This window comes from Prionailurus bengalensis, chromosome B1 (assembly GCF_016509475.1).
Source record: "Prionailurus bengalensis isolate Pbe53 chromosome B1, Fcat_Pben_1.1_paternal_pri, whole genome shotgun sequence".
Lineage (NCBI taxonomy): Eukaryota > Metazoa > Chordata > Mammalia > Carnivora > Felidae > Prionailurus > Prionailurus bengalensis.
Genome location: NC_057344.1, coordinates 28601814 through 28745992, shown reverse-complemented (window position 1 = coordinate 28745992; position 144179 = coordinate 28601814). Strand labels below are relative to the sequence as shown.

General features: G+C 37.3%; 1 protein-coding gene, 1 long non-coding RNA gene and 1 other non-coding gene across 3 annotated transcripts; 1 reads left to right on the top strand and 2 right to left on the bottom strand.

Annotated features, from left to right (window-relative positions):
• Window positions 1-35842: 35842 nt before the first annotated feature.
• On the bottom strand, window positions 35843-37330 carry LOC122471845. The gene is made up of 2 exons (XR_006294291.1): window positions 37022-37330; window positions 35843-35883 (listed from the first exon to the last, which is right to left on the bottom strand). It is a non-coding gene; the product is annotated as an uncharacterized LOC122471845 (long non-coding RNA).
• A 24423-nt stretch (window positions 37331-61753) lies between these two features.
• Window positions 61754-126024, top strand: TEX15 (testis expressed 15, meiosis and synapsis associated). Its single transcript, XM_043560981.1, has 9 exons — window positions 61754-61909; window positions 74475-74640; window positions 90764-91001; window positions 97770-97916; window positions 99230-99392; window positions 107275-114611; window positions 116925-116983; window positions 119353-120470; window positions 123952-126024. The coding sequence occupies exons 1-9, from the start codon at window positions 61771-61773 to the stop codon at window positions 123987-123989; spliced, it is 9405 nt and encodes a 3134-aa protein (XP_043416916.1). The 5' UTR covers window positions 61754-61770; the 3' UTR covers window positions 123990-126024.
• LOC122479214 lies at window positions 76243-76350 on the bottom strand. Its single transcript, XR_006296280.1, has one exon. It is a non-coding gene; the product is annotated as a U6 spliceosomal RNA (small nuclear RNA).
• Window positions 126025-144179: the final 18155 nt, after the last annotated feature.

Genomic DNA, 144179 nt, shown 5'->3' with positions numbered 1-144179 from the left:
CTGCACAGGAGCGGACCATTTTTGCCACTGTCTCCCTAGTTCACCATTGCTCATAGGCTGTGGTGAATAATTTGGTTGGTCAGTCAGAGCTCTGGAAGGAATAAGACTGTGGATGTGACAGCCTGGGGGCCTATAGGAGTGGGCCAAAGTGTGATGTCTATCAGAGTGGATCCATTGCAGAAGAGGCATTAAGCACCTAAGGACTTGTCCAAAATGTCAGACTTCTATCACCAGCCACCTGGTGCCTGAACAAAGACGGCCAAAATGGAGCCTAGCGGCATAGACTCCCTTTCACCAAGGCTGATTTAGCGATTGCGATTGCGGCTGCTAAATGTGTCTGGTCTATCACTAGCAAGGACTGCCACTGAGCCTGCAATATGGCACTTTCCCTCAACAAGGACAATCAGTGCCATGGTGGCAAGTTAATTACATTAGATCCCTTCCACCCAGGAAGGAGCAGCCACTCTCCTCACTGGGATTGACACATTTTCTGAGTTTGACTTCTTTGCCTACAATATCTTGGGATCCCACATAACAAAGCCTCACTCTGCATACAAAGGGAACAAATTAACAGCAAATAAGTCACAGGAAGGGCCAATGGCCACAAGATCCATTGGCCCAACCACAGATGGCATCACCTAAGTACAGCTTGCCTGATAAAGAGGTGGGATGCTTTTAAAAAGGCTCTTAAAGATGCAGCAATGGTACCAGCTTAGAGAGGACTCACTCCAAGTTCAGGCCACTGCCCTTAAGGATGTTATTATACCTTCAGCTAACAGCCTTGATATGGTGCTGTGCACAGTGGCTCTGTTCACTATCACTTCTGGAGACCCACTTGGAGAATTTATCCTTCTTATCTCTATAAGTATAGGTTCGCTCAGTCTACATATCCTGGCTGCCAGAGAGGAAACGCTTCTGCCTTGGGACACCCTAAGGGTTCTAACAAATTTATAGCTATAGTTGTCACATGGTCATTCCATGTTCATGCCATTCAAACAAAAGGCAAAAAAAGATGAGTTGCTACACTGGCAGGGGCAGGTGTCCATGTTCATCATGAGGAGATAGAGCTAATGCTGTAGAATGGGGCAGGAGAGGTGCCCTTGGGACTCAGAGGACCCACTGGGGCAAGGCATGCTACCCTCGTGCTCAGTTTTAACTCAAAATGGGCCAATTGCAGCAGAAATGGCATAAGGGCCTGGGAACCAGGGGCTGACCTAGCAAGGATGAGGGTCTGGGTCACTTCAGTAGGTAAGCCCCCTGGGGCCAGAAGAAATGCTTGCTAAGGATGAGACAAACTAGCATAGGTAGAGAAGGGAGATGATGAGTATCACTTATGACCTCCAGACTGACTGTACCAATGGGGCTTTAGCTCAGTTCACCAATGCTCTTTTGGTAAGTTCTGCCCAAGAAACGTGACCAGTCATCGTCTTGAAGGAGCCAAGACAGGATAGAATGAACTTAAAGTGAGACTCAAGTAGATCTGGGTATTAGAATGAGTGGATGGCAGTGGCCACTGTTGGTACTTTACCGGATCCCCTATAATTCTGTAATTCTTCCTGTGTGCCCGTCTCCCATTTTCTGGGCTCTTTTGTTTTTAATGGCTTGCACATGCAACTTTATACAACTGACTTTATGTCTTTATACAACAGACTGAGAGCTACTGGAGCCTCTGCCTATACTTGCTGGGAGCCCAAAATACCTGGGAGTTTGTATCCCCTGGAGACGGCTTAACCAGTAACCAATTGGTGAGAATATGAAAGTCAAGCTTCCTTGCCTCAAGTTTCCACAAACTCTGAAATGTAATTCATACTCCAGAGCTCCCCATGGGATCATGCTAAGGCTAGTGATATTGCCTGTGGTAGGCAGAATTCTAGGATGGCTGCCAATGACCCACACCCTTGTATAATCCCCTCCCCTCAGGTATATACAGCACCTGTGAATATTGTGGACTATCGCTCCTGTGGTCATATTGTATTACATGGCAAGGTGAAGGGATTTTGCAGTTGTAATTAAGGCCCTAAATCAGAGGACTTTGAATTAATATAAAAGGAGATCATCTGAAGTGAGCCTGATCTAATCAGGTGAGCCTTCCAAAGAAAGCTTAAGCCTTTCCTGAGAAAGGGAGCCTTAGTGAGGAGGTGACTGCAGTGGTTCAGGCAGAGTTGATGATGGCCGCTGGGCTAGAGAGAGGGTAAAGGGAAGCACTCAGTTTACAGATAAACTTTAGAGGCAGAATGATCAGCTTGCTGATAGCTTAGATAGGAATTCTCTCAAAACCATCCTCATATATCTTTAGACAACTCTAATTCAACTAACAGCTGATAATTCACTTTTTGGACAGCTGTAATTAAGAGAACCTTCTTTTCTTTGGTGCACTAAGTCAGCCTCATAGGACTCTGCCTATGGTCTAGCTCCCATGAAATGTACGCATCTGACAGTTGATTTTTTTTATTACAATGGAAGTACCTGACATTAAGCTTTTGATTGTTGAAGCATCTACTTCAAAGACTACTTTCTCAGGGCCTGGGTGGCTCAGTCGGTTAAGCGTCCAACTTCAGCTCAGGTTATGATCTTGCTTTTCCAAGTTTGAACCCCCATCAGGCTCTACGCTGACAGCTCAGAGCCTGGAGACTGCTTCAGATTCGGTCTCCTTCTCTCTGCCCCTCCCCCATTTATGTTCTGTCTCTCAAAAATAAACATTAAAAAAATTTTTTTAATTAAAATAAAAAATAAAATTCACCAGTAAGGAGCAAAATCCTTCTCTCTGCCCCTCTCCCATTCATGTTCTGTCTCTCAAAAATGAACATTAAAAAAATTTTTTTAATTAAAATAAAAAATAAATTCACCAATAAAGAGCAAACTCCTAGGCCCTCAACCCCAATAAAAGCAGAACTCCAGGCCCATGTGTACTCTGTCCCTGAGAATTTTCTGTGTGGCCTTACGTGTGCCAAGGACCCTCGAGGACCTGTGAGAAAAAAACCTTGTTTTTCTTTCCAAAATTCCCTGATAGTTGATGCTGAGATGTGTCTTATAATCATAACAAGAATCACAAAGGCCATTCCAGACACAACATTGGCTCTGAAAGGGGAAATGTCCAGTGGGATCTCACCTCTCAGGCCTAGGTGAGTACCTGCAGGCATTGGCTAAATATCAGCCACCACTAACTCACGTTGTGCCCTTGGCAGGCTCAGCCCTACCCATTTTTTAAACCCATGAAAACCTAGTGTGGTAAGAAATGAGAAGCTCTCCCCAGGGGCAAGTAGTGGGGAAATGGAAATTACTGGTAAACCAAAGGTGAAGAGAGTGCTGGAAGTCTGTGTAAGCCCTGAGCCAAGCCTGCCTACAATTCCCCCCCCCCCCCCCCCCCCCCCGCCACAAACAGATACACTCACTCACTCACCATTTCCAAATATAGCCTGTGTGTCTGATTTGCCTTGTAGGGTTCTCTGCCCCCAAGCAGCTTCCTCACTGGAAATAAAGCTTGGCCCTGAATTCCAGCATGGCAAACCATATCCCAGATTTCCTGGATTTATTCTACTGTCTTTCTTTAGAACTCTTGTTATTCCTTGCAATGACTCTACTCTGAGTGTCCCCTGACTTATGATTTGCAAATGCACCTGCACAGCACTGTTCCCACTGCTCTCAGAATCAGGTTTTCCCTCTTGGAGAGCACTGCTGATTTAGAGCCACCTGGAGTTTGCCACATCCCCATGGACTTGCTGTTTGACTGCACACCTCTTCCTCAGGCTGAGCTGATGCCCCTGGGGTTTCTCCACAGCACTGCCACTTTTTGGTCCTCGTTCCCTGATCCTGCTTGTTAGAATGTCCCAGCAGGCCATGCAGCTCGGACTGTGAATTATGACATATGACTGAAAGAATATTAGAACTCAAAGGAATCTTACAGATCATCTTGCCTGGGGCCTCTCAAACTTTTCTCTGAACCACGCGTCTCAGGAAAAAAACACAAATAGCAGTGAATACCTTCTCTTTACAGACAAGAAAACAAGCTAAGCTCACCAAAGATCTTACAGCCAGTTATGATCAAGAACTAATTACCTGAAGAGCACCCTGGTGGCTTAGTCAGTTGAGCATCCGACTCTTGATTTTGGCTCAGGTCAGGATCCCAGGGTTATGAGATCAAGCCCCACATCAGGCTCTGCATTGAACATGGAGCCTGCTTAGGATTCTCTCTCTCCCTCCACCCCTCACTCACACTCTTTCTCTCTCTAAAATAAAACAAACAAACAAACAAAAAACTAATTACCTGAAATGTAGTATATAGCATTTATGTATCATTAAGAGTCACATTGATTTGGATCTTTTTTCTGCCAACTTGGGTTTATCACCAACCTATAAGAACTTTGGGGGGTAGTATGTGCACAATTTAACTTTAAAAACAGCCATTGAGAGGCACCTGGGTTAAGTGTTAAGTGCCACATTTTCTTTATGCATTTGTCAATTGATGGACATTTGGGCTCTTTCCATAATTTGGCTATTGTTGATGGCTCTGCTATAAACAGTGGGGTGCGTGTGCCCCTTCAAATCAGCATTTTTGTATCCCTTGAATAAACACCTAGTAGTACAATTGCTGGGTTATAGGGTAGTTCTATTTTTAATTTTTTGAGGAACTTCCATACTGTTTTCCAGAGTGGCTGCACCACTCTGGAGTGGTATTTGGGAGTGGTCTGGGAGTTTGCATTCCCACCAGCAGTGAAAAGGTACCCTCTTTCTCTGCATCCTCGCCAACATCTGCTGTTGCCTGAGTTGTTAATGTTAGCCATTCTGGCAGGCGTCGGGTGGTATCTCATTGTGGTTTTGATTTGTATTTCCCTGATAATGGGTGATGTTGAGCATCTTTTCGTGTGTCGGTCGGCCATCTGCATGTCTTTGGAGAAGTGTCTACTCGTGATTTTTGCCCATTTCTTCACTGGATTATTTGTTCTTTGGGTGTTGAGTTTGATACATTCTTTATAGATTTTGGATGTTAACCCTTTATCCGATATGTCATTTGCAATATCTTCTCCCATTCCATAAGTTGCCTTTTAGTTTTATTTATTGTTTCCTTTGCTCTGCAGAAGCTTCTTATCTTGATGAGGCCCAATAGTTCATTTTTGCTTTCATTCCCCTTGCCTCCAGAGACATGTCAAGTAAGAAGTTGCTGTGGCCAAGATCAGAAAGTTTGTTGCCTGTTTTCTCCTCAGGATTTTGATGGTTTCCTGTCTTACATTTAGGTCTTTCATCCACTTTGAGTTTATTTTTGTGTATGGGGTAAGAAAGTGGTCCAGTTTTATTCTTCTGCATGTCACTGTCAAGTTTTCCCAACATCATTTGTTGAAGAGACTGTCTTTTTTGCATTGGATATTCTTTCCTGCTTTGCCGAAGATTAGTTTGCTGTACATTTGTGGGTCTATTTGTGGGTTCTCTGTTCTATTCCATTGATCTATGTGTGTATTTTTGTGCCACTACCATGCTGTCTTGATGATTACAGCTTTGTAATACAGATTAAAGTCTGGAATTGTGATGTCTCCAGCTTTGGTTTTCTTTTTCAACATTACTTTGGCTATTTGGAGTCTTTTCTGGTTCCATGAAAATTTTAGGATTGTTTGTTCTAGGTCTATGAAGAATGCTGGTGTTATTACAATAGAGATTGCATTGAATGTGTAGATTTCTTTGGGTAGTATAGACATTTTAACAATATTCGTGCTTGTAATACATGAGCATAGAATGTTTTTCCATTTCTTTGTGTCTTCTTCAATTTCTTTCATTAGTGTTCTTTAATTTTCAGCATATAGATCTTTTACCTCTTTGGTTAGGTTTATTCCTAGGTATTTTACATAAAAGAGTCTTGAAAAAAGATGGTGGGCACTATATTAAGTCAGCCAGGCCTGCCATAATGGAATATCACAGTCTGGTTGGCTTAAACAACAGAAATATTGTTGTTTAACATCAACAGAAAGATCAAGGTACCAGCAAGATTGGTTTCTGCTGAGGCCTCTTTTCCTGGCTTGTGGACAGATGCCTTTCTCTGTGTCCTCACATGGCCTCTCCTTGGTGTTTTCACACACAGCCAGAGGGAGATCTCTGGTGTCTCTTACTTTTCTTTCTGTCTTTTTTTAAATGTTTATGTATTGGGGTGCCTCGGTGGCTCAGTCGGTTAAGTGTCCGACTTTGGCTCAGGTCATGATCTCACAGTTCTTGAGTTTGAGCCCCGCATCAGGCTCTGTGCTTACAGCTCAGAGCCTGGAGCCTGCTTCAGATTCTGTGTCTCCCTCTCTCTCTGCCCTTCCCCTGCTTGTGCTCTGTCTCTCTGTCTCTTTCTCAAAAATAAATAAATATTAAAAAAATTTTTTTAATAATAAATGTTTATTTTTGAGAGAGAGAGAGAGAGCACGCACACACTCCAGCATGGGAGGTGCAGAGAGCTACGAGGACAGAGATTCCAAAGCAGATTCTGCACTGACAGCAGCGAGCTGCATGTGGGGCTCAAACTCATGAACGGCAAGATCATGACTTGAGCCAAAGTTGGATGCTCAACTGAGTCACCCAGGCACCCCTCTGTTCTTTTTCTTAAAAGGATACCAGTCCTATCAAATTACGGCCTCACCCTTACAACCTCATTTAACCTTTACTACACATTCCTAGAGGCTCTATCCCCAATACAGCCACACTGGAAGTTAGGGCTTCACTAGAATGTGGGAAGGACACAATTCAGTCCATTAAAAGGCACTTCCTCAAGCTTTTCTCAGTATTATGCACCAACTCACTCCTTTGCTTGAAAGTTATCTCATGTGTTTACAGAAGAGACAACAAAGAATTAGTGTTTGTCAGGGTAACAGCTTTGCCTTTGTGATACAATGTTTATTGTGTGAGTAACGGCTTATCTGTCTCCAGAGAGCAAGCAATACCTGAATTCACCTCCTATTCCACGTAAATGCAACGATGTAAATGCAAGGCAGAAGATTTGGCCACTCTTCATCTTCCTGTCACAACCCACTCTGCACTGATCAAATCAATTATTAACAACTCCCAGCCTTCGTCTTAATTTTGTTCAGGCCTTTGCTGTCACTGGGTAGCTTAGTTTTTTCTTCTCTGGAAATACTGCCAGTTTTCTCCATATAGTTACACTGGCAGCATATATATTAAAACTGGTTCAATAAATTGTTGATATCTGATACAGCAGAAAAGGAAAATATTATGAAAGCCATAGGTAAATGCTGGACTAAATTTCTCCCTTGAACTCTGAAGTTAATGGTAATAATAGTGTTGGTTAATTTTGTTAAACTCTTTAGGTAAAATGCTTTCCTTTATTTTTAAAAAAATTTTAAATGTTTTATTCATTTTTGAGACAGAGAGAGAGAGAGAGAGAGAGAGAGAATTAGTGGGGGAGGGGCAGAGAGAGAGGGAGACACAGAATCTAAAGCAGGCTCCAGGCTCTGAGCTGTCAGCACAGAGCCGGACCCGGGGCTCAAACCCACCAACCGTGAAATCATGACCTGAGCTGAAGTTGGACACTTATCCGACTGAGCCACCCAGGCACCCCTATTTTTTTCCATTTATTTTAGTTGCAAAAGCAATATATAATGTTGTTTAAATTAAAAAAACACCCAGGAGTATAAAGTAAAAAATTAAAATCTTACCCACCTGCCTTATTGTTACCCCACTCACTCATTCTCCCCACTAGGGATAATCGCCTCGTCTGATGTGTTTTTTTCTAGATCTCTTACTAAACACACACACACACACACACACGCACGCACACGTACACATGTACACATGCACACACACATACACACACACTCCCTCTCTTTCTGTGTTACTTTTAAAATAAAAACTGGATGATACTTTGTATTCATGCGTTTCACTCCTCAATGTATCACAAACAGAGATGAAATGAAAATTGCAGGAGACTGATAATTGTTGAATCTGGATAATGGATACATGGAGCTACATTATTCTCTTTATTTCTGGGCTAAAAAAAATCACAAATATCCTTCGATGTGAGAACAAAAAAAGAAAAGAAAAGAAACGTCATAGAAAAAAAGATCAGATGTAGCAGAGGCAGGGGTAGAGGGTGGAAGACTTGGATGAAAGTATTCAAAAGGTACAATTCCAGGGGCGCCTGGGTGACTCAGTCGGTTGAGCGTCTGACTTCGGCTCAGGTCATGATCTCACAGTCTGTGAGTTCGAGCCCCGCGTCAGGCTCTGTGCTGACAGCTCAGAGCCTGGAGCCTGCTTCGGATTCTGTGTCTCCCTCTCTCTCTGCCCCTCCCCTGCTCATGCTCTGTCTCTCTCTCTCTCTCTCTGTCAAAAATAAATAAACATCAAAAAAAAATTTTTTTTTAAAGGTACAATTCCAGACAGAGATAAATTAGTGCTGGGGATGTAATGTACAATATGATTACAGTTAACGCTGCTGTATGGTATATTTGCAAGTTAAGAGAATAAAATCTAAGACTTCTCATCATAAGGGGAAACAAAAACATTTTATTTCTTTCTTTTTGTATATATATGAGATGATGGATATTTATTAAACTCATTGTGGTAATCATTTCACAATATATGTAAGTCAACTCATTATAATATACACCTTAAACTTAAACAGTGCTATATGCCAATTGTATTTCAGTAAAACATGGAAAAAAATAAAGTTCCATTGTATAATATCATGTACAGAAGGAGACTGTTGATGAGAAAATTGAGTTTTCCATATACTATGTCAAATTATGTCTAATATCTCCCCTTTCCGCCACCGACTCCCTACCGTAAACCAGGATATACTTCATCACTAAGGTCAATTCCAATCTTTGGAAGACACTGAAGGAGTTTGAACCCAAAAATGTTGAACTTGGTACCATCACATGTACACTCTCACACTTCTCATACTTTGCCTGAATTACAGTGACTGGCATTCTTCTGCCTTGCTGCACATTGCTTAATTCTAATCTTGGTCACCTTTCCAGGTCCACAGTCTTTTTAGGATTGGAGACCTGAATTCTTCTCAGTTGTTGACTCCAGTGGTTGATCTCTTTGGCTACCTATTTTTTTAAGTAGGGTCTGTGCCCAACATGGGGCTCGAACTCATGACCCCGAGATCAAGAGTGGCATGCTCTATTGACTGAGCCAGCCAGGCACCCCTTTGGTTGCTTATGTGAATCTCTGATTTCCATTGCCTCCGGAATTCATCTTTGTTTATTCCCCAAGCCTCTTAAACCACTCCCTACCTTACTTTTGGACTACCTTGAGATCAATCTTGTTGATTTTCCCGATCTCTCAAAAACTTTGTTCTACCTGTTGGTCTGGACTCACTCCCCATCTCCCAGGACATGCCGCATCTGTTCTGCACAGCCTATTCCACCTCGTAGGTCTAGTTCAGGGTCTGCATAATCTCCTGTGGAACTGTGCTCTGTGCCTATAATAAGACTCTTCAAATGCTCAAAAGACCATTTTCTACATACCTGAGAAATTTTCAGACATTTCTAGAAATGGAAAGAAAGTGTAAACAAAGAGTTATTCTGAAGAGAGAGAAGCCAGTAAGAATCAAATTATAACCGTTCAGGTGAAACTGGGAAAGACCTGTACTACGAATAGAGATTATGATGGTGTGAGTAATCTCATGAGGCTAGTTAAAGATGACTTATTTTACAATAAAGGAAATTGCATAGAGATTAAGGGGTCATATTGTCAATAAATAATAAATTCTACAGGGGTGCCTGGGTGGCTTAGCCGGTTGGGCGTCTGACTTTGGCTCAGGTCATGATCTCACAGCTTGTGCGTTCAAGCTCTGAGTCTGGCTCTGTGCTGACAGCTCGGAGCCTGGAGCCTGCTTCAGATTCTGTGTGTCCCTCTCTCTCTGCCCTTCCCCTGCTCATGCTCTGTCTGTCTCTCTCTCAAGAATAAATAAACATTAAAAAAAATTTTTAATAAAAAAAATAATAAATTCTACAAAGTAGAAATCTCTGCCCAAAATAAAATAATAAATAGAAGCTATCAAGAAAAATAAAAATTTTTAAAAAATCAGTTGCTTGGAAATGTTAAATGAAACCTCTAAATAACTCTTAGGTAAAGAAGAAATTAAAACTGAAATTACACAATAAAACTGAAAAATTCTGAAATTATAGATTATTTACAATATAACAACTATGTCACACTAGTGATCAGAACTTTTAGAGTATAGTTTAAAATCCTATTTAGGGAGGAGTGTCTGGGTAGTTCAGTCAGTTAAGTATCTGACTTTGGCTCAGGTCATGACCTGGTGGTTTCTGGGTTCAAGCTCCATGTCTACATCAGGGTCTGTGCTGACAACTCAGAGCCTGGAGCCCACTTCGGATTCTGTGTCTCCCTCTCTCTCTGCCCCTCTACCACGAGCACACACGTGCATGCTCTCTTTCTCTCTCTCTCTCTCAAAAATAAATAAACATTTAAAAAAAATCCTATTCAGGGAAAATTCAATGATGTTTAGTAGTTACATTAATAAGTACAGAACATCGGTCATTATACATTTATCTCAAGAAACAAGAAAAGGGGGGGGGCACCTGGCTGGCTCAGTCAGTAGAGAATGTGACTTGTGATCTCGGGGTTGTGATTTTGAGCCCTATGTTGAGTATAGAGATTACTTAGAAAAAACACAAACAAACAAACAAACAAAAAAGAAGGTAAAATAAAGGAATGTTCTAAGTAGTACACCAAAATCAGAAACTGAAGGAAAACATTGACAGCTTTAACTACAAAACTTATTTTTAAATTTCTAGAGCAAAATACACCATAAATAACAATAAAATGCAAATGACAAACTGGGAAAAATACATGCAACATATAGCAGAAATATATTTAATACATCTAGCATTAGTATATCTTTCAGATCAATCAAAATCAAGAAACACTTCAGTAGAACAATGAATGGGGATTCAACAAAATTTGCAGAAACAGAAGGTAAGATAATATTGCCCAGATAAAAAGATAGTAAATTCACAGACCATCAGAGAAATGCAAATCAAAGAAAAAGAAAATATTTTGAATCTATGAAGCTGAGAAAAATTTAAAGGATCGATTTTGCCCAGAACTAGTATGGAGGGGCGCCTGGGTGGCTCAGTCGGTTGAACGGCCGACTTCAGCTCCGGTCGTGGTCTCGCAGTCTGTGGTTTCGAGCCCCGCGTAGGGCTCTGTGCTGACAGCTCAGAGCCTGGAGCCTGTTTCGGATTCTGTGTCTCCCTCTCTCTGACCCTCCTCTGTTGATGCTCTGTCTCTCTCTGTCTCAAAAATAAATAAACGTTAAAAAAAAATTTTTTTTTTAAATAATAAAGAAAGAAAGAAAGAGGCATACTTGTCTACTACTGATAGAAGTGTAAACCGGTGCAAATTTTATTTTGGAAGGTTGATTTTGACAATATGTTTTGTATTTAAAATTTGCATATTAACTTGATGGCCCAAGCAGTATGCTTATCTCTCACACCTGCCAAAATCTCATTGAAGTGATGGAAAATACATCAAGGGAAGTTCTTGGGCTGTCTGACTGGATCAGTTGGTAGAGCATGAAACTCTTGATCTCAGGGTTGTAAGTTCGTGCCCCACATTGGGATAGAGATTACTTAAAAATAAAAATTTTGGGGGAGTGCCTGGGTGGCTTACTTGGTTAAGTGTCCAACTTTGGCTCGGGTCATGATCTCACGGTTCATGGGTTCGAGGCCCACATTGGACTCTGCTGACAACTCAGAGCCTGGTGCCTGGTTTGGATTCTGTGTCTCCCTCTCTCTCTGCTCCTCCCCCACCTGCACTCTGTCTCTCTCTCTCTTAAAAATAAATAAATATTAAAAATTTGTTAAAAATAAGATAAAATAATATTTTTTTAAGAAAAGGATGTTCTTTGCCTGGTGGGGAAACCATAAACTAAGAAACCTGAAGCCCAAAATAGAGGCCTCATACCCAGCTTTCACTAGTGGTTTCTAGGAAGAACTCAAGTTCACAGTGAGCCGCAAGATGTCCCCTAGAAGGCAAAAATGCCCTGGATTGAGAAACACTAATACAGATGTAGACATTAGCATGGCCCTACCTATATCAAGGTCTTAACAATGATCTTTGTGGGATGAGAATACAGAGTTTGACTTTTGATATGTTATTTGTATATATCATACACACACACACACACACACACACACACACACATTTCCTTACAGTCATTATTACTCTTACTAAAAAAATTCTGAGGAGATAAAAGGATGAGGCACACCATTTTGTACCCATTGAATAAAGCCTCGGAGTAAATAAAACCTGAATATGTTATTCTGAGTTTAGGGGGAAGAATCCAAACTCCAAGTGAGAGAAACTGGACTGGTCAAACCAAACTGCATTTTAGGAGAAGATCAGAAATAACTCCTGAGAAAATATCCTGTGGTATTTTGTGAGGGACTTGTTTTCTGAAGAACTTCAGTGTGAGGTCATCTTTGATATTCACCTATAACTTGAAGAGTTTTGTACTGTAGGTGAGCTAGGTGATGGTTTACTGAGGAGCCAGTGAGAGGATACATCACTGAGTGTATGTGTTACCCTCTCATAGATTTACATTTATTTCTCTAGTCTCTTCCTTCGTAGATATGAGGTCTGATACATTTCCAGTGACCTATAGGTTGGACTAGGAATTAGAGAATCGATCAATACAACAAAATGTGTATCAGAACTCTGGAAAACAAAAATCACTCAGCTGGCAGCACCCATGAAAGTAGGCCTCTTTCCAAAAAACAACGCTGGGAAAAAAGAAATCCCGTGCTAAAATTTTAATAAATCTCATGTATTACTTTACCATGGTATTATATTTAAAAGGATAACATGCCTCAGAATAAGAAATGACTAGAAATTTAATTTTTTTCTGCCTGCTTTTAAATTGATTCACACACCATGAAATTTACCTATTTATTTATTTATTTATTTATTTATTTATTAAGAGAGAGACAGAGCAAGGGGGCACCTGGGTAGCTCAGTCAGTTAAGCCACTGACTTTGGTTCAGGTCATGTTCTCACAGTTCATGAGTTCCAGCCCCGTGTCAGGCTCTGTGCTGACAGCTCGCAGCCTGGAGCCTGCTTCGGATTCTGTGTCTCCCTCTCTCTCTGCCCCTTCCCTGCTCATGTTCTGTCTCTGTCTCTCCCCAAAATAAATAAACATTAAAAAAGAGAGAGAGAGTGCACAAGTTGGGGAGACGGGCAGAGGGAGAGAGAATCTTCAGCAGGCTCCATGCTCAGCTCAGAGCCTGACCCAGGATTCAATCCTACTACCATGGTATCAGGACCTGAGCCAAGATCAAGAGTCAGGAGCTCAACTGACTGAGCCACCCAGGCAACCTTAAAATTTACCCTTTTATTCTGTACACTGCAGTGGCCTTTAGTATACTTACTATGTTGTGCAACTAGCCCCAGCTGGTAATTCCAGAATATTTGTCACCACCCCCAAAAGAAACCCATATCCAGTAATGATCACTCACCATCCCCCATATCTCCTGGCAACCACTAATCTATTTTCTGTCTCTATGGATTTGTCTATTTTGAACAATTTCATATAAATGAGATCATACAGTATGTGACCTTCTGTTTATGGTTTCTTTCACTTAGTATGATGTTTTCCAGCCTCATCTGTGTTGTAGCATGAGTCAGAACTTCACTTCTTTTAGGGGTGCTTGGTGGCTCAACCAGTTAAGCAATAGACTCTTCATTTCAGCTGGGGTTTTGATCTCAAGGTCTTAATCTCAAGGTTGTGAGTTCAGGTCCTGCACTGGGTCCTCCCATTGAGTGTGAAACCTACTGAAAAAAATAAAAAGAACTTCACTTCTTTTGATGTCTGAATAATATTCTATTGTATGGATATGTTACATTTTGTTTAGCATTTATTAGTTGATGGATATTTGGGTTTCTACTTTTTGGCTATTATGAATAACGCTACTATGAACATTTATGTACAAGTTTTTACCTAGATGCATGTTTTCACTTCTTTTGGGTATGTACCTAGCAGTGGAAATCCTAGATCAAATGGTAAGCCTATATTTAACTTTTTGAGGAATTGTGAGACCATTTTCCACAACACCTGCACCATTTTACATTCTCACCAGGGAATGTATGTATGAGGGTTCTAATTCCTCATATCCTCACTAACACTTATTATTTCAATTTTTTTACAAAGAAATTTAACCTTAAACCTGTTGGATATGAATTTAAGACAAAACCTGAAAATGTGTGCATTCAAATATTCTTCAGGTATATACCACATTGCTCATAAAGAGACAGGATTTAGAAATAATGAATCCAAGCTAGTTAGAAGAGGCAAGTTAAACCAATCTTCAAACTGACCTTGGGATTACAGATCTGCATTTGAACTCTGCAAGGTCTGCGACTTGAAAGAAATTGTTAATCTCCTGAACCTCAGTTTTACTTCCCTATTATGGTAATAATTCCTGTTTCCAGAATAGGAGCCAGGATTTGGGGTCCTGAATCTTATATGGTTTTGAGGGCCCATGTTTAAGGAAAAAAGTAAAAAATTATGAACACAAAATTAGGTATGAATAAGAAAAAATATCATTAACAAAACACAGATGTAAGCAGTTGGAAAATACCACAACACCATGAGATTCAGGAAAATAACACGATATTTTATTAACTACCTGATACACCTCTAATATATGTTCTCTCCATGTTTAGTCTTCATTTTCTCTTAAAACCGCTTTGTGTGATATAAATGTTGCAGTGCCATTTTCAGTAGTGAGAAAAGGAAAAGAATGTAGTCTTCCAGCTTGGTTGGATAATTTTTTTATTATTGATAGTTGGGATATTGAGATAATGTGAATTTAAACCTATATATTACTGTTTGAAGCTCTATTACAGGTTTGTGTCCTACAAACAGAAATTCTGGTAAATATTGGTGCTGAGCACGATAGAAAACACTTATTTATTTATTTATTTATCCATTTATTCACTATTTTTTATTAAAATTTTGTTTAATGTTTATTTATCTTTGAGAAAGAGAGAGACAGAGTGGGAGTGGGAGAGGGGCAGAGAGAGGGGAAGACACAGAATCTGAAGCAGGCTCCAGGCTCTGGGTTGTCAGCACAGAGCCTGATGCAGGGCTCGAACCCATGAACTGTGGGATCATGACCTGAGCCAAAGTCAGATGCTCAACTGACTGAGCCACCCATGCACCCTGGAAACATTTAAATCATGATACAACTTCTCAGCATATACACTAGACACAGAAATGGCTGTTAAATACAAAAATTTATGACACAAATTCAAATTAAATGTATCCCCAATTCAAGATCCTCACAGTCACATCCTAAAATTGCCCACAGCCCTTTGAACACCACCCTAAAGGAGAAGGGAAGTGGAAGAGGGAAATGAAGTTGAATCCATGGTCTTAACCAATTGCCATTAAAATATATTTTATAAATTTTAACCAAAACATACAGCCATGCAAAGACACTGCTGCAGCCTCTTTCAGGATCTTGGGAGGGGTCAGGCAAATGAGAATCTTGAAACTTCCATTTCTTTTTTTTTTTAAGTTTATTTAGTTTTGAGAGAGAGAGAGAGCAAGTAGGAGAGGGGCAGATAGAGAGGAAGAGAGAGAATCCCAAGCAGGCTCCACACTGTCAGTGCAGTCTGACATAGGGCTTCAACTCAGGAATAGTGAAATCACGACCTGAGCTGAAATCAAGATCCCAACACTTGACCGTCTGAGCCACCCAGGCACCCCCTGAAACTTATATTTCACTGGCTTTGTGCTAACCCTGCCCCTGCCTATTTCATAGAATAGCTGTGGTGAGTGAGATAACATGTTAACTATTTACTTGTGTTCTGCACAGAACTTTGCAGAGTTCCAATCCCACCAGAATACTACATTTTTTAATGTCATAAAATTGGTGCATCTCAGTGGGTATATCTTTTCTTGTTGGAAAAACAAGAGAAATCATCCCCCCGCCATACTATATAAAGCTATAATAGAAATAGAACACACTATGACCATGATCGCTTCTATTTTTTTCCCTGATAGGCAGTTTAGTTTATGATATGAACCAAAAAATCATATGGAAATAATTTCTTTAAAGGTTATATTAATGTAATAAAGGGTGATGACAATACCTACAATATCTAGAATTCTGCATAAATATACCCAAGTACTATTGTTTAAAAAGAAAAGATTGCCTATGTGGATTTTTTCCCCCAAATGTTTTCAGGTAAAAGAGTTCTGCATTTCTAATTTCTTTTTAACATTTATTTATTTTTGAGAGACAGAGCGTGAGCGGGGGAGGGGCAGAGAGGGAGACACAGAATCGGAAGCAGGCTCCAGGCTCTGAGCTGTCAGCACAGAGCCCGGTGAGGGGCTCAGACTCACAGAGTGTGAGATCATGAGCCAGCTTAGCACCCAGGCGCCCTGAGAGTTCTGCATTTCTAAAGAAAAGACAGATTAAGATTTTGATTGAGATTTTTCAATAGAACAAGAAAAATTGTGCAGGATGTGTGAGTCTTTCTCTTAGACTGACTGACCTTGATTCTGAGTGTATGGGCACAAGCCCTAGGGTGGGGTGGGAGTGCTGGAGTGACGGCACTGCTATAATTAGAGAGTGGGAAGTATAGAATTTTTCAAGTACAGAGGCTGGTTTCCTCAGTCCTGATGCTGGGATCGCTCTGTACAGTACTGTGTGCATAGCTGCCCTCTACTGGATGGAATGACAATTTGCCCAAGTTCATTGAAACTGGAATTCATTTACTAACATTTAACAAATATGACTTTCTTAAATATTGTGTTGAGTTTCAGGGATATAGATATGGGGAAAACAGTACCTTCCCTCAAATCGCTCATGGAAAGTTGGGGGCGACTCTAAGAAAATCAGTGATTGTACTATAATAGTGGTAGACATAAATACTATCAGATAATAGAGAAAATACTATTTATACTCCACTTTAGTTTATTATCTAGTATGACCCCTGTTTTAGACCTCATCTGACAAAATTATGCAAGACATTCTGTAATTTTTACCTTAGGAGTGAGGATGACAGATAAAAACACACACAGTTTGAATTTCAGACGAAGATTACATAGAACATACTTGTATCGTTGTTTCTTTTGCAGGTAAGCATCTTTCAAAACCAAAAGATTTAGAATTAAGTATAAAAGTATTTAAGAAAATTTTGGCTTTTTAATATGTCTGAGTAATCTTAGGAGTTTAGTTGAAATTGTATAGCTAAAATAATCTATATAGGCTATAATTTTAAGGTTAAATTTTAAGCCTACAGTATTGGAACCATGAAAAAAAACTCAAGAATCACTATATTTATGCTTAATTTTTTTGCATTATAAAAATTATTCAATACTTAGGAAAGTTTGTTCGTTGGACAACTAATACATAGAAAAAGAGCACTGACTTCATTAAATTTATAAGTGCAATTCAAAAAATAAGTTCAATTATCTAAGTTTATAAATGGGACCAAATATTTAGCAAGTGCCTTTGAAAGTAATTATTATAGCTTAATACATTTATAAATCAAATAATAGGATTTGCAAGGTGGATTTAAAAGCTTAAGGAAGAAACAAATTTTAAAATGTGTAACCTTAATAAATAGCACAATAATTTTACAAAAGCAAGGAACCCTAGAGTAATCTTTTCTGGGCATAAAAGCAATCCTCAAGGACGCCAAATGCATACATTGAAACCATTCATTCATTTGATAAATATTAATGGAACATTTACTCTCTGTATAGTGTCTGAAGACACAGTAGTTAACAAAACAAACAGGAATAGTCTCGCTTTTGTAGATAAAGCATGGTGTTTGAGAGGATATGAGAATTATGGATTTTAGTCCAAGTCAGAAGGCAACAGTCAATAGGTAGAAGGAGGGGGAAATTCTTCTACAAATGAAATAGCTGAGGGTTCCTATATGGAGCCCAAGGAAAGATCGTGTAATATGGAAGGAGGAGGTACAAGTCAGATTTTAGATTCAAAGGGAGTGCGTGTATTTAAAAGAAAAACTGATAGAAGAAACAGATATAATTTTAGAAAACATCTTCTTTGTACCTGGAAAACTCAGAAAATATAGACAAGCCCAGGGATGAAAGATGAGATTATAAGTCAATAGACAGTGATAAAAAGGAAGTAGGTAGAAACAGAAACTGAATTAGGTGCAGAATGGCAGAGTTAGAAAAATCCTTGCTTTGGGAAAATCACCATAAAAATTGATCAGACAAAAAAAAATCAATGGATATTAAAATTATTCAGTGAAAGTTTGGTGGGAACAGCAAATATACACAGTCTCAAGATATTTCCTAACAAATCACATATTAATTGTAAAGTGAAAAAGTAACTTTATAGTGGAGAAATCTGGTGGACACTACCTTGAGTGATCAAAGTTAAAATTACCAGTTAACAGGACAAATGGGAATAATGTTCTTCCTGGTGTGATAAATTGAGAAGGACCAACATCATGCATGTGGTGTTCCCGCCAAAAATGAATAACCTGATTCTAATTATAGCAAACCCAGGTTGAGAGACACACTGCAAAACAACTGGCCTACACTCTTCAAAAATATCAAAGTCATGAAATACAAAGCAGAGTTGAGAAGAGTTCTAGGTTTAAGGAAACCAAAGAGGCACCACAACTAAATGTAATATGTGGTTACCGATCGGCTCCTGTATTTAAGCATGAGTGGAATAAATGATGGATTTTGAATATGGGCTATACTGTAAGATAATAGTATTGTAACAAGGTTCAATTCTCTAAATTTAATCACTGGACTATGTGTTATATAAGAAAAATTCCTCGCTTTGAGCAGAGAGAAGCTGAAAGATAAGTCATGACATATGTAATTGTTCTCACGTGTCTCAGCAATAGTAAAAATAACATATGATACATACTGAGAGAGAAAGAGGGGATAATGGATTCAAGGATAGATATCCTATTAAAGCAAATCTATCAAAATGTTAATAATTGGTGAATCCAGGTGAATATACATAGAAGTTCATGTGTTCTTGAGATATTTCTGAATTTTGAAACGGCTTTTCAAAATAAAAAATTCAAGGTGCGCCTGGGTGGCTCAGTTGGTCAAGTGTCCGACTTCAGCTCAGGTCATGATCTCACCGTTCATGAGTTGGACCCCCACATCGTGCTGTGTGCTGACAGCTCAGAGCCTGGAGCCTGCTTTGGATTCTGTGTCTCCCTCTGTCTCTGCCCCTCCCCTCATCTCTCTCTCTCTCTCTCTCTCTCTCTCTCAAAAATAAATACATTAAAATTTTTTTGATTCAAAATAGAAAATTAAAAAAACAAAACAAAAACTGAATTCATGACAAGTAGAACAAACTTGAAAAGATCTCACAGATTACAGAAAAAAGGGACAAAGGAAAAATGATAAACAGGAAGCTAACAAAAATGAAGGACAAAGAACAAAAAAATTTGCATATCTGTTTTCCTGAAGAAGCAGGAAGAACAACTGTTATATTACGTATGCTATAATGAATGCTGTTATAGAAAAAGAAAATTGCTGGGGCGCCTGGGTGGCGCAGTCGGTTAAGCGTCCGACTTCAGCCAGGTCATGATCTCGCGGTCCGTGAGTTCGAGCCCCGCGTCAGGCTCTGGGCTGATGGCTCAGAGCCTGGAGCCTGTTTCCGATTCTGTGTCTCCCTCTCTCTCTGCCCCTCCCCCGTTCATGCTCTGTCTCTCTCTGTCCCAAAAATAAATAAACGTTGAAAAAAAAATTAAAAAGAAAAAGAAAATTGCTAATTGCAGGAAAGCCAGTCCGCAGGCAAAAGGGTCCATCAATTACCAGGCAAAATTAAGTTTTAAAAGACCAATATTCAAACAATTTGAAAGATGTAAAAATACAGAATTAATTCTGGATAACAGTTTTAACTATAATTAAAAACAGAAGAAAGCAATAATTATTGAAAATGAAAAATATAATAAATTAATTAACAAATAAACTCTGGGTCTAAAATTCCAGGTGATATCAACAACTGGTATGAAAATTATGTTAACCTCCTTAACTAATGATTAAGGAAATCAATAGGTACTGTTTCTTTTGATACTGTTTCATTAAAGAGTGTAGGTTTTATTATTGCTTAGTTAACAAAGGTATTTATACCTGCCAAAAAACTAGAGGAAAACAAAAGAAAATATAGTCCATGTATCAAAAGATATGAAATAAAAGAAACAGCAAAGATGCATGAAAAGTAGTATAAAATGAGATGACTAATGTCAGTTATACCTGTAAAGGGTTTGCACTACTATTTATTTATTTATTTATTTATTTATTGTGCATGAATGATGGAGGGGCAGAGAGAGGAAGAGAAAGAGAATCCTAAGCAGGCTCCATGCTGCCTGCACAGAGCCTGATGCAGGACTCCAACTCACAAAACTGTGAGATCATGACCTGAGCTGAAACCAAGAATCAGATGCATAACTGACTGTGCCATCCAGGCACCCCTCTTTTATTTATTTTTTAATGCTTTGATACAATTTTAACGTTAGGAATCTATTTTACATATATATTTACACATTTGCCAAAAGACAAATAGACACAAATCCCTGCTTGGGATTCTCTCTCTCCTTCTCTCTCTGCCCCTCCCTTCCTCTCCAAATGAATAAAATAAACTTAAAAAATATGATACTGTTTGTTAACTAACTTGAATTAAAAACTTAAGCAATCTATCAAAGTAATGTCAACATTCTTCACAGAGCTAGAACATACAATCCTAAAATTTGTATGGAACCAGAAAAGACCCCGAATAGCTAAAGCAATCTTGAAAAGAAAACCAAAGCTGGAGGCGTCACAATCCCAGACTTCAAGCTGTATTACAAAGCTGTAATCATCAAGACAGTATGGTACTGGCACAGAAACAGACACTCAGGTCAATGGAACAGAAGAGAGAACCCAGAAATGAACCCACAAATATATGGCCAACTAATCTTTGACAAAGCAGGAAAGAGTATCCAATGGAATAAAGATAGTCTCTTCAGCAAATGGTGCTGGGAAAACTGGGCAGCGACATGCAGAAAAATGAACCTGGACCACTTTCTTACACCATACACAAAAATAAACTCAAAATGGATGAAAGATAGGAAACCATCAAAAGCCTCGAGGAGGAAGCAGGCAAAAACCTCTCTGACCTCGGCCTCAGCAACTTCTTACTCAACACGTCTCCAGAGGCAAAGGAAACCAAAGCAAAAATGAACTATTGGGACCCCATCAAAATAAAAAATCTTCTGCACAGAGAAGGAAACAATCAGCAAAACTAAAAAGCAACTGATGGAATGGGAGAAGATATATCAGATAAAGGGTTAGTATCCAAAATCTATAAAGAACTTATCAAACTCAACACCCAAAAGACAAATAATCCAGTGAAGAAATGGGCAAAAGACGTGAATAGACACTTCTCTAAAGAAGATATCCGGATGGCCAACCGACACATGAAAAAATGCTTCACATCACTCATCATCAGGGAAATACAAATCAAAACCACCATGAGATACTACCTCACACCTGTCAGAATGGCTAACATGAACAATTCAGGCAACAACAGATGTTGGTGAGGATGTGGAGAAAGAAGAACCCTTTTGCACTGCTGGTGGAATGCAAACTGGTGCCAGACACTCTGGAAAACAGTATGGAGGTTCTTCAAAAAATTAAAAATAGAACTACCCTATGACCCAACAATTGCACTACTAGGTATTTATGCAAGGGATACAGATGTGCTGATTTGAAGGGGCACATGCACCCCAGTGTTTATAGCAGTGCTATTGACAAGAGCCAAAGTATGGAAAGAGCCCAAATGTCTATCAACGGGTGAATGGATAAATAAGATGTGGTATATACACACACACACACACACACACACACACACACACACACAATGGAATATTACTCGGCAGTTAAAAATAATGAAATGTTGCCATTTGCAACAACGTGGATAGAACTAGAGTGTATTATGCTAAGTGAAATCAGAGAAAGACAAATATCATATGATTTCACTCATATGAAGAATTGAAGATACAAAACAGATGAATATAAGGGAAGGGAAGCAAAAAGAATATAAAAACAGGGAGGGGGATAAAACATAAGAGACTCTCAAATATAGAGAACAAACAGAGGGTTGCCGGAGGGGTTATGGGAAGGGGGATGGGCTAAATGGGTAAGGGGCATTAAGGAATCTCTCCTGAAATCATTGTTGCACTATATGCTTACTTGGATGTAAATTTAAAAAATAAATAAATAATTTAAAAATGAAAAGAAAAACTTAAAAATGTTATAAAGAGATTCATCCTATATTGATAAAAGATCTAATATACATGAAAATATAATCCTCATAAAGCTTTATGTACCAAATAATATAGTTCTACAAATATGAGGAAAAAACAGCCATAAATTTAAGGAGAAATTGATTGAAACATATTTCTCTGGGTGCACGATTCTCTGATTTCTTGGAAAGTTTAAAAGACAAACATTAAGTAGATTAAAAAAATAACAATTTTGACAGTCTGACTAATGTGAGTAGTAAGACAGATATAATATGTGCATGCTACATTTTATGCACTGTAGAAAATAACAATAGAAACTTTATTAATATCACACATTTTAGGCTACATAACCCCCCCCCCCCAATAAATTCCCCAAAGCAAAATTGCACAGATCACATTTTCTGATTGTATTGTAATTAAATTGGGAAATAAGAATAGAAAAAAACAACATCTAAATCACTTAGAAATTAAAAAGGCTTGGGGCACCTGGGTGGCTCAGTCGGTTAAGTATCCGACTTCAGCTCAGGTCACGATCTCGCAGTTCATGAGTTCGAGCCCCGCGTCGGGCTCTGGGCTGATGGCTCAGAGCCTGGAGCCTGCTTCCGATTCTGTGTCTCCCTCTCTCTCTGCCCCTCCCCCGTTCATGCTCTGTCTCTCTCTGTCTCAAAAATAAATAAAAAATAAAAAAATAAAAAGGCTTTTCTAAAATAACTCTTGTCATGAAGAGGAAATTAAAAATGTAAATACGTATTCTTTAGAAAATAATAATGGAAATACCAAATATAGAAAGCCATAGGATGAAGCCAATGTATGACCTTAAAGGCAGACTCATAGTCTTAAAAATGTTTTCTTCATATGCAAAAGATGAAAATAAACTAACCAAACTAAGAAGTTAACAGTAAATGAAGTACAGGTGTATCTAAGAAAATGATACGAAATAAAATAGAAATCAATTTTCTAGATAATGGCAAATAAATGGTAGATTTTTTTCTTCAGAATTTCAAAAAGGAAACAAAAATGGGAATAGAATAGAAATTGATGTTGTAGGTTTGGTATCATTATATAGAGTTGCTCACAAGATAATTCTTCTATTCAGTTTCATCATGGCATTTTACTTTTGACCTTTCTATACAGAGAACAAAGTAGTGGTTGCCAGAGGGGAGGGAAGTGGGGGGAGAGGCTAAATAGTTGAAGTTGATTAAGAGGTATAAACTTCTGGTTATAAAATAAATCACAAGAATGAAAAGTATAGCACAGGATATGTAGTCAATAATATTATAATAACTTTGAATGGTGACGGATGGTAACTATGCTTACTGTGGTGAGCATTTCATAACGCATAAAATTGGCAAATCAGTATGTTGTACACTGGAAGCTAATACATGTCAACTATACTTCAACTTTAAAAAATAACACCTATTTTCTTCCCTACTAATGACAAATGTCCATTGTAAGAAATTTGGAAGTTACAGAAAAGCACAAAAAAGAAAATAAAAATCACCTGTAATCCTGCAGCACACTTTCTTGGGAAACACTTTTTTTGCTTTTCTGTATACTTTAACCATGTAAATATGCATCCCTAGAATGAGTTTAGTTTTGCCTATTTTTGGCCTGTATATAAATGGCAACACACAATATGTATTATTTTCTGACTGACCTCCTTCCCTTACCATTGTGTATTTCATTCATGTTGTTGCATCTAACTGTAGTTTATTGTTTTCACTGCTGTTAATGAAATGATGGATGCTGCTAATGAAAGGTGGATGAATATGCCACTGTTTGATTTGATAGATATTTGGGTTGTTTCCAATATTTGGCTATTATGAATAGTGTTGGTATGAAATTCTTACACATGTCCTTGGGTGCAAATTCCTAGGAGTACAATTGCTGGGTACCTTAACTCTTAAGTGTAAAAGGAAGGATAAGGGAGACACCTGGCTGGCTCAGTCAGTAGAACTTGCAACGCCCGATCTCAGGGTCATGAGTTTGAGCCCCTCCTTGTGTGTAGACATTACTTAAAAAAATAAAAACAAACGTAAGGATAAGGGTCAATGAAGGAGAAAATGAGAAGTAGGTCAATTATGAACTTTTGTTTATTGTCAAAATAGAGTATAAAAAGAGCAATAAAATTTTATTTCACAAATGGAGCAAAACTGGAACTTAAAATGATGTCTTGAAATACCAATGTTTTATAGGCACATAAACATAAAGCAGTTCTTACCACTTTGGGGAGTGTCACACATCTGAGAATCTGATAAAAATACAGAACCTTTTCTCACTAAACTGAAATTAAACATTTTCATTTTCATATCACTTTAGTGTATTCACAGATCCCTGAAACTCCCCTTTCAATTTAAGGTAAGACCTTCAATCCAAGGAACAAAAACCTTGCTGTATATTGATTTCTTTAAAAAAAATATCTATCTCATGACACGCTACATTCCAGTTTCAAAATACATTTAAAATTTGCCTTAAATTAAGTGGCTATTGGGAAATGAAATGTTGTACCATTTGGGTTCCTTGTCCCAATATCTTTACCCATGAACGTGCAGGATGCTTCAAGCATGGACTGCAAAACTAAATCCAAGTTCCTCTACTGGAGTACCTGTATTCTATGATCTACATAACCCTTGAATCAAGACTGTTAAGAGGCCATGCTACAAAGAGATAATTTAGATCCTCCAAACTTGTGATGTGTTTGCTACCTCCAGGCTCAAGTCCTAGCTAAAGGCAGCTGGCCATTACCTGTGGAACATATATAAAGTCCTTCCAAAAATTTTAAATTATAAAGTGAACAAAAATTGTAGCAGAATGGCTGTTTCAGTAGAGCTGAGGATACCTGGAGGCTTACTTAAGCAAGGCCCATTCTCTTCAGTTTATGGAAGAAAACCCAGCTCTCCATCTGAGTCGAAAGGATGCCAGTAGCAAACATATTACATTCACGTAGTCATTCAACACACGTTTGTTGAGAGCCTATCATGTGCAAACGGAGTATGCACTGAGCACACGTTTCACGTTGGGACATCGAACTAGTCTACAAAGTCCACGTCCACCCAGTCCTCCATCCCCTGGCTCTTCAGGCCTTCCTCAACAGGACCTCTTGCTCCACCCAATGCGCACGTGCAGAAGCGACCGCCTCCGCGCACGGACGCCTCCGCGTGCGCACGTGCCTGGGAGCACCGCTTGTTCCTGAAGTTTCTTGGGAAGCAAGTGCCAGGAGTTTTGTTTGGCTGTGAAGATTTTGATTCTGAGGAACTGACTGGACAAAGAAAGCTGCATAAGGTTTGTGGGGAATGTGGTGGCGACCTTTAGAAGCTGGCAAGGTTCTTGGTGAATTAGGGAAAGCATGTTAATCATCATCAAGTTCACGGATTCTTAACTTGAGCCCAAAGGTGGGCCTCCGCCGGCCTGGTTACTGGCTAAATATTAGCTTCCCTTGGATGAGCTACTTCCCACGCTCGCGCGTCCTTCGCCCCCGTGCAGAGGTATCCCGACACCACGGAGATTCAGGTACCGGTAACCGGGAGGGGAAGCCCTACAGTTTGGACGGATCCCCGACCTCTTGATTCTCAGTTGCCACAAGGTCGAAGGGAGCAGTGCGAATGCTGTGTGCCTCGCACGGGGCCAGGCGCCAGGGTTGGATTAGCCTCCTAGCGGTTTCCCTGGGGGCGGGGCGGGACCGCGGCGGGGCTTCAGGATCCGGGAGGGCGGGGGTGGGGGTTGCCGCCCTCTCCCGCCGCAACTTGGCACCCACGCACAACCCAGCGACTCCCGAGCTTGGAGGCGGGGAACGCCGCCCGGGTGACGGCTGCTCTCGCGAAGTCGCGAGGCGCTGAGCCGCCCGGGCCACCCGGGGCGTCCGCGCGCCGCATCGCGGCGGAGCAGAGCCCGCGCGCTCGGACGATGCCCGCCGGCGCTGGCCGCCCGCTGTCTCGCTGCAGGACCCCGTGGAGCTCGGGGTGGCGAGGGCGGCTCGGGAGGCGGGCGTGCAGGGTGAGCCCGAGGTGAGCATCCCCCGACGGCAGATCCGGCTGGCGGGCGGGCGGACCTTCGCGCCCGGGGAGGCGGCCGCCGCGTGTCCGAGGCGCTTTGGCCGTTGTAAGGGCTGAGTGGAGGTTTTGCGAGACTGCTTCGCTTTGATCATTCTTGACTTCTTGGTTCAGTTCTTTGAACGTACTGAAACTTTTCGGGTCCCACCCTGGCGTGGGTGCAGAAAAAGCCTCCTGACCTCAGGTAGTTTAGTATGAGCCACTGCCTAAGCCCATTCCTACTCCAGTCTTTTAAGGCAGTTTCCATCGTTTCCGCTCTGGGGTTGAATTTATTTGGAATGCTCGGTTTGGGGTACACGGCCGCCCTGGTGGCTGTGTGGAAAGCAGTTTAGTAAGGATGGTACAGAAAGTGGAAAGGTCGACAGTTCCTGGGCTTTTCCAGTGCACTGGACAGTTCCAGTGCTCCTCAAGTTTTAAAAATTGTGGGCTCCAAGTGCAATGTAAAGCACCCCAACACGTAAGTGCAATGCTTGCCTTTTGGGGTGACAGATGAGTGTGGGACTATTTCAAAATATAAAGTGGAAGTGACACAAAATTGTAATTCGCTTATTTACGTTTTTGAATTTGTTTGTTTTTTTTTTGTCAATTATGTGCCAAGTGTGTGTGTGTGGAGGTACCAATAGAAATGGTACAAGCTTTAAGAAAAGTGTCATTGAATTCACATTTTAGAAAATATATTAGGTAATCTAAAAAGGTTTTAGACTTCATTCGAAATATGTCAGTGTTCATTGGAAAGGAGGACATTTTAACAGAAGAGGCCAAGGGAACTGGAGGACTGAAATCAGTATTTATAGGTATTTTCAGTGCTTTGTCATTGCTCATTTTCTTAAAAGCTTCTAATTTAAACACACACATAGAAAACTGTCTTTATCTTATTCCCCAGATATTTTAAAATCTGAGTCTAATCATAAAGATGTCAAAATTTTGGAGACCGTGCCTAAATGTCTTGAAAACCTATGCGTATTTTCTTTTTAAAAATTTATTGAAGGGGCGCCTGGGTGGCGCAGTCGGTTAAGCGTCCGACTTCAGCCAGGTCACGATCTTGCGGTCCGTGAGTTCGAGCCCCGCGTCAGGCTCTGGGCTGATGGCTCAGAGCCTGGAGCCTGTTTCCGATTCTGTGTCTCCCTCTCTCTCTGCCCCTCCCCCGTTCATGCTCTGTCTCTCTCTGTCCCAAAAATAAATAAACGTTGAAAAAAAAAATTTAAAAATTTATTGAAGAATTTGGGGCGCCTGGCTGGTTCAATCAAAAGAGCATCTAACTCTTGATCTCAGGGTCATGAGTGTGAGCCTCACGTTGGGTGTAGAGAGATTACTTTTAATAAATAAATAAATAAATAAAACTTAAAAAATTATTGAAGAATTCGTATGACTAGGGGAAAATTGCAATTATCTTTAGAGGTTAGTTGTTAATCAACAGGAAAAATAAGCATGATAAGTTTTATTTAAATTTTCTGGAAATTTAACACTAGTGATAATTTTAGTGTGTATTTCAGCCTTATTTTATTTTTATAGTTTACTACATTAAAAGGTTTTATCATTTTGCAGTATATAAATATGAAATCATTATGTTGCACACCCGAAACTTATAAATGTTATATATCAATTATGTTTACATTTTTAAAATGCTTCCTACAACCAGTAAAATATAATGACTACTTTTGTTAATAAAATATATTATAATGGTACTTGTACTCAATTGCAAGTGACTTAAGGATTACTTTTTCTCTCAGTACACCAGCTACTAAGGCACTTTTAAGTTATAGAGTTATTTTTTATTATACTTAAACATGATATAGTTTACCTGGATTACAAAATTTTTAAATTAGGGATAACAATCACCGTTTTTTACAATACCTGAAGATTAATTTTAGAAAATTGGCAATTCTGATTTTTGGTAAATGTGTTGCTTTGGTCAGCTTTTGCTATATTCCTATTTTTTATTTATTTGTAAATGTCTTTGCTTTGAAGAAGAATGCTTTAAGGAATATGAAGTGCCTGCTTGTTATCCCATTAGATGTGATGGAATCTGATTAACTGCAAACCCTAAATGTGTTGCACAGTTGGGATTAATTTTCTTTTAACCCTTACCTTTTTCCATTCATATTTGTTACGTACTTTTATCAAAAAGGAACTCTTTTTGGTTTAAAAAATATTTCCAGAATACCAGTGTTTTATTCATTGATTTTTTGTGTGTTTATAAGTGATATTCTAGGCTGGTTTGTTTTTACTGTGTGATACTTTCAGTTATATGAAGTTAGTCCAGAGGTAGGCTTAGATTGTCAAAAAATAACTTTTTAAAAATAGCTCTATTTTACAAGGTGAAGTAAAGATGCATAGTAAGCTGAACAAACTTAAGAGAATTTTTGAAAATTTACACAAAAGTAAAAAATATAGTAGAAAAAAATTAAAGAAAAATATTTTTAATAAATGAAAATAAAAATGAATTTTTTCTCTTTCTGCTGAATTCTGTGGTTCAGGTTGTGCAGATTGTTCTGTTAATCCTCAGATCAGTTTTTCTAAGTGTGCAGGATGGTTTAGTGTTTGTCTGGCTGTATTTCACGGACCCGAGACCCACAAAAAAACTTCCATGCTGTTCCACCATCTCTGCTCCTCCCCCCAAACTTAAGAGAATTTTAAACTCATTAATAGAGTAAATTTGATGATTGCTTTAATGAGCAATTTTGCCTGTTTAAGATAGTCTCTGAAGTCTGGTAGCAACTCTATATCCTTGGAATGTATAATCCACATAATGCAAAGCTTTTGTAATTACTGCCCTGTGAAACTAACAATAGTTAGTTGCTCCTGGGAGTCTGTCTTTAATTACCACAGCTGAGACTTTGGCAAAGCTGCAGCTGCTGCTGTCATTAGTATGGCTGTGGATATATGTGAACAATTAAATCCTTATCAGAACATTATTTTCATATTGGATGGCTTTGGTAGTGCTTATTAGACCCTACATATATAAAGCCATTTTGATTTTTAAGTGTTTCTGACCAGTTTAACCTATTGTAACTGAACTTGAGGATATGGAGGACAATGTCGCAAGAGAGAAAATCACTGACTTGAGTGTCTAGCTTCTCAGGATACAATCTGAAGCTGGCGCACACACCTCGAGTTGGGGGGCATACTTACTTTTTGCCAGTGAAGGTAAAACTTAATTTCTTTTTCACTTTTATAAGCATAAGCTTGTTAGCACTGCTGTGTTTACAGGTTGAACAGCAAAACTGCAAAGTGTGTGTGTGAGTGAGAGAAAAGGAGGGGAATGAGTAAATGGCATTTTTGTATATTAAATCAGCAGAAACCATTGTAATCCTTTTGTCTAGAGGTTCTTAATTTAGGACACATGGACTTTGGTAATTACTTGAAGCCCCTGATTGTTTGCAAAAAAAAATGTGTGGATTGTGATAATTTTTGCTGAGGAAAATATATAGCTTCATCAGACTCTAAAAGATGTGAGCCTCTCTCCCCCCAAAACAAATTTAGCAATAATAAACTTGAAGTAGTTGTACAGGAACATGTTCCCAGTTTATAAAGCGTAATAGCTGGATATTAGCAGAACTGGGATTCAGACCTAGGTTTTGACTGCCAGTCCTTTGCTGCTTTCGTTAGTCTATAGTTATTGCACCTTGTAGTGGCCTCTTTTTTGATAAGCCAGTGTTCTATACTCTGTGGCTTACAAGTAAAGCTTTTAGAGGGACATTTCAAGTTCATGTAAGCATTTTAATGACAGGTCTTAGCAGAAACTATGAGCAAAAAATGAAATGAAGGAAGACATGAACAAATATTTCCTAATATCTGTAGATGAAAACATTGCCATAATTTTGTACTATTAGTATAAAAGAACAAATCCTGGGGCACCTGGGTGGTTCAGTCAGTTGAGTGTCCAACTCTTGATTTCTACTCAGGTCATCATCCCAGGGTCATGGTCTGTGCTGAGTGTGGAGCCTCCTTGGGATTCATTCTCTCTCTCTCTCTCTCTCTCTCTCTCTCTCTCTCTCTCTCTCTCAAATAAAATAAAAAATAAATAAAAGAACAAATTCAAAAGGGACTAAGCTTTTATAAAATCAAATTCTTTGCTAGTAGAATTACATATCATAATGGTGGTCAGGAAAGTCTGTAAGCCCTTTGACCTTGGATTTATGCTTTCTTTTTTTTAAGTTTCCTTAAAAAAAAAATTTAATGTTTATTTATTTTTGAGAGAGAGAGCACAAGCAGGGGAGGGGCAGAGAAGGAAGGAGACACAGAACCCAAAGCAGGCTCCAGGCTCTAAGCTGTCAGCACAGAGCCCGATGTGGGGCTTGAACCCACAAACTGTGAGATCAGGATCTGAGCCACCCAGGTGCGCCATTTTAAGTTTCTCTTCAAATTTCAGTTAGCTAACACACAGTGCAACACCATTTTCAGGTGTACAATATAGCGATTCAACACCTCCACACAACACCCTGTGCCCATCAGAACAAGTGCACCTCCCGAATCCCTATCACCCACTCCACCCCCCACACAACCACCAGTTTCCTCTCCACAGACAAGAGTCTGCCTCTTGGTCTGCTCCCTCTCTCCCCCCTCCCCTTGCTCATTTGTTCTGTCTACTAAATTGTAAATATGAGTGAAACCACATGGCATTCCTCTGTCTCTGACTCACCCTGCCCAGTACAACAGTCTCCAGGTTTATACATCCTTTATACTCTGTGGGGTATATTGTGTATAATGAAATAGTCAAGGAATAAGAAGCAACTTCAAAGAGCAAAAGGGCAAATTTTTAAAGAAAAGTTTCACAAATCCATCTTTCTCTCTCAAAAAACCCAGCCTTTTATATTTGCAGTTGTCTTTAAAGCCCGTTTCAATCAATTAAACCTAGTATTTTAGTTTTTCCAAGTTTATTATGTGCCTGCCTATCTGAGATATTTAGCCCATACAAATACATGCACTTTATATATTTTTGTTCTCCTTTTTTTCAAGGATTTTTTAAAGTTTATTTATTTTGAGAGAGAGCACAATTAGGGTAGGGGCAGAGAGAGTTCGAGAGAGAGAATCCCAAGCAGGCTCTGCACAGTCAGTGCAGAGCTGGACATGGGGCTCAATCCCATGAACTGTGAGATCATGACCTGAGCCTAAATCAGGAGTCGGACGCTCAACCGACTGCGCTACCCAGGCACCCCTAGTTTTGTTCTCTCTTAAAGCTAAAAAGAGAATAGGGCTTCACAGGTCAATAAATCACATGAATATTAGAAAAAGAGAGGATGGGGGTGCCTGGGTGGCGCAGTCGGTTGAGCGTCCGACTTCAGCCAGGTCACGATCTCGCGGTCCATGAGTTCGAGCCCCGCGTCAGGCTCTGGGCTGATGGCTCAGAGCCTGGAGCCTGTTTCCGATTCTGTGTCTCCCTCTCTCTCTGTCCCTCCCCCGTTCATGCTATGTCTCTCTCTGTCCCAAAAAAAATAAATAAACGTTGAAAAAAAAATTTAGAAAAAGAGAGGATGAATGTTAGATGATTAACATTAAACTGTAAGAATTTAAAAATTTTATCTCATTATGTGATCAAACACATACTAATAATAATAACCAACACTGAATAGTGCTTTGTTCTGTAAGTCAGTTGTATATATTGCATATATTAATTTAGTTACTCATACAGCAGGGGAGTATTGATCAACTGAATTAACTTGAGTAGATATTTGTTAATTTTCCTATTTTTAATATATGAAGAAATTGAGGCACAGAGAGATTAGGTAACTGGTCCAAAGTTGCATAGTTAGTAAGGGCAGAACAGGATTTGAAACTAGGTGATCTGGCTTTACCATACTGCCACCAGAACTATTTATCTCTGATCTAAGTCATGAATGAATCAAATAATTTTCCTTTAAAAATAATTTATCTGGGGGCACCTGGCTGGCTCAGTAGGTAGAGCATGAAACTCTTGATCTCAGGGTCATGAGTTCAAGCCCCACACCGGCATGGAGCCTACTTTAAAAAAATTTTTTTTGCAAAAAACCAACAATTTATCTAAATTACTTACGCTAAATTTTTTAAGGAAAATTATTTGCTGCAGATTTTCTGAGTCTGAAGAGAGCTAATGGCAAATTGGTCTGTTTTGTTCACCTCATATTTGTAGACTATTTAAAAATGGGACTAAAATTTTTAGTCTAACAGAAGACTAGCATCAGAAAAGCCAAGAAAAATGATGCAAATTCATTTCCTTGCGTAGGGTGTTCTGGTTAGTTTTCTTCTGGAGACTCGATAATACTCAAATTTTGCCTAAAGGTTTATTGGAATTCTCCAGTCTGTCTACTTGGTGTAATCCTCACCAGGTTTATTTTAGTATTTCAGACATGGCTTCTACAGAATTTTTGAGAAGTCTTGTTACTACAGTCAGGTAGACTCTTAAAATGAGTATGATGTTAGAAATAGACAAATTATATTGAAATCCATTCTTGATAGGATAAGGGTGCATATTATTATTGTTAGTTGTTAGCTTCTCAAATTTAAACTTAAATATGGAAAAAAATTAATTTTGAAATGAACATCATGCCTCTTCTATCAGAAGGATATATAATTAGATATATTTATTTAAGAATTATAATTGCATATTAGTGTTTTCTGGGTATGACTCCTTTACAGATATACATGATCCAATATTAAATAGTTATCTTTTGGGACACCTGGGTAGCTCAGTCAGTTGAGCGTTGGCTCTTGATTTTGGCTCAGGTCATGATTTCACTATTCATGGGACGGAGCACTGCATCAGGCACCGCACTGACAGTGCAGAACCTGCTTGTGATTCTCTCTCCCCCTCTCTCTCTCTGCCCCTCACATGCCCACACATGCTCTCTCAAAATAAACCAGCATTAAAAAAATTTTTACTTTGGGGCGCTTGGGTGGCTCAGTCAGTTAAGCGTCTGACTTCAGCTCAGGTCATGATCTCACAGTTCATGGGTTCGAGCCCCACATCAGGCTCTGTGCTGACAGCCTAGAGCCTACTTTGGTTTCTATGTCTCCCTCTCTCTCTGTCCTTCCCCTGCTTTCTCTCTCTCTCTCTCTCTCTCTCTCTCTCTCTCTCTCTCTCTCTGTCTCTCTCTCTCTCAAAAATAAATAACATGAAAAATTTTTTTTTGCTTTATCTTTCTGGCCTCAACCTTGCATTTTTTAGGTTCAGCAGACCAGAATAGGTAACTAATAATTGATGGCTGTATTTTCCATACAAGATGTTGAATTTTTTGGACCAACACAGAAAGATAGCTTAATGTTTTAAAATGAAAACAACACCTTGAATAGCAAGAATGATTCAGTACACCATTCATTGACTTTGAAGGGCTATCTGAGGAATACTGTTGGTTTTTAACTAGAAAACAATCCAATGCAAGAGGAAAAGTTGACTCATTGTTGGTTCAGTCTTATTTAGAAATTTATCAAACGATGCTTCATCTATTACCTGTATACCTATATTAATAAAAATGAATTGTGTGGGTTTTTAGGTAAGACCAATTTTAGAGATTACTTTGTTATTGGGGAAAATAACTGATAAGTCTTCTACAAGGATTAAATAAGGAGCTCTTTATTATTATTTTTTCTCTTCCAAGAGTTTCATGTGTTTAACTCCCTTGAAAATTGTATGTCATTATCTTTAGTCATCTGATTATGCCTTTGTATTTCCCTAATATGTTTTTAAAAGTCTCATAGCCGTAATAGATTAGCTACTAATCTCATTCCTGTGCTTTTACAACAATTCCCTAACTCCTTTTGTATGTAATTTTCTTCTGCCACACAGAGAATGCACTCAGTTTGGGTTCTATTGATTGATCTCTTCATCTTTGACAGCCTGGTAGCACAATACACATCCACATTTTGTACCCTTCGAGCAGCACATCTGCTTTCCAGAACTTTGGTCAGGCAATCATCTCTCTGTTTATATCTGCATAGGGAGGAAAGAAGTGGCTTTAGGCTGGCAAGGGGGTAACTTTCCTGCTGTTTCATTTGCTTTTCACTCGTTTTCAATACAGTAACTTAGAGGAAGGCATTCTTTGTATTTATTAATTGGGCTCACTAAGTAGTAACAATCTCTCATTATGTTCACCTATAAATTATAAAGCAAGGTTGATATATAGGAGGAGTGTAGGTAATCCAGGTTTTTTTTCCATGTAAAATAGGTTGTAAAGTATCCTTTGCTAGTTTACTTCATGGTAGAGTGTTTCTTTTTGGTTAAGCCTGTTAGAATTTGGGCATTTGAGAAGGTTGAAGGAAGAGCTAGGACTGGAGGATTGAGTTAATGAAGAGTTGACTTGTTTTCTCACCTTTCTCTGTGGCCAGGATGACCATGGCCTCTTTGTGGAACCTGATCTATTTTTACCAAAGCTCCTGGACTCCAAAGGGAAAGGAAGCAGGGGAGTCCTAACCCTTGGGGGCCCCTTAAATTTAATTATTCCCCTGATGAAAAGCAGCTGGACTAGGAGTACGCTTTCCCATAGCCTAGAGTCTTGGGATAGTCTTTAAAGCATATAAATTACTTTTAACTTTACTCTCATTTGACTGTGTATAATTAAATAGATACAGGATCCTCCTTGGGACTGAAGGGAGAGCCTGCCCCTAAATTTTTAGAAAAATCCGTTCATACACTATAGGACATCAAAACAAAATTGGGACTTCTGAGTCACCACAAAACCATGGAAATGTTTGAATACTGGCTTTTGCTTCTAGTTTAAGAAACCCTCATACTGTAGATTGATTAAGGCAACATAGTCAACTGAATTTGGGTTGTGATAAAATAATTAAGCCACATAGTTTAAAAGATAATCCGTCCCTCCTATTCTCTTTGCCCTCAGGGAGACAGACTAAATCTTAGCGATAAATACAAATGAGAAGGCCTTGAGAAATGAACTGGTAATTCTTAGACCTTTCCTTCCTGGAGTGCCCAAATTTAATGATGCCTGATCATCTGGATTGGTGGTTATCAAAATGTGGTCCCAGTACCATCAGCATTACCTGGTCATTTGTTAGGGAAAAAAAAAAATTCTGGGGTGCCTCGGTGGCTCAGTCGGTTAAGTGTCCGACTTCAGCTTAGCTCATGATCTCACACTCTGTGAGTTCAAGCCCCGCTTCAGGCTCTGTGCTGACAGCTCAGAGCCTGGAGCCTGCTTCAGATTCTGTGTGTCCCTCTCTCTCTGCCCCACCCCTGCTTGCGCGCTCTCTCTGTCTCAAAAATGAATAAATGTCAAAAAGAATTTTTTTAAAGAAAAAAAAATTCTTGGGCTTCAAGCATAGACATACTGAATTGGAAACTCTAGAGATGTGGGACCCAGTTATCTGTTTTAATAAGCTCTCCAGGTGACTGATATATGTTAAAGTTTGAGAACCACCAACTCTAGATCATCAGGAATGAACCTTGTTTGTTTGTTTGTTTGTTTTTTGCTTTGCTAGTCCTTTGCTTCAGTGTAAAAATAATTACTTATTACTCATTTGGTATTTTGCCTGTGTACACACCTGGAATAGGCATCCTGTGTTAATTACATTGAAGATATCCAAATTAAAATTGTTGGTGGTTTTTAGAGTTCTTTTTACTTCCTTGTCTTTCCTTCTTGCTGGGTACCTGGAACAAGGTAGCTGCTTGATAAATACTTGTTAAATGAATTGATAGCCTACCTCCCTTTCCACCCCAAAAGAGCAAACCCACAGTCTTTTTAAAACTTTCTTTCAGATTCTTCCTTGCCAGGAGCATTAGGCCTGAAAGTGACGTTTCTAATTCAGAACACTTCTTTCTCCTAATAGTGACTCTGGTTGAAAAGAATTGCTTGCTAATACTAAAAATGGAAAAGAAGACGGGGGGGGGGGGTGCGGGGGGGGGGGGGGGGAGAAACCATTCTTATGTAGCTGATTGGATGCTTTCCTCAGAATTACCTACCAGTAGATCTCAAACCTAGCTTACATCAGAATCACCTGGAGAACTTGTCCAATCACAGATTGCCAGGTCTAATTCCTAGATTTTCTGATTCAGAAAGTCTAGCTAGGATGAGCCCAGAAGATTTGCGTTGCCAGCAAGTTCCCAGGTAATACTGATGCTGCTGGTCTAGGGACCCCAATTTGAGAATCACTGCCCTTCGTTCACTAAGACCAGAAATACAGGTAATTTCCTGAATGTGAACATTAGTTGCTGGTGCTTGTGTATCTAGGGAACTATAATTGGAATGTATAGTATATAACTGGGTAACAAACTTACTGAACAGTATTTTTTAGAGGTGTCTGTTAAAATCTTTTTCAACACAAAGCTTTTTTCAGACCTCTATAAAAATTGATTGAAAACTCAGCCACCTAAATATCTGAATTTAGGAGGAATAGATTCTTTACCCAAATCTTGCCACACTGGTCATTTCTCTGCTTCTTTTCACTTCAAGCTTTGTTGAGAGTTTAGCTAAGCTCCTCCATAGTATAGCTGCCTCAGCAGTCATTTTGTTTGGCCAGGCAGCCTTTGGTGACCTGAAACTGACCCTAGCTCCCTCATGCAAATGCATGCCCTAGATGTTAGCCCTCAGAATCACAAGTAAATGGAAGTTTCTGAAATGACTTCCCCAGCAGCCCTTTTGATCACCTGTCTCTCCTGCCTCCCACTGCCTTTCCCTTACGCGCCCCTTGGTTAAGACCCCTGTGCAGCTTACCAAAACCCTGCTCTTTTGTTTTGAGTTGACCAATCCATCTTAGCCCAGGAACCCCAAAGCACTCTGTTCACAGACCTTAATAAAGGCATGTGCCCAGGTCCTGCCTCTGCGTCTTCACTCTGCCTTCATCTCCTGTGTAGTCCCTTGAGGTGTGTCCAGTACTTCCTCCAGGACCTGTAACAAATTTCTCTTCAGTTCTTCTTGTGGTCTGTTGGTGAGCCTTGGTTCACCATCCAGCACCCCGTGCTCCAGCTAATATGTGTCAATTTGACAAATTCATAACAAGCTTACTTAATTTTCCGATATAATTTTATACCCAAACACGTGTTGCTTGTTCATCTTCTTAAGTTGATCTGTTTCTGTATTTTCTGGCCTTAAATACAAGTTCCTAAAGAATAGAAAGTTCACATTTCATGTGGATTTTTTTTTAAGTTTATTTATTTTTGAGACAGAGAGAGACAGAGCATGAACAGGGGAGGGGCAGAGAGAGAGGGAGACACAGAATCAGAAGCAGGCTCCAGGCTCTGAGCCATCAGCCCCGAGCCCGATGCGGGGCTCGAACTCACAGACCGTGAGATTGTGACCTGAGCTGAAGTCGGACGCTTAACCGACTGAGCCACCCAGGCGCCCCCCCATGTGGATTTTTTTCTCACAACTAAACAGTTTTGTTGACCTGACTCTCTGCCATTTGAATTCTTACATAATACATTCTTAGCTTCTCCCGAAACAGGTTAAAAATGAGGTGAAATTGAGGTCTTTTCCCTTTTTCTTGGTAAATGGGTAGTTCTAAAGAAGAAAATCTGACATATATCAATGAATATAGAATTCTCATATTTAATAGAAACTTTAGTGAATATTTTCAACCATACCCATACAAACATACATTCCTCTGTAGATTAAATTCAGAGTTACTGTACTACATAGGTTCTAGTAGAGAAAAGTCTTGAAGGCAGTTTTTCCTTATTTTTTTAATGTTTGTTTATTTAATTTTTTTTTCAACGTTTATTTTTGGGACAGAGAGAGACAGAGCATGAACAGGGGAGGGGCAGAGAGAGAGGGAGACACAGAATCGGAAACAGGCTCCAGGCCCCAAGCCATCAGCCCAGAGCCCGACGCGGGGCTCGAACTCACGGACCGTGAGATCGTGACCTGGCTGAAGTCGGACGCTTAACCGACTGCGCCACCCAGGCGCCCCTAATGTTTGTTTATTTTGAGAGCGAGAGAGAGAAAGACAGAGAGCACCCACACAAGCTGGGGAGGGGCAAAGAGAGAGGGAGAGAGAATCCCAAGCAGGCTTCATGCTGTCAGCACAGAGCCCAACGTGGAGCTAGTTCTCATGAACCATGTTATCACGACCTGAGCCAAACCCGAGAGTGGGGCGTGTAACCAACTTAGCCACCCAGGCATCCCTTAGTTTCTCTTTTAATGAAATGCCTCCCATGAATTTGTGGAAAGGCTTACCAAATCAGTACCTTCTTTATTAAATTTGTAGTTGGTGTTGCTTTTTTAAACTTAAAATTTTTTAATATTTATTTTTGAGAGAGAGAGACAGTGTGAGCAGGGGCAGGGGAGGGGCAGAGAGAGAGAGGGAGACACAGAATCTGAAGCAGGCTCCAGGCTCCATGCTGTCATCACAGAGCCCAATGTGGGGCTCAAACTTACAAACTGTGAGATTATGAGCTGAGCTGAAGTCGAATGCTCAACCAGCTGAGCCACCCAGGTGCCTTAGGTTGGTGTTGCTTTTTAATTTCAGTGTCCCATAGCCAGTTTTTCCCCTTATTTCAGGGGTTTGCCACAGTTTTGCTATTCCAGAAAGTCTGAAACAGCTCTGCACAAGGGTTTTTTGTGTTTTGTGCTTTCTTAAGCAACTTCTATGATCAAATTAAGAGTATTAGTAACTTTTACATCTTCATACATATTTGTTTTTTATACACCCCAGTTGTCTTAATTTACAAGTTTGCTTTGGATTCTTAAGTGTACTGACTTAAAAATTATCCTTTAACTTAGTACAGTTACAGTAGACAAGCAAATGCACTAATCGTTGATTTCCAAATGTACATGTCATCCATCTAATTATTACTAAATATTTCATACCATTATTGATATTCTTATGTGAATGCTAGCTCCAATCGTGAAAATTTGTGAGTGATAGACTATCATCATTAAATTCTCAGAATTTTTAGTTTCCAAATTAGTTGTCATTTTATTTTTATATGTCAGTCTCTTATCCTTATTACCTTGATATTCTATGACTATACTGACTCTGATTTTTTCTGTGTATTTTTTCCACTTTTATTTCTTTGGGTCCTTTTGGCAATAACACTTCATTAAAGCACTTCACTAAAACATTGGCAAAATAATCAGTAAAGGTTAACATGTTCTTTTGTTTTTACAGAGTTTTAAAATGTGTAGTAATGACGTTTTCTTTTCAAAAGTAGATCTACAATGTCTATTTTATTTTATTTTTTTAAGGTTAATTTATTTATTTGGGGGTTGGGGAGTAGAGAGAGAGGGAGACGGAATCCCAAGCAGGTCCTGTGCTGCCAGCACAGAACCTGACACAGGACTTGAACCTGTGAATTGTGAAATCATGACCTGAGCCGAAGTCGGACACTTAACTGACTAAGCCACCCAGGTGCTCCTACAGTGTCTATTTTAAATACTTTTTTTATTTTCTTGAATGCTTAACTTGGAAAATAGAAAAACTCTAGAATTTGGAGTTCAAAATTTTGCTGGATGTATCAGTAAGAAAAACATACTTTTTCATAAAGAATGTGTAGCATTTTAAGGTATGGAATAGCATCATATAGAGATTATTATGTAACCAGTAGTACTATCCTAAAATCAGGGCATAAATTATATTTTAATATTATCCTGAAATCAAAGCATAAGTCTATTATCCTGAAATCAAGACATAAATTTGAAGCTAATTATAAACAGGTCATTAAGATTTGGACATATTTTATAATTGCTTATTGTTTCCATGGTGCATACAATTAGAGTTATGGCTTAAATGTCTCTAGAAAGGAACTTAAAAAATGGTTAGGATAGTTTAGTGGTTTAGAATCCAGATGTCAAGATTGGACTTGAAAACCAACTTAGCAATTGGATAACCTTAGGCAAGATTCTTAAATTTTTTGATTCTCCCTGTTCTCATCTGGAAAAAAATGGTAATACTGCTAATCAGTGCAGATTAAATGAGATACTGTATATAAAGTACCTAGATGGTGCATAGCATGTACCATAACTGTTTATAGTGACTTAATTAAAATTTTGGTATAAAACTATCAGTGTTTATGTTTAGTGTTTTTTGCTATATATAAAAGTCCAAGGACAAGCTCATCTGCTATGTCACAATGTCATTTTCTCTGCTAGATGGCTGCATAAAAGTGGTGAGCTGATTCTGAATAGCAGATGAGAACGTACTAAAGCGAAGAGAAAGACTTAGGAAGAGGAGAGGAGAAAAGAATGCAAGGGTGTAATAGAGAAGGTACTGAGACATGCAGAAAATGGAACCTACCCTCCCCCAAAATGAAACAGGACTAAAAGGAAAGCAGAATTCACGAGGAAAAAAATGGCAGAACAAAAAAGAGTTTATTCGTGACGGAGAATGTGACCATAATTTTCTTCACCTCTGCCTTTTCTTTTTTTGTAGATACTCCTTTGTCATTTTTCATGTATGGACTGAGTCCTGATCATAACTGTATGATGGTAGATTTCATTGAGGAGTGGTAAGTATTTCAAATAATGGTTTTGTTACTGCTGTTACTTACAATACTGTATTGATTTTTTAAACTCACTGTCAGTAATCTACTTTATAATTGACTTATAAATTTCACAATAAAAAAGATATGTGAGGAATATGTGTATTTTTCCACACATTGAAATACTAAAGTATCCTTTGCAGGAAATTTTATTGGGTACTTATGAGGATCTGTGATTGGTGCTGGAGATTTAAAAATGGGTAAATTATAGTCCAGTGGAGAACATTGACCCATACAAAATTGACCTTAATTAATTAATTAATTAATTAATTTTATTTTTAGCGTTTATTTATTTTTGAGATAGGGAGAGACAGAGCATTAACGGGGGAGGGTCAGAGAGAGAGGGAGATATAGAATCTGAAACAGGCTCCAGGCTCCGAGCTGTCAGCACAGAGCCTGACGCGGGGCTCGAACTCACGGACCGCGAGATCATGACCTGAGCCGAAGTCGGACGCTTAACCGACTGAGCCACCCAGGCGCCCCAAAATTGACCTTAATTTACCATAAGTATTGAATCTTTGAATAACTAAATTGGAAGGTCAGGCCAATATGCAGATATTGCTTAGAATATTTGTGTTATTTGAGGTTTGGAATTACCTTTGAGCTAGTACTTAAACAGAATAAGACATTTATTTTGTAGCCAGATTGTTTTTGTTTCTCCATTTTTAATCAAAAGTGTTATTGTCACATGTGGTCACCCACATATTAACTGGATGGGTTTTAAATGATACTTGTTTGATTTTGAAAACAAAACATGTCAGAGGATGGAAATTGGGCCAACTGTTGACATTAAAAAAAATAAAAGTGCCATAGTCATACACAGATGTACTCTGAGGAAATAAGTTTTCTAAGTAGTTTAAAAGTAAGGGTATCAAGGCTCTTTAACTTCTGAAACTGCCAAACTTTTATGACATCAGCTTGCATACACAGTACAGTTTTTTGCACCTACCTGTGTGTGGAACCACAGAGAAAATGTAAATAAATACAGCTTGGTAGTGGTAGAGAGTGGGATAGGAATAGGAGGAAGCAAAACATTTTATGGTTTACAGCTTTAAGCCTTACTGAAAACAGATGCGAAGAGTAAAGCTTAGGAGCAGGTGTTTAGTGAGTGGCAGAATCAGGACAAGAAATCCATGTCTGCTGACTTCTTGTATAGAGTCCTTTGGTTACTATGTCATAAATACTTCAAAACCATTCTTTTTCAAGTTAATTTCATAAAGACAATTTGGAAGGAAAGTGAAAAGTTGGACTGTTAAGTTGCAGGAGTTTGAGCTGTGTAGCCAGGTTAGCCTCAGCTACTTGTAACTGGGCCTGAGATTTTAAGATATTTTTCTGCCAGTGTTTTAACTAGTCACTGTGATCAGTTCCAGACTTTTTTTTGCATTTGGGGAAAAAATTGCTTGTTCAGTCTTAGCAAAGTCTTCAAAACAAACCTGAGAGCTTCTCTTAATTTTTTGGGGTAAATCTCAGGTTTTTATTTGGTAACATTTCATAATTATTTATTACATTCACCCCCAGGGTAGTAAGATTTTATTCTTCCATAATCATTCAAATTAGTACAGTTTTACTCTAAATGTCCAGGAGTTTAGATATATAGTGCATTCTAATGTATGACATTTTCTTTTGATACAGCACATCTGTATGTTCTGTAAAGGTTCTGCTTATCTAACTCTTTAAACCTAAGTAAAACAAGTATCAATGGAGGAGAGTTGTTCTCTTGGGAATTATGTTTGCTTTTTTTTTTTTTTTTTTTTAATCTTCCTTGTTATTTTCTGTAGTGAGTCCAGGTAGCTACTGGAATTACTGTGTAGTTATAAGCCCTTGTCTCTGACTCACAGTAATGCCCTCCAGGGAAATAGGACTCAACAGATGGCTCATCTTTTCCAAGAGGATTTGATAAGCTTCACATGGTGCTTTTCCTAAAAGATTCTGGGATTTGGCAATAGCAGAATAAACAAAGATTATCAGAAAAGAAATAAGATGGTCCTAATGTCCATCTTAAATACAATTAAAAGTGTAAGAAAACTACATGAGCTTCCTTTGCTATTTTGTTTCCAGTTTCTGTTAATTTTATATGAAAAATGATCTTAAAGCATCTTTTGTTTAGTAACTTCTGCCTGTTGTGTATAAGATTAGGAGGCAGTTTGGGTTTTTTGGGGTCTTTTTTTTTTAATTTTTTTTTTAACGTTTATTTATTTTTGAGACAGAGAGAGACAGAGCATGAACAGGGGAGGGGCAGAGAGAGAGGGAGACACAGAATCTGAAACAGGCTCCAGGCTCTGAGCTGTCAGCACAGAGCCCGACACAGGGCTCGAACTCATAGACTGTGAGATCATGACCTGAGCCGAAGTCGGACGCTTAGCCGACCAAGCCACCCAGGCGCCCCTTTTGGGGTCTTTTTAAGTTTATTCATTTAAGCAATCTCTGCACCCAGTGTAGGTAGGGCTTGAACTCATGATCCCAAGATCGAGAGCCACATGTTCCATTGACTGAGCCAGCCATTGACTGAGCCATGTTCCATTGACTGAGCCAGCCATTGTTGTTTAAAAAAACAACAACAAAACAACTATTTGTGATTATCATTGTTCTTCATGTAGCCATTCCCAATATCACTGCCTCCCCCTAAGCCAAACCTCAAGTTAAAGAAGAATTTGAGAGAGAGAGTTTAGGGTAGATTTCTGAGACACTACAAGGATGAAATTGAGCTTTCTTTATTGTGTCTTCACAAAGTGTTGACATGTAAACCTCTGGATAACTTGTAAATTTATCTTCTGAGATATGTGTCACAAAAAAATGGCTACATAGATGTTGAATCTGAAATCAGTAAGAATAAATGATCTGATACTCAGCCAGATGCTGTTGCTAAAATTGATAGGCAAAAGTCAACAACATTCTGTAAGTGAAACAAGAGAATTAATAGATTTTACCGGTAGCCGCTAAGGGGTATCCTCTGCCCCTTTAAGGGGTTACAAGCTTCTAGTCCATGAAAAATAATGGATCATTTAACTTTACCTCTTCAGTCCCCACTCCCCTGCCTTACTAATTCAAGACATTTATTGAAAATCTGTATGAAGTTAGGTGTTAACCCTTGAATCATTAGGCTGTATGTTTTTTGCTTTTGGGGGTTTTTTTGGTATGAGCTTTTTTTCTTACCACGATACAGATCATAATCTTGCTCTTTTATGATCAATTCAACCTCACCTTTTGGGAGATCTTTCAAAATTCCTCCAGTATTCATTTTTCCCTCAGAGTGTTCTGTTTGTTTATGATGGCATCAGAAGGAATTTTTCAAGACCTTCCATTTTTCTGTCACCACCCCATTCCTTTCCATGGGGCTGGATCTTTCTGCCTTTGGTCTCAGTGTAATGTTTCACTCTCACTTGGAAAACTCCACATTACCAGAAACAAGTACTAGTCACTGTGTCTGTGTTGCAGACACTGTCTCTACCTTTTTGACTACAATGTCTTTTGTGTTTTTTTTAATTTTTTAAGTATATTTATTTATTTTGAGAGAGAGAGGGTGCGCGCACAAGTTGGGGAGGGGGCAGAGAGAAGGAGAGACAGAATTCCAAGGAGGGTCTGTGCCATCAGCACAGAGCCAGATGCAGGGCTCAAACTCACAAACCGTGAGATCATGACCTGAGCCAAGATCAAGAGTCTGATGCCTAACCGACTGTGCCACCCAGGCACCTACAGTCTCTTCTTGACATGGCTCCCATTCCATCTTTACTATTGTGCTGTTTAGTTTTATTATAATCTCTTTCTCTTGAACCAGTGGGGTTTTTTTTGTTGTTTATTTTTTTACCAGCTTCTTTACCAGCTGGATTTGTCCTGGTCACTTATTTCATTAATAATTTCCCTAAGGTTCTAGATTTCCTTTCCCCGGAAATGCCTCGCATTTCTAGAGAGTATAATGAATGATTATACTGTACATTCATATCCAACTTGAACTATTGTATTCTCAATTAGGATCTTTTTTCATTACAAATATTTAATTTATGTTGGCACCATTTAATAGATAAACCATGCCTTTCAAGTACCTACTCATCCACATTAATTTTAAAATCATTTAAATTTTTTTTTTTTTTCAACGTTTTTTATTTATTTTTGAGACAGAGAGAGACAGAGCATGAACAGGGGAGGGGCAGAGAGAGAGAGGGAGACACAGAATCGGAAACAGGCTCCAGGCTCCGAGCCATCAGCCCAGAGCCCGACGCGGGGCTCGAACTCATGGACCACGAGATCGTGACCTGGCTGAAGTCGGACGCTTAACCGACTGCGCCACCCAGGCGCCCCAAAATCATTTTTATCTAACTGCAAGAAAGAAATCTTACTGGGATTCATAAAGGAATTGCTTTGAATCTGTATCTTTTTTTCTCCTTCATCAGTCTCAGCACAGTTATTGTTTGGGGTTTTTTCGCTGTTACAAAGAAGCAATTTTGGTCTTTTGTTCATTTTCTCTATTATAAATGTATTTTCTTATTTTAATTAAATCAGACTTTTAATAATTAAGAGTGAATTAAAAGTTATGAAATCCGTAAGAGATTCTACTCCCCAGCAGATTGGGAGGAGGCAGATTAGCAGAGCACAGTGGTAGCAGTTATTGAAAAAATAGTTGTCAATGTTAATAGGTCAGTGAGTTGAGACTTCACCAAACCAAAATTAATTATCCCTCTGCCTTGTTAGCCTAGAAATTAAAACATGTATGTGTAACTAAGTCTAAAGTTAATCAGTATATTCACCCTTCTATAGATAATATGGGACCTTAGAACACTTTTTTTTGTTTTAAGTAAGCTCTTAGACCCAATGTGGGGCTTGAACTCACAACCCCAGGATCAAGAGTTGCATGCTCTTCAGACTGAGCCAGCCAGGCTCCCCTAGGATCTTAGAATGATTTTAATGCAATCCCTTTGAGATAACATGGTAGAAAAATACAAAAACAGAAAGTAAAAAGGATAGTACCAATAACTCAAGGCATAATTATTATTGAACTTTTGCTGTATTTTTGCTAGGTTTTTTTTTCCCCTGCTGAATTTACTTTATGACCCATGGTATTTTCTTCCAGTAGAAACAGGTCAGTTCCTGCTTAAAGTATCTCAGACTGTCTCTTCATGCGTTCTGTTTAGTGAAGAATTGTATGATAACCCAAACCCTGAGTTCAGTGTTACATATTTACATTAAAAAGATGTTATTCACAGTGAGAAATAGGGAGATGCCAAGAACATGTCCTTTCCAGGCACATGTCTAGTGAGAAAGGACTTTTTAAAACTTTCTTCACACTTTAACTATCTAATCCCTGTTTCTTCAATACTTGAACCTCTGAATATTTATTTTATATTCTTTGTAAGCTTAGAGTTACTGTTCTGTTAGCCTTAATTTCTTTTCATATACAAAATATCACCACTTTCTATATAGCATTCAGTGAACTAGCCAATTCCAAATCAAAGCACACACTTCACTTATAAAAATGTCAAATTAGGGGCGCCTGGGTGGCGCAGTCGGTTGGGCGTCCGACTTCAGCCAGGTCACGATCTCGTGGTCCGGGAGTTCGAGCCCCACGTCAGGCTCTGGGCTGATGGCTCAGAGCCTGGAGCCTGTTTCCGATTCTGTGTCTCCCTCTCTCTCTGCCCCTCCCCCGTTCATGCTCTGTCTCTCTCTGTCCCAAAAATAAATAAACGTTGAAAAAAAAATTAAAAAAAAAAAAAAGTCAAATTATAAAAATGTTATAAAAACTGAATGATACAAATAACCAAGTAGGATTAAGAATGGAAAAGGATTAAGAGTGGCTCAGTCAGTTAAGCATCTGACTCTTGGTTTCCGTTCAGGTCATGATCTCACAGTTCATGAGATCAAGCCCCACATTGGGCTCCACACTGACAGCAGGGAGCCTGTTTGGGATTGTCTTTCTCCCTCTCTCTCTGCCCCTCTCCTGTTCCTATACGTGCACGCACACACACTCTCTCTCAAAAAAAACAAAAAAGCTGGAAGTGTAAAAGGACTTGGAACATTTGTGTAACAATAACTACCACCACCAACAAAAGCAAACTTTCCTCCATATTTCTCAAGATGTTACCTAGATCAGTAAGAACTTTTTGACATGTGATACCAGAATTCACAGATAACTTCTGATTTTTCCATTTACGCAAATCTCTGTGAAAGGTGTTAGAATTTTCTTCCTAGATATTCTGATTCCTAGCAAAGTTTTTGCTACATGTAATGGCATAGCCTTACAAGTTATTTTTTATCCTAATATGAAGTATAAAATATTCTACTTTCTTAAAAATTAACTTTTGTGGTTTTTTGTTAAGATAATTTCATTTTATTAAGTTTTTATTTTAATTCCAGTATTCTTAACATATAGTGTTATATTAGTTTCAGATGTACAGTATAGTGATTCAGCAATTCTGTACATCATTAGTGCTCATCATGATAAGTGAACTTTTAATTCCCTTCACCTGTTTCATCCATCCCTTACCCACTTCCCCTCAGATAGGCTTTATTTTAAGTGAGTACCCTCAGTTAAAGTTATTTTTTTCCAATAAGAGCATGTTTTACCTGAAGCATACTTCTGAATACATGATCTAAAATACATATATGCACCACAGGAACTAGGATAAAAAAAGTAACTCTCATTTAGTGGAGGAAGGAAATAACAAAGAAAAATCAGAAATAAATAAAATAGAGACCAGAATAAACAATAACTTAACTTTTCAAGTAATGATCAGTTTTCCAAAAAATAAACAAAATTGGCAATGATTTAACTACATTAAGAAAAAAAGAGAAAAGACTCAAAAACCAATATGAGAAAACACAGAAATACATAGTGTGATAATAGATTACTATAAACAATTATATACTAACAAATCATGTAACTTAGGGAAAAAAGCAGATAATTCCTAAAAATGTACAAGTTAACACGACTGAGTCATGAATCTTGAGTCCAAGAAATAGGAAATCTTCTTATACCAATAATAAGAATGAAAATTGAATTTGAAATCAAAAATCTCCCAGCACAGAAAAGCCCAAGACCATATGATTTCATTGGTGAATTCTACCAAACATTAAAGAAAATAACTAATGACAATTTTTCTCAAAATCTTACAAATAGTGAAATAGAGGGAACACATTCAAAATCATTCCATGAAGCCAGTACTATTCTGATACCAAAGCAGGATAAAAACAAAACAAGAACAAAAAAAGTGTAGTTCATCTGATAGAAGCATTGCTACTTGCACATAATTTCAAAAAGTCATGATACTAAATATATATAATGAAAGACAGTTGTCTGTTGTCCCATTCTCTTCTGTTCCTAGTTATACTTCCTAGGGGCAGCAACCTTCAACTTCTGTAGTTACTTTCCTAGGTATTCACCTCCACACTTATAGGTAATATGCTTTTACTAGTGTTTCTTGATTTATCAATGATAGAAATTATCCATTGATTTTTGTCATCATTGTAGATAAGAACATAACTCCTAACCACCACCATCTCACTACCTACCTCCATCCTTCCAACATATTTATAATTTTTTGTTAGAAATCAGTGCTCACATTATTATGATCTAGATACTGTTTTCTACAACTGTGATTGTCTTTTTTCCTTAGAATTAATAATAGCTTTTTTAGCCTGCTTTTAAATGTAACATTTTTTCTGCAAATGTGCTAGTACTTGCCAGTAATGGTTTTTGGGGTGCTAAGATACATAAGTTCCTTTTTCTTTTTAAGTTAGAGAATTTTTTTTTAATTGAAGTATAGTTGATGTAGAATGTTATATTAGTTCCAGGTGTGTGGAGAATTCTGTTCTGGAGCCCTCCATTGTCCTGCTTCAGTCTATACTGAGGGTTTCCTAGAAATTGTGTGCCACTTTCATCCATCCTAAGGTCACTACTCTGGGATGGATTCATTCTTTTTTTTTTTTTTTTTAATCCCACGTCATCTTTATTTTAGATTCATTCTTTTTTTTCCCACACCAAAGCGCATCTTCCAGTAGTTTTCTAAGAAAGGGTATATGTTAATACTTGCATGTATGTTAACCCTTGCACACCTGCCAAAGACTTTCTCTTACCCAAGTACTGACATCATGTGAGCCAGGCAGGGTAAAAGAGTTAAGGATTCTATAACTTTCTACCCAAGTCCTGTTTTTCCTGGTGTTACCTGAGTTGTGAAACTTCAGTCTTACCAATACGAGCAGCTGTATTCTGGTTGCACAATCCTCATCTCTGTCTATACCAGTTTCATATTTGGAATATTCATATAGCCAAAACTATCAAAGACAACAATATTTGATCAAAGCATCCTTTGTCTACCATTTGTTATTATATCATTTGATAGCAGTGGTCAAATTAGAGACTTGATTTCACCTTCTCTACATTTCACCTAATCAGTGAATTTTAGAACACTGAGATGGTTCCAGTTAGAATGAACACAGTCTAATTATATTACTATTTTAAAATTTATTATTCTTTAATAAAGTTAGGAACTCAGGTTGATAAAAAATTTTAAGCTCATTTAAATAAATCATTAAAAGCCAAGTTTCAATATAGTAATATAATTCTGGTTGTACAAGTTCCTCCTGAAACATTCAGGCCTCTGTTTTCTTTGTTAGTAATGGGCTGGGTATTAGGTCAGGATGAGTGCCAGTTTGATACTTTAGGAATTTTTTGTTTTTTACTTTAGGAAATTTATGAAGTGTAATAGTTACAGTATGGAATGCTAAATGGAGAGTATTGGGATTATTGAAAAATAGCAAATGTTTGGTGGTCACATATTTTTTGTTAGCACCATTCAGCTGCCTACCACTCAGTTGTGTAACATGTCTATCATTTTTTTTCTGTTGTAGATTGCCATACTTTGGCGTACTATTGTCAACTTAGTAGTAATCTTTGGTGGGGGAAATAGTAAATAGTACATTAAAGTTCATAATTGGTAGTTGTTAATTTTTTAAAAATTCATATTGATTTTAATAAATGTCCTGAAATCAGAAACATTGAAATTTGAAAAAAATATGTTGCCTAGAAATGATATAACACAATTGTTATATCAGTCTTCAGTCATACACACATAACGAAACCCCGTGAATGAGTGGTCAGAAAGAGGGAGGATATTACTGTAGGTATGTGAAGCACAAATTTGTCTAAACCCTCTGTGTGTATTTTTTTCTACCCTCACTTAGTTGTTCACCTGGTATAGAATTGAAAGTTTTCCTTTGAAACTAACAAGGTTGTTACACACTGAGCTGATGACTTGCCTGCTATCATATTTCTTCTTTCCTAAATTGTTCAGTTTTGCATTTTTTAAACTTCATATAAATGGCACCCTACTTTACTCTTTCACAACTTGTTTTGACATTACATTTCATTTTCACTCATGTTGTATTCCCTGGCATGTTGTATACCACAGTTTATCCATCCTGCTGGTTAGTGATGGACATCAGCAACAATGCTGCTCTGAACACTCCTCGGTTTGCTTTTAGGTGTACATGTACAGGAGCTTCTCTAGGATAATGGTTGTCAGAGATGTTGGTTTTAAAATTTGACATTTCCACCCTAACTGCAGTGCAATACAATCCAGTTCAAATGCTGACCATCTGTATTTAGTGTCAGACTCCACTAGAACTAAGTCTTCCGCAAAACTGTCCTTACTTCAGATGTCAGTCACAAGTGGTTCCCCAAGCTGCCCATACCTGTGACCAACTGCTTACAAATTCAGAGGTTCCCACAAACCCCCTCAGTTTCAATAATTCACTAGAACAACACCCAGAACTCGAAAAACACTGTACTTAAAATTAGTTTTATTACAAAGGACATACATAGAATGCAGTCCTGGGAGGGTCCTGAACAGACCATGTCTTCCCTCCATGAAGTCTGGAGGCATCACCCTTACAGCACATCATTGCGTTCACCAATCGGTAAGCTCCCTTGAGCTGTAGTGTCCAGTGTTTATTGGGGTTTTATTAAGGAGGTGCAATTGATTAAATCATTGGACATGTGATTGAACTCATTCTTAACCCTTCTCCCGGGTGGAGCAACTGAAAGTCCTAGCCGTCTAATCACGTACATGGTTTTCTGGTGACCAGCCCCAATTTTGAAACTATGTAGGGGCCCACCATGAGTCACCTTTTAGCATAACAAAGTCACTCCTGTCATTTAGGACATTCCAAGGGTTTCTGAAACTCTTTGCTTGGACAAAACCAAATGTATTCTTTATATAGGATCCCTTTAATCACCCTTCAAATTTAAGACCGTAAAGAACTTTTGTTAATGAGGATTGTATCTCCTGTACCTAGTTAAAATCAAGAAATTTTTAAACATATTAATTTTTCATTTAGAAATAGCAACACATCCATCATATTGACATAAGTAATATTTTAATGAAAAATAACTATTTCCCAAAAAAGTGCTGTTGTTTTCTATTACTGCAAATCAAGCTAATAGAAATCAGGTGTGGGGCACCCTGGGTGGCTCACTTGGTTGACTTGTGATTTCAGCTCAGGTCATGATCTCACAGTTCATGAGTTCAAGCCCAGTATCAGGCTCTGCGCTGACAGCATGTTTATTTTTGAGAGAGAGACAGAGTGCAACCGGGGGAGGGGCAGAGAGAGAGCAGGAGACACAGAATCCGAAGCAGTTTCCAGGCTCTGATCTGTCAGCACAGAGCCCGATGCAGGGTTTGAACTCAAGAACCACAAGATCGTGACCTGAGCCAAGTCGGACACTTAACTGACTGAGCCACCAAGGCACCCCTAAAAAATAAACATTTAATAAATAGATAAATAAATAAAGTTAAAAAAAAATAAGTGAATTCTCACACCTGCTTCTGCATTTAGTCTTCTGCAGTTTTTGTTGTTTTGGTTGAAGAATATGAAGATAATATGACCTCACAGATATGTAGGTGGAAAAGAGGACCTGCTGACACCTTGAAATGCTCTTAAGGGCTCCCAGAAGTTTTCGGATCACACTTTGTGAATTGCTTCTTGAGTATTTATACCTAGAGAATGGAGTTACTAGGTCAGGAGATAATGCACATCTTCAACCTTAGTAGATAATGCCTAGTTGTTTTCTAAAGTGACAGTACCAGTTTACACAGTCACCAGAAGTATATGAGAGTTCCACTTGCTCTGGCACCTGTTTAAGCACTTGATATTGTCAGACTTTAATATTTTCTGATCTGAGAGGTATGGAAAAAATACTTCATTGTAGTTTTAAATTTGTGTTTTTGTTTTCCATATGGCTAGGTTCTGTTTGAATACTGTAGATTGCCTCACTGATTTGAAATACCATTATTAACATCTGCAAAATCTTGGGGGGACTTTTGGTCTTTTTTCTCACTCTGGTATTCCATTGTTTATTTTTGTGTCGATAACTACAGTTTTAAATTGCCTATTATTTACTATCCTCTCTCTTATTAATAAAACCTAAATTTAATTGAGTGATATTACCCAGCTAATTATAATTGCTATAATTATTGAATAAATTATAATATTTAATAGTGCCAGTTTTCTTCCTCCAGTAACTTTCTCAGAATTTCCTTGATTGTTTCTTTTCCATATAACCTTTAGTATTATTTTTGTCAATTTTAAGATTGAATCAACTTTAGAGGCTTAATGTAGGGCAATTTTAAATATTCACCATAATAAGTATTCCTCAAAAATAAAGTATGCTCATTCCCTCTTTAAGCAAGTCTTTTATGACCTTCAGAGTTTTTAGAAGTCTTCCTATCAGCCCAGACCATTTCTTCAGTTTATTCTTATGTATTTTATATTTTTCGTTGCAATAGTGAACAAATTATTTTCATTTTTAAGAGTTTATAAATTTATGAAGATAAAACTTAAGGTAATAAAAATATAAACTGATAAATTCCTCCACATTCCTAAACCACCTAGTATTCTTTTCTCCATAGACAACTAATGTTATCGATTTCTTTTAAAGATAATTTCAGGGTGCCTGGGTGGCTCCGTCTGAGTTTGGCCCGGGTCATGATCTTGCAGTTTGTGAGTTCGAGCCCCACATCAGGCTCTGTGCTGACAGTTCAGAGCCTAGAGTTTGCTTTGGATTCTATATCTCCTTCTCTCTGCCCCTACCCTGCTCACACTTTGTTTCTCTCTCTCTCTCTCAAAAATAAGTTAACATTAAAACAAATTTTTAAAGATAATTTATGCGCATTTAGCCACTTTTATGCTTCTGTTTTTATTCTGGAAAGTTCCAAAATATATGAAAATAGAATACTATAATGAGTCCCCAAGTACCCATTTTCAAGCTTCAGCAGTTATTAACTGGATAATTTTAAAGCAAGTAACCCAGATATTATATCACTCTTTGTTTTGTGTGTGTGTGTGTGTGTGTGTGTGTGAAATCAACTATTGATTTTAAATCAACTTTATTGAGAATGCAACCTAGGAAAAAGAGATGAAATATATGAATTAGGTGTTAAGAAACATGAAAAATAAAGGTGTAGAAGTTTAAACACAGGTAACTAAAATTTCTATTCTAAGGAAATAGAACAATGCCACAACAATATTCAGAGATAAAGTTGCAGAAAATTTCACAAAAATGTCAAAGATACCAAACCTTAAATACAAGTCCATGAAATATTTACACTAGAACATTATAATGAAAATGCAGAACACCAGAGATGAAGAGATTTTAAAAGCTGTCAGAGAAAAAAGATTTGCCCTTAAATGAGTGACAATTATATTGGAGGTGATTTCTTAACAGGAGCAGTGGGTCACAGGAAGTAGTGGGATAGTATCTTAAGAGAGCTGAGAAAATAGCAGTCAGTCTAGAATTTTATACCCAGGAAAATTTAACCTATACAGGATGTCTTTCAAAAAAAAAATAGAATTTGTCATTCAATTGTAAAAGATTTAAAACTTCCCCTTTAGGTTCAGGGAAAAGACCAAGGCACCTGCCATTATCACTTATATTTGACGTATGTTAGAACTTCTAGCCTGCGCAGTAAGGCAAGCACAAGAAATAAATGGTATAATGATTGGAAAAAAGAAACATGCTGAAAATCATTATAATATGCCCTTCCTCATTCAGAAAGGTTATGATTGTTCATGAAGAGAAATTATTAGAATCAATAGAAGCATAGCAAGGTTGCTGGCAGTCAGTGTACAGAAATCAGTTTCAATGAAAGTCATTTTGCCTAACAGTTGAGTGTATTCATGCCAATGTCAGATTGCCTGGCTTTGAATTCCAACAAACACTTCCTAGCTTTCTGTCCTTGGGCACATTATTTAACTTACACTTTTTCCCCTTATTTAAAATAAGGGACTCTTATAGGGATATGATGATTAAGTGGATCAATATATATCTAAAGCACTTAGATAAGTGTCTGGTTCCTAATAAGTGTTACAGATAAATATTGTCATTATCATGAACACCACTTTAAACATTAGCAGTGAATAAAATACAACTTTTTAAAAAGATAATGTGTAGTGATTTAAAAATTATGACAAACTTAGAATAAATCCTTTATTTTTTTAATGTTTGTTTACCTTTGAGAGAGAGAGCAAGGGAGGGGCACAGAGAAGGAGACAGAGGATCCAAGCAGGCTCCAAGATGTCAGCACAGAGCCTCATGTGGGACTCAAACACCATGAACCATGAGATCATAACCTGAGCTGAAGTTGGACATTTAACTGACTCAGCCACCCAGGCACCCCAGAACTTACAATAAATTCTTTAAAACATGTTATACCCTTGTGGAAAAAAGAAATCTTTATTGAAAGATATAAAGGACATGAATAAATAGGAAGATAGCCCATGTTCAAGAGAGGAAGACTCATAAAACAATATCATTGATTAGTAGTAGATCAGTGAAATTCCAATTAAAACCTAAACAAGATTTCTTATTAGACATATTTTACATTTATTTATTTATTTATTTATTTATTTTACATCCAAGTTAGTTAGCATATAGTGCAACACTGATTTCAGGAGTAGATTCTTTAATGCCCCTTATCCATGTAGCCCATCCCCCTCCCACAGCCCCTCTAGCAACCCTCTGTTTGTTCTCTATATTTAAGAGTCTCTTATGTTTTAGACAAACTTATTTTAAAATATGTGTGTAAGAGCAAAGGTGTTTCAAAAAACAAGATTTGTTTTTTATTTTCTTTTGGTCTTACCCTAACATATATCAAGATTTATTATTGTGTGGTGTTGGTGCAGGAATGCAGAAAGACACCAATAAAACAGATCAGAGAGCCTAGAAATCATACATATGTGGAAAGTTGATTAATGTCAGAGATACCAGAGATAAATAGGGAAAGGAAGGATTTTTCTAATGCTACCATGATTTGATACTCATATGGAAAAATTGAGCCCTTCTTACCTCAGACTAACATGAATTTCAGGTTTTTTAAGGACTTGAAGGTAAAAGGCAAAACTATAAAACTTTTCATAGAAGAGAATAGAGAGGATATTCTTTATGATCTTGGGGAGAATTATTAAAGTTTATCAAAAACAAAAACAAAATATAAGGAAAAAGTGTATAAATTCAACCACATTAAATATTTTTCAAAAAAGTGAAAAGATAAGTTTAAAAAGTGAGGGGAAATTATTTGCAACAAATATGATTGATGAAGTGCTCATATCTCAAAAAGAGTTTTTTGGGGGGGCTTCTGGGTGGCTCAGTCAGTTAAGCGGCCGACTTCGGCTCAGGTCATGACCTCACGGTCCATGAGTTCGAGCCCCGCATCGGGCTCTGTGCTGACAGCTCAGAGCCTGGAGCCTGTTTCAGATTTTGTGTCTCCCTCTCTCTCTGACCCTCCCCACATTCATGCTCTCTCTCTGTCTCAAAAATAAATAAACGTTAAGAAAAATTAAAAAAAAAAAAAAAAAGATTTTTTTTTTGGCAAATACATAGAGTAGAATAAATAGCCTCATAAAAAAGTGGGTAAAAAACATGAACAGGCATTTCACGGGTTTGAAAACACAAATGACCAATAAAATATACACAGTCTTATGAAAAATCAGACAAATGCAAACTAACCACAGTGAGATAGCATTTGCAGGTATTGACTCGGCAGGAATTAAAGTCTGGGCCAGTATTATGTGAGTTGAGAATATGGAACAACTGGAACTCTCCTACACTGCTGGTGTTAAGATAAGAATCCAGTATAATAAAAGGCTGAGAAATTAAACTACATAAAAATTAAAATTTTGCTATGGGATACAAATGCCATAAATGAAATTAAGACAAAAATATTGCAACCTTTATTATGACAGACAAAAACTAATATCTCTGTGTATAAAATCCTTACAAATCATTAAAAACCATCTTATTTGTAAAAAAGAAAAAATGGAGAAAAAGATAGGAACAAGTGACAGGAAAAAAATGACTCAACCTCACTAGTAATGAAAGAAATGCAAATTAAAACCACAAGATTTTGTTTTTGTTGTTGGCTAAAATAAGTTTGATAAATACTACTAAAAAAATCTTCAAAGAGAATATTCTCTTATTTCCCTTATAGAAGTAAACATTAAAACAATAATGTTTTAGTGTTGAATTATTAAGAGACTGAGAAAGGACCACCTGAAATCAGGATTATGAAGTCACAGCAATCAGGGAAGAGTGGGGCAGATTGGTCAAGAGTATCAAATGTAAACAGGCCAAGTAAGTTATGAGCCAGAAGTGTGCTTACGTGAGTGAGAGACTGATGTGAAAAAGGTAACTGAAGATTGCTGTTGAGGTGAAGTTGGAAATCAAAGTAGATTGAGGAGGAAGTAAGGTGATCTAGAATAAAGACATGTATAACCCTGGTAGAATCCTATTTTGGTTTTGAAATGATCAGGTTTGAGCCTGTTTAAATGCTGTTGGGCAAGATGCAGAGAAGCAAAGTGAGTAGGGATTCACTCACTTTGAAATTCATAATACAGTAGAGAGATAATTGAGACAATGGGAGTATGGGAGAAAGAGCCCTGAAATGGAAATCATAAGACCTAGTTTTTATTGTCCCAATTAGTTGTGTTGCTTCATCTCTGACAGGGGTTGGCAAACTTTCTGTAAAGGGCTAGGTAGTAAATATTTTAGTCTGTGGGCCCCAGAGTGTCTGTCACATTTACTCAGCTATGCTTTTCTAATAGTAAAGCAGCCATAGACAATAGATAAATTGGTGTGGCTGTGTCCCAGTAAAATTTACTTACCATGGACCCTTAAATTTGAGTTGCAGATAATTTTTTAAGCAACAAATACTATTCCTGACTTTTTTCCAGTCATTTAAATTTCAGTGCCTATGAAAACTAATAGTGGGCCAGCATTTGCCAATCCCTGATCTGTAAAATGAAAGATATGACAAAAATGTATTTTATTTCTCCATTGTATAGTCTTAACTAAGGGATTCTTGGCTTAGTTTTACTAAGTGTGTATGCAGTTTATCATATGTGTGATCTGATTTAACCATTTGCTTATCAAATAATTCTTAGTCTGAACCATTTAGAACTCTGCAGAAGAACTCAGAAATTACTTTTGTGACTTAAGTTCTGAGAGTATTCTTTATTCATCAGGAACTCTTTCTTGAGATTACTAGAAGAGGAATTAATGATCTTTGCCATATCTGCATATCATCATTACAGTAACTTCTGTAATATTCTAAAGTAGACTTATTTTTTACTTAAGTATATTTTGGGATGGAAAATGAATAGGAAGTCAGTATTATTTGGCACAAATAGAAGGTAAGTGTAAAAATAAGTTAGAACAGTATTATTTGCCAGAAAATCCTGAAACTGAGGCATTGCTTTTGTTGTTGTTAAAGATCAGCAAAGTTTTAGAGATTTTAAAGATAAATTAATAACAAGCTGATTCATACAAAAGTTTGAAAGAGAACTGAAAAAAAACTTTCTCATTAATGCTTTTGTGTATCTGCAGTCATCCTGAGTTACCTTGTATAAAGGACTCAACTGATAGCAGTTGAGTCTTATTAAAGAAACTCTAAGGCTAAGTTTTTCACTTGAAACAGGTTCTGTTAAGAGTCTTTGATAATCAGGTTAAAGATTTTGCAGGTTTATTTAGTAATCTCTAATCTCCCAAACATGCAAGTCCTTAATGTTTGATGATGGTCTTCGGAAACCCAATACAAATATTCTTCTAAAATGGACTTCAAGAGGATCAAATATTTAGCCTGACTATTTGACATAAAAGGTATCTATTCTTTGGCCATTACTTGTCCCTGAAAAATGTAATACAATTCATAATGCACACAGAGTAACACACTGCAGAAGTTAGTGAATTGTTGGAGGTTAGTTGAGTAGTTGCTAGTATTAGAGAGCTATTAAGAGCTAGTATTAGAACCAACATCACTTGACTTCTAAGCTGGTTATCTTTGCAGTCCTGTGTTTCTTGACAAATAGTGTAACTTGGTTCCATAGGATAGACTTTAGGAATATACAAATAGTTAATTGTGTCCATTATAGCATACAGGTGCTGCAACCATGTGAAATATTATTGATATTATCAGCCTCAGAGAAGTTAGGGATTTTGCCTAATATAACATTGTTAATTAATGGTAGAACCAAAATTTGAAACATTATGATTTTTTTTGCCTTTCTAAGTAAAATTCATTCTTCGTCTAAAACTTCATCTAAGTTTTCTCTTACAAGCTGAAACACTCTTTTACTCCCAGAAATTCCCAAGCCCTTTTCTTTTTTCCCTTTAACTTGCCTTTATACCTTTTATTTCTTGCCATTTGCCCTTGTGAGCACCGCCAGCCCACTGTTACAGGGAAGCAGAGATAAAGGAAACAAAGGCATTCTTATTTTATTCTTAATTGAAAAGGTAGTGCTCCTGATATTTAGCAATTTGCTATAAATTTTTGGTGTTCGTTACCAATTTCTCTGTCGCTTCCTCTTTCCTAAGATGTTTTTAAAAAAAAAATCATAAGTCTATGAGATAATCATAGTCTATTGAGAGAATCACTTGATTTTTCTTTTTTAGTGTATAGGCAAAATACTTTTAAAAGGTTTATGTAGTAAATGAGATGTACATATTTCCTACTGATAAATCTCCCTTGCATTTCTGGGGTGAACTCAGATGGTTTGTGATATATTAATATCGTTTTTACTTTAATTTTTTTATTTTTTAAGTTTATTTGAGAGAGAGAAAGAGCACGAGCAGGGGAGGGACAGAGAGAGAATCCCAAGCAAGCTCCACATTCCGTGCTGAACCCAACATGGGGCTCGATCTCACAATTGTGAGATCATCACCTGAACTGAAATCAGGAGTTGTATGCTTAACCAACTGAACCATCCAGGAGCCCCATAATATCATTTTTACTTTTAGAATCAGTTTGTAACTTCTAATTTAATTTCTTCTTGACAGTACTAAGATGATGAATTCTTGTAATTCCTTCTTAAATCAGTTTTAATAATTTTTTCCTAGAATGTATTTTGTATAATCTTTTTTTTTTTTCAACGTTTATTTATTTTTGGGACAGAGAGAGACAGAGCATGAACGGGGGAGGGGCAGAGAGAGAGGGAGACACAGAATCGGAAACAGGCTCCAGGCTCTGAGCCATCAGCCCAGAGCCCGACGCGGGGCTCGAACTCCCGGACCACGAGATCGTGACCTGGCTGAAGTCGGACGCTTAACCGACTGCGCCACCCAGGCGCCCCAATTTTGTATAATCTTTAAGTGTGTTAGCTTAACATTGATCATAATATACATACTTATTTTTTAACTGTTTATTTATTTACTTTTGAGAGAGAGAGCATGAGTGGGAGAGAGGCAGAGAGAGAATCCCAAGCAGGATTCACACTGTCAGCATAGAACCCGATGTGGTTCTTGATCTAACAAACCACGAGGTTATGACCTGAGTGAAAATCAAGAGTCAGACACTCAACCATTTGCATACATATGTAAAAACATATCCTGTTATATACTACAGAACAGGATATGTTTATGGGACTGTGAATATGAATATAAAGATTTATATGAATTTGTTATCACTTTAATATGGCTAAGTTGTTTAGGCTGAAGTTTTTCAAGTATTATTCCTACTTGAAAAATTGCTGGGTGCAACTTAATAAAGAACATTGAAGGGTGCCTGGGTGGCTTAGTTGGTTAAATGTCCAACTTCAGATGCTCAGGTCATGATCTCACAGCTTGTGGGTTTGAGCCCCGCATCAGGCTCTGTGCTGACGGCTCAGAGCCTGGAGCGTGCTTCACATTCTTTGTCTCTGTCTCTCTCTGCTCCTCCCCTGCTCATACTCTTCTCTGTCTCTCAAAAATAAACAAACATTAAAAAAAAAATTTTTTTAAGAACATCGAATACCATTGTGCCCTGCATATTCATTTTTCACTACAGTTTTTAACTTAGCTAATTTGTGACTTAGTGTTATCCTAAGCACTAAGGAACAAAACCAGTGAATTTCAGAGGCCCACTTTATTAGTAAATTGTACTAGAGGAACATTGTATAAGAAACCATACAGCTAAAATAGTATCCACCTTTCCTGAAAATACAATTTAACTATAGTTAAAGGCAGTATTGAGGATTGTTGCAGCACTTGGCCCTTCAAGTATATTCAAGTGATGGTAGTATCCCTTTGTGTACAGTAGGTATAGATCACGATTAATTGAAAAGTTTTCTTGTAATTTAAGTCATTAAATAAATTATTCTTCCTTTTCCCCCTTACCAGATGAACATGGCTATCTTGACAACTGTCTCTCAGGCTGGTATATCTTGGCAGCAGTATTCCTTTTGTTGTTGCTGTTAAAGATTTTATTTTTACATAATCTCTGCACCCAACACAGGGCTCAAACTCACAATGCCAAGATAAAGAGTCACGTGCTCTACCAACTGAGTTAGCCAGGTGCCCTGACTCAAGATAGTGTATCTTGTGGGTGTTCTTGTTAGGTGACAACACCACTGGTGTCTGTCAGTGAAGCTAGAGGAGAGAAAGGCTGATATTCTGTTTCTAGAGATTTCTGTCTATTCAGATTCCCTATTCTGATCCATGTTTGGGAGATTATAAGATTATCTCCCATAAAGGGTGGAGTGGGGATTGAAGGGAAAGTCTTTTGTGAACCTTCTGTAGAATTTTATCCTTTATGATCCTTCTGTAGAATTTTGGCAGCTCTTAATGTAGATTATGAGCTAAGTTGGAACTAAGCAGTTAATAGCTATCAGGAGGTCCATGAACCATATTATGAAATGGTATGAAAAAATCCATGTCTACATATATTTCTGTGTGTAGACTCTATAACTTTCCTTCAATACCTAGTATGAGTTCTACTTGAAAGGTTAAGAATTAACTGTATGTGTTGGGTGGGAGGGGAGGGAGGGTTGGAGAGAGAAAGAAGGGAGGAAAAGAAATCTGTTATAGTATGACAATATATGAGGTCTTAATCCATTTATAGAGTGATACTATGGAACATTAGCCAATGATTGACTGTTTAGGCAATCCACTGTAGGGATAGTCCTGTAGTAGTTGATTTACAACTTTAGGTTTTTCCCACAGGCAGAGATTCTGATTTAGAGAATTCATTCTGTTCACAGAAGTGTATAGACAAAATGCTTTTTAAAAACATAGTATTTGGCAAGAATTTTACCAGATGTTAATAAAAAATTGTTGTTCAGAGGTGACTGGGTGGCTCAGTCGGTTGAGCATCTGGTGTCAGCTCAGGTAATGACTCACAGTCCGTGAGTTTGAGCTCCACATTGGGCTCACTGCCGTCAGCATAGAGCCTGCTTCAGATCCTCTATCTCCTTCTCTCTGTCCCTACCCCATCAAAATTAAATAAACATTTTTTTAAAATTGTTTGGAAGTTATTAAACTTTTCAGGAACACACACTTTTAGTTACCCCATTACAGTTTTGTAAATTACAGAGAAAAGGTTTATTAGAAGCTACAAAATAAATATTTAAAACATTATGTAAAAGCTAAAGCTGTTAATTTTTTATTTTGGGTGACCTGACAAAATGTGATTGGAACCTGTTGTGAGTGTGACCAAGACAGTGTGTCAATTCCATGTAAGAAATTTTAAAGTTTTACTGCCATTGCCTCTTACTTATTAATTGACCTTTTGTTTAATAATTTCGGGTTGATTTTAGGCCACCAACAAAATGGAAATGAAAGATATTGCTAAACACAAGACACTATGGAAAATGAACTCAACCAGTGAGCCTTTATTACTTGCTGGTGTAGAAGTCAATCCTTTGAAGAAATTCACTATTCCCAAGATCAGGAGGGCAGCTGGGAAAGGTAATATTTACTATTTCCAAGGAAGGCGGGGTTATTTCATAACTATTACTGCATTTTTCTGATTCTTAGTTTGTGTTCATCTTCTGTTTTGACTATATAAAATTAGATGAAGTCATGCCTTTAATTCCTTAAACACACATGTACCTTTGGTTCACACACAATGAAACAGACATATCTCCTATCCCTTTCACTAAGTACACTTAAAATTGCTGGACATTATACACAAAACAAATAGTAGAAGACTTTGGAAGGTGTAGAGAAGATGGACCACTTAAAAACCCTGGGACTCAAGGAATGTCACTGCAGTAAGTTCTCTGGATTTTATGTTTTTGTTTCCTCCATGTCTCAGATCATATGCCAACAGTCCAGGAATACCAGCTGGAATAGACACAGAAAGCCTCAAGAAAAGTGTCTTCTCCCTTGAAAAGGACTAGGAAGGGCACATCCTAGAAAAATAGAAACTTATTTGACAGTATGTCCCTTACTCCTACAAAAAACTAGGGGGAAAAATATAGCCGGTACACCTTTGTTAGCAAAAGCTAAGTGGAGGGCTTAGACTTCTATCCACTCCTCTCCCCTTCATGGCAGTAACAGGTTCCCCTCCCTGGCATCCCCTCCCCTGCAGTGTCAGTGGTTTTCCATCCCTGCCCTGTGGTGATGAGCCACCCCTTCTCACTTGGAATAGAGTCCATGAAGACCAAGTATGGAGCCTGGACTGCTATCACACCTGTCAGTTACAAAACACCTGTCCCTTTCCCACATTGTCATTGGAGGCTGAGTCAGGAGCAGTGACTTCTACCCCTTTCTCATGGTAACAAAGCAGCCCCCCCCCCCCCACACACACAGTGTTGTTGGAGACTCTGTAGGGAGCCAGGACTTCAGTCCAATCTGGTGGTAAAGAAATCAGTCCCTCCCTTTTCTTACTGGCAGTTTCCCCTGTTAGCTCAATTTCAGTAGAGGCTTGGTAAAACCCAAGATTAAATATGATCCAGAATTATCTTAACAATATCCAAAATGACCAAAATAAAATTTTTTGAAATCACTCATTTTCTACCAACCAGGAAAAATATCAACTTGAATGAGACAAAGTAATCCATAGATGCCAATACTCTGATGAAACAGATGTTGGAATTAATCTGACAAGGCTCTTAAGGCAGCCATTATAATGGTGTTTCAGTAAGCAACTATGAACACTCTTGAAACAAATGAAAAAATAGAAAATCTCAACAAAAAAATGCAAAATGTAATAAAGAACCAAGTAGAAATTTTGGAACTGAAAAATACAATAATCAAAATAAAAACTCAAAGGATGGATCCAGAGAAGAGTTGAGAAGAAGACATTGGAAATAGTCAGTGAATTTGAAGATAATAACAATAGAAATTACTCAGCCTGAATGACACGGGAGAACGTACACATGCACACACAGAAAAAAATACCAGAGCTTCAGGAATGTGTGGAACAATAATATAAGATTTAACATCTTTGTCCTAGTGTCCCCAAAGAAGAAGAGAAAGAGTGTAGAAAAGTACTTGAAGGAATATTGGCTAAAAAATTTCCCAAATTTGGCAAAGGGCATAAACCTGCATAGTCAAAAGGCTGAAGGGTCCATAAACTCAAAAAGTCCGTGCTATAGCATAGCATAATCAAACTTCTGAAGACTAAGGACAGAAAAATCTTGAAAGCAACTAGAGCAACCACATATCTATAAGGGGAAAAAAAAATTTTTAAGTAAACTCTGTGCCCAACAGGGGGCTTGAGCTCATGACTCCCAAGAGTAAGAGTCATGTGCTTCAACCAACTGAGCCAGCCAGGTGCCTCTATAGGGGAAAATTTTTTTGAATGACAGAAGATTTCTCATTAGAAACCATGGAGCCTGGAGGAGGTGGCATAACATTTAAGTATAGAAGGAGAAGAACTGTCAACCCATAGTTCTGTCCCTGGCAAAAATATCCTTCAGGAATAGAAATGAAGTAGAGATGAAGTAAATTAGAATTTTTTCATCAACACATGGCTGAAAGAATGGCTGAACAAAGTTCTCTAAACAAAGCAACAGAAGAAGGAAGCTGGGAACATTAGGAATTAAGGAAAGATTCAAAATACAGGGAAATATAATGAGCCATCCTTCTCTTGAGTTTTATAATTGTGTTTGACAGTTGGAAAAAAAGTTGTAACATTCTCTGATGTGATTCTCAGTGTATATAGAGGAAATAATTATAAAGTGAGATGTTACCATTGGAAGGAACTGGGTGAATGGGAATATAGGTGCTCTCTGTATTATATATTACAACTACATGTGAATCTACAGTTACATCAGAGTTAAAAGATTTTTATAAAAATAGATCAAAATGGATTTTTTTAAATGTTTGAGTAACCCATAGGAAGTCAGGAAAATGAAATCAAGAATTGAACAGTGGAGGAAAAAACAGATAAATGGCAGGCTTAAGCCCTAACATACCAATTATATTAAGTGTAAATGATATATACCAATTAAAAAAACGGGTTGACACAATATGTTTTTATTTATTTTTTTTTAATATGAAATTTATTGTCACATTGGTTTCCATACAACACCCAGTGCTCATCCCAACAGGTGCCCTCCTCAATACCCATCACCCACCCTACCCTCCCTTCTACCCCCATCAACCCTCAGATTGTTCTCAGTTTTCAAGAGTCTCCTATGGTTTGGCTCCCTCGCTCTCTAACTTTTTTAGAGTCAATGGGGGAGTTCTCCTCCCCCATGGTCTTCTGTTAAGTTTCTCAGGATCCACATAAGAGTGAAAACATACGGTATCTGTCTTTCTCTGTGTGACTTATTTCACTTAGCATAACATTCTCCAGTTCCATCCACATTGCTACAAAAGGCCATATTTCATTCTTTCTCATTGCCACATAGTATTCCATTGTGTATATAAACCACAGTTTGTTTATCCATTCATCAGTTGATGGACATTTAGGCTCTTCCCATAATTTGGCTCTTGTTAAAAGTGCTGCTGTAAACATTGGGGTACAGGTGCCCCTATGCATCAGCACTCCTGTATCCCTTGGGTAAATTCCTAGCAGTGCTATTGCTGGGTCATAGGGTAGATCTATTTTTAATTTTTTGAGCAAGCTCCACACTGTTTTCCAGAATGGCTGCACCAGTTTGCATTCCCACCGACAGTGCAAGAGGGTCCTGTTTCTCCACATCCTCTCCAGTATCTATAGTCTCCTGATTTGTTCATTTTGGCCACTCTGACTGGTGTGAGGTGGTATCTGAGTATGGTTTTGATTTGTATTTCCCTGATGAGGAGCAACGTTGAGCATCTTTTCATGTGCCTGTTGGCCATCTGGATGTCTTCTCTAGAGAAGTGTCTATTCGTGTTTTCTGCCCATTTCTTCACTGGATTATGTGTTTTTCAGGTGTGGAGTTTGGTGAGCTCTTTATAGATTTTGGATACTAGCCCTTTGTCCGATATGTCATTTGGAAGTATCTTTTCCCATTCCATCGGTTGCCTCTTAGTTTTGTTGATTGTTTCCTTTGTAGTGCAGAAGCTTATTATCTTCATGAGGTCCCAATAGTTCATTTTTGCTTTTAATTCCCTTGCCTTTGGAGATGTGTCAACTATGAAATTGGTGCGGCTGAGGTCAGGGAGGTCTTTTTCCTGCTTTTTCTTCTAGGGTTTTTATGGTTTCCTGTCTCACATTCAGGTCCTTTATCCATTTTGAGTTTATTTTTGTGAATGGTATAAGAAAGTGGTCTAGTTTCATTCTTCTGCATGTTGCTGTCCAGTTCTCCCAGCACCATTTGTTAAAGAGACTGTCTTTTTTCCATTGGATAGTCTTTTCTGCTTTGTCAAAGATTAGGTTGGCTATACTTTTGTGGGTCCAATTCTGGAGTCTGTATTCTATTCCATTGGTCTATGTGTCTGTTTTTGTGCCAATACCATGCTGTCTTGATGATTACAGCTTTTTAGTAGAGGCTAATGTCTGGGATTGTGATGCCTCCTGCTTTGGTCTTTTTCTTCAAAATTACTTTGGCTATTCAGGGCCTTTTGTGGTTCCATACAAATTTTAGGATTGCTTGTTCTAGCTTCAAGAAGAATGCTGGTGCAATTTTGATTGGGATTGCATTGAATGTGTAGATAGCTTTGGGTAGTATTGACATTTTAACAATATTTATTCTTCCAATCCATGAGCGTGGAATGTTTTTCCATTTCTTTATATCTTCTTCAATTTCCTTCCTTAGCTTTCTATAGTTTTCAGCATACAGATCTTTTACATCTTTGGTTAGGTTTATTCCTAGGTATTTTATGATTCTTGGTGCAATTGTGAATGGGATCAGTTTCTTTATTTGTCTTTCTGTTGCTTCGTTATTAGTGTATAAGAATGCAACTGATTTCTATACATTGATTTTGTATCCTGCGACTTTGCTGAATTCATACATCAGTTCTAGTAGACTTTTGGTGGAGTCTGTCGGGTTTTCCATCTATAATATCATGTCATCTGCAAAAAGTGAAAGCTTAACTTCATCTTTGCCAATTTTGATGCCTTTGATTTCCTTTTGTTATCTGATTGCTGATGCTAGCACTTCCAACACTATGTTAAACAACAGCAGTGAGGGTGGACATCCCTTCGTGTTCCTGATCTCAGGGGGAAAGCTCTAAGTTTTTCCCCATTGAGAATGATATTAGCTGTGGGCTTTTCATAAATGGCTTTTATGATGTTCAAGTATGTTCCTTCTATCCAGACTTTCTCGAGGGTTTTTATTAAGAAAGGATGCTGAATTTTGTCAAATGCTTTTTTTGCATCAATTGACAAGATCATATGGTTCTTTTCTTTTCTTTTATTAATGTGATGTATCACATTGATTGATTTGCGAATATTGAACCAGCCTTGCAGCCCAGGAATGAATCCCATTTGATCATGGTGAATAATTCTTTTTATATGCTGTTGAATTTGATTTTCTAGTATCTTATTGAGAATTTTTGCATCCATATTCATCAGGGATATTGGCCTGTAGTTCTCTTTTTTTGCTGGGTCTCTGTCTGGTTTAGGAATCAAAGTAATGCTGGCTTCAGAGAATGAGTCTGGAAATTCTCCTTCCCTTTCTATTTTCTGGAACAGCTTGAGAAGGATAGGTATTATCTCTGCTTTAAATGTCTGGTAGAATTCCCCAGGGAAACCATCTGGTCCTGGACTCTTATTTGTTGGGAGATTTTTGATAACTGATTCAATTTCTTCACTGGTTATGGGTCTGTTCAAGTTTCCTATTTCTTCTTGTTTGAGTTTTGGAAGTGTGTGGGTGCTTAGGAATTTTTCCATTTCTTCCAGGTTGTCCAGTTTGTTGGCATATAATTTTTTATAGTATTCGCTGATAATTGCTTGTATCTCTGAGGGATTGGTCATAATAATTCCATTTTCATTTATGATTTTATCTATTTGGGTCATCTCCCTTTTCTTTTTGAGAAGCCTGGCTAGAGGTTTATCAATTTTGTTTATTTTTTCAAAAAAAAACAGCTCTTGGTTTCGTTGATCTGCTCTACATTTTTTTTTGTATTCTATATTGTTTATTTATGCTCTGATCTTTATTATTTCTCTTCTTCTGCTGGGTTTAGGGTGTCTTTGCTGTTCTGCTTCTATTTCCTTTAGGTGTGCTATTAGATTTTGTACTTGGGATTTTTCTTGTTTCTTGAGATAGGCCTGGATTGTAATGTATTTTCCTCTCAGGACCTCCTTCACTGCATCCCAAAGCATTTGAATTGTTGTATTTTCATTTTCGTTTGTTTCCATATATTTTTTAATTTCTTCTCTAATTGCCTGGTTGACCCATTCATTCTTTAGTAGGGTGTTCTTTAACCTCCATGCTTTTGGAGGTTTTCCAGACTTTTTTCTTGTGGTTGATTTCAAGCTTCATAGCATTGTGGTCTGAAAATGTGCGTGGTATGATCTCAATTCTTTTATACTTATGAAGGGCTGTTTTGTGACCCAGTATGTGATATATCTTGGAGAATGTTCCATGTGCACTTGAGAAGAAAGAAACAAGGGCCCTGAATGATACAATATATTTTTTCTTTTTTTTGATACAATATATTTTTTAAGATGACTGAAGTATATAATGTTGATAAATCCACTGCAGATATAGTGATACACATTTTTTAAAGTAACATAGGCAGAAAGGCCATGGAAACAGCCAAAATAAAGCAAGACTGGCTTTATTCATATCAGATAAAGCAGAATTCTGAGGAAAGAAAATTACCAGGAACAAAGAGGGATGTTGCATAATGATGAGAGAAAGGGTCAATCTACCCATAAGACATAGCAAACCTTAATGTGTATACATCAAACAACGGAGCTTCAGTATGCATGAATCAAAATTGTTAGAAATTAAAGAAGAAATGGACAAATTCAGATTTATAGCTGGAGACTTTAGTATACCTGTGTCAACAATTGGTAGAACTGAACTATTAAGGCAGAAAATCAGCAAAGATACAGAAGAACTTGACACCATCAAACAACAGAATCTAATTGACATTTATACATGACTTCACCCAACAACAGCAGAGTAGATATTCTTTTCAAATGCTCATTTGACACTAATCAAGATAGACAATATGTTGGGCCCTGAAACACATCTCCCCATATTTAAAGAATTGAAGTCATACAGAATATGTTCTTGGACCATATGCAAAGTAGAAATTCATAGAAAGTAATAGGTCTCAAGACACATGGAAAATAACACATTTCTAAATATTCATGAGATTTCAAGAGAAATAAAATGCATTGAATCAAAATGAAAATGCAACATAGCAGAATTTTAGGGACACAGCTAAAGCATTGCTAACAAATTTATAGCACTGAATACTTAACATTAGAAAATAGAAAGGATTTCATATGATCTAGTAATTCCACAACTGGGTATTTATCCAAAGAATACAAAAACACTAATTCAAAAACCTGTATGTTTATTGAAGTATAACTCACAATAGCTAAATTATGGAAGCAGCCCAAATGTCCATTGATAGATGAATGGATAAAGAAGACGTGGAATACTCTCTCTCTCTCTCTCTCTCTCTCTCTCTCTCTCTCTCTCTCTCACACACACACACACACACACAGTGGAATACTATTCAGCCATAAAAAAGAATGAAATCGACATTTGCAACAACATGGATGGATCTAGAGAGTATAATGCTAAGCAATATAAGTCAGTCAGAGAAAGATACCATGTGATTTCACTCATATGTGAAATTGAAGAAAATTAATGAACAAAATTAAAAAGACAAGCCAGTGGGGCACCTGGGTGGCTCAATTGGGTAAGTGTCCGACTTTGGCTCAGGTCATGAATCTCCATTTAGGAGTTTGAGCCTCCTGTCTGGCTCTGTGCAGACAGCTCAGAGCCTGGAGCCTGCTTCAGATTCTCTGTTTCCTCTCTGCTCCTTCTCTGCTCATACTCTGTCTCTCTCAAAAATAAACAAACACTGAAAAAATTATTAAAAAAAGAGAGAGACAAGCCAAAACCAGACTCTTAACTATAGAGAACTGATGGTTACCAGAGGGGAAGTGGGTAGAGAGATGGGTGAAATAGGTGAAGGGGAGTTAAGAGTACATTTATCTTGATGAGCACTGAGTAACGTATAGAATTGTTTAATCACTATATTGTACACCTGAAACTATATGTTAACACTGTATGTTAACTGTTCTGGAATTAAATTTTTTAAAAATAGGAATGATTTCATAACTAACTTCAGCTTCCACCTTAAGAAAATAAGAACAGAATAACAAGCCCAAAACAAGCAAAGAAGGAAAATCAATGAAAAATAAGTTGGTTGATTGAAAAAATAAAAAACTTGACAAACCTTTAGCAAGACTGACAGAAGGGACAAATATTACAAATTACCACTATCAGGAATGAAATGGTATATCATTTCTGACCCACAGCATTAAAGGTTAATAAGGGAATACTATGAACAGATCTACTTACATAAACATAGATGAAATAGACCCATTTGTCAGAAACTACAAAGTAACAAAACATTGTTGGAAAAGAAATCTCCAGACCCAGATGGTTTCACTGGAGAATTCTAAACATTTAATTAATTAATTATTAATTTAATTATTTTATTTTTGAGAGAGAGTGAACACAAGCTGGGGAGGAGCAGAGAGAGAGGGGGACAGAGGATATGAAGTGAGCTCTGCACTGGCAGCAGTGGGCACAACGCAGGGCTCAAACTCATGAACCATGAGATCATGACCTGAGCCGAAGTAGGACACTCAACCGACTGAGCCACGCAGATGCCCCAGAATGCTATACATTTAAAAAAAGTTAATACAAATTCCACAGAACCTCTTCCAGAAAATAGAAAATAATTTTATGATATTACAAGCAGACAAATGCAATACAAAAAAAGAACAACACATGCCAATATCCATCATGAATATTGGTGCAGAAATCTTATACAAAATATAAGCGAATTCAACAGCACTGTATATAAAATGAATTAGACCAGAGTACCAAAGAAAATTTATTTGAGGGATGCAAGCCTGGTTTTGTATTTGAAAGTGAATCTATATTTGCAGTATAGAGAACAATTGCATAATCATATTAATTAATGCAAAGAAAGCATTTGACAAGTTTCAACACTCATGACAAAGACCCAGCAGACTAAGAACAGGGCAATTTCCTCAACTTGATAAGGAGTATATTAAAAATGACTGTAGCTAACATCACACTTAATGATGAACAACAAGTTTTCTCTGTAAGAGAAGAAGGCAAGAACATTCTCATTTACCATTCTTATGAACATAGTGCTGGAAATTTTAGCCAGTGCAAAAAGTGAATGAAATTGATTTAAAAACAAGAAAAGAAGAAATAAAAAAAAAGAAAAGAAGAAATAAAACTTTCTGTGTGAAGATAACGTAGGGAAACCCAAGAAATTTACAAAAAAAAAAAAAAAGTCCCCAACTAGTAAGTCCAGCAAGGTCACTGGATGCATGATTAAAATAGAAAAATCATAGAAGCAACTAAGTGTCCATAGATGGTTGAATGGATAAAGAAGATGGAGTATATGTGCACACACACACATACACACAGGAATATTAGCCATAAAAAAGAATAAAATCTTGCCATTTGTGACAATTTGGATGGACCTAGAGGGTATTATATTGTGTGAAATAACTTAGAAAAACACAAATACCATATGATTTCACTTAACATGTGGAATCTAAAAAACAGAACAAGTGAACAAGAAAAAAGCAGAAATAGACTCATAAATACAGAAAAGAAACTAAGGGTAGCCAGAGAGGAGAGAAATTGGGGGAATGGGCAAAATAAGTGAAGGGGATTAGGAAGTACAAACTTCCAGTTATAAGTTAAGTCATGGGAATGAGAAATACAGTCTAGGGGATATAATTAATAATATTGTAGTGACTTTGGATGGTGACATATGGTAACTATACTTATTGTGGTGAGCATTTTGTAAAGTATATAATTGTTTAATCACTATGTTGTATACCTGAAACTAATATATTATTGTATACCAACTCAGCTATGTCTCAATTTTTAAAAAATGGAAAAAATCAGTTAAATTTTTATAGATTAGCAAGGAGCACGTGAAAATTAACACGAATATCAAACATAATGCCATGTATAATAGCTCAAAACATGAAATACATATGTAGAAGTCTAACAAAAACATGTATGGTGTTTTTGCTTTAAACAATAAATGCTGATGAAAGAAATCAAAGAGAATCTGTTACTGGGGAGGTGTACTTACATTCATGGATTAGAAGACTCAGCATAATGAAGATGTCAGTTCTCCACAAATTTAGATTTATTGCCATTTCTCTCAAAATCCCAGCAAGTCTTTTTGTAAATAAATTTATTCTCAAATTTGCATGAAAAGGCAAAGAAACTAGAATAGCTTACACAATTTTGAAGTAGAAACACAAAGTGTAATTACTCTGCTCAATACTAAAAGCTTACTCTGTAGCTACAGTAATCAAGACAGCATAGCATTGGCAGAAGAATAGACATGAGTGGAACAGAATAGAGACTCCAGAAATAAACCCACATTAATACACTTGTTTGATTTTCTTTCAATTAATTTTTATGAAAGTATATTCAATGGAGGAAAGGTAGTCTTTTCATCAGATATTGCTGGAGCAATTGGACAGCATCCATAGGCAAGAAAATGAACTTCTCCCTACTTCACACAAAACATAATTACAGTTGAATCATGGGTGGGGCCTGGCTGGCTCATTTTGTAGATCATGCGGCTCTTGATCTCAAGATTGTGAGTTCAAGCCCCAAACTGGGTGTAGAGATTACTTGAAACTAAAATCGTGGAAAAAGAATCATGGGTTTAAATGGAAAATGTGAAACTAAAATTTCTAGAAGAAATCTGAAGAATCTAGAATAGTTCTCAGAAGTGATGTCAAAAGCACAAGGTATATAAATTTGAGCCCCACACTGGGTATAGAGATTACTAAAAAAAAAATAAATAAACTTTAAAAAAAAAAAGGAAAAGTTGATTAATTGGCTTCATCACAATTAAAAATTTTTGTAAAAGACTGTTAGGTAAGTGAAAATACAAGCTTAGTGGGAGAAAAGGTAGGGTTTTGTTTTTTTGTTTTAAGTATGGTTGACACACAATGTTACATTAGTTTCAGGTGTACAGCATAGTGATTCAACAAGTCTACATTATGCTGTGCTCCCGACAAGTGTAGCTACTATCTGTCACCATACAATGTTCAACACTGTTAAGTACCATTGACTATATTCCCTATGCTGTACCTTTTCTCCCCATGACTTATTTATTCCATAATGGGAAACCCATATCTGCTACTCCCCTTTACCCATTTTGCTCTTCCTTCCACCCCCCCTTCCCTCAGGCAACCATCAGTTTTTCTATTTATGGGTCTGATTTTTACTTTTTGTTTTTTATTTTCCACATATAAGTTAAATCATATGGTATTTGTTTTTTCTCTTTCTGACTTATTTCATGTAGCATAATATCCTCTAGGTCCATCCATGTTGTTGCAAATGGCAAGATCTTATCCTTTTTTGTGACTGAGTAATATTAATTTGTAAATATATATACCACAGCTTTTTAAAAAAAAATTTTAATGGTTTTTTTTTTTTGAAAGAGAGAGCGTGAGCTGGGGAAGGGCAGAGGAGACACAGAATCTAAAGCAGCTCCAGGCTATGAGCTGTCATCACAGAGCCCGACGCGGGGCTGGAACCCATGAGCTGTGAGATCATGACGTGAGCTGAAGTCAGACACTCAACCGACTGAGCCACCCAAGCACCCCTATATACCACATCTTTATCCACTCATCTATCATTGGACACTTGGGCTTCTTCCATACCTTGGCTATTGTAAATAATGATGCGCTAAACATAGGGGTTCATGTATCTTTTCACATTTGTGTTTTCATTTTTGGGGGTAAAAACCCAGTAGTGGAATTACTGAATCATATGGTATTTCTGTTTTTAATTTTTTGAAGAACTAACATTCCCACCAACAGTGCACAAGGGTTCCTTTTTCTCCACATCCTTGTCAACACTTGTAAATCATGTATCTGAGAAGAACTCAGATCTTGAGCATGTAAAGTGCTTTGCAAATTCAATAGTAAGAAAAAGACATTCCAATAGTAAGGAAAAAAACATGAACAGACATTTCACTAAAGAGGACGTACAGACAGCAAATGAGCATATAAAAAGATGTTCAACATCATAGCCATTAAGGAAATGGAAACCACAATAAGATACCACTACTCATTTGATGAAACAGCTAAAATTAAAAGAATAACAATGCCAAATGTTAGCAAAGATGTGGAGAAACCAAATCAGTCATATAACCAGCGGAAATGTAAGATAGCTCAGCCACTCTTTGAAAAACAGTTTGATAGTTTCTTAAAAACACCAAATGTGCAATTATCATATAACCCAGAAATTGCACTTTTGGGCATATCCCAGAGAAGTGAAAACTTAGGTCCACACAAAAACCATACACAAATGTTCATAGCAGCCTTATTTGGAATAGCCAAAAATTGGCTACCACCTAGGTTTACAGTGAGTGGATGGTTAGACTATGGTACATCCATACCATGGAATACTTAGCAATAAAAAGAAACCATCTACTGAAATAACAACTTAGTTGGATCTCAAAGGGATTATCTTGAATGAAAAAAGCTAATGTCCATAGGTCACAAATACAAAATTCTACTTAACAAAACATTCTTGAAATGACAAAGGTATAAAATATGGAGAACAGATGAGCAGTTTTCAAGACTTAGAGACAGAGAAGGGGAATAGGGTTATCAGTATGATTCTGTTTATAAAACAGTAAGGGAGATCTTTGTGGTGATGAATCTTGATTATAGTGGTTGCCATGAATCTATACATATGGTAAAATTGCATAGAACTATACACACAAATACAAGTATATGTAAAACTGATAAAATCTTAAGATCTGTGGATTGTACCAATATTATTTTTCTGGTTTTGATATTATGTCATTGTGTAGATGTACAAAGATGTAATTTTAAAGTCAAATAACCACTTGCCCTTTTCTTTATCTTTAGCTTACTTGTCACCTTGTTGCACCAACACTAGAGAGTATAGTTTCATACATGATACTCTTAACCAGTGCCGGCTTGATGTAGGCTGTGATCTACAATCATCATGGCAGTTTGGGGATACAAAACTGGTTCACAATGAGGATCTGGAAAAAAAATTTACTTCTAAGAGGTAAGTTATTATGACCTATAAGTTGAGATTTTTTTTTCATTTTTACTATAAAGTTTTATATAAATTAGTAATTTCTACCATTGGAGATTTGGTAAGTACCACTAAAAAAATAAGTACAGAGATTATTTATTCATTATTTTATTGGCTTCTTATGGCCTTGTGTAATAGTGAAGAGCTAAGTGTGATATTTTGGTTAATAAATTTTACAGGTTAACGTAGCCAGATTTCAGACACATGTAGTTTTTTAATCCTGATAAATTTTTCAGAAGCATATATCAGCACATTTATTGAGCAGCCATTGTATAGATTCTTTGTGCCTCCTGCATAATATAAAACAGCAGTTAAAGAATTCAGAAAAATGGGGGCACCTGGGTGGCTCAGTCGGTTGAGCATCTGACTTCGGCTCAGGTCATGATCTCACAGCTTGTGAGTTTGAACCCCGAGTCAGGTGCTGACAGCTCAGAGCCTGGAGCCTGCTTCAGAATCTGTGTCTCCCTCTCTCTCTACTCTTCCCCCCACTTGTGTCCTCTTTTTCAAAAATAAACAAACATTAAAAATTTTTAAAAAAGAATTTAGAAAAAATAACTTTTTTTTCCTTGACTCAACCATTCAGAGACTTAGTTGATGTTTTAATTTGGCAAGATTATATCTGGCTATTTCCAGCTATTCCACTAGAGCCACTATTTTTTTTTCTTCTGAAAAACTTTCGAGTGTAGTTAACACATAGTATTTACATTAGTTTCAGGTATACAACTATTTCTGATATTAATTTTTCAAAAGTACTACTTGTACTTTTTGGGAAGGCATAATCCATTATGTTGTTTTGATAAGAAAGAAGAAAAGCATATGCAATTTCTCATTATAAACATTTTGCATTTATAGGTCTAGATCTTATGTGAATACAATATAGCTTTTTCATTTTCTGAATTTTTCTCCTTTATCAATTTGCATTTAATGTAAAACCTAACTGTAGTTTGATGCAAGACCCATACGTAGAACTCATTTTGGAATGTTTTTTGTTTCTTTTTTTGTTTTAAAATTAATTACTCTTGACTCAAACATACATACCCCCTGGTATCACTTTGAGAGAATTGGTGGGAATGACAGATAGAGTTGATAGCATATTCTTTCATCTAGATACCACAGTTTTGAGCAAAAGTAGAATGGACTGGATATATCCTGCCACTTCCAAATTGAAGTAATAGTTTGATCAAAAACTAATTCCTGGTATTGCTCTTTGATTTTGGTTCTTCTAGGCTTTTTAAAATTTTACCCTTTTTTGTAATGCCCCCCTGCCCAACACTTAATTTACAACCTCTTAAAGTTAGCAGAGAAATTAGAACCATGCAACAAGACATGTAAGAACATTGCAAATAACCAACAATATAGATTTATTGGTTTCTTAGGTATTTGCCCAATTAGACAAACTCATTTGTTTCCCATAGTACTTTATACTCATTTTTCTTACTACAAATATTGGTTTTGTCAGATTCTCCTGTATTGTGAGTTTTATTTCATTTGTGTTTATGTCCATAGCATGAAACTGGCAACACAGTGGACACTTAATTGTTAAATTAAGTTAAATTTTTCTTTCTTTTTTTTTTTTAAGTGGAATGTTTCACCAATTTGCATATCATCCTTGCACAGGGGGCCATACTAATCTTCTCTGTATCATTCCAGTTTTAGTGTATGTGCTGCTGAAGTGAGCACAAATTTTTATTTCATATTTTAAAACTCCATAGGTTTTAAAGGGCCCTTAATTAACCTTAAGGCACAAGTGGGAATAAAATAAAAAGCAAAATAAATAAGAATGGTTAGCAGAAATCAAAAAGAATGAAATCTTGCCATTTACAACTACGTGGATGGAACTGGAAGGTATTATGCTAAGTGAAATTAGTCAGAGAAAGACAAATAAATGACTTCACTCATATGAGGACTTTAAGATACAAAACAAATGAACATAAGGGAAGGGAAGCAAAAATAATAAAAAACAGGGAGGGGAACAAAACGTAAGAGACTCCTAAATATGGAAAACAAACAGAGGGTTACTGGAGGGGTTATTGGAAGGGGATGGGCTAAATGGGTAAGGGGCATTAAGGAATCTACTCCAGAAATCATTGTTGTACTATATGCTAACTAACTTGGATGTAAATTAAAACAATAAAAATAAACTTTAAAAAAGAATGGTTAGCAGAAGAAAATAATAGAATGAAAAGAAAAAGTATAGTAACATTGACTGCTTCTGGCTTTTCTTTTTATCACTCACCTTGGAGGAGTTAATATGTCTATGGGCTCAGCAAAAGCAAGTATCTCCAAAAGGACACTAATTTCCACTTCTTATCTCCATTCCATCTATCACTTCTTAAATCTGAAATAGGTGAAACCGTTAATAATCTAAACACCTATGTATTCGATCATTCATTAAACATCTGAGTGCCTATTGTGTCAGACACTATTTTTGATACCCTCAGAGAAAATGAGTGTTTTTTCCTCAGCCTTAAAGAGTTCACATTCTAGTTTAGAACACATACAACTTGGGGCGCCTGGGTGGCACAGTCGGTTAAGCGTCCGACTTCAGCCAGGTCACGATCTTCCGGTCCGTGAGTTTGAGCCCCGCGTCGGGCTCTGGGCTGATGGCTTAGAGCCTGGAGCCTGTTTCCGATTCTGTGTCTCCCTCTCTCTCTGCCCCTCCCCCGTTCATGCTCTGTCTCTCTCTGTCCCAAAAATAAAATAAAACGTTGAAAAAAAGATTTTTTAAAAAGAACACATACAACTAAATTTAAAATACAGCATTATCATAAACATACAGGTGCACAGAATTATTCTTCAGGCCATTGCCTTATTTGTATCAGTTTGACCCTTTTTGTTTTAATATTACTTACTTTTAAACATTTCAAATTTATTGAAAGGATGTCATTTTAAAGATTGTCAGTACCCAACTTAATGTTATCGTTGAATTAGTACTTGACATCTCCATTTCTGTTTCACCCCAGATGTAGTCTGAGCCGTCCGTGGTTTACTTCATTTACTTTAACGGTAATTGATTCCAAGGGTGGGCTGAACTAAATCAGTTTGGGTCAGTAACACACTGAAGATGTATTGACGTGGGGGTCTCTAGGAAAGAGAAGCCAATCTGATGTGAACAAGGAAGCATTTTGCTTAAGCTACTGATAGCACCACTGAGGTAATAAAGAGACTAGTGTTAGGACGACCCTAAAGCTGAGGACAGCAGGACAAAGAGATGGAAAAAACCTGGATCCTTGGTGACATCTGGAGCCACAGAACCCGTCAACCCTGATAAAAGCTGCAAGATTTCTGAATTTCTTGTTATAAGAAGTCAACTTATTTTTAAGCCAGTTTGAACAAGTTTCTGTGCTTGATGCCAACAGCATTCCAGCTGATACTGAATTTCGTACTGGGACAGGGGTACTTGCAAGTAAGAGATTGTATACTATGGATTTAACTTGGAGAGAGGGCAGTAAGGGTGCCAACTGGAGATGTTGGTGATATTCCCTTATACTTTGGGGCATAACCATTTGCTTCCTGAGGCTGTGGTTTGGAAGGAAATTATACAGAAATTTGAGGATATTGAAGTGCCCTGACCGTGTCCTACTTAGACCCAAAAGACCTTAAACATTCAGATTGCAGATTTGGTAAGAAAGATTCTTTCTTCATGTGGTTTCACAGGTCAGCCTCATAAAATTAGATTGAGGTAAAGAGTTTATCTTTTCTGAAGTTAGTTTGAATTTCAGATTAGAAAAGAGATTTAACAGGAGATAAGTATGCTATAGAGCACATACTTTCAACCTTCCCGATACCTTCTTTAAGTATTTTCTACTGGGTAAATGGAAACTACTCAGGTTTATACAGTAAAGGTATTTTTTATTTTTTTATTTTTTATTTATTTTTTAAATTTTTTTTTAACGTTTATTTTTGAGACAGAGAGAGACAGAGCATGAACAGGGGATGGGCAGAGAGAGAGGGAGACACAGAATCTGAAACAGGCTCCAGGCTCTGGGCTGTCAGCACAGAGCCCGACGCGGGGCTCAAACCCACGGACTGTGAGATCATGACCTGAGCTGAAGTGGGACGCTTAACCGACTGAGCCACCCAGGCGCCCCAGTAAAGGTATTTTTTAAATGCAATGGGGGAAGAAATGGATAGTTTCTAATTGGAGTGCAGTAGGTAAAGGCCATTCCAAATTCAGAGCCTTGGAAGATGGGAAGATTTAGAGGCTTGTTGCCAGGAGACAAAGTCCTAATTGCAACCATTGTCTAACCGTGATCTTGCTATGGTTACTAGCCTTTAGAATTTTGAGGGTAAAGAATACTAGCTGCTTCTTTTCAAAAGGACATACTGTGTGCTAAGGGCCAGTTAACACTGACCACTGCTGTTATCATTGTTTACTTTTCTGAATTTAATTGTAGTTACCCTATTTTTTTCCTTTTACTGATGTATTTTGGGTGTAGATAATAATCTTATAGCTGTATTACCTTAATGGATGTTAACTATAGGGATCTATATCCAGACCTGTTGGAAATGAAGGCATGTTAGTCAGATCATGGATCTGAAGTTAGATGCAGTAACTGGATGACATTTTGGTTTGTTCCCTTTTTGTGAGGTAGGTTGAAGGGTTTTGTGTGAGCCTAAGCATTTTTGAAAGTATATGTGTTAGAAGAAGGGTGTGTGCAAAGGGTAACCAAGTTAGTAGACTATAGTCTTTCTAACAATTCTAAATCATCTTACATAATTTAAACTATTTTTTTGTCCTATTCTCCTTTATTGGTTTACTGATGTACAGGCCTGGTCTGTATGGTTCACTAGGATACTGTATGAGACCTGCCTGGAAATCCTGAGATGAAGGCAGTGTCTCTATTAAGGACCGCAAGCAAGGAAGCTATAGGTCTAGTTGCTGCTTGGCAGCCTTCTTAAGATTTAGAGGAGCCAAAGATAAAAGTAAAGCTATAGACAGCAGTAAGGAGAGTCAAAGCAAAGAAACTTGAATCCTTAATATTTTGGGGGAACTGAGTAAATTCAGAATCTGCCTTCAGTAGGCAGCACAGTACATGCCCAAAAATGCCCACATCTTGATTCTTAGAATCTGTGAATATGTTATTTTACATAACAACAAAGACTTTGCAGATCTGATTGCGATCACAAACCTGCAGATGGGCGATTATCTTGGATTACCTGCGTGAGCGCAGTTTCGAGATATGAGCTCTTAGAAATGTAAGAGGAAGTCAGAATGGGTCAGAGAGGAGACAGGAAAAATTTCAGAGGGATTCAGCCTGCTTTCCCTGGCTTTCAAGATGGAGGAAAGGTGTTATGATTCAAGGAATGCTGGTAACTTCTAGAACCTGGGAGCATCATTCAGCAAACAGCTAGAAAGGAAATAGGATGTTAGTGCTCTGTCTGCAAGTAAATTTTGCCAACAAGTGAAGAGATCCTCCCCCAGAGCCTGAGACAGGAACACAGTTCAAATGCCACCTTTATTTTAACCTGATGAGACCTACATTGGACTTCGTCTTACTTAACTATAAAATAAACTTGATTTGTTTTAATCCACTGAGTCTGTGGTAATTTGTTCTAGCAGCAATAGGAAACTAATACCTGCCTTTATCATCTCCAGACTTCTTGTGTGAGTTAGAAATTTTTTCCAGGGCTCCTATGTGGCTCAGTGGGTTAACCATCCGACTCTTGATTTTGGCTTAGGTCATGATCTCAGAATTTGTGGGATTGACCCCCACTTGAGATTCTCTCTCTCCCTCTCACACTGCCCCTCCCCCACTCACACTCTCAAAATAAATATTAAAAAATTTTCCCTCTAGCTTTATTGAAATATGATTAACATATAACATTGTGTAAATTTAAAGTGTATAATGTGATGATTTAATACATAGGTTATGAAATGTTTACCACAGTAAGGTTAGTAAACTCCTCTTTTACCTCACATCATAAACCATTTTGTTTTGTTTTTATGGTGAGAATATTAAAGCTCTTTTCTCATAGCAACTTTCAAATATACAATACAATATTGTTAACTGTAGTCACCATGCTGTCCCATAGATCCTCCGAACTTATTAATCTTTTAACTGAAAGTTTGTACCCTTGACCAACATCTCCCCATTTCCCCTACACCCTAGGCCTGGCAACTCCCATTCTATTCTCTGTTTCTATGAATTTGATGTTTTTAGATTCCACATGTAAGTCAGATCAAATGGTATTTGTCTTTCTCTGACTTACTTCACTTAACATAATGCCCTCAAGGTCCATTCTTACGTCACAAACTGAAGGATTTCCTTTGTTTTATTGGTGAATAGTATTCTATGGTGTGGGTGTGTGGGTGTACCCCATATTTATCAATTCATGTGTTGATGGATACTTAAGTTGTTTCCATGTCTTGGCTATTGTGAGTAATGCTGCAGTGAACATGGTGGATACAGATATCTCTCTAAGATAGCAAGTTCATCTCCTTCAGATACATACCCAGAAGTGGGATTGCTTGATCATATAGTAGTTCTATTTTTAATGTTTTGTGGAATCTCCATACTGGTTTCCATAGTGACTGCACCAATTTATGTTCCCGTTAACAATGCATCAGGGTTCCATTTCCTCCACATCCTCACCAGCACTCTTTATCTTGTCTTTTTGAGAATAGCCATTCTAACAGATATTAGACAGTGTCTCATTGGGTTTTGATATGCATTTCCCTGATGCTTAGTGATGTTGAGCACCTACCTTTTCATGTACTTGTTGGCCATTAGTAGATTTTCTTTAGGAAAATGTCCATTAAAGTTCTATGCCCATTTAAAAAAAATTTTTTTTTAATGTTTATTTATGTTTGACAGAGAGAGACAGAGCATGAGTGGGGGAGAGGCAGAGAGAGAGAGGGGGACACAGAATCTGAAGCAGGCTCCAGGCTCTGAGCTGTCAGCACAGAGCCCGATGCAGGGCTCGATCTCATGAACCTCGAGATCATTACCTGAGCTCAAGTCAGATGTTTAACTGACTGAGCCACCCAGGCGCCCCGCCCATTTTTTAATCAGATTGTGTTTTTGCTTTTGAGTTGTTACGTACCTTATGTATTTTAGGATATTAACCCCTTACTAGATACATGGCTTGTAAATACTTTCTCCTACTCCGTAGGTTGTCTTTTCCTTTTGTTTGTTCTTTCTGCTGTGCAGAGTATTTTAGTTTGATATAGTCCCACTTTATTTTGCTTTTGTTGCCTTTGCTTTTGGAGTTAGATGCAAAAAATCATGGCCAAGACTGATGTCTAGGAGCTTACTACTTATGTTTTCTTCTGGGAGATTTATGGTTTCAGGTCTTACAGTCAGGTCTTTTATCTGTTTTGAGTTAATTTTTATGAGTGGTGTAAGAAAGTAGTCTATTTTGCATATAGCTGTCCAGTTTTCCCAACACCATTTATTGAAGAGACTGTCCTTTTCCCATTGTATGTTCTTGACTCCTTTGTCATAAATCAATTGACCACATATGCCTGGGTTTATTTCCAGACTCTATTCTGTTCCATTGATTTATATGTCTGTTTTTATGCTAGTACCATGCTGTGTTGATTACTATAACTTTATATTATCATTGAAATCAGGGAGCAGTGTGCTTCTAGCTTTGTTCTTCTCTCTCACGATTACTTTGACTATTTGGGGTCTTTGTGGTTCTATATAAGTTTTAGGATTATTTATTCTATTTCTATGAAAAATGCCATTGAAATTTCGGTAGGGATTGCATTGAATTGTAGATTGCCTTGGGTTGTATGGACATTTTAAAAATGTTAATTTTTCTAATTTCATGAGCGTGGAATATCTTTTTACTTGTGAGTTCTTCACTTTGTCTTAATAGTGACAATAGTGTCTTAATAGTTTTCAGTGTACAGGTCTTGATTAAATTTATTTCTAGGTATTTTCTTCTTTATAATGTAGTTGTAAATGGGGTTTTTAAAAAAGATTTTATTTATTTTTTATTTTCATTAGAAAGCATGTGAGCAGGGGAAGGGCAGAGGGAGAGAGAGAGAATCTTTTTTTTTTCAATATATGAAATTTATTGTCAAATTGGTTTCCATACAACACCCAGTGCTCATCCCAAAAGGTGCCCTCCTCAATACCCACCACCCACCCTCCTCCCTCCCACCCCCCATCAACCCTCAGTTTGTACTCAGTTTTCAAGAGTGAGAGAGAGAGAATCTTAAGCAGGCTCCATGCTCAGCACAGAGCCCCGCACTGGGCTGCATCTCACAACCATAAGATCATGATCTGGGCCAAAATCAAGAGTTAGATGCTTATCTGACTGAGTCACCCAGGCACCCCTCTTCTCTTCCTGATAGTTGTTTTTAGCTTATAGAAGTGTAACAATTTTCCGTATATTGATTTTGTGTCCTGCAACTTTGCTGAATTCATTTATTAGTTCTGAGAGTTTTTTGGTGGAGTCTTTAGGATATTCTGTATATAATATCAAGCCATCTGCAAACGTGGCAGTTCCAATTTGGATGCCTTCTTTTCCAATTTGGATGCCTTTTATCTATTTTTCTTGCCTAATTCTACTAGGTAGGACTTCAATACTATGTTGAATGTGTAGAGAAAGTTTGAATTCTTAGTAGGGCAAATTCTTTATCTCCGTTTCTTTGTGCCAGTTATTAGAGGTTTACTATATACCTTTGGTGGAGTCATGTTTCCCTGATTCTTCATAATCCTCATAACTTTGCGTAGGTGTCTGTGAATTTGAAGAAGTGGTCACCTCTTCCAGACTTTATACATTGAACGTTGGTAAGTGTAGACCTCACCTGCAAGTGGGGGCAGGGTACCATGGCTTATGGTAGCTCCAGATCTGAGGAGGGTGGATGGCAACTCATTGGGTTAGGTCTTGGCCTGCAGAGTATTGGCAGTTTTGTGGTCCTTGGTGAGTGTTGCCAGACATTCACATAACCTGCATGAGCTCTTGGGGTTCTCAGTGTCTTCCCCTGGTCTGTCAACTAGGGACCAGAGCAAGCAGCAGTAGTGGCCTGAGTCTGTCATGCGCACACACTCAGTTGCAGGTGCCTATGTTGTAACAGGGGTCAGCTGCTAACACATGTAATGGTGGAAGTCAGGACAGGCAGCACAGGCCAGCCACCAGCATGTGTACTGGCAGCTGGATCTGGCTGTGTTCACTACCATGTTGGTTGGATCTTACCCTGGACACATAGCAATGTGGAGGTCAGTGATGGAGATTGGACCAGAGGAAGTGGCTATAGGCCAGCGACAGAAGACAGGGCTTAATCTGGCCCCACATGCAGCCGTAGGAGCCTTCACTATGGATGTGGTCTGATGTGGCTGCAGGATCTCTGCATGGTGTGCACACAGCATTTTAGGATGGTGACAGCTGTTTACCCAGCAGCATATAAGTACACAACTGGAGGGGGCTTGCCCTGAGCACCTGCATGTTGGTGAATGTCAGCTGCAGGAGTCTGCATGGGTGTGTTACACTCTCGGAGCCAGAGGGTCTTTGGCTGGCTGCTGGCAGAAAGTGGGTAGAGAGACTTGGGCAGCTGGTGTCAGCAAATATAAATAGGTGGGTCTGAAACTAGTGAAATTTGCAGGGGTATGCCACAGCTTTGTGGCCGTTGGTTTCTTCAGTAGTGAAAGCTGCTAGTGTTTGCTGAACAAGTCAGTAGGAAGGTGGTTGCTCCTGTTGTATGGCTGCTACAGGTAGCCTCTGCTTTTCTTCCTTGTTCCCAGCAGTCTCTATATGTCTCAGCTTTGCCATTCTCTGGTTGGGTAAAACCAAAGCAGATCCTTGATCCTTCGTGAAGTGCCCCAGAGGGGTAGGGAAGCTGGTTACTCACCTCACTCTCACTTTTCTGGTGAGGGGAACTCTTTTTTACCTGGGAAATACCCTTTGGGGACCGAGCAATGCCAGCTTGATTTGTGCGCTGATACAGGCAAACTGAAGCTGTTCGTCCTTCCCTTTTTGTGCAATTACTCTCAGTTTTTTTTTGTGCCACCATGTTGCTGCAGTTTCTTAAGTGAACGCCAAAGCTCTGCCAGAGCTGTTTTTGTTTGTAGGTAGCTATGTAATTGTTGATCTTTTCTTAGGGGCCAGAGGGTGGGGTCTGCTACTCCACTGTCTTTGTGACATCACTACCCTTGAATCAAAGATGTACTTCTGTAAACTTAGTGAAATCCCCATTTTTCTTAGCTTGACTATGCTTCATTTCATGTATTCTGTTTTTTGCCAGCTAGACATTGATCACCTGTCAGCAATCTGATGGATTTGAAAACATTTAAATTCTTTTTCCAGCCCTCCAAAACCAGTTACTTCATTTTATTTAAGTATTTCCTAAAGCACATACTTAACTGAATACTCTCATTCTCTCCTCCACATACCCTAGTAGCTAAGTAAATAGTATTCTTTTATTTCCACTTACACTTTGAGATAATGATATACTTAAAGTATTTCATTTACTCAAAAAAATTCACTACCTATTATATACACGGTATCTTGGAATCTATTCTGTATAATGTAATTAACTGTGACTTGGGCATTCTGTCTGAGGCACTTATACCTTGTACTCTGTAGTAGTTAATTTCAGTAGATAAACATCATGGTAGTACACCATCAGTTCTAAGTTCATGGTCTTCCAAAAGATATCCAGATCATATCTTGTTTCTACCACTCATTTGTTGTGCTGTGTTAACTTATACATCTCTATCCATGTGAATTTTCTTAGCTAATAAGTCTTTTACATTTATTTAATTAATGTATAATCAAATAGTGGCTAAAAAAATAATGATCAACCCACAACCAAGAGTATATCTGCAGATTTAACATTTGACTGAGTTGTTTTTGAACTTTGCACTTCAGAGCTTTAAGTATGTGTAGGATGCAGGGGCTGACAGATTGTGACACTTCTCCCTCATCAGCATTGTGGCATAAAAACAGAAGAAAATATTTCTGGAAAATTATTCTTAACTGTTAGGTATTTTTTATATTTAAGATAATATAAATATCATGTTGGCATAGAATCTGCCTGCTTCTTGGTAATGATGCAGGCAGGCTGGGTCCTCGACCCTGGAGAGGGGTCCTGCAGGACCATCCAAGAGGATGCTTGGCTTTGGGCAGGATGGAAATCAAATGTCAGCCAGGAAGTGAAAAAAAGAGTTTATTGAATAGCATTAAGTAACAGGCAGAATACAGCAGATGGAGAATGAGTCTCATCCCTTGGGGTTAGCATTTATACTGGAAAGGGGTAGAAGGTATATTTTCTTACAGGAGTCCAGGGTAGGATTTAATCAAAGGCAAGGGACAGGTGAATAATAGGTGTTATTTTCTGATCATCGAAGGTAAGGATTTTTTTTCATGTGTTTATTCTGAGAGAGAGACAGAGCACAAGCAGGGGAGGGGCAGAGAGGGAGAGAGAGAATCCCTAGCAGACTCCACACCGCCAGCACAGAGCCCAGTGTGGGGCTTGAACTCACCAATTGTCATGACCTGAGCCAAAACCAAGAGTCAGACACTTCACCAACTGAGTCACCCAGGCACCCCAAAGGTAAGGATTTTTATGCCAAAATTTGGCGAAGGTTTGTTTGAAGCTAATGTCCTGGAACGTGTTTAGGATCTGAGTTTCAGATGTAATCAGATGTTTGGGGGCCTAGGACAAAACTCCTAGAATGATTAACCTTCTTGTTTCCCACTTAGGGTGGGAACATAGCTTCTTTGGTTTATTGAGATGCAAAAATATAGAACATGAGTAAATGGGGCCTCACAGAAAAACAGCAGAGGCAGATCCTTTCTAAAAATGGGGTCTCATGGGGCGCCTGGGTGGCTCAGTCAGTTGAGTGTCTGACTTCGGCTTGGGTCTCGATCTTACAGTTTGTGAGTTCGAGCCCCACATCGGGCTCTGTGCTGACAGCTCCGAGCCTGGAGCCTGCTTCGGATTCTGTGTCTCCCTCTCCCTCTGCCCCTCCCCCACTCATGCTCTGTCTCTCTCTCTCTCTCTCTCTCTCTGTCAAAAATAAACAAACATTAAAAAAAAAATGGGTCTCTTCAGGTTCTCTCTCTCGGTAATAAGTCACATTGTATGTATTAGATCTTTATATTCTTATTTTATTACATGTTACTACAAACAGAAAAGACTATTCAAATTTATTTAACCTGTGGTATTTGAAATGGAAGTCTTGAGACTCAGAGCTTCTGTCATTTAATAAATTGACGTAGCTCCTAGTGTCTGATAACTCTGAAGAGCCAGCCTTTTAAAAAACTTCTAAAGACACTGGAAAAATAAATAATCCAATTCAAAAATGGGCAGAACACATGAACAGACACTTCTCTAAAGAGGACATATAGCTGGCCAACAGACAGATGAAAAGATGCTCAACATCACTCATCATCCGGGAAATGCAAATCAAAACTACAATTGAGATATCACCACACACCTATCAGAATGGCTAATATCAGCAACACAAGAAACAGGTGTTGGCAAGGATGTGGAGAAAGGGGAACCCTCTTGCACTGTTGGTGGGAATGTAAATTGATGCAGCCACTCTGGAAAAATGGTATGGAGGTTCCTCAGAAAGTTACAAATAGACCTACCCTATAATCCAGCAATTGCACTACTAGGTATTTACCCAAAGAATAGGAAAACATTAATTCAGATGGGTATATGCAGCCTTTGCTTATTGCTTACAACAACCAAACTATGGAAGCAGCCCAAGTATCCATTGAAAGATGAGTGGATAAACAAGATATGGTGTATATACAATGGAATATTACTCAGCCAAAAGAGTGCAGTCTTGCCATTTGCAGCAACATGGATGGATCTAGAGTGTATAAAGCTAAGCAAATTAAGTCAAGTCAGAGAAATGATACCATAGAATTTCATTCATAATTTGGAATTTAAGAAATAAAACAAAGGAACAAATAAAAAAAAAAAGACAAACCAAAAAACAGACTCTAAACTATAGAGAACAAAAACCAGAGGGAGGTGGTGGGGGGATGGGTTAAATAGGCGAAGGAAATTAAGAGAACACTCATCTGAGGTGCCTGGGTGGCTTGGTCCAGTTAAATGTCCGACTCTTGATTTCGACTCAGGTCATGATCTGATCTTATCTGCATCAGGCTGCACACTGAGTGTGGAGCCTGCTTGAGATTCTCTCCCCTACCCTTCTCTCTGACCCTCCCCCACATGCACGCATGTGTGCACATATACTCTCTCAAAATAGATAAATAAACATTTTTTAAATGAGTACACTTATCTTGATGAACACTGAGTAATACATGAAATTTATGAATCGCTATATTGTACGGCTGAAACTAATACAGCACTATATGTTAACTACAGTGGAATTAAATTATTTTTAAAAAACTTCCATAGACAAATTTTCTATTGCTCACCTTTATCTAAATCATATGTAATCCTAAATGTTTTTCAAATGTAATTTTGAAAACATGTATTGAAAACAAGAAAGTATTTATCAGTATTATAACTAATACAAGTGGGGCCTCAGTGGCTCAGTCAGTTGAACGTCTGACTCTTGATTTCGGCTCAGGTCATGATCCCAAGGTCATGGGATTAAGCCCCATGTCGAACGTGGAGCCTGCTTATGATTCTCTCTCGCCCCTCTCTCTCTAAAATAAAAAACAACAATAAAAAAATAACAAATACAAAACTTGGGAATATTTTCTACTTTATAAAGGTTTTTAGAGTCCTGGGTCAAATCTTTACTAGGTTATATTTTTACATTTTAGTCAGACCTTTAAGAGGATATAATGTTAAGCCGATACGATGACTAGGTAACACAAAGAATTATTCTACCCAAAATGTCAATGGTGTGTGCCACTTCTGCGAAACCCTGCTCTAGGGTTTACACGGTATACCTTCATATAACGTTATATTCGTGTGTAGTGTTAAGAACCTTGCAACAATGAACATTTCCTTCCTTCCTCCCATCCTTTGTGCTGTTGTTGTTAGTACGCCCATGTGGGAATTCCTTCTAGGTATGCTCAGAAAGCTTATGATGTTCCAGATTCTAGGAAAAACCAGTTGAGAAATTGGGAAAACAAACAAGTAATTCTTCTGTGAGAATTAAACCTTATCAACATGGAGATCTTAGTGTTTCATAGAATCTACTGATATCAAGTTGAAAGCAAGAGCAGGAGATGATGATACATGGAGTTGAAAGTTAAGGTTGCCATTTCCAGGACCTGGGACAGAGTGGTCATGATATAATCAGTCAGTCTTGCTTGTAACTGTTGCCATGTGTTTTCTGGTCCTGTGTAATGTAAACAGTTATTCATACAAATAAAATCAACATCAATATGCCAGTGTGCTTGGTATACTTTGTACAGACTCTGTGAGCGCCATTCCAGAGAACTGTTGGGAGCATGTGGTATTCAAGAATAATTTTCTTTTTGTAGTATACACATTACTTTTTAGGTTCTGAGGTTCTCCACTGTGATGATCATTTGGAATCCCACTTCCATTCTATTCTAGTGATCAAACCTCTTTATTATATCACCTGATTTGGCAATTTTTGCTGCTGCTACATCTGAACAAGCCATATAAAATTCCCTTTCTAATCTGCCAATTGGGAGATACAAGTTTTCTATGTTTAAGTAGTTCTTGTTGCAGAGTACAGTCAAAATTGCAAGAATGTATATACTTCAGGGGCACCTGGGTGGCTCAGTGGGTTAGGCGCCTGACTTTGGCTCGGGTCATGATCTCGTGGTTCATAAGTTTAAGCCCCACATTGGGCTCTGTGCTGACAGCTCAGAGCCTGGAGCCTGCTTCCAATTCTGTGTCCCCCTCTCTCTCTGCCCCTCCCCAGCTCACACTCTGTCTCTCTGTCTCTCTCTCTCAAAAATGAATTTAAAAATTAAAAAATTATAAAAAAATGTATGTACTTAAGATTACAATCAGTTTTGAGTAGGATTCATAATTTTCTTACTTCTGTGATAGGAGTACACTACAATCAAATCCTAGATTATTTTTTCCAGCTGTTATCTGAATCCCTGAGAAATAGAGAATGTCCCTAATAATGTACCATACATGTGTCTCTATATGTATTTAGGAAATGCATGTTAAAGAATCATTATAAAAAAAGAAAAATGTATGTTCTTTCGTCCATAGCACAAATAGGTGAGACTTTGAGCTCTGGAACTTAACAGACAAGAGTTCCCATATATAATTACAACTCTGTCACCTTGCTGCTTTGGCAAGTTTAATTCTCTGAACTTCATATTCCTCATTTTTAAAATGAGTATAACAGGGGCTAGGGAGACTAGGGAAAAAATGGGCATAACAACAGCAATTAAAAAATAACAATAGTCAATTGCTCAAGGGTTCAGAAAAAAGTTACGAAAATGCATGTAAAAGTTAAGTCTTAACATATTGGGCATATTAGCAGCATTCAAGAAATGTTAGCCCTTATTATCACTGGGCTATACGGAATGTAGTCCATAATCCTGGATGAGTAGTTATCTACTTCATGAATTCTTTCCTTAGATGATTTTCAGCGTAACTTGTTACAATAGAATAGTGATGCTTCTTAAATTCTTTTTTTAAATGTTTATTTTTGAGAGACAGACAGAGTGCCAGCAGGGGAGGGGCAGAGAGAGAGGGAGACACAGAATCCAAAGCAGGCTCCAGGCTCCGAGCTGTCAGCACAGAGCCCAACGCAGGGCTCGAACCCATAGACCGTGAGATCATGACCTGAGCCGAAGTCGGACACTCAGCCGACTGAGCCACCCAGGCGCCCCAGAATAGTGGTGCTTCTGTTTTTTTTTTTTTTTTTTCAATTTTTTTTTCAACGTTTATTTATTTTTGGGACAGAGAGAGACAGAGCATGAACGGGGGAGGGGCAGAGAGAGAGGGAGACACAGAATCGGAAACAGGCTCCAGGCTCTGAGCCATCAGCCCAGAGCCCGACGCGGGGCTCGAACTCCCGGACCGCGAGATCGTGACCTGGCTGAAGTCGGACGCTTAACCGACTGCGCCACCCAGGTGCCCCGGTGCTTCTGAATGTTATCAGTGATTCTCTTGCTTTCTAACTGCAGTAAGTCGAAATGTTTATTTTCTCCTTGAAAATTCTGTCAATATTCTCACTTAACTTACACACAGTTTGTTTTGCTTTAGGTCAGAGATGCGTGAGAGTGGAAGACATGGCAGAGAACTTGAAGAACATTTCTGCTTTTTAGCACTTACTCAGAATGATGTAGCTGAAATATATCAAAATGGGATAAGTACCAGAGCATCTACATTCAAGATATTAGGAAATCCTCTTCTTGGAATTTATGTATTTAGACATGTTGACATTGCTTTGAATTATGCTCACAGTAAAAGCATTACTGTAGAAAGTATTATAATTTTTAAGGTAGGTAGCAGAAAACAAATACTAAATGTTATATTTAGTTGCTTTAAATTGACCCAAACATATTCTCCGTTCAGTCTGAATTATTAGTGTTCTTAAGTTGCATTATATAAAATAAATCATACGTATATTACTCTCATCATCGTCATTTGAAATTTTCCCCTATTTCTGACTTTAGTTGGGTATGCAGCATAAAACAAAACTCCCAAGTAAGCAAATTCAGCCTGTATCATCTTTGTCTTTATTTTTTTCTCTGTCTTAAATGACGCTTTTCTCTTTCTTCCTCTTGTTTAGACCATAATTAATACCACAGTGCTTTAAGTGTTTTTTTCACAAAACATTGGTTACAGAATTCTGACTTAAGCTAAAGTTACTAAACTCCTACTGTTATTTTTTTTTAGGTTTTTATTTATTTATTTTTGAGAGAGAGACAGAGAGCACAGAAGGGGCAGAGAGAGAGGGACAGAGAGAGAATCCTAAGCAGGCTGTACACTGTCAGCACAGAGCCCGATGTGAGGCTCAGACTTACAAACTGTGAGATCATGACCTGAGCCAAACACTTAACCAGCTGAGCCACCCAGGTGCCCCACTAAACTCCTACTCTTTTAGTTAATAGCATTACACAATGTTAATTTCTTTTTGTTTTATTTTTTAATTGAAGTATAGTTGACACAGTGTACGTTAATTGCAGATTACAACATAGCAGTGTTTAGTTTTGCCATGTTTATCTAAGGTTTAACATTTGGAAAAACTGGATACACGTATATATAGGACCTCTGAACTAGTTTCAAAACTAGCAACTTTTCTGGAAGTCTAAAATTACTCAAAATTGAAAAAAATAATTCTTTCCAAATCTTAAGCATCAACAAATTGGTTAAGATAGACTTTTATGGTTAAATTTAGCTTTGCCAGGACTACTAAAATCAGAGTAGGTAGTCAGGATCCTCAGATTTGTAATATAGGATGTGTGTACACATAAAACCAATGCTTCCTTTGGAATAATTCCTTTTGTGCTTAGGCCTCGAATATTCTCAAATTAATAAAGCATAATTTATTTTTATATTAAAACAATACATCCTGATTTTAGAAAATCTGGCACATACTAAGAAGCTCCAAAGAACTCATTAATAACCAGTTAATTTTTTTGTATATCTATACCTAGTCTTCTGTTTATGTGTGCAAACATGCATGTATAATTGTAATTAAAATGTATTCTTTACATACTATATCACTTTTTTCACTGATTATAAGGTAAACATTTTTAATTGCATTAAATAAGTATTTTTCTCTAATAACCTTTTGAGTAACTACCCAGTATTCTACTATATAGCCCTACCATTATTTGCACAACAAATTTTAAAATTTGGGGATATAAGTTACTTGGTTTTTTGTTTGTTTGTTTTTGTGTTTTACATACTACTTTGATCATCCTTGTAGGTATATTTTTATGCCTGTGATTATTTGCTGTGAATTAATTGGTTAATTCCTACCTAGGAGTAAGATTAGGAGCTGTAAAAGCTTTTGATATGTAATGCCCAGTTATCCTGAGAAAGGTTGTACTGATTGACATTTCTATCCACAGTGTGTCAGAACATCTGTTATATATAGTATACTTTTTTAAAAAAATCTTTGCCAGTCTTATATGTAATAGTTTCTCATTGATGATTCAGTTATTTTTGCAGTCACTGCTGAGTTTAAACATTCTGCATATATTCATTAATAATATTTAGTGAGTTGGCTATATCCTTTGCCGTTTTGGTGTTTTCTTTTTTTTCTATTTGATTTGTAGACATTATCAATTCATTAAAGCATATTGTGTGAGCTAGGCTTTTCTCTGGACAATATTTTATCACTTAATGTTTTCTTTTTTAAAAAATAAACTTTTCCAATTTGTAATAAATTTAAATGTACAGAAAAGTTACAAAGAAAATACAGAAAGTTCCTGTATACAGTTCACTCAGCATCCCCCTATTGTTAGCATTTCACATCACTATGACACATTTGTCAAAACTAAGAAACTAATATTGTATTTGTCAGTTATATTCAGTAAAAAAGTAAAGTTAAAGATAATAAAATAAAAAGACTAACAGAGACTAACATTGGTACAGTACCGTTAACTAGGCTACAGACTACCTTTTGCCAGTTTTTCTATTGTTTTTCTTCTCTTCTAGTACCCAAATGCAAGATACCACATTACATTTAGTTTTTTAAATTATGAATGAATGTATTATTATATTTAAAAATAACAATAATAGAATTGCTGAATTTAAATGTTTGTTTATTTTGAGAGAGAGAGAGAGAGCAGAAGTGGGGCAGAGAAAGAGATTGGCAAGTAGGCTCCACGCTAAGTACAGAGCCCAACACAGGGCTCATTCCCATGACTATGAGATGATGACCTGAGCCAAAATCAAGAGTTGGACACTTAACTGACTGGGCCACCCAGGCACCCCTTGAATTCCTGACTTCAAATAAAATGTGTACTTTTTGTCATATGAATTATATGTTCATCCACCTTTTATCAGTTAATTGTATTCGTTTTTTTAATTTTATACTTGTTTTTTAATTTTATACATGTTTTCCATACATGACCACATAAATGTTTCTTTGTATATCCTACTCAATGCCAATATCTTCCCTGATCCAAATTAATATATTGTGTATATGCTACATCTTAGTCTTATATTGTGTATGTTTTATACATAAAGGAATTGATTCACATAATTTCTGGGGCTGGCAAGTATGAAATCCATAAGGCAAGATTTCTATGCTGAAGTCTTGATGAAAAGTTTCTTCTCTGAGACACTTCCCTTTTTACTCTTAAGGCCTTTAGCCAATTAAATGAGGCTCACCCACATTATCCAGGGTAATGTACTTAAAGTGAACTGATTTTTCATCTGGGATTTTTTTTATCATCTCAACAAGATACCTTCATAGCAGCATCTAGACTAATGTTCAATCAAACATCCAGACACTATACCCTAGCCAAATTGATCTATAAAATTTACTATGACATATGCTATCTATAAATTATTATTAAAATATATTTCCCAGGGCACCTGGGTGGCCCAGTCAGTTGAGCATCCAACTCTTGATTTCAGCTCAGGTCATGATCCCAGGGTCATGGGATCAAGCCCCATGTTGGGCTCCATGCTGAGCGTGGAGACTGTTTGGGATTTATCTCTCTCTCTCTCTCTCTCTCTCTCTCTTTCTCTCTCCCTCCCTCCCTCCCTCTCCCCCCACCGTTGCTCTCTCCCACTTGTGTGCTCTCTTTATATAAAATTAATTAATTAATTAATTAATTAAGAATCCTTAAGATTTGTTGGTAAACAGTGATATTTTATTTTTAATTTTTTTATTTTAATTCCAGTATAGTTAACATACAGTGTTATATTAGTTTAAGCTGTACAATATAGTCATTCATAAGTTTCATATATTATTCAGTTCTCATCAAGGTAAGTGTACTCTTAATCCCTTTCACCTATTTCACCAACCGCCCTCCCCCACCTCCCCTCTTGTAACCATCTATTCTCTATAGTTCAGAGTCTGGGTGGTTTTTTTTTTTTTAATTTTTTTTTATGTTTATTTGTTTTTGAGAGAGAGACCGAGCATGAGTGGGAGAGGGGCAGAGAGAGAGGGAGACACAGAATCTAAAGCAAGCTCTAGGCTCTGAGCTGTCAGCACAGAGCCTGATGTGGGGCTCAAACCCACAGACCAGGAGATTAGGAAATGAGCCGAAGTCAGACACTTAACTGACTGAGCCGCTCAGGCACCCCCAGAGTCTGTTTTTTGGTTTGCCTTCCTCTCTCTTTTTTTTAACTAGACTCCACACCCAATATGGGGCTTGAACTCATGACCCTGAGGTCAAGAGTTGCATGTTCTACCAACTGAGCCAGCCAAATGCCTGTCTCTTTTTTCCCTTTGTTCATTTGTTTTGTTTCTTAAATTCCACATGTGAGTGAAGTTCTTTGGTATCTTTCTTTGACTGGCTTATTTCATTTAGCATTATACTGTCTAGATTAATCCGTGTTGTGGCAAATGGCAAGATTTCATGCTTTTTAATGGCTGATACTATTCCATTGTATATGTATATATACCACATCTTCTTTATCCATTCATCTTTCAATGGACACTTGGGCTGCTTCATAGTTTGGCTGTTATAAATAATACTGCTATAAAATAAGGGTGCATATATCCCTTTGAATTAGTGTTTTCATATTTTTTGGGTAAATGCCCAGTAGTGTGATGGCTGGATCATAGGGTAGGTCTATTTTTAATTTTTTGAGGAACCTCTATACTGTTTTCCAGAATGGCTTCATCAGTTTGTATTCCCACCAACAGTGCACGAGGATTCCTTTTGCTCCACATCTGCACCAGCACTTGTTTCTTGAGTTTTTTATTTTAACCATTCTGACAGTTGTGAGGTGATATCTCCTTGTGGTTTTTATTTGTATTGCCCTGGTTATGAGTGATGTTGAGCATCTTTTCATCTGTCTGTTAGCCACCTGTATGTCTTCTTTGGAGAAAAGTCTGTTCGTGGCTTCTGCCCATTTTTTAAAAGTTCTTATTTAAATTCCATTTAGTTAACATACAGTGTAATATTAGTTTCAGGTGTACCATTTAGTGATTCAACAACTTCCATGCAACAGCCAGTGCTCACCACATGAGCACTCCTTAATGCTCATGCTCCTTAATCCCCACCACCTATTTAACCCATCCTCCCACCCACCTCCACTCTGGTAACCATCAGTTTGTTCTCTATAGGTAGGAGTCTGGGGGCACCTGGCTGGGTCAGTCAATTTAAGTGTCTGACTCTTGGTTTCGGCTCAGGTCATGATCTCATAGTTCATGGAATTGAGCCCCACACCGGGCTCCAAGCTGACAGCACAGAGCCTGCTTGGGATTGTCTCTCTCCCTCTCTCTCTGCTCCTCCCCTGTTCACTCTCTCTGTCTCTCTCTCTCAAAATAAATAAGTAAATAAAACTAAACATTTTTTTAAAAAAAGAGTCTGTTTCTTGTCTTTCCTCTCCCCCCCCCCCCACCAGGGTCATTTTTGTTTTCTTAAATTCTACATATGAGTGAAATATACTATTTGTCTTTCTTTGACTTATTTCATTTAGTATAATACTCTCTAGCTCTATCCATATCATTGCAAATAGCAAGATATCACTCTTTTTTATGGCTGAGTAATATTCCTGTGTGTGTGTGTGTGTGTGTGTGTGTGTGTGTGTGTGTGTGTACACCTCCTCTTGTTTATTCATTCATTAGTCGATGCACATTTGAGCTCTTTCCATGATTTGGCTATTGTAGATAATGCCTCTATACATCAGGGTTCATATATCCCTTTGAATCAGTCTTTTTTAATTCTTTGGGTAAATACCTAATAATGAAATTGCTGGATTATAGGGTAGTTCTATTTTTAACTTTCTGAGGAACCTCCATACTGCTTTCAAGAGTGGCTGTACCCATTTGCATTCCCACCAACAGTTTAAGAGGGTTCTCCTTTTACTGCATCCTTGCCAACACCTGTTGTTGTTTGTGTTTTTGATTTTAGCCATTCTGACTTGTGAGTTAATATCTTGTAGTTTTGATTTTCATTTCACTGATGATGAGTGATGATGAGCATCTTTTGATGTGTCTGTTGGCCATGTGTATGTCTTCTTTGGAATGTCTGTTCACATCTTCTGCCCATTTTTTAACTGGATTGTTTGTTTTTTGGGGGTTGTTTTAGAAGTTCTTTATATATTTTGGATACTAATCCTTTATCGGGTATGTTACATGCAAATATTTTCCCCCACTCAGTAGGTTGTCTTTTAGTATACTCATTTGTTTTTGATGTACAAATGTTTTGTAATATTTTACAGTTTTATGTTCTAGGTTTATGGATTCATGGCACATATGCTTAGAAAACAATTCTCACTTTGAGATTAGATAAATACTGACTTTCTACAGTGTTTGCATTATTTAAATATTTAACTGGTTTGGCATTTATTTTGGTGCATACATTAAGGTAATTTAATTCTTTCAATTGTTTTATACTTACTTATTATATGTTTTCGTTTCACTTATTTCAAATGATACTTTTAACATTATACTGTATTTTTATAGATGCTTGGACTTACCTGGGGCTTTTTATTTGGTTCTTTTTACCCACTGCCTTTTTTTGTGGTAATACCATCCTTTAAAAAAAATACTTAATACTGAGTTACGTGGGTGGCTCAGTGGGTTAAGCGTTCAACTTTGACTCAGGTCATGATCGCACATTTCGTGGGTTTGAGCCCCATGTCAGCAGAGAGCCCGCTTTGGATCCTCTGTCTCCCTCTCTCTCTGTGCCTCCCCCGCTCATGCTTTCTCTCTCACTCTGTCAAAAATAGGTAAATATTAAAAAAAAAATTTTAAATATATTTAATACCTTTGAAGTGCAAGTCGCCTGCCCTGTTCCATAATTCTGTTATCTCTGACCCAAAACTTTCTTCTAAAAACATTTTTTTGAAATTTTCTGGGCTGTTGTTTGTTAGTATTCCAAATAAGTTTTTAGACTAAAATTCATTTCTACAAATAGGTTTTCTAAAATTTTACTTACAGGTATTATAGTCCTAAGTTTAATTTAGAAGGGGAATTGATACGAATACAGTAAGTCATCTTATTCATCTGGGATATGGATTATCCATTTGTATTTCTTCCCTTAAAAAAGACAGCTTTAATTTATGTTCTGTATGCGAGTTTAAAATGTTCTAATATATTTTTATGACCTGCTTTTTGCCTTTTTTTTAGGTTCTCTTTGGAAAAGTGAAGAAAATTCGGCCTTCATTGGATAAAAACAAAGTTTCTTTGGATCCTTCTCCTAACTTTGATTGCCACATGTCAAGAAGTATACCTTCTCTGAAAGATGCCATTGAGTTACAAGCCTACAATTCAGCAGTATGTTAACTTTTGGGTTCATGTGACTACTTGAAAGTGGCATGCTTCACACTATATGATACACAACTTAAAACAGCTTCTGAAATATTAAATGAAAATCCCTTATTTTATTCAATATAGTAAGACATTAAATAAATAATGAAAGCTCTTTAATATTTGTGATTTGGGAATATAGTAAAGAAGTTTCCAAATTTGCATTTAACCTTGTTCAAAATACAGTGGCTGCTTTCTTTTATTTAGTTGTTCCATAGATTAATTCCTAACTTGCAAAACATGCCAACTTTTTTATAACAAGCTATTTTGAAATAACAACAGGAGAAAAGGCTTATATGTTCATCATTACATGTGAAATAGTAATTTTCCATCATAAATTGCTGACCTTTCCTCTTCTGTAGAATATTAAATTATATGTGGTAAACATTGCATATCATCATCTATATGACTAAATGAAGATAAATTTTCTAGAAGTATGTATATGCTCCCACATGTAAAATGTATCAAGCAATTATTATTTTCCTAATTAACTTTCTCTTCCAAATAAAACTTAGGGGTTAACAGCATATGCAAAACATTGAACTTGTTTTAATTTTTTTTTTCTTTTTGAGAGAGTGAATATGAGCAGGGGAGGTGGCAGAGAGAAGGGGACAGAAGATCTGACGGGGATTCCACACTGACAGCAGAGAGCCAGATGCAGGGCTCGAACTCACAAACCGTGAGATCATGACCTGAGCTGAAGTTGAACGCTTAACCGACTGAGCCACCCAGGCACCCCTAAAACGTTGAACTTTTAATGGAAAAAAATCTTTTTTAAAAAACAAATAGTTTCTGGGGCACCTGGGTGGTTCAGTTGGGTAAACGTCCGACTTCAGCTCAGGTCATGATCTCACCATTTATGGGTTCAAGCTCCTCATTGGGCTCTGTGCTGACAGTTCATAGCCTGAAGCCTACTTCAGATTCTGTGTCTCCCTCTCTCCCCTCACACTCTGCCCCTCCCCCGCTCACGCTCTGTTTCTGTCTCAAAAATAAATAAAACATTTTAAAATTTTCTTTAAAAAAGAAGAAAAAATAAAAACAGACTGTTTATGCTGCTGCCCACACTAATAACATACCAAAGAAAATATGTGTGGTTGGGAGAAAAAATTTATACCTTCAAAAAAACTAGAGTTAAAGAATGTGGGGAGAAGAAGTGGGTATATGGAAGCAGGTGAATAAATAACAAACATGAAGTTAGTTACATAGCTTTTTAAAATATGAGCTTATTCAATTCTGCTAACACTAATTAGTTTAAAATGTTTTTTTCCTTTGTTTTTCAGGTATACTTCTATGAATACAATGTTCTTTCAAAGCCAGTAGATAAACCTAGGCATTGTCTTCCATATGCAACAGTAACTGTAAAATTTATTGGCCAAAAAGTAGATAGTGGACACCTTATTACATCTTTGAGGTTCCTTTCAACAGGATTTCCTAAGAGGGCTGGTAAGATACAGACATTATTATGCTTCCGTAGCATGTGTGCTGGTAGTAGAACTTCTGAATATTATTTTCTAATACGTTATCAATCTGTAAGCAAAATAGTTATGCTTTAACTTTTTAATTTTATGTATCTGGAATTATACTACAGATGTTTTTGTGACTCCTTTTGCTCAGTATTATCTTTGTGTGATTCTTCTTTTTTTTTTTTGAAGTTTATTTATTTATTTTTAGAGAGAGTGACTAGATAGAGCACAAGCAGGGGAGGGACAGAGAGTGAGACACAGAATCTGATGCAGCCTCCACACTCTGAGTTGGTCAGCACAGGGCCCACTGTAGGGCTCTAACCCATGAACCGTGAGATCATGACCTGAGTCAAAGCCAGATGCTTAACCGACTGAGCCACCCAGCGTCCCATTTGTATGATTCTTCTATGCTGATATGTATACCTGAGTTTCTTCATGTATATGCATTCACACACACACATTATTCTGTTTTTTGACTACACACTATTCCTCTGGGGATGTTTGGATACTTGCCAGTTTTCTTCATATTCCAGACATTGCTGTTTTAAACATTTATGTAAGTGTCTCAGTGCATATGGGCAAGAGTTTTGGTATTGAGTAATATAATGTCTACATCAGAAATGTACAACTTAATCCAAAGATAATATCAACTAGTTTTCAAAAGTGGTTGCATCAGGTTACATAATTACTCTGTATCTTTGCCAACACATACACTTTTTAAAAAAATGTCTGTTTCTGCCAGCTCAGTGAGTGTGATATGTTATCATCATCGTTTCAAAAAGAAACTATACTCTTGAAAAGCCATCATATCCCTTTCCCCTCAGGCCTGCCCCTAAGCAGTCGCTAATCTGCCTTCTGTCTCTTAGTGACTGACCCTTGAACAACACAGAGATTAGAGGTGCCAACGCCCACGCAGTCACAATCTATGTTTAACTTGTAACTCCCTGAAAACTTCACTACTAATAGCCTAGTGTTCACTGGAAGCCTTACCCAGAACATAAACATTGATTAATGTGTACATTGTATGTTATATATTCTATATACTGTATTCTTACAGTAAAATCTAACTTTTTCTTAATTTTTATTGGCATTTCTAGGCTATGTGGTTCATCTGTGAGATTTTTTAAATTGTGGCAAATCTCCAAAAAATTTTCCAATATATTACATGAAAAAAATTCCATTTATGAGTGAACCCATGTAGTTCAAACCCATATTGTTCAAGGGTCAACTGTATTTGCCAATTCTGGGCATTTCATATAAGGGAATTCATAAATACGTGAAGCAAAGTGGCCTTTCATGAGTAGTGACTTTCATTTAACTGTTCTTAAGGTTCTTGCATGTATTAATACTTCATTCCTTTTTATGGCATAATATTACATTAAATAGAAACTATATCAGTTGAGGACATTCGGGTTGCTTCCATCTTTTAGCAATTATGAATAATCTTGCTATGAATGTTCTTGGACAAATTTTGGTACAGACCTGTGTTCTCATTTCTCTTGGGGTATATAGTTGGGAATGGAATTGCTGGGTCATATGATAACACTGTTATCACTTGAAGAATTGCCAAACTGTTTTCCGAAGTGGCTGCACCAGTGACATTTACACCAGTAGTGTACGAGTGCTAGGATTTTCCACTTCCTATGTTATTATCTTACTTTTTGTTTATAGCTACCCTGGTGGAGGAAGTAAATGTTTTCAGGGTGTAAGTTTTATGCTTCTTTTGTTAAATTTATTTCAAGTATTGTATTTTTGGATACGTTTGTAAGTAGAGTTTGCTCAATTTCACTTTTTATGTTCCTCTTTGAAGTATATAGCAATAGTGTTTTTTTGTGTATTGATCTTGTAAATGATCTTGCTGATCTCATTATTAGTTCTAATAGTTTTTCAGTGATTTCTTTAGGATTTTCTATATAAAAGATCAAGTCATTTACAAATAGAGTTAGTTTTACTTCTTCCTTCCCAGTCTGGGTGTCTTTTATTTCTTTTTGTTGCCTAATAGCCCTGGCTAGGACCTCCAGTTGAATGTTTAATAGAAATGGTAGGAGTGGACATTCTTACCTTATTTGTAAACTTAGGGGAACGTATTCATCCCTCACCAGTAAGTATGATGTTAGCTATGGAGTTTTTTGATGTCTTTTATCATGAGGAAATTCCTTTCTATTCTTAGTTTGTTGAATGTTTTTATCATGAAAGGGTAGTAATTTTGTCAGATCCTTTTGCTGCATCTATCAAGATGATCACATGATTTTTGGTCTTCACTGTGTTACTGTGCTGTGTCACACTAATTGATTTTCAGATATTAAGTAAACTTTGCATTTTTGAGGTAAATTCCATTTGGTCATGGTATGTGATTCCTATTATATGTTGGTGGAATCAGTTTACTAAATTTTTGAAGATTTTCATGTCTATATTTATAAGATACATTAATCTGTAGCATTCTTGTGATGTTTTGGTATCAGAGTAATACTGGTCTCATAGAATAAGTTCGAAAGGGTTTCCTTTTCTTCCATTTTTTGGAAAGAGTTTGTGAAGAATTGACATTAATACGTCTTTATACATTTGATAGACTTGACTATTAAAGCCATTCAGGCTTTTGGGGGGGGGGGTAGTTTTTTATCACTAAGTCAGTTTCTTCACTTACTGTCTGTCATTCAGATTTTCTGTTTCTTCTTGCATCAGTTTTAGTGGTTTGTGTCTTTGTAGGAATTTGTCCATTTCATCTAACTTACCTAATTTATTAGCATCCTGTCGTTCCTAGTATTTCTTTATAGTCCTTTTTATTTTTGTAAAGCCAGTAATAGTATCCTCTCTTTAACTTATTGTTCTACTAATTTCAGTCTTCCTTCTTTATTTTCTTGGTCAGCTTGGCTAAAGTTTTGTCAGTTTTGTTATCTTTTTCAAAGAACCAACTTTTTTGGTTTCATTATTATTTTTTCTATATTTCTGTTCTCTCTTTTATTATTTCCCTCCTTTTTGCTTTAGGTTTAGTTTACTCTTCTCTTTCTTGTGTCTTAAGGTGGAAGGTTAGGGTATTGATCTTGCTTCTTTGATAATGTACATATTTCCCCAGGCACCCCTGAAAGTACTGTTTTAACTGCATCCCATAAGTTTTGGTATGTTGTGTCTTCATTCTCATTCATCTCAAAGTATTTTCTAATTTCCCTTTGATTTCTTATTTAATCCATTGGTTTTTTAGAAAGTGTTTTATTTCACTTATGTGTACATGTGAATTTCCCCCAAATTTTTTCTGCTACTGATTTCTAATTTTATTCCATTGTAATTGGAGAATATAATTTGTATTATCTTTATTCTTTTAAATTTATTGACCCTCTCATGTGGTCTGTCCTGAAGAATGTTCCATGTATACCTGAGAAGAGGGGAAGTTTTGTTTTTGTTGGGTAGAGTGTTCTGTAAATGTCTGTTAGACCTAGCTGATTTGAAGTTTGCTCAATTTTCTGTTTTCTTGATGAGCTTCTGCCTAGTCATTCTATCCACATTATCCTTCAGCCAGATGGCTTAAAATGGAGGCAATAAAATAAGGATCTTTCCTTACTTTCTACTCTCACCCATCCATAATCTTATAGCTAATTACTTTAATCAAAGAATGATGGATAGTAACTAGACTTACTGTGATGATCAGTTTGCAGTGTATTCAATGTTGAATCACTATGTTGCACATCAGAAACTAATTAATATAATACTGTACATCAGTTATACCTCAATTGAAAAAAAGGAAAAAAGCAATAAACAATGATGCCTTTCAGGATGATAAAGTTTGAGGAACACCTGTATTATGCCCGAAGTCAAGGCCACATGTGTTGGCTATCAGTGTACTCCTCTCCCTCCAGAGTAGTCTAGATCTTTGCTATCCAGTACAATAGCCTTTAGTCACATGTGGCTATTTAAACCTAAATTAGTTAAAATTAATAAAAATTTTAATTCCTCATTCACACCACCCCTTGTTTATGTACTTGCCCACATTTCAAGTGCTCAGTAACTACATGTGGCTATTGGCTACTGTACTGGATAGCATAAAGAACATTTCCATCATCACAGAATACATGGTGCTAATAACTATTTGGTAGTTTGCTTTGTGATTGTAATTTCATTTTCTTACAGTTTCTTATATTATGAAGATGTTGGGTTTTTTGTTCTCCTTTTTTCATGTGTTGTTTGGTGAGACTGCTAAAAACGGGAATAAATTTAAAGGGCCTTCATCCAGTTTAAGCGAATAATGTAACCTAGTGATTAAGGTTCTGCTGCTTATAAATTGTGATCTTGGGCAAATAATTCTTTACTTCCTTATCAATAAAATGGGAATGTTATGAAGATTAAATTAGTTAATGTGTATAAGGCATCAGAAAAACCATACCTGGCATTCCCATTAAGTACTTTATTAATTAATATTATGTATATGTTAATATGCATTTACCATACATTTATGAAATTCAGGTTATTAAACTGATTTGTTTCTTTTCCCATGTTGGTTTGTATTAATTTGTCTTAATCTTTTTTTTTTAAGTCTATTTATTTTGAGAGAGAGAGAGACTGTGTGAGCAGGGGAAGGGCAGAGAGAGAGGAGAGGGAAAATCCCAAGCAGGGTCCACACTGTTAGTTCACTCATGGTGTAGAGCCTAGCACAGGGCTTGAACCAAAAAATCCGTGAGATCATGACATGCGCCGAAATGAGGAGTCAGACACTTAACTGACTGAGTCACCTAGACACCCCTGTCTTAATCTTTGTAACAGCTCCATAACATTATTTTTCTAGTGTATTTGTATAGTACATACATACAGTACTTTTATAATTCTTGATATGCCATATTTATTTAACCAGTCCCATTTTTTCAAGTTAACTTATTTTGAGAGACAGTACAAGCAAGGGAGGGGCAGAGAGGAGGGGAGAGGATCAAAAGCAGGCTCCATGCAGTCAGCGCAGAGCCCGATGCGGGGCTCAAACCCATGGGATCATGACCTGAGCCGAAATCAAGAGTCAGAGGCTTAACTGACTGTACCCTGCAGGCAGCCCTACCCAGTCTCATTTTTAAATTTTTTTTTATTTGAGGGATGCCTGGGGGGCTCAGTCAGTTAAGCATCTTACTGTTGATTTCAGCTGAGGTCATGATCTCACCATTGTGAGCTTGAGTCCCATGTCAGGCTCTATACTGGGCATGGAGCCTGCTTAAGATTCTCTCTCTCTCCCTCTCCCTCTGTCACTCCCCTGCTTCTGCTCTCTCAAATATTTTAATTTGCCTATAGGTGACACACAATGTTACATTAGTTTCAGGTGTACAACATAGTGATCCAGCTCTTCTCTGTAGTATTCTATGCTCTCCACAAGTGTAGCTACCATCTGTCACCATGTAACGCTGTTACAGTATCATCGACTGTATTCCCCCTGCTGTGCCTTTTACTCCCTTGACATAATCATTCTATAACTGGAAGCTTGTGTGTCTCTTTATGTGCCAGTAACATACTGTTTTGATTACTGTAGCTTTGTAGTAGATCTTGAAATCTTAACCAGTCTCATATTGATAGTTAGGTTTCTGGCTTCCAGCTGTCTTGGATTATGGTACTAAAAATCCTTGTGTATATATTATTTATGCAAGTATATCAGAATAATGAATGCATAAAAATGGATTTACTGGAGGGGCACCTGGGTGACTGTCAGTTGAGCATCTGACTTCAGCTCAGGTTATGATCTTGTGGTTCACGAGTTCAAGCCCCACACGAGGCTCACTGCTGTCATCCTGTCAGCACAAAGCCTGCTTTAGATCCTCTGTTCCCCTCTCTCTTTGCCCCTCCCCTGCTTGTGCTCTCTCAAAAAATAAATAAAACATTTTTAAAAATAGATTTACTGGATATTATGTATTACGTTTTGCTGAAAACTGTAAATTTACTTCCCAGGAAATTAGTACCGGTTCATACTCCCATGAACAGTATAAGAGTGTTTATTACATCTGCAGAATATTTATTCTTTGTAGTCTTTGCCAGTCTAAGCAGTTTTTAAATATGGCTCTGTTTATTTAGTGGAGTTGGACACCTTTTTGTGTTTGTTGACAATTTTTATTTGTGATTTTCCTGTTCTTACACTTGCTCACATTTCTATTGCAGTATCTGTTTATTAATCTTTTGAATGTGTCTGTATACTCTTTATGCACTCTAATATATGTGTAATGATGTACAAAGCTTGCTCATTCAGAAAATACTTCGTACCAGTTTGTCTAAGTTTTGTTTATCATGAGTTTTGACCTACTAAGGTATTTAATTTACATGTAATTGACATCATTTCTTAATTTCTAGTTTTCTGATCTCCAGACATTCTTAAAAAGTACTTTTCTACTTCAGGATTATAAAACCATCTCTCTGTCTTTTCTTCTAATACTTTCATGGTTTTATTATTTTTTTTTCAATGAATTTTATTTTGGAGTGAGTATAGGGATCTACCTTTTCTTCTGTCCACTGCAGCTCCTCCTCTTAAGAACTACATCTCTGTTATGGTCAGATTTCTACTATAGCTTATTATAATTAAAAAGTATAGTTACAGGTGCACCTTGGTGGCTCAGTTGATTAAGCATCCGACTTTGGCTCAGGTTATGATCTCACAGTTCATGAATTCCAGCCCTGCATCGGACTCTTTTGCAATGTTGACGCAAAGACTGCTTGGGATTCTTCCTCTTTGCCTCTCTCTACCTGTCCCCCACTTGTACTCTCTCTCTCAAAATAAATAAATAAACTTTAAAATGTATATAATTACAAGTTATAGAATTTAGAAATCTTCAACAAAGCTATCTTTCGATATATCGTGAAAAAGAATCTCATGGTACTTCCCAGTAATATGATTATAGTTTCGTATATGTCATAAATCTCACAATTTCTCATCATCAATTTGTTTTAATAAAGATATTTTTATGGTGTTATCTATGAATTCTTTATGAATGGCTTACTTGGTAAATATGCATTCTTATAAGTTCCTTTGTTATTATATGTAGTTATTTGTGAAATTTTAGGAATAAATTTCTATAAATTATAAGAGAAAATTTGCTTTCATTGTCAAGATTTTTGTTTGTGTATATTATTTGCATGAATACTTATTTTAGTGGAACAGGGGTAGTGCTTTGCTTTTGCTCCTGGGAAGGATTTTTTGGGTCCTTTTTGATCTGTTTCCCCACCTCATTCCCGTTTCCTTCCTGTTTTCTTTCTCAAGGTAACAGTAGATAAAAGGGGGAGACAATTTTGCCTATTAATATGTAGATTCTATTATTAAGCATCTGAATATACAAAATTAATATAAGAAATACCTAGTCTTTGAGCAACATGTTTTTATTCCTTTTTAATTGTTCTATTCTTTGTATTTGTCACAATTCAAAAAAATTTATGGTAAATACTTTCTTAGTAAGGCCTCTAGGACACAGTTTCCTGGTACATCATTTATATTTTATTGGTTTGTCTTTCATCCTCTTCTCACCTTGCTTTTTCTGAGACACATACTTTAATCATCATTAGGCTATTTATCGAACTTTCGTTTAAAACCACTTATGACTGGGGTGCCTGAGTGGCTCAGTTGGTTAAGCATCCAACTTCAGCTCAGGTCATGATCTCATGGTTTGTGAGTTCGAGTCCCACATCGGGCCTGTGCTGACAGCAAGGAGCCTGGAGCCTGCTTTGGATTCTGTGTCTCCCTCTCTCTCTGCCCCTCCCCCATTCATGCTCTGTCTCTCTGTCTCTCTCTCAAAAATAAATAAGCATTAAAAGAAAAAAAGAAAAAACCACCTATGACATAGTTTATTTGAATTAAGGGTTGAATGTAGAAACCCTTTCCTTCCTATTTTTTCTTAATTTTCTTATTATTTCTACAGAAAGAACCTGCTCTCTGAATAACTGTACAGTTGCCAAAAGAATTGGAAAAGGAAAAGATGCTACTGTCATCTTTGAACATTTCAGGAAACCTGTAGATCCATTTGTTCAGGAAAACTGTTCTTGCGGCGCACTAAATTCAGAGATAAATCCTTCCAACACAAATATTTCTAATTCCTATGGAAATGTGAAAAATGGAAACATTTCTATATATGAAACATACGGTGGACAGATGGAGCACAATTTAGCAGAATGTGGAGACACTTCTTGTATATATGATTCAGGTCTTTCATTTATTCCCAGTGATACCAGAGAAAGTGTTAATGGTGACCCCATGTTAAATTTGGCACATCTCAAAAATACTTTAAGTGGTCTTTCTGCTGCTTTCCCCCTTCATAACAATACTGGCTCAAGCACAGTTATTACTTCAAAACTCATTAAAGACCCAAGACTGATGAGGAGAGAAGAAAGCATAGGAAAACATAATAATATTACAGATTTAAATGAGATTTTGCCACTTGAGAAGAGTTTAGATTTTGTGAATTCAGAAATAAATCTATCATCCATGCCAAATAATTCTGCCTCCTCATCTGAAGTTGTGCCTGGTGATCATTCTGTTCTTACTAATTGTTTGGATGCCCCTAGCTTCAAAATTTCTTTTGATGGTTCACAATCTCAAGCTCACAACTTGGACAACTATGATTATACAATTCCCAGTAAAATTACCCCAGCAGGACAGTGTAAGGGCCAAGATAATTTTTCCTTTCCAATGTGTTTGCCAAATGTAGTTTCAGAAGTTGAGAACCAAAAACACAATGAGGAAGAAGCCCAGAGATCTGAACTGAGAAGCAACATCCCACTTTTAATTGAAGACAACAGTGAAGCACATAACTCTTATGAATCAGTGAATATTTGTACAAAAGGGCACAGTAATCACATCTCTCTGGAGTCATGGTCTTCTAATTTAGAAACTGTATCTCAGACTGGTCAGCAAATGTCTACAGCTTTTCCTCTCCAAAGGAAAGAAAGCATACATGAGTACACCCAAAATATTGGAGAAATGAGAGACTTCACTGGCCCCGAAGATAATTCCAAACATGGAGAAAAGCAGGTTTTGTGGAAGGAAATTGATTTTACTAAGGAAGCAAAAGTCAGTCCAGTAGATAATTATATTTCTTTGTACCAAGAATACAAAGAGGATGAGAGTCTTGATTCTTATGGGAAAAATTGTGATCAAATATTAATTGCTCAAGAATTAGAAATACAAAAATCTTCCACATCTACCACAAAGGATGAATATGAGCTAGATCATCTAAGTTTGGAATTACAAAGAGTGGAGAGCCTTTCACAGAAGCATCTTCAACTCTCTTTAGATTATGAAGATAACATTCATACAAGTTTTGCAATTTCTCAAAAACTAATGGAACTAAAACTGGGAAAACCAAATCAAAACTGTGTTAGCATTGTGACTGATGCTTTCCAGGAAGCAAAAGACATTCCCCAGGTCAAAGAACTGCCAATTGATGCAATTATTTCATCTCATGACATTAAACCAACTCATGACAACTCAGATTATAACATAACTGGAGAATATGTATGTGTCCATGGAAGAAAGGAAAATGATCCAGTGTCATTAGAGAACATACAAAGAGACTGTGGAGAAACTTTTCAAATTGATGAAGGTCATACTCTGTTCTGTAATGCAGAGTTGCACAGTGATACACACCTGAATATTGATTTCAGAGAACAAGGAGATAATGATAAAGAAAATGAAAATGAGGCTAAAGAGGAAGACATTGCCTTGTCTACAGAAAGCAGAGAAAATATATATGGAGAGGAGAAGCAGGGTTTTCATACAAACCAAAGTTACACCAACATAGATGAAAGAAGGGAGAATAAAAATTACAACAATGTAGAAATTCTTAGTTCTGAAGAATGTTGTACATTTAATTTGAGTTCAGGGGAAAGACATGTGTCAACAGAAGCTACATTGTTAGAAAATGAAGACACTATGACTGCCACACAACAAAAAGATGCTCCAAATACTGGGAGGACTGTAGAGCATTTGGCTTACACAGCATTTCCCAAAGTTGAAGGGTCTTCAGAACATGAAGCCTCAAGTACTGCAGTGCAGACAGCTGGTGCTACAGTGCCTACATTGGGCACAAATCGTGAAGATCACCAAAGATACCAGATTAAAGAAACTTGTTCTTCTGAGAGTCTAGATTTTGGGTTGTTAGTAAAACATAGGGTTTCTGATTGTGAAATGGATATGGATAACAATAAATTACATGACTCATTTCATCAGTCAGTAAGTGATACTTCAGTTCTTCAGAGTTTCAAATTGGAAAATAAGATTGAAGTAGGATTGGAACAGTGTGATGATGCTTTTCTAATTCAACAACATAGCCATAGAAATGATCCATGTGAAGAATTTAGGGCCATATATGAAACTCTGAAGTCTCGTATTGATTGGGAAGGTCTACTAGGAAGCAATAATGGGGAGAGGGAAGTTTCGAAAAGCTCCAGAAGAAACGAGAATAGTGATCAGCATTACCCTAAGAAAAGTATTTGTTTTTATCCCTCTACAGAAAAAAACAAAGGAGAGCTCAATCCAATTTTACTTCCAGATTTACAAATTAGAATCACTAATACATTTATGCCAGGATTCAATCCCACTTTTGAATCCCTTGCATTGAAAGATAATTTTTGCAAATACATAACTAAAACCACAGGACCAGAAATAAATGAGGAGGGGAAAGTGTCAGGATTTGAAATGTATTCCCACTGCTCTGGTGAAAATTCAGGTTATCCATGTGAAGATGAATTTGGTAATAGAAGGCAAGAATCAGGACTAGTGAATAAGTCTGAAATTGCTCTTTCTCTTGATGTGAGTCATAATACACAAGTGAATCATGTGTCTGAAAAACAAAACAGTGGACCTTTGCCTACTGAACCCTCTAATGTCACAGCATTAAATAATGAAAGCAGATGTTCCTTGACAGGGTCAAAAACTGATTGCAATGATATTACAAGTAAAAAGGACACACAATCAAGAATTAGCAAAAGAAAGCGACATATGCCTTTTAGGGACCAGAACACACCACATAAGGATTTAAGACGTCGTGAAATTTATGGGAAGAAGAGGAGACTAACCAGTCTAGACTCTTCTGAACATTTTTCTTCATTATCCCAAGGACGAATTAAAACCTTTTCCAAGTCGGAAAAACACATCAGGAGTGTCCTTGATATTCTAAATAGTGAAGCATCTTTATGCAAAAGCAAACGTCTTTCCAGAAGACTTGACAGAGCTGTTCTTCATTTAAAAAAAGCTCATAGAAGAGTTCACACGTCTTTGCAACTTATAGCTAAAGTAGGAGAAAAAAGAAAAGGCCCGTTACCAAAATCATATGCAATAATATGCAATAATTTCTGGGAAAGTTGTGACCTTCAAGGTTATAGCTCTGTGTCTGAAAGAAGATATTATTCCACTAAACATTTTTTGTCAAAAAGAAAATACGGCAAACCAGAAGAGAAAAGAGCTTTGGGATTTGAAGTGGATAAATCATTAACTCATGTATCAAAGCCCAAGTCTTTCAAACCAAGTAGAGCGAGAATCGCAGAATGCATTTCTAAGAGAAATATGGCCAGCAGTGTCTCCAGAAGTCACACCACCATTCATGTAAGGGAATTTTGTGATCTCGAGTATCCTGAGTCACAGTTAGCCCTGTGCTCTACATCCCAAAGTGCCAGTCATTCCGCTTATAACAAGAGCCGGGTGAGAAATCGAAGATCATCAGAACTTCAGCTGTTTTCTGGAAAAACTGGATGTCTATTTTCCCCAGCCTGCCCAGATGCAAAAATAACTGAAAAAGAAAATCAAGTTGGCATAAAGTTTTTATCAAACATTAATAAATATGAAAATCCTGAGAACCACTCAGCACACAATAATATTAAGGATGCAGAAAACAATTCCGAGACTAATAAAGTAATAAATAAGAGTAATTCAGTATCATTAAGTTGCATAAAAGAAGACAAAGTAAGTTTTAGCACAGACACAAGTTATAATGCAACCTGTATAACACACACAAAGGTAAAAACTGACATAGTTATTTCAGTTTTAGAATCAGATATCAAGCACCTTTTAAATGTTGATGTCTGCACACCAGATAACCTTATTTTATCTGATTGTAAAGGCAACCTGGAAGTAAATTTGCCTGTAGAAGAACGGACAGCTGCTAATCAGAGCTCCAAACCAGGCACTGTTCCAGAAAACTTCATTAAGGACCCATTAAATCTAACTTTGATAACACACAAAAATTCTGACAGTATTCCTCAATTGTTATCAACCACAGCAGTGACAGACAGTGAAGGAGAATCTTCAGAATCTTATTTGGATAAACAGAGAGTTTTTGCTGTAGATTCTTTTACAACATCCACCAGTGTACCACACTGCCAGCCAGGATGTGGTGGAAAGGAACTTCTAAAGACAGAACAATGTTCTTCAAGTAATTGCTTCCATATAGATGGGAATGAATCACATGTTCTTGAGGATTCTGAGTTGGGTCTCAGATTAGTAACTGAAGAAAGTAAAAGTTGTAGGAAAAATACAATGAAGGAACTATTTTCCAATGATAGTTATTTGCTCTTAAAAGATAATATGAAGGGTTCTTCAAAAAAGTGTATGGCAAATAAAGACATTTGGGACAGAAAAATGTGGAAAGTTAAACAAGCAGAAAAAGCAAGAGATTCACTTCACAAAAAAAGCATGACTGAAGGATGCACTGTTAAGACTCAGTTCAAAAATCAAAAGAACAAGATCTTAGAAGAATCCTCCTACTTAAGCAAGAAAACAATTAAAAATAACTTGATTGATTCTCATCTAAACGTTGAAAACATTACTGAGGCAGTCGCTTTGAATAACCCAGTGTCTAATCATCTCAACAAAAGAGAGAAAGAAGGGGGAGTTAAAGTTAGTAATGACCCTCAGTCTGACTCTGCATTGCATTCGGAAATAGCCTGTAATTCCAAACCAGGCATTATAGGAATGAATCATATTCCTGTTTTACATACTGACTCTCAAACTTCTGAAGTCTCTACTCCTGAGAAGAAGCCTGCATCATACATGAGTGGATTAAAAGAGAAACACTGCTCAGCTAATCATTCAGCTCTTACAGCCAGGCTAGCTCAGATTTTGAGAAGGGCAGATGAAACATCATCTTTGCAGATTCTACTGGAAGAAACTAAGGCCTGTCAAAGTATTCTCCCTTTATTTGTTGAAGCTTTTGAAAGAAACCAAGAATGTTCTCTTGAACAAATCCTGATTTCAAGAGAACTGTTAGTAGAACAAAACCTGTGGAATAATTGCAGACACAAATTAAAGCCATGTGCTGTTGACTCCTTGGTAGAACTCCAAATGATGATGGAAACTATTCAATTCATTGAAAACAAAAAAAGGCTCTTAGGAGGTGAGCCAACCTACCGAAGCTTGCTTTGGTATGATGAAACACTGTACAGTGAGCTGCTTGGTAGACCACGTGGATTTCAACAACAATCCAACTTCTATCCTGCTTTTCAAGGAAGATTGAAGTATAATGCATTCTGTGAGTTACAAAACTATCATGATCAGTTAATTGAATTATTTGAGGAAACCAAAAGGGAAAATAATTCATACTATGCATTCTTAAAATACAAACGACAGATTAATGAGTGTGAAGCAGTAATGAAGCGTTGTTCTGATTGCTTTGACTTTTCTCTTTCTGTTCCATTTACCTGTGGAGTTAACTTTGGAGATAGTTTAGGAGACCTAGAAACCTTAAGAAAAAGTACTTTAAAGCTGATTGGTATGTATGGGGACTCTCCTAAAGTTGATTCCTATCCAGGAAAACAAGACCATTTGTGGATTATCATAGAAATGATCACCTCTAAAGTTAATTTTATTAAGAGCAGTGAGGCAATAAGTATTAAAATATCTCTTTATGGTCTGGAACATATCTTTTTTGATGCTGCAAAAAGTCTTATTTGGAAAGAGAAGAGAGAATCTTTCAGCAAAATATACTCAGGAGAGAAGAATAGAGAATTGCTACTCAAAATGAATCAGTGTGCTTTTTCTAAGTTGAAAAAGATATATGATACATTGTCTAAGGATTTAAGCAGTGAACAGATTTCTAATACTGGGCTTGAGAATATGGAGATTGCTTCCAGAAAGTCAGATGATCTAATAAACAAAGCACCAGTTACCCTAGAAAACTGTGGGTTTAACAGTACTTTGCTTTCACACCCAGATATCTGTTGTATTAGCGAAATACTAGATCAAGCTGAATTTGCAGACTCTAAGAAATTACAGGACCTCACTTTGAGATGTACCGAACACCTAGAAATTTTAAAAAAATACTTTCAGATGCTGCAAGAAGAGAACATAGATAACATTTTTATCACAGAAGAAAACGCTTTGGACATGGTGAAAAACCACAATCATGGGGCCATAATTTTAAAGCCTGCAGCCATTGAAACCTATATTGAAATTGTCATGCTTTCAGAAACCATTCACTTTCTTAAAAACTCAATGGCAAAGAAACTAGACAAACAGAGGTTTCGAGGTATGCTTTGGTTTGATTTGTCACTTCTTCCTGAGCTGGTTCACTGCCAGGAAAAAATGGCTTCTTTTTCATTTCTTAAAGATAACTCAACAGATTGCCTTTGGAAAGTCATAGAGACTGCTATTTCTGAACTTAAGAAAGATCTGGATATTATTTACAAATATAGTGAAGCTGTTAATTGCTCATACGCTCTTCATTTGCTCTCAAGAGAACTTCAGGAACTTACAGAAATACAAAAACTTCTAAAGAAGTCTCAGTATTCCGTTTCCACATATATTGACTTTGTGCCATGTATAGCATCCATAAATTACGGAAGCACAATGACAGAGTTGGAATACAGCCACAACCAGTTTTCTGCACTGCTCAAAAATATAATGGCTGCCCCTCGGAAAGATTTCGGGAAAATGGCCCATATTATGAAAGTCATGAAAACTATTGAACATATGAAGATAATATGTACTAAAAATGCTGAATTAACCATTTCCTTTATTTTGTGCCAAATGCTACATAACAGAAAGAAGACTTCCCAACTGCAGGGAAAAGAAAAAACGAATGTGCATGTAAAACCTAGGAAGGATAGCAATAAATCTAGTATTTATATGAAGGTGCCCTCAATTTCAGAGTGCATAATGAAAACTGTTTCAAATTCTTCTGAAAAACGATCTATCACTGTAGACAAATGTGGAGACCCTCAAAAACGACAGAAAAACACTACTGTTTCCAGCTGTAAAAAACAAAAGGTAACAAATGTTTTAAAACAAAAGCCTATGTAAGTATTATTTTTGAGAACAAGTCTACTCTTCAAACAAGTAGTTTGCAGATTGGTAAAAATTGAGAATGCTTTGAATATTACCTTGCAAAATGAATTTACTAACTATAGAATTGGATTAGGGGTGCCTGGCTGGCTTAGTTGGTGGAGCATTCACCAACGGTGGAGCCCCATAATGGGCATAGAGCTTACTTTAAAAAAAAGAATTGGATTAAACAGTTTTTATTATCTTTATAATAAAGTGAAATGTTTCTCTATATGAGAAATACCTTGCAAATACTTATTTTTAAACGTACAATTAAATTTTTTAATTTGGAAAACATTTCTTGGAAGAATGTAAATTTGTATATTCTTAAGGAATAGTCCAATGTGAATGTAAGTTAGTAATTTATTGAGTAACTCCTATATAACAAGGCTATAGTTGATGTAGTATTAAAAATTGGCTAATGGAACCTGTGTTCTTGACCATTATCATCCACATGGAAAAATAGGACAGATTTTTTTTCTTAACTTTAGAGAGAGCATGCGAGGGAGGGAGAGGGTCAGAGGAGGGGCAGGAGGGAGAGAGAGAGAGAGAGAGAGAGAGAGAGAGAGAATTTCAAGCAGGCTCCACGTTGACGTGGGACTCAATTTCACTACCATGAGATCATCATGACCTGAGCCAAAATCAAGAGTCCGACGCTCAACTGACTGAGCCACCCATCCACCCCAGGACAGATATTTTTAAATAGATGATTATAAAGGAGTTACAAGAAGTCCTACATAAACAAGTTTTATTTAACAAATTATAGAAAATATTTATTTTATACCTGGCACTGTTGTAATAAATGCACAAATATTAACTCTTTATTCTTCACAAAATCTTTATGATGTAGGTACTGTTATTACCTTATGTAAAGGTATGAAAACAGACACATAGAAAGGTTGAGTCACTTTCCCAGGGTTACAGAGTTAGTAAATGGGTATAAAACCAGGCAGTCTAGCTCCAGAGCCCATAATAAACTGATACTTGCCTCTACCCTCAGAGGCTTCTCTTAAAATAATTTTTTGGGAATTTCAGTTCAGAAGAGAAACCTATATGCAAAATGAAAAAAGGGATTTTTTTCTCAGCTTACTGTAATTGTATTTGTTAGTTAAACTAATTCTAGACACCAGGAAACCAATCATTTATTTCACTGTGTTTATAGGAAAATGCTTAATAACCAGTTTGTAAGCATACATCCAAAACAACAGTAATACTCCACATCAAGAGTAAAATGAGAATAATAAAAAGGTGTTGTAAGTATTGAGAAGAAAAGTAACAACAAAAAAATTGTGTTTTTTAATTTCATGGAAGAGCATAGGCCAAAGCGTTGCCTTAAATTAGGAAAAAATGGTATTTGGTGAAGATTAAAATGAAGAGGGGGTATCTAAGTTATGGAAAATAATATGAGCAAAGATACAATGTTTATTGACATTATTTGAGAAATGAGTTTCAAATTAAGTCTGGAACAAAAATTTAATTTAGTGGACAAGTAGTAAACTAAAGATGGAGACAAATACTGTTTCAGATTATAGAATGTCTTAAATATAGGCAAAAAGTTTGAACTTCATTCTGTATTGAAGCGTAACATCCTGTGAAATGTGTTTTTCAGTGATTTAAAGGGTAGAGATTCTGAGGACAGTTGGGAGTAGCAAGTCACCCAAGGCTTACAAGAGGGTGCTGTCTGACAGACTGAAAAAAGAAATTCCAGGGGCGCCTGGTTGACTCAGTGTGTGAAGCATCCAACTCTTGATTTCGGCTCAGGTCATGATCTCATGGTTCATAAGATGGAGCCCCATGTCGGGCTCTGCACTGGCAGCACAGAGCCAGTTTGGGATTTCTCTGTCCCTCTCTCTGCCTCTTCCCCACTTACGCTCTCGCTCAAAATAAGTAAACTTAAAGAAAGTCCATATCTGGCAATTATTTAACAATGGAGCTTAAAAACCGGTTTACTAAAAAGAGTATGTATTTAAAAAAAAAGGCAGTGATAAATGGACCCCAAGATTTGTTGTGAGATATGGGGATAAAAAAATATTGTAAATTGTTTATTTCAAAGTTTCTCCAAACATTTAAGACATAATGGGAAGTCCAACAGAATCACTGGTTTTTGAAGGTAGGAGGATCATTAGTGAATGTTGTTTTAGACAGTGCATTTTAGATGATGACCAAACAAGCAATTGTAAATACCTGTGATGAAAATATATATGTATTGTATTTTATAACATTGCCAATGTCGGTTCTCTTTGTAACTTTTAAACACAGGTTGACATAAAAGATGTCACAAAAATCAACAGAGAAAAGGCAACATTCAAGGATTCCAGGTAGGTTGCCAGCAGACCTACGTGAAGAAAAACTAAACAGAACTAAGCACATACTAAGGAACAATACTAAGACATTTATTTACATACCTCTATTGGATCATACCTGTAACTTAAAGGACAAGAGTAAATTTAGGAGAGGGAGAATAAGGTTTCAGATTATACAGTGCTTTATTAAGATTTAAAGACTTTGAACTTCATTCTGTAAGTATTGAAGGGTAATGTCCTGTGAAATGTATTTTTTAAGTGATTTAAAGATAAGGAAGTTCTGAGTAGAGATAGAAGTAGTAAGTTAGATAAGAGTGATTTTTTTTTAGAGGAAGAAAGTAAAATTCATACTTGACAGACATTACTTAAAGAATTGATGGGGATTAGTAGCTGGTTGGCTAAAAAAGGAGATGAAATAATATAACAAGTGATTAGATTGAGTTTTTTAAACTTGTAATTGTTACAGACCAATCAGATTTCAAAATTGTTAAAAGATAGAAATTGCTGACTTATATTACTAAGAATTTGGTCATAAACACGCATACGTATATTATAAATACACAACTGTTTTCATGAAAGGATGCTTTAAAACCTTTAATGAATTATTTTTATTATTTTTGAACTGAATTATTTTCATGAAAAATTCACTACACTGTTTATATTTTTTCATTTTGACATGAAATGGTCCCACTGGACATGTGGACCGTCTCTTATTTCATTCAGCCCTGTAATATTTTCAGTTTATGACAAGCTTCATTTTTTTTCCATGTTTTTTTTTCTGTTTTGTGAAGGAGAATGAGTAATATGGAATACAAAAGATTAGCATTCTCATTTCTGTCTTACTTGGTTTTGCTTTTTTCAATACACATTTTATTTACTACATTTCTAGAATCGTTTTCTAGACTCTTGAAATAATTGCATAGTGGCATAAAGATGAATAGGTTTGTAAAGGATTAACATAAACCACTTCTATAATCATCTTAGTTTTGGTAACTGAATCTAGGTGGTATTTGCTATTCAGAGAATCGAACTTTGTCTCACATAGCAGAAAATAAGTTCAAAGATAAGTTTAATACAGGGTGCTGTCTTCATGGAAGAATATCCTCTAAGAGAGTATATAAAAGAATGGCCATACAGGCTGCTGTCAATCTATAGGGTTGAGACATTACTGAAACTTCATTGGAAATGTGATAAAGTCCAAACTGTAGTCTCTGCAAAATGTCAAAGTGTTACATGGGATTGGATGATGATGTAGGTTGTCACTCAGCTGCCTTTGAGAGAAGCTGGATTAAGTAAACTACGAGGCTTTTAGTTTCATGAATTGGATATATAAATTCCAGGCCAAAAATTAATTTCTCTTGACTGGAGAGCAGTGATTACTTTTTTCTTTTCAACATGTTCTTTTCCACATGCAATTCAAAGAATTTGATGAGACACCAAAAAAATATAATTATCCTGGGGACCTATATTAGCTATCTGACTAGTGGATACTAGACATTTCCCTAGTGGATACTTCCTTCAGCCTGCTTGAAATTGTCTAAATTTAGGTAGAAATGTCAAGGATATTAAATTGGCATGGTATTCTGGAGGTCTGTGTTTCCTATTCTCAACCTTGAGCAGACAAAATACCTTAGTAGCTCCTGATGACAGTAGGTGGTCTTTTGGCAGGGACAGGGCACAGCTGGTAGTTTCATCAGTTGCATATAACCATTTACAAGTTGCATATAGTTGCACAAGTTTCATCAGTTGCATATAACCATTTACAAGTAACGAAGATCATCAACAGTTGGAGGTATATGTATGCAAAACTACAGTAAAATATTGGACATAGTTGCCTACTTCTAAACACCTCTGCTAGGAATTGTCCAATGCATAAAGTAATTACAATATTGACTGCACTATATATATTTCAAAATATATTAGAAATACATCTGGGGCACCTGGGTGGTGCAGTCGGTTAAGCGTCCGACTTCAGCCAGGTCACGATCTCGCGGTCCGTGAGTTCGAGCCCCGCGTCAGGCTCTGGGCTGATGGCTCAGAGCCTGGAGCCTGTTTCCGATTCTGTGTCTCCCTCTCTCTCTGCCCCTCCCCCGTTCATGCTCTGTCTCTCTCTGTCCCAAAAATAAATAAATGTTGAAAAAAAAATTAAAAAAAAAAAAAAGAAATACATTTGAAATGTGGAATATTATCACCGTCAGCAGGAAAAGTAGCTAAATTCAAGGCAAGGGAGTAAAACTGGGTAAATAAGTTACATATATACTGCTGATAGAGAAAATGTAAATCTTAAGAATTCTTCTGAATAAAAATTTCAGATACATGTTTATATTAAAATTGGGGACTCCATATATTTAAAGTTGTTTGTATATATGTGTTACACTTAATAGGACTACAAGATCTCATCTCGAAAGTGAAAGTGAAATAGGACCGAGTTCATGTGACAATCTGAAAAGAAACCATGTATCTCCAAAAAAGGCTGAAATGGAAAGATCACTACTTGGCTCACTTTTACCTTTAAAGAACTTAAAAGACACTTGCATATCAAAATCAGAGGGCAAAATATATTTAACTAATATTTCATCTCATACTTCAGAAGATTTCACTGGACAACAGGGAGACTTAAGTAGCATGAAGAAAAGGGATGTGAATTTTAGTGCTGCTGAAACAAAGAGTGATAAGAAAGATTGTTGTTTTGTGAGTTGTGAACAAAAAAGTGTAGACGGCATATTTAGGGACATCCCTGCCAATTTAGAAACAAGTAACACTGTCTTTGAACTTCAAGATCATGAAATATTAAATTCATCTATTAAAAATTCTGCATGCACCAATCCTTCAGAATCCAAATTTATCCAGGACAAATTTCCTGTTCTTCAAGTAAATAAAACACAGCCTGCAAAAACTGAGTTAAAAGGAAAATGCATGAAGGATACATTCAGTCCCAATACTATACCTGTTGGAGCATCTGGGAACATAACCCTCAGTGTAAATCAAACCACAGAACACTCTTTTTCTGAACAACAGAATAATGAAAATTCCAAAGTCCTAACTCAGAATGCTGCAGCGTGTTGGAACGAACTTCCACAGTCTGCATGTACCCCAATATATAATTCTTCTCAGCACCCGTTTGGAACTTCATATCCTTACTACGCATGGTGTGTTTATCATTACAGCAACAGCAGTGGCAGCTCCATTACCCAGACATACCATGGGATAACATCATATGAAGTACAGCCGCCTCCTTCTGCGATGTTGACTGCAATTGCAAGTACCGTCCAAAATGCACATTCTAATCTTTTGTACTCTCAATATTCTGGTTACTTTTCTGGGGAGCCACAAGCAAACGACTTGGTGCCAGTGAATGGGCATTTTCAATCTCAAATGCCTGTTTCTTATCATTTTCAGCAGCCGATTTTTTCACAGTATGCTCCCCATCAAGCGTTCCCACAAGCTGCATACCCTTACCCTCCTGATTCAGGTGTGCTTCCACAAGTTCCTTGGACTTACGGTGAGTTTTATAAGTTTTAACGTTCACTTTATTGAGTTTTTACTTTTATTTTTGTACATTTATGTAAATGGAATTTACAACAGATGGTGATATATATAGCAGTCATTTTTCTGTGTAGATTTGTAGTCTTGTTCCTATCTTCGGCAGTTGAATTATGTTGTCACATGGGAATCTGGCTGTCAAAGACTGGTAATATCACAAATATGTCCTTTAGTAAAACCCAACTTTGGGAAATAGTTAAGTAAGTTATAGTTAATCCACACTGCAAAATACAATGCAACAATCACAGAGTTTATAAACATTTTCAATGGCAGTTTTAAAAACTATGTCATATAAATATACCTGTGTAAATAAATGACTAAGGGTGCCTGGGTGTCTCAGTCGATTAAGCATCTGACTCTTGATTTTGGCTCAGGTCATGATCCCAGGGTCCTGGGATCTAGCACCATGTTGGGCACCATGCTGACAGCATGGAGCCTGCTTGAGATTCTCTCTCTCCCTGTCTCTCTCTCTCTCTCTCTCTCTCTCTCTCTCTCTCTGCCTCTCCCCTACTCATGCCCATACTTGCTCTCTCAAAAATAAATAGACTTAAAAAAATGCCTAGAAATACTGAAATGAAATGCAACAACATTTTAATTTGTTTGCTTCTGCATAATAAATCAGGGGATTGTGGAGAGTGCTTTTTATATTTTCTAGATTTCCTACTGTGAAAATACATTATATTGATAAGTGGAGGAAAAAAAGAGAAAAAAACCAATTTGGCAAAGAAATTTCAATCTGATAAAGCAACGTTTCTCTTTTTTTTTTTTTTTTTTTTAAGAGAGAGAGTGAGCTGGGTAGAGGGGCAGAGGGAAAGAGAGAATCTTAAGCAGGCTTTATGCTCAGCATGGAGCATGATGCTGGGCTGGATCCCATGACCCTCAGATCATGACCTGAGCCAAAATCAAGAGTTGGGACATTGGGGGCGCCTGGGTGGCGCAGCCGGTTAAGCGTCCGACTTCAGCCAGGTCACGATCTCGCGGTCCGTGAGTTTGAGCCCCGCGTCAGGCTCTGGGCTGATGGCTCGGAGTCTGGAGCCTGCTTCCGATTCTGTGTCTCCCTCTCTCTCTGCCCCTCCCCCGTTCATGCTCTGTCTCTCTCTGTCCCAAAAATAAATAAAAAAAAAACGTTGAAAAAAAAAAATTAAAAAAAAAAAAAAAGAGTTGGGACATTGAATCACCTAAGCCACCTAGTCGCCCCTCTTTCTCTTGGTATTCTAATACAATATTTGGGCATACGTGAAACGACTTAGTAATTTGCCACTAGAAGTTGTAATTTTTTTCTCTTGAGCACAATTCTGTTTATAAAATATCATAATTAGGGGTGCCTGGTTGGCTCAGTTGGTTTAGCATCTGACTTCGGCTCAGGTCATGATCTCAAGGTTCTCATGAATTCAAACCCCGTGTCAGGCTCTGTGCTGACAGCTCGAAGCCTGGAGCCTGCTTCAGATTCTGGGTCTCCCTCTGTCTCTGCCCCTTCCCCACTCGCACTCTCTCTCAAAAATAAACATTAAAAAAAAATTTTAATATCATAATTAGAACATAAATGTTTAAAATTAAATTAAAATTTATATACACCAGTATTAAATCAAATTTTAAAAACAATTATTAATAATTCTGCAAAAACTACAATTACCCACTAACACCCCAGTATTCTACCATCAGAGGTAATGTGTATCATAAGTAAAGTTAACAATCTTTTAAGGTCTTAAATAGAGAAATGTAAGAGAATTTTTTTCAAATTAAAAAGTTATTTCCCGGGTCTCCTGGCTAGCTAGTCAGAAGAGTATGCGACTCTTGATCCCAGGGGCATGAGTTCAAGCCCCATGTTGGCTATGTAGAGATTACTAAAAATAAGTAAACTTCAAAAAAATGATAATAGGGGCACCTGGGTGGCTCAGTCAGTTAAGCGTCTGACTCTTGATTTTGGCTGAGGTCATGATCTCATGGTTTGTGAGATCAAGCCCTGAATCTGGCTCTGTGCTGACAGCATGGAGCCTGCTTCGGATTCTCTCTCTGCCCTCTGCCTCGTGCCCTTTCTCTCTCAAAATAAACATTTAACCAAAAAAAGAAATTTTTTTTGTTTAAAAAAAATCATTGGAGTTACTACTGACACTCTGTGACCTGTAGGATAAAATTCAAATATTTTAGCTTGGAATGCAGGGTCCTTCACAGTATATGCAGCCTCATCTCCCACCACTTCTACCTTTGTGTTGAGGCCACATTGAACTTCTTGCTGTTCTCCCGTATGACAGTTCCTCTTGTACTATTTGTGCACATTTCTCACATGATACGGCATGTGAGTATTATATGGTATTCTAATTATCTCTGTGTCTTTCCCTTCCCACCTGGCCCACCAAATGAATTTAAACAGGACTCGAAATTGTTCATCTAAAACAGAACCTGAAGAAAAACTATACAGGAGAGGAGAAAGAAATAGGAATGGAAGTGGGGAAGTATATGACTGCCCTTTTTCCTTTATTTTTTTTTAATTTATTTTGAGAAGAAGTGCACACGTGCTAGGGAGGGGCAGAGAGAGGGAGAGAGAGAATCCCAAGCAGGCTCTGCACCATCATCACACAGCCAGACGCAGGGCTCCATCCCACGTGAGACCATGACCCAAGCTGAAATCAAGAGTTAGTCACTCACCGGACTGAACCACCCAGGTGCCCCATGTGCTTTTTCCTTTTTGATTAACTTGATGTGCTGCCGCTCCTGTAAGGCTAAACACCCAACCTATAGTAGATGTGGCAAACCTACGAATTAAAGTAGAAATTTTCATTTCAGAAGAAGAAAATGTTGAATACAATTGTTTCACAGAGGTTCTCAGTTTGAGCTTTCTTGTGTTCTTAAATAAAAAGATCTCTCTAGAATCAAGTCCAGCTTTGATTCTCAAAAATCTTAATTGTTAACCTGCTTAGTTATATTAATCAAGTGAAAATAAAAGGAAAAGAAACAATTATTCAAAAGCAACTCTAACAGTGTTAGGCAATAAGCACAACACTCAGTTTTCCTGAGTGCAAATAATCTAGAGATCACCTCTCAGGCTTTCAGGAACTACCTCCTTCTAAAGGTGTGAAAATCCTTGTGACTCATTTATTGATGTTTTTGCTCATGGTGCTTGTATTCAGCACCATAAATGGAACTAAGGGAAGGGGCCAAGTGAGCCCTGTGTGCAAGGCACAGTGAATCCTTTACTCCATTTAAATCTCCCAGAATACCTACGAGGGATGAAGAGATGTTACTGTTCTTTACAGATAAGGAAAGTACTTCTTGAAGAGCCTTAAATAACTTTTTCAGGATCCCATGGCTATCAAAGGGCAGATGTGCAGTTTGAACTCTAATATCTTGGTTCTAACTTAACTCAGGTCTTCCACTAAACTATTGTGTGCCATTAGTCTGTATTGCTAACTTATCTCAAATCTTTGTGGTTTTTCTTCCAGTTCCATGGCAACAAGAACCGTTTCAGCCAGGACAATGAAAAAAAGTCTTCTGTCTACTGAAATAAAGGGGATTTAACAAGTTTTTTCAAGCATTTTTTACGTAACTTTTTTAATATATGTAAATGTGGTAGGAAATATAAACCATATAGCCCTTTATAAAATGTTTAAATGTAACAGCGTATCATAGAATGTAATTGGAAAATTTCTGACATCTAAAATACCAAAATTAGTTCCGTGCAATATTTTAGTGAACTGTACTAGGCTATTTTCAATACCTGTATTTTCAATAGGCTAGTATTTTCAATAGGTTAATGTTTCAATATCAGAAACATTAACAGTATTTTGAAATTTATATTTTGAAGTGTTTCTATCACAACTGTTAACAGCTTATATAAACATTCTTTTGAGATTAGTCTAATGGAGTAAGGAGAGTAAATGTAACATTTAATATGATTAAAGTTAAGCAATAGTAGTAAAATCTTTAAAATAAGATTTTTGTAAAGTCTGATATTTTTTGATATATTGTTTATGGTAACATTGTGCCATTTACCTTAGATTAAAAAAGGATTTTTTTACTTTAATTGATCGATCAAACCAATAATTTTATAATTCTTGATACTTCATATAATTTACAATTCTGTGTCTAATGCAACAAATTCCTTTAATTTCAATATTTTCAATTTTTACTTACAATCTATATTTTAATAGGGAATTTGGTTTGCATATTTTCTGTGTTTGTCCTTGAGTAGAGATTTTTTAAGTTTTTATGTTTGAAGTAGTTTTATATCATATTGAAATTAAAGCACATTTAGCACCTTTTCTAGTGAGCCCTTTCCACAAGATTATTTCTTTTGTATTGTATTTCACAATTCAAACTTTTTTTAAAAGTGATTTTGTAGCAAATAATAAGGGCTAATTTCTTTAGCTTATGCCATTAGTTTAGTTGTATTTTAGTGATTTAAATAATGCAGCACATAGAGTTTTTTAATCCTGTGGTCATAGATTTTCTTTTTCCAGCACTCCACAAAAGCAAAAAATGTCTCAGTAATAATCATCGTAGAACAGGGGTGTAGTGTATAACTATGGTCTTCAGCACTCTCTCTGCCCACTGACATCCATTCCTGTTTTCTGTAAGATTGCAGCTAGAAAGATCCCTCTCGACCTGACCTTTCCCCAAGTGCTAGTGGGCCCAAAAAACGTGACACAGACTTTGCATTGACTAAATCTAATAGACAGCAGAGCCTCAGAGTTTTCTCAGACTTTTTATGTGAGCAAACTTTTTATGCTATCTAGCACAGGCCTCCAAAAAGAGTATAATTCAGCCAAATTTATTGTAGAATAACTAATTTTTCAATTTAGAAAAACAGTAAGAACTCCCAGGGTAAGCCTCCCAGAGTAACCAAATAGGAGAGAATTCAGATTACTTAGGGTTCTTTTCTAACAAGGGGAAAGTAAAGAGGAAAAGTCCAGCCAAGACTGCAACTGAAAGAAAGAAGGAATCTGGAGACTACAGAATTAAAGTAATATCAAAATAATACAGGTGGGGGAAGGGGGGTGTTGTCCATACAGTTGTTTTATTTGAAAATAGTCTAAAATTCTGAACTCCTGAACAGGTATTAAAACAGTAATACTAACATTCAAAAAACGACTTTGTCTCAGTCATTTGATTTATGCTTGGTTATTGAAAGATGTTACAAATTTATTACTAAAAATGTCTCTATTAGGTAAACAAGAAGTTAAATGTTAAAAGGATGCTTTCTTTAAACAACATTCAGATTCTGTTGATACTGTCTTGTGATATTTTTATTTCATGAGTTTTAATTTCTTCCAAAAAAATGAAAAACACATATCTAAACATTCAGTTACATTTTAAAATCTGCACTTTGAAACAAAGCATAAAAACTGTAGCATTTTCTTTTTTCCCCCTCTCAAATACGTGCTTTGGTCCTAAAAGTAAAAGAGCAAATTAAAATTTGAGCAAACATTGTAAACAAACAAAAAACGCTGCTTATTTGTCAATATTATTGTTTTTTTGGAACTTAAGAGTTATCTGAATAAACTGAATTCCTTCTAGTTTCAGTGTTTTGGGGTTTTTTTTTCCTATTTTGTTTCTTGACTAATGAGCAAATACATGGTTGGTCCTTGGCTTACACATGCCCATTACATGAAAAACAATCCACAATGAACTGGCTGAATTAGATGACTGAAGTGCTGGAGCCCTCCATCCGCTGCAGCTGGTTTTGCCTTTATCACCTTCCTTCCTTTCCCCTCACTCTACAAACTTCTTTCCTGCCTGGAGTTTCGTAGGATAAACCAGAGTCCCTGCCTTCATGCAGTTCTCCTGCTGTTCAAGAGACACAAGTAATAAACCTGTGTTTATCACATCATGAGAAGTAATATGGAAGAAACAAAGTAATGGAATGGAGAATGACTGGATGACACGTATGTAAGCTGAAATATTCAGTGAGGTAATCAACCTAATTTCTATATTCTTACGTTTTAATTATATCACTCTGCCTTCCATTGATGTAAAAGTGCCTCTACAACCTAAGTTCTGAATCTAGCCAAAGACTAGACTCTACCTCCATTTCCCCAATGAGAAGATTTCCAAAAGTGTTGTTTAGTGAACTTAAATAAATATATAAACTTTTTAGAGATATAGATACATGTTTAAATACCAATTGGATATTATATAAAAATATTTAAAATGCTTTTTTTAGCTCATTTTGTAGAACCATTTTCATTGTATCCTGTCATGTATCTTCGACATCAATGTCTTTGCCATCATTAGAGCCAATGACAGAATTTTCCAAGGCAGATCGTCCTTACTTACAAGTTGTTTGAGGTGTATGCTTTTTAAATCTGTGTACATATCAAAATCACTTTTCACTGAGGTCATTTCAGGCTAATTTCTTCCCCAAAGACATTCTTGAAAGTAATGACTTAAGTCTTTGCAATAGAGTAAGGCTCCATACATACTCCTTTTTTGTTTTAATGTTTGTTTATGAGAGAGACAGAGCACAAGCAGGGGAGGATCAGAGAGAGAGGGAGACACAGAATCTGAAGCAGGCTCCAGGCTCTGAGCTGTCAGCACAAAGCCCGATGCAGGGCTCGAACCCACGAACCATGAGATCATGACCTGAGCCAAAGTTGGACGCTTAACCAACTGAGACACCCAGGCGCCACATAACATACTCCCTTTGATGGGTGTAATTTCAGGGGAAAAAATATGTTCAGGTATATGTGGCATTTTAAAACTATTAAATCTTTTTTTTTTTTACAGGCATAGTTTGATTTCAATGTTTACAATATTGACAGTGCTTGAGTACCATGATAAACTCCCAGGTTTTCATGCAGCTTAAAAAATAGCATATTGTGGAGGAAGAAAATTAAATTATCTCTGATGAATATAATTGTAAGAGCAGTGACTACAGATTCTTAGCTAATGACAAGAAACTGAGAAAGTAAGAAGTTGTTACTTAGTAATGCAATGTGGAAATAAGATTTAAAAGAACTTGTTAGAAATTAAGACGAAAATTTTGTAAGGTTATAAATCCTACTCATTTCTTGAGGTGTAAACTCTGCTGCCTGCTTTATTGTTACTATCTTATTTCTGAATCTTGTAACCATTAAAGAACCCCTCTGGTTCTTTAATTTGTAAGAAGCTTCCTCTGAAATATTCTATGGAACTCTTAATCTCTTAATACATTGCATTCTAATTTGTCACAGGAAGCTGCATATATCTTGGGATTTGTAACTGCTTTCATTTTTAAAGTGTATTTTCCTTTATTTGATAAGAATAATACTTAGGTCTATGACAGGTTCATTTTTTTATGTGAAAACATTTGTTTTGAGAAAACTAGTCACTGGAACATGTTTGGTTAAAGATTTCATTCACATTTAGTCAGCAATTACTGATCATGTGACTTGTGCTAAAAGTATGCTCTTCTGTTTGTGCATGCATCAACTAATCTTTATGTCAATCCCATGAAGGAAAGCATTATTTGCGTATTTCATAATGAATTCATTCAGAGGACCCTTCAAGATATTTTCATACCTCAGGTCGTCTTTGTGAACATCAGTTAAAAGTTTCCAGTATTTGGATTAAAAGAATATAAGATCTGTCTTAAATTTCTCTTCTTTGACATGTTACTTGCATTTTTAATTCCATATATCAATTTGTGTACCTAATACATAATCCCTTTTAAATTTTGAATTACAGAATATGCAGAAAGCATTACAGTAATCTTAGATTTTTGCATGTTCAATTAAAAAATAATTGCTCTATGTGCATACAGATAATTATAATCCTTTGGCTAATATTATTTTAGTTATATTAAGAAGTGAGTGTGTTTTTCATGTTGGAAGTTCTGCTAAGTCAAGTAATTGACGACTCCTAATCCACTGATTCCCAACCAAGGTGTTTTAAAACCATGTCTGAATATTAATGAGAATATTACTACTGAATTGTAAAGTTAAAAAATGGTTAGAGTGGTAAATTTTGTTATGTATTTCACAATTTAAAAATAAAAATAAAAAGGAAAAGTCCTGCCAGGAATACTTTAACCAGGGATATGTTCTATAGGATGTGCTTGTACTTCCCTTCACTCCTGTGGTAAACCAAGGGTTCGGCCAACAGATAATGCCAAGTTACTATGCCAGATTGAGATCTTGTCAAGGATGTTAAGTCTCTTGTTCCTCTTCATCGACTTAAGTCATTCCATAGGAGACTGATGGTGTGATGTGTATCCCTCTTACTTCCCCATATTGCATAGACCCACACACATAATGTCAGTGGAATGCTTTAAGTTATGCATTCATGTGTGTCTCCTCTGTCTAAAGACCTCTTGGGGCTCCTGGGTGGCTCAGTCAGTTCAGCATCTGACCCTTGATTTCAGCTCAGGTCATGACGCAGTGTCGTGGGATCAAACCCAACATCACAGTTTGTGCTGAGCATGGAGCCTGCTTGAGATTCTCCCTCTTCCTCTCTCTGTCCCTCTCCCACTGATGCTGTCTCTTTCTCTCTCTCTTTCTAAAAATAAAGACATCTCAACTTTTCAACATGTATAACTCAAAAAAGATTGTTCAAGACTCATCTTTGGGTTGCCTTACTCTTACAAGTATTCCTAAATCCCAGTAGGATGAATTATGTAGTCTTCCTCTTAAGACCTATTAACACCAAGCAGAAGCATTTTTCACATTATTTACCTCACTTTGTTTTAATGGCTGGTTTCTTGCATGCGTCTCCCACTCTTACAAAGACTGTAAGCTCCTTTCAAGCCAGAAATGTCTCATTGATTCTTTAATTCCAAATGTCCAGCATATGGCTGAGCTCAGCAATAAAAGATGCATGATACACATTTGCTATTTGTAACTTGGAGTATATTTATACTGAGTGGAATGGATTTTCATTTTGTCTTTAGGAAAGCAAGAAAATTTTTGTCGTTCCCACCCTCAAATCTTGGGGTTGGTTTGTTTTTTTTACTATGACTGACATCTAAAGGGAGCACCCATAGGGTGCCTGGCTGGCTCAATCAGTAGTGCATGAAACTCTTGATCTTGGGGTTATGGGTTCAAGCCCCACACCGGGAGTAGAGACAACTTAAAAAAAAAATAAGGGCACCTGGTTGGGTTAGTCGATAGAGCATGCAACTCTTGATCCTCGGGGTTGTGAGTCCAAGCCCCATATTGGGTGTGGAGATTACTTAAAAAATAAAATCTTTTTTTTTTATAGTTTAAAAAAATTTTTTCCATTTATTTTTGAGAGACAGAGCACAAGTGGGGAGGGGCGGAGAGAGAAGGAGACAGAATCCAAAGCAGGCTCCAGGCTCTGAGCTGTCAGCACAGAGCGTGTGACGTGGGGCTCGAACTCACAAACTGTGAGATCATGACCTGAGCTGAAGTCAGATGATTAACCGACTGAGCCACCCAGGCGCCCCAAGAAATAAAATCTTTAAAAAAAATCTTAAAAAAAAAAAAGTAACACCCAGGATATTCACTAACAGATTGTTTTTACTTTGCCATTTGATGAGTACTCACAGAAGGTTGTAGGAGAAACTTCTTATTGCAGGCTCCTAGATCAGGAACCCAAAAAGCAGGGTGCCAATGTTTTGCCCTGAAAAATTGGTGGAAGACCACACAAGTAACACAGCGGGCTCAGCAGGCTATATGTGTGCATTTGCAATAGATGACATACTTGAAACATTACTGTGATTGATTTTGTATAGTTGACCTGTGAGAAAGGTTTGAGGATGGGTATAGGTCCAGGAAACTATCACAGAAGTAAATAGTCTTGGGATAGGTGAGAGGGAAGGAAGGTAGAGAGCCAGCCTCCTATAGGGGGTATGGACCAGAAAAGGCTTCAGGACAGCATCTGAAGAGAAAAAGTGGGGACAAAGTCAGTTTTGAAGAAAGTGCCACCCATCTCCAGAACTTTCACATTTTGCAAACAAACCTTAAACCCATTCAACAACTCCCCTTTCCCCTGTCTCTTCCAGTTCCTGGCAACCACCATTCTACTTTGTCTCTGTGATTTTGACTCCTCTAGATACCTCAGAAATGGGAGTCTTACAATGTTTGTCCTTTTTTTGACTGACTTATTTCACTTAGCATAATGGCCTCAAAGTCCATCCATGTTGTAGCATGTGTCACAATTTATTTCCTTCTTAAGACTGAACATACCATTGTATGTAATACATTTTCTTTATCCATTCATCCCTTGAACATTTGGGTTGCTTCCATTTTTTGGCTATGATGAATAATGCTGCTATGGATATTAGTGCACAAATATCTCAAAACTGCTTTTAATTGTTTTGGATGTAGGGGCGCCTGGGTGGCTCAGTTGGTTGAGAGTCCGACTTCAGCTCAGGTCATGATCTTGGGGTTCATAAGTTCGAGCCCTGGGGCTCTGTGCTGACGGCTCAGAGCCTGGAGCCAGCTTCAGATTCTGTGTCTCCCTCTCTCTCTCTGCCCCTCCCCTGCTCATGCTCAGTCTCTCTCTCTCTCTCTCTCTCTCTCTCTCTCTCTCAAGAATAAACATTAAAAAAAATTTTTTAATAGTTTTTAATACCCAGAAGTGATACTGATGAATCACATTGTAATTCTATTTTTAACTTTCCACGGACCTACCATAATGTTTTCTATAGTGGCTCCACTGTTTTATACTCCCACTAGCAGTGCAAGAGGATTTCAATTTCTCCATATCCTCACCAACACTTGTTATTGCTGGATTGTTTGTTTATAGTAGCCATCCTAATGGATATATGATATATCGTTGTGGTTTTGATTTTCATTTCCCCAATACCGCTGCTGTGCTTTTAATGCCCCAAATTCACTATATACATATATATCTTGATATATTTTCAGCCAGTGGAATATTGGGAAAAAATATGTCCCCCACACTTGATTTATAAAAAATCTTATGACATTCCAAATGCATAGACAGAACATTATGGTGTCAAAAATAGGATAGGTGTGTTGATATCACAGCTAATACTCAATGTGAACCTTTTTCTCCACTATTGCATGTTTGTCCTAAAGGTTTTTTTTCCACATTTATCTTTCATGTGTAGCCCTTGGTTTTCCTGGAATGTCATGAGTGACATGCCAGATGAGAGCATATTGAAGAAAATTGTAGATAGACAAGATAACTACTGTTGTAGACTCTAAGTCTAAAGTTCTCTTTTGGCCAGCAAAAGAGCAGACTCAGGATTAAAACGAGAGATGGCTAATGTCTAGGAAAAGACAAGAGCCTTGAATAAGGGTCCTTGCCCCGTATTTATTCAGATCACAAGGCTTGCAAATGTGATGGGCATGTACAAGGGGCAAAGAAACTAGGAACATTAACTTGGGGATGTGAGGGGGGAAAGGGGATTTTGAAGATACACTGTGTTTGGGGTTTGGGTCAATATAAAACAAAATCCAGGCGCCGGGCAGATGGGTAGATGGTTGTTAACAGCAGACAGGAGGCGCCATGCCTGTTTATCTTTGCCAGCCTTGGGGATGAGACAGCTAGGGGGAATAACCTCAGGGTTAGTAAGGCACCTTTTATTTTGTTAATCATCTCTGCTCTGGGATGCTTTGCCTGCAGCACAGTGGTCCATGGTCCACCAATTTACCTAACCTGGCCCTATTCTATGAAAGTAGCTTTTCTCCTATAGTAGTAAATTTGGGGTGCTTTCACCCTGAATATCTAATCTTGTTATTCCTATATATTGGGCACCTTTGTGACATTTCTATTTCAGGCCTTTGCCTCTCGCTATTTTGGGGGGTCAGCACCCACTCCTTATTTTGGGGTGCCCTTGCACCTCCCTATTCCTGGCACCTTTGTGCCTCCCTATTCTGGGGGTGTCTTTGCACCCCCCTATTCTTGGAGTGTTAATCTGGTTTACCCAAACTCAGGTGTGAGCATTTTATGGCTTTGTATTTATTTCTTTTTAAAAAAAAAATTTTTTTTAACGTTTATTCATTTTTTGATAGAGACAGAGCATGAGTGGGGGAGGGGCAGAGAGAGAGGGAGACACAGAATCCGAAGCAGGCTCTAAGCTCTGAACTGAGAGGACAGAGCCCGACATGGGGCTCTAACTCACAAACCGCGAGATCATGACCTGAGCTGAAGTTGGACGCTTAAACGCACCCCATGGCTTTGTATTTCTTTATGCCTTGTTAACCCATTGGTGTAAGCCCGGGGGATTCCTAAGCTTATCCCCCACAAACTACTGTGTACAAAACTACTGTTTATTGAAACCATTTTGTTTGGTGATCAGAAAGCCATGTTTTAAGCATTTTACATTCCAACATGATATCTTCTTGTTTGTACGTGGGTAATTAATCATATTTTGTTACATTTCTAGGAAATTGGAGATTTGGGGTTGGGATGTGCATTATAATTTTTCCTATTTAAAGAATTGGAAAATGGGCTCCTATTGCTGCAGAATGACCTTGTTTGCAGGTAAAGGTTACTGATTTTACCTCTATTTGGATCTGAAGAACAACAAAAAAATTTTTGAAACAGTCACAAACTTATAGAAAAGTTGAAAAAACTTTTACTTTTGGGCTGTTTAAGGGTAAGTTACTGACTTGACACCTCACCACTCCTTGAATACTTCAGTGTGTGTTTCCTATAAAGAAGGAAATTCTCCTACATAACAGTATGATCATTAAAATCAGGAAATTAACACCAATACCTTACTACCGTCGAATCCTTAGACCCCATGTAATTCTCACCATTTGTCCCAGTAGTGGGTCGTACAGCAAAAGGATCTAGGCTAGAACCACATATTGTATTTCATGGCCAGTTCTCTTTAGTCTGGAATGTTTCGTCGGGGTTTCCTTGATATTTATACCTTGACACATTGGAAATTTATAAATTTATACAGTGTCCCTCAGTTTGAATTTGTGTGGTGTTTCCCCATGATTACATCTTTGGCTAGACCCCAGCTTTTCACGTTGAACAAACATATACTAAGAACTAATAAGCTAAAATGTAGACATAGGAATAAGAAATGATTTAAGTCCCAAAAATCACAAAAAGGAAAACAAAATGGATTTGACAACAGTTTCTATTCAAAGAACTTCACAGAGAGATGACAGAATGAGGGAAATTACTTGACACAAATAAAACTAGGGATTAACATATACAACATACTCCCGGAAATAAAACAAGAATATTGAGCCTGCTGTGATTTGAACAGGCAAATCACAGACGAGGAAGCCCAAATGGCCAACAAATGTATAATGAGATATTCAAACTAACTACTAGAGACAAAATGCAAATTATAATGAAATACCACTTCATACTCATCAGAATTGCAAAAAAAAAAAACCCCAAAAATCAGAAAGGGGGATAAGATCATTAGAGAGATAGGTCAACTATGGTGCATTCATACAGTGGAATACTATATATTAAAATTTAGGGGCACCTGGGTGGCTCAGTCAGTTGAGTGTCCGACTTTGGCTCAGGTCGTGATCTCATGGTTTGTGAGTTTGAGCCCCATATCGGACTCTGTGCTGACAGCTCAGAGCCTGGAGCCTGCTTCAGATTCTGTGTCTCTCTCTCTGCCCCTCCCCCACTCATGCTCTGTCTCTCTCTCAAAAATCAGTAAACATTTAAAAAATATTTTATAAAAAAAAAGTTAGAAGCGGGGCGTCCTGGTGGCTCAGTTGGTTAAGGGACCAACTCTTGATTTCGGCTCAGATCATGATCTTACGGTTGAGAGAGCCCCATGTCAGGCTTTGCACTGACAACACAGAGCCTACCTCAGATTCTCTCACTCCCTCTCTCTCTGCCCCTCCCCCACTCACGCTCTCTCTGGTCTCTCTTAAACTTTTAAAAATGTTGAAAAGAAAACTTAGAAGCTAAATACAGTAATGGTCATCATTTAGTGAAGTTGCAAATAAATGCATAGCACAATTCAAATATGCACGTAAGACATAATACTGTATCTTTTACACGGATAATTTAAGGATATATGTCAAATACATTAAAGAATATTGTTCAAAGGAGAGAAACGAGATCCTGTATCCAGGATGAAAGGGGAAAACAAGGATTTTGCACAGACATGTTGACAATGTACTGTAAAATAAAAGGATTAAGTATACCTATGCATCTGAGAATCAAAAGAAAGTGGGCAGGTAATTTCCACAGCAAACTATGAAAAGATATAAATTACATCCATGAATTTAAAAAGTTATGTAACTATAGCAACTTTAACTATTTTTTAAAGTGTTAAGATGACAATAAGTTAAATATAGTTGTAACCAAGACAGTAAATGTCATAAGTTCACCTGTCAAAAGATGTATGAAGATAAAAACTTACTGTGTTGCACTGTTCCATAACTAATTCCATGACAGTAAATAGGTATATTGCAATTCATTTCAATTTTGACACTTAGCACAACCCCTACAAGTGAAGTGCAAAATCCTTCACAAGACTGTCCCCACTTCAGGCTGCAGCCACAAATTTCAAGTGTATCCCAAGCAGGCTACAAATTCAGGGGTTCCCAATGACCCTTTCAGTTTCAGTAATTTGCTTAAACAACTCACAAAATTCACTGAAACATGACGGTTACAATTACAGTTTGATGATAAAGGATACAGATCAGGAACAACCAAACTAAGAAATGCTCGGAATCTCTACAGAGTTTCAATATCCAGAGTTTTTATTGGGGTTTTATTACATAGACATTTTAATCAAATAATTGATCACATGGTTGAGCTCATTCTGAAGCTCCAACCTCCTCTGAGGTCAGGCTGGCCCAAAGTTGGCTAACCTGTCATATGACATGTGTTTTGGGTGACCAATTCCCATCCTGTAGCTATTTTGGGGCCAACCATGAGTCACCTCATTAGTATAACAAATATACTCCTATCATACTCCTATGGGTCTGTTCAAATTTTCTGTTTCTTCTTGTTTCAATTTTGGTAGTTTATATGTTTCTAGGAATTTGTCCATTTCTTCCAGATTGCCCATTTTATTGGCATATAATTGCTTGTAATGTTCTCTTATTATTTTTTGTATTTCTGCTGTGTTGTTTGTGATCTCTCCTCTTTCATTCTTGATTTATTTGGGTCCTTTCCTTTTTCTTTTTGATCAAACCAGCTAGGGGGTTATCAATTTTGTTAATTCTTTCGAAGAACTATCTTCTGGTTTCATTGGTCTGTTCTACTGTTTTCTTGGTTTTGATAGCATTAATTTCTGCTCTAATCTTTATTATTTCCTGTCTTCTGCTGGTTTTGGGTTTTATTTGCTGTTCTTTTTCCAGCTCTTTAAGGTGTAAGTTTAGGTTGTGTATCTGAGACTTTTCTTCCTTCTCTAGGAGGGCCTGGATTATTATATACTTCCTCTTATGACCACCTTTGCTGCGTCCCAGAGGTTTTGGGCTTTGGTGTTACCATTTTCATTGGCTTCTATGTACTTTTTAATTTCCTCCTTAACTTCTTGGTTAGCCCATTCATATTATGCCACTGTTGCATAAAAAAGATGTTATAAGTGGAAAGATAAACTTCACAGTTTAATATTGGACAAAGATTTACCAATTGTCCTGTAGAAAAGAAAACTGGTGATAATATTAACAATCAAAATTACATTAAGATAAAATTTGAGAGTAATAAGTTATTATAAAGTTAATATTATGAAGTCATAACATATTAATGTACTATATACAACATTAATGTGTACTTTTTTTCTTTTTTTTTTTTGTTATGTTTTCTTTATTTTTGAGAGAGGGACAGGGTGCAAGCAGGGCAGTGGGGCAGAACCAGAGGGAGAGAGAGAGGGAGACACAGAATCCAAAGCAGGCTCCAGGCTCTGAGCTGTCAGCACAGAGCCTGATGCAGGGCTCAAACTCACAAAACGCGAGATCATGACCTGAGCCGAAGTCAGACACTTAAGGAACTGAGCCATCCAGGAGTCCCATTAATGTATACTTTAAATTAGAAAACCTTTTAGGAAAAGAATTTTAAAAACCCAGAAATAGACAAAAAAGGATTATTATGAGAGATTTTTCACTTTATTGGCCTGTGATAGATTTAGTAGATTTAAATAAGGCCATAGAAGAAATGAAAAGATGACAGATAGATAGATAGATAGATAGATGATAGATAGTACTACCCAGAGTAACTTTTGCTTGTCTGGCTTTCTGTGTTATCAATGGCTTTTTGTGTAGAAACATGGAACATTTTTATGTGATTTAATCCCTAAGTATTCATTGACTCATAGATTGTTCCTGAATACTCTCAAATGTTCTCCCATGTTTTTTATCTCCAAAGGCAGCTCTCAAAATCAGCATCTCAAGCACTTTCAAGTGAAATCTTTTGCTTCTGTCAATATTTAATATATTTATTTATTGTATTTAATTCTTATCCACAGTATCTTGTTTTTCTATGCTCACTTTTGTAAGACATAATCCCCGCATTAATGTCTTCCCCTTCGATTACTACTTTGTGGTCATTTGTATCCATTACTTCCATTTTTGATTACTTGGGGCCACTCCAGTTTCCAGTTTCCAATCATTCATAGCATTTGAATATATTTAATGTTTATTTATTTATTTTTGAGAGAGAGAGAGAAAGACAGAGTACAAGCAGGGGAGGAGTAGACAGATAGGGAGACATAGAATCTGAAGCAGGCTCCAGGCTCTGAGCTGTCAGCACAGAGCCAGACACGGGGCTCAAACCCACAAACCACGAGATCATGACCTGAGCCCAAGTCAGACACTTAACTGACTGAGCTACCTAGGTTCCCCGAATCGCTCACAGCTTTTAGATCGTGACTCAGAGTTTATCTCAACACCACTTTTTAAATAATTTTATTATTTTTTAATTTATCCATTCTGCGAGAAACAGTGTGCACAAGCAGGTGAGGGCAGAGAGAGGGGGGGAGAGAGAGAGAATCCCAAGCAGGCTCTGCACTATCAGCACAGAGCCCAATGTAGGGTTTGAACCCAAGAACCCTAAGATCATGATCTGAGCCAAAACCAAGAGTCAGGTGCTTAACTGACTGAACCACCCAAGGACCCCAATACTTTTATTATTTTTATTTATTTATTTATTTATTTATTTATTTATTTATTTTATTTTTTTTTTTTTAGCGTGTATTTATTTTTGAGACAGAGAGAGACAGAGCATGAACGGGGGAGGGTCACAGAGAGAGGGAGACACAGAATCGGAAACAGGCTCCAGGCTCTGAGCTGTCAGCACAGAGCCCGACGCGGGGCTCAAACCCACCGACCGCGAGATCGTGACCTGAGCCGAAGTCAGACGCTTAACTGACCAAGCCACCCAGGCGCCCCAATTTTATTATTTTTAAAATGAAAAATAATCTATACAAATTTTGACATTTACTCCCTACCTTGCCAGTCAGCATCAGCATTAATAAATGTACCAGTGTGTTTCTTAGTTACTCACCGTATTTTTACATCTAAATTTCTTTCAAGAATCATGTGAGAGAACATGCATAAGTGAACTTAGGGTAGATCTACCCTCTGTGTTTCTGAACACACTCTCCTTTGCCTACTCAACAGTCATTATCTCTAGTTAGAAATGCATTTCTTTGATGTTGACCAAACCCCAATTTTGAAATAGGGGGAAAATACATCCCTATTACAGACTAGGGAATTATTCATAATTAAGCCAGTCATAGTAACCTAGTTTGGGAGAAAAATGAAAAAAGCACAAATGTAAATTAAAAACTCATCGAGATACCATTTCTCACCTATCATAGTGGCACAATTTTAAAAGCTTGACCAGGTACTCTGTTGGAGAAGCTGCAGGGAACAGGCACTCTCATACACTGTGGGAATGTTATGTGGTACAATCTCTGTACAGCAGAAGTTGTCGATATGTGAGGAAACTACATATGCCTTTGTAACCAGTAACCTTACTTTCAGGAATTATCCGGATGATAAATCTCCAATAATATAAAAATGCAAATGTATTGTTTGCCATTGCAAAATTTGGGAAATTACCTAAATTCCCATTTAGGCATAGCTGAATAAACTATGTCGCATACACCAGTGGAGGACTATACAGTTGTAAACAATGAACACAATCTTTATGAACCAATGAAGAGTGTTTTCTGTGAAATATTAAATTGAAAAAAGCAGAGTACAAAAGAATACCTAACATATTACCTTTTGGATAAGAAAGAAGGGGATAAGAAAGAAAGAAAGAGGGGCGCCTGGGTGGCTCAGTCGGTTGAGCGTCCGACTTCAGCTCAGGTCACGATCTCGCGGTCCGTGAGTTCGAGCCCCGCGTGGGGCTCTGGGCTGATGGCTCAGAGCCTGGAGCCTGCTTCCATTCTGTGTCTCCCCCTCTCTCTGCCCCTCCCCCGTTCATGCTCTGTCTCTCTCTGTCTCAAAAATAAATAAAACGTTAAAAAAAATTTTCAAAAAAAAGAAAGAAAGAAAGAAAGAAAGAAAGAAAGAAAGAAAGAAAGAAAGAAATACACGCATATTTTTGTATAAAAGAACACTGGAAAAAGCAGAAAACAATGAAGCTGGTTACTATAGAGAGAACAGGGTGAAAGGGGGAAGGGAAAGAAGGACATTTTCCCAAATTCACCTTTCTGGATAAATTTTACTTTTGGAAGCTTGTGTAACGTTCTACATATCAAAAAGAAAATTAAATCAAGAAGCATGGGAGTAAAACTATAGGCAAGCAGATACAAAATTAATTGTTAAATGAATAATATACCCATACTGAAATAAAGAGTGGAGAGAGACCAAACTAAAGTAACTTGAACACAGCACTTTGGCTGTAAACAATTCTAAAAGGGATTTTATTGAATCTAAGATGTCACTGACTGTAAGATGGGATTTGATTTCAAATGTGTTACAGTATGAAAAAAAAAAACATTATCTTAGAATCAATGGATATGATATAATCTGGGAAAATGCATATTAGATGAATAATCCAGATAACTCAAGAGTATTAGAATAAGCACCAAAAACTTCCTTGGGCGTCAGGGTGAGGGCTCTTCTGAGGTTTACGATAAATAATAGTAGAGTATATGTATATTAGGGGGATGGCGATTATTGTTTGACTGGTACAGAGTTTCTTTTTAGGGGTGATGAAAAAGCTCCGGAGGTGAGAGTGGTGAGAGTTGCCTGATATTGTGAATGTACTTAATGCCATGGAATTGTATGCTTAAAGATGGTTAAAATGGGGGCAGCTGACTGGCTCAGTCCATAGAGTATGCAGCTCTTGATCTCAAGGCCTTGAGTTCAAGACCCACAATGGGCAAAGAGCTTAATTTACTTTTTAATTTTTTTAATAATTTATTGTCAAGTTAGCTAACATACAGTGTATACGATGTGCTCAAAGAGCTTATTTAAAAAAAAAAAAAACAAAAAACAAAATCAGGGGCACCTGGGTGGCTCAGTCAGTTAAACATTGGACTCTTGATTTTGGCTCAGGTCATGATTTCACAGTTCATGGAATTGAGCCCTGCATTGGGCTCCCCGGGGATAGTGCAGAGCCTGCTGGGAATTCTCTCTCCCTCTTTCTCTGCTCCTCCCCCCACTCACGCACCTGCATACTCTCTTTCTCTCAAAAATAAACATTTTTAAAAACAAACAAACAAAAAACACTCTAAAAATGGTTTAAGTGGTAAATCGTACATTTTACCACAATAGCAAAAATCACAAAAAAAAATTATATTGCAAGGAGATCTATAGAAATTATTTGGGTATATGAAATAAACAATGAAGTATTCTTGAAATCTTGGGGCAGACGAGACTCTTTCAACAGATTTAAGCAAATTACTGACAGGATAATGACAGAGTATGACACAGATATTGGAGGCGGTAGGCTCCGGCTACCTAGCTTCATTTCCCGGCTCCAAGTGAGTGACCTGGGGCCAGTAACTGATTTTCTCTCCCTCAGGATCCTCATTTGGTTAATTAGAACAGTAATCATAGCACTTACTTCATAGGGTTGTAATGAAGGGAACAAATGAGGTAGTAATTTAAGTACTTAGAGTACTGCCTGAAATAAATACTCTTACCACAACCAAAAAAATGTTTAAATTTTTGTATCCAAGTAACACACTTTGTAAAATATTTGAAATATGTATATCAAACAGTCTATAAATCGGTAATAAGGAAATGAAAACCCCAATAAAATAACGAACACTCAAGGGGCACCTGGGTGGCTCGGTCAGTTAAACTTCTGGCTTTGGCTCTGGTCATGAACTCACAGTCCTTGCAGTTGAGCCTCTCAACGGCTCTGTGCTGACAGCTCACAGCCTGGAGCCTGATTCTGATTCTGCGTCTCCCTCTCTCTGACCCTCCCCTGTCCTTCTCTCTCCAAAATAAACATTAAAAAAAAATAACAATGAACACCCAATTCACATACACAATCTAAATGTCAAAAAATATGAAAAATTGCTCAACTTCACTAATTGTCAGAAAAAATCTGATTATTTTCCACCTATCATTTAGTCAAAGCATAAAATGAGTAGTATCTGGATGTATCTGCCAGGTTTGTGTTTAGATGTAACAAAACCTCCAAATGAAGCTTAAACAAATATGAAGCTTGTTTTTTGTTTTATGTTTTTTCACTCATAATACGTTTGGAAAAAGACAGTCCAAAGCTGCTATTCTGGTGTCTCATTGTCATTAGGAACCCAAGTTCTTTTTATCTTTCTTCTTAGCTACCCCTAACATGTGGTCTTTCATCTATTGCTTTTTTTCTACTGGCTTCAAAATGGCTGTTCCATCTCTACAATGAGTTCCAGGCAAGAGCACTTTGAGTTTACTCCCTTACAAGCTTTCCTGTGCAGCCCCTCTCAGCTACTTCTACTTATATCTCTTGCCAAAATTACACCACATACCCACTCCTAGGTATTTTTTTAAGCAGGGCATTTTTTTTACTCCAAACAGAATTGTACAGTGGATATTAGCTAGGCTACAGGAATCTCTGCTATACCAGTGTTAGCTAGTATGAAAACTATGGTATCAAAATCATAATGACAAGAACTGTGATATTTTTATTAATAGTTTATTAATAGCAATGTGTAGTTTTTAAATTTAAATAAGGCATTTCCAATTTGACTTTATGTTTGTAATTTCATCATAATTGATGGAGATTCTGACACAGAATTCCCTGTGTCAATTTCAACAATATCATCTTCACATTCTGATCATCAGGTTTTTTTTAACTAGAAGTAAAGATACTTATTTAACCTTTTGAGAATTATGGTGGTTTAGAAGAATATTTTTTAGAACAATACAGTGTATAATTTTAAATGTAGCATAAAACTTCCTACAATATTACAAAATATAAATATAAATGATTCATATTAAAACCATTTAAATCAAGAAAATTATCAATATTTATATATTTTAAAAGAACCTAGGGGTGCCTGGGTGGTTAAGCGTCCGACTTCAGCTCAGGTCGTGATCTCGTGGTCCGTAAGTTCGAGCTCCGCGGCGGGCTCTGTGTTGACATCCCAGAGCCTGGAGCCTGTTTCAGATTCTGTGTCTCCCTCTCTCTCTGCTCCTCCCCCACTCATGCTCTGTCTCTCTGTCTCAGAAATAATTAAACATTAAAAAAATTTTAAAAAAAATTAAAAAAATAAAAGAACCTAGTCAGTTGTGTAAGAACAAATATTACATGTAATATTATTTTTTCAAGTTTGTTTATTTTGTGTTTTTTTTTTAATTTTTTTTTCAACATTTATTTATTTTTGGGACAGAGAGAGACAGAGCATGAACGGGGGAGGGGCAGAGAGAGAGAGGGAGACACAGAATCGGAAACAGGCTCCAGGCTCTGAGCCATCAGCCCAGAGCCCGACGCGGGGCTCGAACTCACGGACCGCGAGATGGTGACCTGGCTGAAGTCGGGCGCTTAACCGACTGCGCCACCCAGGCGCCCCTCAAGTTTGTTTATTTTGAAGAGAGAGCAGGCAGGGAAAGGGCAGAGAGAGAGAGGAAGAGATTGAGAATCCCAGGCAGCCTCCATGTTTGGCACAAAGTCAGACACAAGGCTCTGAACCCATGAACCATGAGATCATGACCTGAGCCAAATGCAAGAGTCAGACGCTCAACTGACTGAGCCACCCAGGTGCCCTATATCTAACATGTAATTTTTTTTAACGTTTATTTATTTTTGAGACAGAGAGACAGAGTGTGAGAGAAGGAGGGGCAAAGAGAGAGGGAGACACAGAATCTGAAACAGGCTCCAGGCTCTGTGCTGAAGCCCAACGCAGGCCTTAACTCCAGAACTATGAGATCATGACCTAGGCCAAAGTCAGATGTTTAACCGACTGAGCCACCCAGGCACCCAAACACATAATTTTAAGGCAAAGGATCTGCTGAAGTCAATGATTTTAAAATTCTTTGATCAAAAGGAAAAAGGTAGGAACGCCTAGGTGGCTTAGTTGGTTAACTGAACAACTCTAGCTCAGGTCATCTTCTTGGGGTTCATGAGCTGGAGCCCCACATCGGGCTCTGGGCTGACAGCTCAGAACCTGGAGCCTGCGTCAGATTCTGTGTCTTCCTCTCTCTCTGTTTCTCTCCCCCCTCCCCCAGCCCTCTCTCTCAAAAATGAATAAACATTAAAAAAACTTTTAGGGGCACCTGGGTGGCTCAGTCAGTTGAGCGTCTGACTTCAGCTCAGGTCACAATCTTACAGTTTGTGGATTTCAGCCCTGCATCAGGCTCTGGGCTAAAGGCTCAGAGCCTGGACCTGCTTTGGACTCTGTGTCTCCCTCTCTCTCTGTCCCTTGCCCACTCACACTTTGTCTCTCTCTGTCTCAAAAATAAACATTAAAAAATTCTAATAAAAATGAAAATATTAATTAATGAATTTAGGGGCACCTGCGTGGCTCAGTCAGTTAAGCCTCGGACTCCTGATTTCAGCTCGGGTCATGATCTCACAGTTGCTGAGTTTGAACCCTGCATTGGGCTCTGCCCTGTGAGTGCAGAGCCTGCTTGGGATTCTTTCTCTCTCCTCCTCTCTCTGCCCCTCCCCTGCTCTCTCTTTCAAAATAAATAAACTTAAAAATTTTTTTTAATTTTTCTAAAGGAAAGAGGTTGGCAAATAAAAACAAGAACATTTCTGGTAAACAAATTTAGAACTGGCTTGCAAACTTAAGATTAAATGCAGTTTTACATGGCAAGTAATTAGCAAGGATTAAGAGGTTGATGGTTATTTTCTGCAGGATGAAACACACAACATATACATACATACATACATACATACATATGTGACAGAAGAAAAGTGAAAAGAAAGAAAGATGTTTAAGGATTATGGCTTTTATTTTTAATTAAGATGCCTTTACAACCAAAATACCAAAAACTGATATTGCACTCACCAAGTCTCCTGACTGGTCTCCCAATGTCCAGCCTTCCCTACTCCTGTCAGACTGCTGAGGTCATAGAACAGAAAGTACAGGAATGGCAGCAAGACAGACTTGGGTATTCATTCCTACTCCACCAGTTATTATCTGTGTGACTTGGACGTGTTTTTAAACCCCTACGTGTCTGTTTCTTTATGTGTAAAATGGAGGATAATAGGATTATTGGAGGATTAAATGAGAAGATACAAGTGAAACGCATGGTCTCTAGGAAGGACTCAAAAAAGCATTCGTTTTTCCTTGACAGCATAACTTGACTGAACTTTTCGGAAGCACTCTTTTCACAAACTCTCTTCCCTACCCCCAACTCTAAGAACATTCTCTCACATTAACTCCAAACACATTTGCTTGCACTTCAAGTACTTGCCT

What these genes read in the sequence shown, in the direction of transcription:
- TEX15 (XM_043560981.1), top strand. Translation starts at nt 61,771, where the DNA reads ATGGAAATGAAAGATATTGCTAAACACAAGACACTATGGAAAATGAAC. An exon ending in CCAGCTGTAAAAAACAAAAG is followed by an intron (nt 114,612 to 116,924) that starts GTAACAAATGTT and finishes TTTTAAACACAG; the next exon opens with GTTGACATAAAAGATGTCAC. An exon ending in GCAACATTCAAGGATTCCAG is followed by an intron (nt 116,984 to 119,352) that starts GTAGGTTGCCAG and finishes TACACTTAATAG; the next exon opens with GACTACAAGATCTCATCTCG.